Source organism: Netta rufina (genome assembly GCF_964035555.1).
Source record: "Netta rufina genome assembly, chromosome: 3".
Lineage (NCBI taxonomy): Eukaryota > Metazoa > Chordata > Aves > Anseriformes > Anatidae > Netta > Netta rufina.
In genome coordinates, this window is record NC_140125.1 from 15,015,277 (window position 1) to 15,149,630 (window position 134,354).

At 44.8% G+C, this 134,354-nt stretch overlaps 3 protein-coding genes across 3 annotated transcripts; 2 read left to right on the forward strand and 1 right to left on the reverse strand.

Moving 5' to 3' along the window:
* Positions 1 to 6,731: 6,731 nt before the first annotated feature.
* Positions 6,732 to 44,275, forward strand: ACSS1 (acyl-CoA synthetase short chain family member 1; the record flags this gene model as incomplete). Its single annotated transcript, XM_084283400.1, has 14 exons — positions 6,732 to 7,080; positions 10,041 to 10,137; positions 22,307 to 22,506; positions 24,040 to 24,215; positions 27,707 to 27,859; positions 29,230 to 29,377; positions 29,676 to 29,813; positions 30,410 to 30,502; positions 34,603 to 34,715; positions 35,638 to 35,764; positions 37,073 to 37,200; positions 38,168 to 38,231; positions 38,829 to 38,947; positions 40,023 to 44,275. 14 exons carry the CDS (start codon positions 6,732 to 6,734, stop codon positions 40,197 to 40,199), a joined length of 2,082 nt encoding a protein of 693 aa, XP_084139526.1. The 3' UTR covers positions 40,200 to 44,275.
* Positions 44,276 to 45,711: 1,436 nt separating this feature from the next.
* Positions 45,712 to 58,301, forward strand: APMAP (adipocyte plasma membrane associated protein; the record flags this gene model as incomplete). The annotated part of the gene is made up of 9 exons (XM_084285233.1): positions 45,712 to 45,803; positions 48,628 to 48,744; positions 51,742 to 51,857; positions 52,856 to 52,948; positions 53,874 to 53,990; positions 55,205 to 55,379; positions 55,844 to 55,978; positions 56,358 to 56,550; positions 57,571 to 58,301. The coding sequence occupies 9 exons, from the start codon at positions 45,712 to 45,714 to the stop codon at positions 57,778 to 57,780; spliced, it is 1,248 nt and encodes a 415-aa protein (XP_084141359.1). The 3' UTR covers positions 57,781 to 58,301.
* Positions 58,302 to 64,806: 6,505 nt separating this feature from the next.
* On the reverse strand, positions 64,807 to 68,570 carry CST7 (cystatin F). Its single transcript, XM_084285251.1, has 4 exons — positions 68,479 to 68,570; positions 66,085 to 66,257; positions 65,663 to 65,779; positions 64,807 to 65,217 (listed from the first exon to the last, which is right to left on the reverse strand). The coding sequence occupies exons 1-4, from the start codon at positions 68,552 to 68,554 to the stop codon at positions 65,140 to 65,142; spliced, it is 444 nt and encodes a 147-aa protein (XP_084141377.1). The 5' UTR covers positions 68,555 to 68,570; the 3' UTR covers positions 64,807 to 65,139.
* Between the last annotated feature and the right edge of the window lie 65,784 nt (positions 68,571 to 134,354).

Genomic DNA, 134,354 nt, shown 5'->3' on the forward strand with positions numbered 1-134,354 from the left:
ACACATTTGGTGAGATGTCCTAAAAAAAAGCATTACGTCCTAATGTTAACAACTCTCTTGTTTTTTCTTTCTCTAGGTCTGCCAGTAGCTGACAAGGTAGAAAGATGACCTCTTCTCTTTCATTCTTGTGAAGTTAGAGGCAGTGCCCATTTAAACTGTGGCTGAGGCTCTGCGATGGTGCAAGTCTATCTTACTCCTTCAAATTCAGTGATGCTGCCGGAGTTTTCAGTAATGAACTTTGAAGGATTCAACCACTCTAAAGCTTTTGGACAGTGGCAATTATCTGAAAACATTCCTACAGGTTTATCTTCTTCGTCTACGTTTGTTTGTTCTCTCCATCTCATTCAAAGCAGTCAGGACTGGTTTGCTTCCCCCTTCTCTGGAAATTTGCACTAGGAACCATTGTTAGAATCAGAATCCTGATCTGAGAGCACGATGAAAAATGTTGCACTCCAACTTGGACATTGGAGAGGAAAATGTTCATGTATACGTCAGTATGGTACTCAAACAGCTGCTTACACCTTTTAACTTTTAAACCTGAGAAGCAACAGGTAGTTTCTACGTTGCCCTTGGGGATAGTGTACTCTTCTGTACTTTGCTTCTATACAAACAGCTCAAAATTTTAAAGTCATGTTGTCGCTCATACCACCAAACAACCTTGCACGGCATTACACGTTCCCCCCCCCAGATAGATTTTGCCCTGAATGCGAGACCAGACAAGGAAATAATGCCGGCACGTAAAACTAACTCGTAAATACATCTCTTTTAGGCTTGTTTTGTTTTGATGCTTTGTGGGGCTTAGCTGTACTTCAGTGAGAAGAATGTCTTCTGGTGTGAACTGAAATTATACCTCTATGCCACAATGTCCCTCTATTTTATTTTTTTTTTGGTGGAGGGGGGGTTGGGGAGGGGAGAGGAGGGTGTTGATAATTCCTTGTGGACACCTGAAGGAGTTGCAAAATAATAAAATTTAGGTGAAGGAAAAGTTCCTTCTCTTAATTTTTGTCGTTGTTGTTTTTCTTTTCCATCTGGTCATAAAATGAAGGTCCCATTTTCTGGCTTTTGGCAGAGTGCAAGCGTGCTGAAACCGTTCACGTTACGTAGACTGTATTTGTCTGAAATGATAATATCATACCTATAGTCTGCTGCAGGCTCAAAAGCAGCCTATGCCTCCTGGACTGTTTTATGCCTTTGCTTTTGTTACTACGCCCTTGTAAGTCTTCAACAGGGAAATGAAATTACCCTATACAGAAGAAACACCATCCAGAAGAAACTTCAGGTGCTAGGGTCTGAATTTTCACTGAAACCAAAGGCAGGTATCTTCCTGATGTGAAGAAAGGGGCTTTAATCTATCCTGGTTTGTTTACTAATGAAGGAGCGTGAAAGAGATGCATGTCCTCCTCTCTGAAGAGGAGGTGAAGGAACAGCTAGTGCAAGGAACACAAAATTCAGTTATGCCAAACTAACAGGTGGTTGTATCCCAGCTTGGAGACAGCAACACAGAATCACCTAGGTTGGAAGAGACCTCCAAGGTCACATAGTCCAACCTCTGACGTAACACTAACCAGTCCTCCACTAAGCTGTATCCCTAAGCTCCACACCTAAACATCTTTTAAAGACTTCCAGGGATGGTGACTCGACCACTTCCCTGGGCAGCCTGTTCCAATGCCTAACGACCCTTTTGGTGAAGAAGTTTTTCCTAACATCCAGCCTACGCCTCCCCTGGTGCAACTTTAGCCCATTCCCCCTCGTCCTATCACCAGGCACATGTGAGAACAGACCAACCCCCACCTCGCTACAGCCTCCTTTAAGGTATCTGTAGAGTGCGATAAGGTCGCCCCTGAGCCTCCTCTTCTCCAGAGCAAACAATCCCAGCTCCCTCAGCCGCTCCTCATAAGACTTGTTCTCCAGGCCCCTCACCAGCTTTGTTGCCCTTCCCTGGACTCACTGGAGCCCCTCAATATCCTTCTTGTAGCGAGGGGCCCAGAACTGAACACAGTACTTGGGGTGCGGCCTCACCAGAGCCAAGTACAGGGGCACAATGGCTTCCTTAGTCCTGCTGGCCACGCCGTTTCTTGTACGAGCCAGGATGCCGTTGGCCTTCTTGGCCACCTGAGCACACTGCTGGCTCGTATTCAGTCGACTAGCCACCAGTACTCCCAGGTCCTTCTCTGCCAGGCAGCTTTCTAACCACTCAGATGGCTTTTCCAACCATCTTCAAACTTCCAGATCTAGAGGAACACTTTGGCTGCAGCCTAAAAGCCACGTGCACGTAAGCTGCCGCAAGCCAGCCGACCTTCTTCCCACGACCTGCCAGGAAACAGCAATGTAGGCACGTAACCAAATTAAAGTCAAAACTTGCAGCCCAGTCCTTGACCTGAATAGTGAGTGAGGATCCGGAGCCTGGCATTTATGCGTGATAGCTTCTACGCAGCTGAAGTAAATACACCCCGGGTGCCCTGAGCTGGAGGACTTAAAATGTGCATGGGGCACCAAGCACAAACCCAGCAGGATTGTTTTGGAGGAGACTGTCATGGTCCTGGGTGCACTAAGAAGCCTTAATGGCTCCTACCAGCCTCACCAGGACCTCCCTGCCCACGGGCCCATGTGCCCTGTTAGAGATCAGTCTTCAGTCCCTGCCTGAGCAATGCTGTGCTGGTTTGCACATGGATCCTGACTTGCGGATAGGCTTCCTAACTTGCGCTTGGCCCTGTCTTGTCAGTATGGGCCTGCCAAAAGCCACAGGAAAATGCCTGACCCAGGCTACCATCAGTGGACCTGATCCTCATCTGTAGAGTGACTTTCTGGCTCCAACTCACACCTGCTTCATCACCACAGACTTGACTGATGATTTGGGCTCCTGGTTGGATTTGGCAACCATCGCTGCATCCACCTTCCTAGGTACTTGGCCCTGGCTGGGGAAGGCCTTGCTGGCAGGGCTAACTTACCAAAATTAGAGCAGGGTTTTGTCCAGGCCAGTTTGGAAGATCTCCAAGGATGAAGAGACCAGCAGGTCCCTCCCATGGAGAAGGTTTCCCATGCTCAGTCAGAATTATATTGTAATTTGTGTGTCTGGCCTTTATTGAAAGGATGGAGAACACAATATTACTTGATGAGCTGACGTGGAAATCAAGCAAGAGCTGGAAGCTTCCTACTTTTCTCAGTCTTTTTCCCCAGACAACTGTTGGCTCATGAGCGTGCCTCTGCCACATCGACACCAAGCCCAGAGCATCACTACCAAGCTGGAGGGGACAGAAGAGTTTGGTGCTGAAGCCTTCAGTCCCCACTTATGGTGGGCAGTCCCAAGAGGAGGCTGGCTTGATGGAGAGGTTTATCAACTAGGAGTTTCAGGTACAAAGCACACAGCAATACCAGTGTGTACGTGGCTCTGTAGTTTTGCCTGTTTTTGCCTTTTCCTACCTTTCTTTGTGGGGTCAGGTATCAGTTGTGTGCACACTAGGTGGGAAGACCATTGAAAAACATGGTTAGGAGTAGAACAGTTACAACAAATTCATGGGTTTCATTATCTTCTTACTCTCAATTTTAGGACATTAAAGGAAAAATGGGGACAAGCAATTGGGAAACATAACACAGGTCAAATACCTGCTTTGTAGCAGGGAAAAAGGGACGGAAAAAGACTGAGCAGAGTTTTTCTCATCAGCCCTTTGAAAGTCAAGACTGCATGTCTGAAGCCCAGTCTCAAAATTGCAGTTCCCAAGAGTAATATGGTTGTGTTGTGTTGGTTGGGGTGGGCTGCAGGCCAGCCTTCTTCCTCAGCTGCCCTGCAATAAAAAAGGCTTCCCACAACAGGGTTGCATGTGGAGCTTCCTAAAACTCTGTGTTATGACAGAGTTGGGTATTTGATACAGGAATGCAGAGCAAATCTGTCAGAGGGTGTCATTGTGTGTGTCCATGGGATAGCTGTGCCCAGGAGTGGGGCACAAACAGAAATCCCCTGATATTCCTGATCTCCCAGGTTGCACAAGCCTGTGAAAGCAAGAGGTGGTTTGTGGGGTAAATGCAGAATGAACCCATGGAGAGGTGCTGTGGCATGGAGGCTGGAGCCAGGATAAGCCTCTTTGGTGGAGTCCCAGAGCTGCTGAGACTGAAGGCTGAGGCTTCAAACCATCTCCAGCAGGTCACTGATGGATGCAGAGAAGCCTGACTGCCTTTCTAGGATGCCAAATGCTACTTAACCCAGCAGGGATGAAAATCCTGTGCTTGAGTGCTTCCAGTTGAAGGTCCTGATCCTGCAAATACCTCTGCCTGTGTTTAGCTTTATGCTGGCACCCTGAGGACAGGATGCTTGCAAGCTGCATTGAGCAAGTCTTGTATTTATTGACAGGAATCAAAGATGAGGCCAATAAGTGACATTGTTGGATGTTTTAGTAGTCGGAATAGGAGAGGATTGGTGGATGCTGATTTTTTGTTTATTTATTTTTGGTGTGTGTTCATTAGTTTGTTTTTGTTTTTGCTACAGCTCTGATTAACAGATACCCATAGCCAAACTCACCCAATACCCACGCTGCTACTGGCTTGGTTCCTCAGTACTTGCCATGATGTCAGCATAAAAGACCCTTGATACATGCCAAGGGCTGCTAAAATCTCATGTTCAGTGAGGGTGCCTGGCAGGAGCAGGAGGCTGTCTCAGGAATCTTGGCTGCACCAGGGAATGAATCCCACTGCAGTGGTGGCCACAAGCCTTTGGGAGCTGCCTTTAAGAGGTTCATGGATCACAGTAAGTGGATGTCCCCAGAGCTGCTAACACCAGCATCACTGTTGGGACTTCATAATGCCAGGAGGGGCTTCTGAATGGAGAAATGCAATTCCGTAACTGCTTTTACCTAGCTCCAGCCTTTCCTGGCATACTCAACCACTGTACTTAATGAGAATTGCTGTAACCCTCATTTGCTTTTGAAAGTAAGCAGTCTGCTGTCAGCCTTCATCACCAGAAAGTCAGGGACAGGGAGGCATTAACAAAACCTCATCTCCCCTCTACCCAGCTCTCTTCAAAGCAAGAATTTAGGGTTGTCCTTGTCCTGCCAAGCAGCCCAGCTGAGCTGGGAGATCAGGTGCTCTGCAGGCTGGATTGTTCCCGAGTTGTGCTGATGGTGGTCACAGCTTTCTTTGAGGAAAAAGACAGCCAAAACCTGAGGATGGAGGGTTGCCTGGTGAAGCATGAAAAAAAATAATAAAACTTCATGTTGGAAGAGGAAAATCAGTCTTATATGGAAGAAAATCAGAGAATGGCAGCATTCCCAAAAGATTTCAAGGTCTGCAGCAGCCTAGGCAAATTAAACAGCTAGGTTTTCAGGCCAAAGAATTTAATTTCATGCTCTGTTTTTTTGGACAACACTTCCCCCCATTTCTATCTGCTGTTTTGTGTGTGTGTGTGTGTGTGAAAAGCTTTCATCTGAAATACTGGTTTATTTATTTATTTATTGCCTATAAGCAATTTTGATGGAAAACTTTTGAACTACCCTAAGCAAACCAACCGAAAGCAAAACAACTCCCCATACTCCCATCTGGCACCAGGTGGCACACACGCTATTGGTTATAACTTAGCACTTACCCAAAAAGAAATATTGGCGTTGAGAAGACAAGGAAGGGATACATAATTGCATTAGCAGTGTGACAATGCCAACTTTACAAGGAAGTTAAGGGTGTATTTAATCTTATGTGTTACCTATAAAACACAGCTGGAAACCTCAGAAGTGCCAGAAATCTGAGTCCTGATAAGGTCTATACTATTTACCTAGATAAAACGTCTGGTGATATTCCTAGTAAATCCAGAGAAAACACTACCTTGTTGCTACCACTGCCAGAACAAGCTTGAGCTTAGCACAAAGAATAGGTTAAAGTCACTGTTCTTGAATATGAAGTGTGCTTTGTCTGCCCAAATTCTGGAAATTCATTGAGGTGGCATTTAGGAAACACTCGATAGTTTGGCACTTCTTAAGGAATCCCAGACCTGGCTACGAGCTTTCCAACTATGTGCTGGGAGGCAGGGCCAGACCACCTAAGAGAATTACTGCACAGCAAAGAGGGCAGCGTTATGTGCAAAGAAGAAGGTCGGCGTTATCTGCTGCAAAATCTCAGCGCTCATTTTTGCGGGTCAGGGTTGAACCGTGTCTCTCAGTCCCCCTGGTGCTGCGACTGAGGGGAGGTGGAGGAGCACTGTGATACCAAAGCTGGGAGCTCCACGTTGTGGTAATAATGATGCTCGCAGAAAAAGAAAAGCCAGGAAAAAGAGGATGGAGACCTACCCTGTTTAAAGCTGTGAAAGCGATAAGGGGGCAGTGGTAGGACTCATGTCTGCGTGTGGGTTCAGAGAGGGTTCCCAGAGCTGTGTGGACACAGGGACGCATTGGGGTGAGCATCTCTTAGGGGGTTTTCTCCAGGGCTGTGTGGTTGGTGGGTGCTTATGTGTGTGCAATGTGTGTCCCCGAGGCTGTCAGGGTGTCTGCCTGGCTTCAGGAGGGTTCCTAAATCAAGGCCCTGCACCTGGGGAGGAACAGACCCACACACCAGTCCGTGCTGGGGCCTGACTGGAAACACTGGGTGTTGTTGCCACCGAGCTGACCACGACTGACAACGGAGGCTGAGGACACCCAGCGCTGCCTCACGAGGGGGATCATCCTCCCCCTGTGCTCATCCCCAGCGAGGAGCTGCCCCCCTCAGCCACCCCACAGCTCCCGGCCCTCCCCGTGCGGGCGGTGTCTCCCGAAGCCATGGGGGTGTTCCCGGGGCGGTGCCGGGGTTGGGGCCGGCACCCGGAGGGCCCCGAGGACGGCGGAGCAGGGCCGTGCCCCATGGCGCTGGCGCTGCGCTGCCTCAGCCGCCGGCTCCGGCTGCGGCTCCCGCTCCCTGCCCGGCGCCGCTGCGGGGGCGGCCCCGCTCAGCTCCCCCCCGGCGGCTACGGGGCATGGCAGGAGAGGGCTGCCCGCGACCCCGCAGCTTTTTGGGCCGAAGCGGCTCGGGGCTCGCTGCGCTGGGACAGCCCCTTCCACACCGCCTGCGAGGCCGGCTGGGATGGAGCCGGAGCCCGCTGGTTCCTCGGTGGCCGCCTCAACGTCTCCGGTAAGGCTGCCCCCCTGCCCCGGGGCTGCGCCCGTGGTGATGCTGTGCCCGCAGCTGCTCGGGGGCTGGGTGCTGGTGGGGAACCGAAGCTCTTCAGCAGTCGAGTTTTCGGCAGGACCTGTTGCTTTTCGGTTGTTTCAGCAGGAGGCTGAGCTGGAGTCCAGTCCCTGCTCCTTGCTGTGTCTGTCCTGACTGCCCTCAGTTTATTTCGGGCTGTATCAGCCTTGTCGTCTCTTCCATACCATGGGCAGGCTCCATGTAGTGAGACTAAAACCCCAGCCCTACCTAGGGTGTAACTCGGTGCTGAGGTCTTTTAATAGGGAAGTATATTTTCGTATAAAGCCACCTTGCTTTAGCACAAAAGAGCAGACCCTCCCCTGGGCTTCCCAAAACACAGCTGTCCCCACGGGAGGATTCCCAGCTGTGGAGTTCCCAAGGGAACAGAGCTGTTTGTACAGCCCTGCTTCCAGCACCCAGACTTCAGCCAAACTCATGTTTTCAGTGCTTCCCGTTGAAAGAAAGATCCTGGCTGAGCACAGAGGGTTGTTTGGATCCATTATTTCATTTATATAGCAGAATCAGCACCTTTTTCTTAATCCCATATGGGTCAGGTAAAATCCAGCTGTTTCTGGGTCTGATTTTGCACCGTGTCTTGCATCTGGTTCTTCTGCAGACACTGAATGCCACTTATGTTTTCTCTGCATAGCTTGAAAAAAAAAAAAAAAACAACAAGTCACAGACCACTGAAACACAGCTGCAGAGAATTAAATGGTTTTGCTGTAGCTGTTTTCCTTCTTTTAAAGCATGATGGAGATGAATAGCATGGTACTCAGCCACCGAGTGGCTGGTTTTCTGCTAAGAGGCTCGAGTTTTGTCCCTTGATCTCTTGATTGGAACAGCAGATAAGAAAGCACACAACAGCTCAGATCTCTGATTTGGAACAGGCTTTTTGCCTGGGGGAGACCTTGCAGAGGCATGAGGTTCAGCGCTTGGGGGTTTATCTCATTGTGACTCCTTTCCAGGAAAAGACCCCAAGGAGCTACTGTACCTGCAAGGCACCGTGTCCTCAGGAGCATGTCTCGTTGAATTGTTTCTGCGTGCTTTTCCAAGCCTTGTCGAGGAAGCAAGAAAACAGACGGAGAAACCATTAGGGTGTAGCGGTAGGGGGCAGGTCACCAAGTTCTGTTTTGTGAAATGAGAGAAAGGCACTTGCAATGTCAGGAAGGAAATAAGAGTGTTTGGCCCCGATTCACTGGTCAGTTCTTACCGGGCAAAGAACAGAAACTCTCACTGGGCTCGCTGTAACAGAAATACCCACTGAAATCTGGGTATGAGAAGGGAATGCTGCTTGGGAAATGAATTTCTGTTAATGTATTTTACTGTAATGTGGTGCAATACGTAAGGGTATTGCTGCAATGAGCTCGGAGGTAGGAGTTGGTAAGGGTCCCAGAACAAACCACAACAGATCTGATTACATATGGATGGACAACAGAGGAAACCAGTGTATGCTTAAAGCATTCCTCCTCAGAGCTTTTGTCCTCCTGTATTGTGTTAAGAAATGAAGAAATTTTATCTCCTTTATTTATTTATTTATTTATTTTAGTATTACTGCAGAAATTTACATTCAAAAGTAAAAGCCTTAAAACAACTGAAGGGCTTTTTTTCGTATTTTTGAGATAGAGTTGTTCTTGTAGTGAAACATGCTGAATTCTGAGGTTATTTTATCTCCTGCTCATCTTCAGAGCTTCATTTCCACCTTACTTGTAGTGCTGTAAATCAGCTTTGATCATAGAACAGCAGAAGCAGGCTCCAGGGCTGCAGTTCACCTAACCTTCACAAGTTTTGACAGAACAATAGGCAGCTTTCATTGCACCTAATTTATCTGGAAAAATAAAATCCTTCCTCACTAGTATTAATATCTCTAGGAAATGTGATCTGAAACTCAGCATTTATTTCTTTTTCAGGGTTATCACTGAGTTGTACAGCAGTGTGCCTGACTGGTTTTTAATAATTGTCTATTGAAATATCGTAACTGCCTTTACAAGCATATAATAAAGTACGAAACTGTAGTTTAGGCTTGGAATTAAAAATTTACAAGACTAATCTTTAATCATCAGACAAGTAGCTGCTGAACGTGTGGGCAGGCTTCTTGAGTGGATTCTTGAGAAGTTTTTTTTAAGGTGGGTACTCTCTGTCCCTTCGCTCAAACTTCACCTCACATAGTTGTCCAGGTCCCTTTTACCCCTGGTTGTTACATGGGGAAATGGACCTTCAAAAGCGAATTTGCCCTTCATATTTTAGGAGTTGTAGCACACAGTTTGAGATGTGTTCATCTTTCCCAGCTGTCTAGTAATATATAGATACATGTCTCTACTGTGTGTGTTTACACTAGATCCTAAAGTTTGAGATTATTTTCAGTAAATGGAGATTCAGCCCTTCCAATTATACCTTGGAATAAAAATGCTTTGCGTGAGCTGTAATTAGAAAATCCAAATGATGCAGTGCTAAAAATGCAAGCTGGGGAAGGCAAGTCTGTCAGATTTACGTGGTAAAACACTGCTCTGGTGAGGAAAAGCATAAGAGTGTCCTCCTTGTCTTGGCGCTGGTGGGAGCTGGGCAGAGATTTTTGGCTGGTTTAAGCACAGCTCCCCTGAGTGCCACTGAGCTGAACTGAATCAGGCAAGGCCTCTTGTGGAGATGTCATCTCTAAGGCAGCTGTACCAATTCAGTATGGTATTTGTGGTATTTGTACACAACAAATATGGCAAAGACAGCTTTCCTATTACTACAATGCTGTCAATGTAAAGGATGACTTCCCAGTGTTTGAAATGAGCGGGCAGCTAGCTAGGTGGCTGATGAAGTTTCAACTTAAGTCTACCTGCTGTTATGCTTGACCGAGCTGAGTTTACAGAACTCTGTGTGTGTTATTAGGCTTTGATTAAACTTCTGCTTTCTTACAGTAAATTGCTTGGATCAACATGTCGAAAAGTCTCCGGACAGAGTGGCTTTGATTTGGGAGAGAGACGAGCCGGGAACTGCAGTGCACGTCACGTACAGGTACGGCACCTTCTCTTCTTACAGTGCCTGGAGTTGTGGTGGGACTGGGAGAAGAATTGCTTCTCTGAACTCATACCTTTGTGAAACTCTCCATTCTTCCAAGGTACCCCAGTACATAGGACATGCAGCTACAGCTTGTGGCATTGTGATGAGGTATCTGCTGAAAAATGAAGTCTTGTTCCAACTTAGAAATTATATTCTTCCCTTGGCTTCTTCATGAGGGCTTCCTGATCTTAAATGCCTATATAATAAATGTTCTACACAGTCAGAAGTACAGTGGATGCAAATTAGTGGTAATTACTGAGAATTTCAGATTCAGATCTGCCATCATCTGGTTTTGGTGTTAATCAGGCTTGCTTGTGGTTTCCCTGTCTCTAAGTGGGTGGTTTTAGAACAGAAAGATTTTTTTTTTTTTTTTTTCTCACTGGCTTATGTCTCATCTGCCAGTTTTCTTTCTGAAGTGTCTGTGGCAATAGTTTGGGGAGCAGCTTTCAGTTTCAGAACAGCAGCAAGTGTATTGGTGCAAACAACGTCTTGTGTTGTTAGTCAACAGCATGATACGGAGTCTTTGCTAGAGGGGGTTTCAAGTTCCCTGTATTCTTCTTCCCCATCCCCAGTGCATTTTAGAGCAATCTTGAGGCTGCTCTGAGAGATACCAACTTGTAATTGCTGCTATAGGTAGTAGGGTTTGTTAGAAATGGCAGACTTCAAATGTTTCTCTTCTTGCTGTGTGCCCTTGCTTAGGAGACAGGTCTGCCTGCAAAAATGCCTTTTACCTCACGACTCCCTAGTAAGAATTAAAGGTTCCCCAGACTGTTCCTCAGTGGCTGTTTCAGGGAGCTAGAATTTTGATATGCTGGACGAGAAAGCAGAGGAGATACAGGCAGTCCTGACATCTGACTCTTTAACAAGATGTTTTCTGCAGCATGTTGATAGTTGGGATTTGCAGAACTTTTTGACTATAAATAGGTTCCAGTTGTCTTGTCTTGTTCACCTTTGGCATTTATCAAAGCTCCTAAAAACATGATGTATTGGAGTGAAGAAGGTGGTCAGCAGGGAGAAATGAGTGTGCAAATAGCTTTGGGAGGTTAGCGCACCATACAGTGTGCCATAACCAACTAGGTAGCTTTGCTAAACCCTTGAATTTTGTCCTTTTCATTCTGGTGACATAAAGGTAAATGGAATCCAGGGTTTCTTCCAGAGTTTGGGGTGGCATATGGACTTTTGCCTCTCTCTTTATGTCACAGGTGTGGAAATGGGGTACATTGGAGGTTGGAATTGGGTGATGTGCTTTGTGTTTTGATTAACCTGAGAAGAGCAGCCCATTCGATAGCATAGCCTCATCAAAGGCAACTCTAGCCTCTCCCTTAGGCTGCAATACATGAAATGTGCTGAGCTGCTCTGGGTCCTCCAATCGTCTTCTCAGGATCCCCAGAGGAATGATAAGTCTTTTCTGAGCAGCAACAGAATTGTTTTTCTCTTGGCCTGTGGCATGGTGTAGAGTTATATGGTTTAGTGGAGGACTGGTTAGTGTTAGGTCAGAGGTTGGACTCGGTGATCTTGGAGGTCTCTTCCAACCTAGGTGAGTCTGTGATTCTATTCCAAAAATATATTTGGAGAAAAGCATGTTTTCAGCCTGTGGATTTGTCATTGCAGTGTCTTGAAGACGAATAACCCACATCTGAAAAATGATTCCATCTTTGTGCAGCCTTACAAAGATACAATAACAAAGAACCAGGAAGAAGAACATTCAGGTGAAAGACAAGTTGGCAATCTCTATTTTCAATCTTCTGCTTGTATTTGAGAGCTATGTTCCTGTTTCTTCCTTATACTTTTGGTGAGACATGGCTGCGTTCTGGTGACAGAGTTTTTCAGGAGATGTTGTTTCTACCAAGTGGGTAAAACAGGTTGCTTGATTTTTCTGCTCATCCTGTTATTGTCAGGAATAGCTGTGTTGACAGCGGTGGTATATGCAGGGAGAGAATCAGAAGTTTAGCCTTGAAATAACAGCCTTTTCTTTGAGCTGCATTTTCAAAGGCTTTATGTATGGCGGCAAGGTTTTTCAAGGCATGTTGGCATTGACATCCCCTTGAGGCTAAGTCTAGTTGAAAGATTTTTGCAGTAACGTCTTGGTTTAGGCAGAAGTTTTGTGAGGGAAAGTGAATCAGAAAAGGAGGTGGCACTGTAATGCCTATTCAGTAATCCTCAGTGTGGCAGTTTGACCTCTGCACATTAGCCTCAGCACAGGACAGGCCCAGCATGAGAAGATGAAAGGGATATTAGGTATCAGTAGTACCTGAATGCTGGTACCTGTGGCAGAGAAATGCCTTTTTCTTAGGATTTGGAGGCACTGTTAATGGGATTGCATCCTTACAGTCGTGCACTAGGAAGGTAAAGACTTTAATTTGGCCACTGCCTCATGGATGAGCTTTGGAGAAGGTCCTGGAATCTCAGCTGGGAGGTGCCCGGGGCTCAAGCGTTGAGAAGTACAAGGCTCTAGCTTGTTCCATTATTCACTTGGCAAAGCCTGCTGCTGTGAGCTTCTGCTCCTTAGAGATAAGCCTTGGGAGGCATGAGGGAAGATGTGGCTACTGGCATGGAAGCTCTCTCTTCTCTTCTGTGGAGCTGTCAGCGGCAAGGAAACAGCTGAGTGTTGGCCCTGCTCCCATCACGGGCTGCAAAGGAAGGCAGCTGCTGTGCGAAAAAGGGGCCTGGAATAAGCTTCCTCCTCTTCAAATAAGGGACAGGCCTCAATCAGCTGGGCCTCCTCCATGCATTGGTAAGAAATGCAGCTACATTGCAAAGTGCTGTCCCAGCTGGCTCATCATTAGGGGAAGCAAAGAGCTGGTGGGGCCGTACCATGAGCCCCAACTATGTGTGCCCGCTTCTTGGCAAGGTAGGTTGTATTTATCGAGCTGGATGAAGGGCTTTTTGCTACAGTGGGAACTCAGACATGGCCTTATTGGCAAATTTTCACCCATAAAGCCTTTGGTGAAACGTTTTAGTTTTTGCTTGAATGGTGATTGCTTGTTCTTACAAGCTCAGTTGTGATGAATCCCTATCTTCCAATAAAATCCTCTGCTATAAAACTGAGCTGCTCCTTCGGAGAGCCATCCTGACTCTTCCTTTGCCAGGGTAGTCCCTGAGGGCATTGCCAATCTAATAGAGGGTGCCTGGCTCCCAGAGCAGCCTCAGCACCTGTCCTGCATCAGGGATGCTCAGTTAGCAGCTTTCACCAGCTACTGCCAGTGTTTGATGCATCCCAGATGCTGGAGATGTGATTAAGTGGCTCGAGAGCAGCAGGCTGCTTAGGTCACTGGCTCACACCCTCATTGTAAATGATCTTTTCACTGGTGAGCTGGTGTCCTGTCTCTCCAGCTGATACGTCTCAGCTGTTTTGGGAAGAAGTTCCCTTTTATCCTTTTTTTCCCTTCTCTACATTTCATTTTCTATCAAGCAGAAATCCGTCTAAGTTTCAAGGACTGAATGAAAAGGCAGGAGACTTGTTTTATTACTATTTTGTGGCAAAAGGGTATGAATCTCTCCTGAGATTGGGTGGCTGCAGTCAGCAAAGGGGGGACAAATCAAAAAATTTTTTATCGAGTAGCCTGGCTCTCTGGAGGCTAAATAACCATAAAATCATTGTTAGGACACCGGCGAAGTAGCAGTTTAGCCACAGGAGTGTGCTGCGAAAAAAACGAGTGGCGAAGGGTTCAGCCTAGCTGGGAGTGTTTTGTGCTGCTCTGTGGATGTTGTCATGGCCCAGGAGATTTGAAACTTTGCAGAGGAGTTCCCCAAGGCACTGCTGAGCCTGGGTTTTAAAGCGTACTGTATTATCAAGCAAGTTATATAAGCAGGCACGGTTCATTGCTGGGTTACAGCCTCTATAAGCTCAACAATAGGGAATTTTAAAGACGGTAGCTAAAGCATTGCCAGGCCTCTCCCTCTCTGGGGTTATTTATTCCCTTTGATATTCCCTTGTTGACTGCAGTACGCATGATTTAGCCACCTGTGAGCAAACATTCCCCAGCACTGCAATATCTAATGTTACAAGCCCGATAGAGAGAACTAATTAAGTAAATATCCTGCTAACTGGCTGATTCTCTCTGTCAACCAGTTCATAACTTTATCAGACTGTTCAAGACGAGGCAGTGCAATGAGTTACAGAGAAATTGAGCTACCTCACAGCAATGCCTTTAACAAACACCACCAGGGTGGTTCCTCAGCCAGAGAAGAAATGGTTGAAATTGTGTTAGATGTTACAGCAGGGATGGAGGCTGGAACCCATGTGCAGGCTGGGTGGTGTGGAAGGTGTTTCTCGCTGACACGGAACTGTTTCCCTTCTTTCTAGTACCATGTTGGCTACCTAAGTTGAACTTGCAAGTAAAATTTGTCCAGGCTTTAAGTTTTCCCCATCCTAGGCAGCTGAGGGACTTTTCACTTTGTCACCTGAAGAAAAAAAAAAAAATCACGAGGGGTTTTTCTTGCCTTGGGATCAGGATGTTTGAAGGAAGGCTGGAGAATTGTGCTTGGATTAGCAATTGAACCTGTAGCCAAGAAGCCTCGCATGTTGAGCTCTGTGTTTTTTTAGTTATTCTCACTGAAGTGGAAGTATTTTTCCTTTTGGTGAAAAAAGAATTTTTTTTTTTTTTTTTTCTCTATTTAGCAAAAAGTGAGGGATATGCATGGTTAAACTGAGGCACTGTTCGCACAAGTTGAACTGAAGAGTGAGCAGATTTGTGCTTTATGCGTTTTGCCAGAACACTGAGCCAGGAAGAAGAGACAGGGTTTGCTTACAGGGGACTCGAAGCTACATCTCAAATGATAGCACCTTTGATGCTATCTATGATCATGAGATTCAGAGACAGGCTTTGAGTGTGACTGTTCCCCAGTAACTCACACAGAGCAACAAACAGGAGGTGAGATGGGCTGAAAGATGCCCAGATCTTTTTTTTTTTTTAACTACAAAACCAACCTATTTGGTGCATTTGACCTGAATTTTCAAATAGTTTCATCCTGATCTAAACTGTTGTTCCAAGAAACAAACTGGTGATTGCAAGAAATACTCAACCCAGCCTTCGGACTGAGACAGCAGAGAACTTGGTTTGTGCCAAATCTGTTAACTTCAACAGACACTACCAAAGCCCCTGTACAGCACTGGGTGTATTAGGAAAATAGAAAAGCTGCTTACTGAAGAAGGTCTTGATGCAGTTTTTTTGGATACAGAAAGAACTGGCTTGCTTTGTTTAGAAAGCTGCGGGCTGTCTTGCTGGATGTAGTGAAAGATAGGATCAGATTTCTTGGAAAAAGGTTCCCTAAAGAGAACTGCCAGAGAACTGTGTCAGGGAACTGCCAGTGAAGGGTTTTACAGGAGTTTTTGTTTGAGACATTGAGCAATGGGCTTTGGAAACACAAGCACTGGGGGAGGACATGGGAAAAATGTGGTCGGGTATTTTCTGAACAGAGAGGTCATAAAGATGGGGAGAGAAGGGCTGCATCTGTCAGATTACACAGAACCACAGGAGAGGTCTGCTGGCTCTGCTGAAGGGCCAGTCTGGCAGACGTGGTGCTGAGGAGTGATGCTGGGGTACCTGAGGAGATGCCCATGCAAAATACAGTGAGTCTCTAGAAGAGAACAGTACTAATGCTCAAAATCTTGCTTATGGCTGTGAAGAAGCATGCCATAACAGTCTAATTGATTATTCCAGATTTAATTATTACAGAACGAGGAGGTTCTTTCTATGTGTTACCTTGACACCGCTTCTGTCCAGCTCCAGGTCTGCACTGCTGTTCCTGACCGTGGCCAAGTCGTTTGCATTGCAGGGTCTCCAGTGCCAGCCTGTACTCCCTCTCTTGCCATCCCATGCCTGCCGCATCCTCAGCGTTCACCTCTCAAGGCCTCGGTTATTGTGTCGGACCTGTATTGCTTAGTGTGTTACCTTAGTGTGTTAGGGCCATAAAACCACGGTGGCGCCATTAAAAGATAAAGAAAGATAAAACAAATTAGCCATAGTTACCCAGTAAGTTAGAAGAGTTGCTGTGACAGCTAAACTACATGAAACAAGGCTGCAGATAAATTAAAAAGGATTCAGACAGAACAATCCCTGAAAGCTTCATTCCTGAGGCCGTGAAAGCTCGTTACAAGACCCAGGGCCTTTTACTTTGATGGGCAGCAGGGTATTAGAGCTACAGGGTAACAGCAGGAGCAGACTGCTCTCTCAGTAAAAGAAGATTGTTTTTCAGCAACTTGTAACATGAAGCAGCTATGTGAGGGCTTGTTCCAAAGCTTGCGGAAATCAGCGAGTGTGGAGTGACTTGGGAGAGATCCAGGAGAGCAGCTCTGCAGCAGGGTGGTCATTACTAACGTGGAGAGGGGATTTATGTCCAGTCCAGCCTCTCCCTGCTCATGTTTCTGGGAGCTGGCTCTACCCACAGAGCTCTTGTGTGTGGTGGTTGAGGCTGTCAGCACGTCGCCTACACCTTGAGCTGGTGTGTCACTGGGATAAGACCAGGTTTCCCTCTGATTGTGGAGGTGCTGAGCTGGAGTGGGTTAATTAGGTCCATCTCTGCAGAGGTGGGGTGAGACTGGAGCTGGCACGGATCTGTTTGACATCCTGCTGTTTTGCAGTTTGTTTTGTCTGCCTGTTTTTTGCCTGGCTGCGTTTATGTGAAATCCATATTCCGCAGCTGTTTCTCTCCACACCCGCAAAGCAATGAATGGCTTGGATTTGCGTATGTTTTTAGTTGAAAGATGCTTTTTTTTTTTTTTTTTTTTCCCTGAAAGCAAGTCCAGAATGTCCTTTGCATGTCATAATTTTCACCTTCCCTGCTCACGTTCACTAATTCATCCACCATCTCCTGGCTTCTTGTCTGTGTCTTTTCTCAAAATCTCCCTTTCCTGGTATCCTGTTCTTTCTCCTGCCTCACCTTCTGGGTCCAACTGGTTGCTGATTCCCCATATCTCAGCTCTCCCTTGACACTTTATCTGCCAGGGTGGCTCTGAGTTTAGAGCCCTTGCAGCCCAGCCCTCGCTCTTTAAGCTCAGCTCTTGCAGAGGAGCTGCAGATGTTGTGCATTAGCTGACTGCAGTTTCTCAGCTTTCTCTCTTCAGAGGGGCAGGGCATTTCCTTCTGTTGCAGCACACTTCCTTCTCCAGCAGTTTGCAGTGCTGAGATCCTCCTCTTTGCCTGTGTTTGTCCTCCCTGGGCCCCTCTGCATACCCAGCGACTTCGTGGCTCCTGGCTGGCTCTGCAGAGCGCAGTGCCCTGATAAGCACAGGCTGCTTGGGCGAGGGAATTAAAGTCCTTTGGGGAGCAGGCAGCACTGCAAGCACTGCTTGGGATTTTGCCTTGCTCTCTTCCCTTGTGGTTGTGGTGTATGTTTTTGGTAGATGGGAGGATTTGCTGGATTTGGATGGGAGGCAGATCCTTTCTTGTGCGCTTTCTGCCCGTGTTGGGTGGCATTGCCCCTGCTGCTCTGCCTAGGGTGGGACGGTGCTGGGTGTCAGCCCCTTGGAATTGCTCTCTGCCTTTTAAACTTACATGCTGGAGCGATCACAATGCTGAGCTTGGCACTGGTAGCAGGTGAGGATAAAGGGCAAGGTTTCCTCCTGCTCAGTTCCCTTCTGTGGAATGGGATGGGTCTTTCTCGCCCAATTCTTCAAGGCCATGTGCTCGTTCCACCCTGAGATGTGCCTCGGTTAAATGTTGGAAAAGTGTAACCTGCCAGCACCTACGAATTGCCTCCTTGTTGGAGATGAAAGTGCTTGAAGGAGTGAGGGATTCCAGGGTGGGATTTCTGACGCAGTATTTCTGCTAACTCCCTTTTTTGAATTGGAGAGGAAGTTGCTGCTGTAGGAGCCAGAAGGCACAGCTAATATTTGGGGATTTGTGGAGGGAGGTTTTGGCTTTGCCTTCTCTTTTTTTCCTTTGTGTCCATTCCCTCATGTGCTGCACTTCTAAGGGAGCAAGGCAGAGCGTGACCTTCCAGTATAGCCCTTCTAGAGCATAAAGGACAAGGCAAAACAAATAGATCTGAGGATAAAGACTCAGTCCTTATTTTCTATCGGCATGTTCACATGCTCTCATTAAGCAAATGTTGTTGTTGTTTTTTAATTATTAACCCCTATTTAACGAGGGTTTCTGCCATCATGATGACTGACTCCTGCATAAGCAAGTGAAGTGCTGAACTGTTCAGAAAGGACGCCCTGGCTAGAGCTGTTTTGATGTTTCTGTTCAAGAGAAAGAGGTTGCAGCTCTAAAAGCACTTGTATGTGTTCCAGTACAGATAAGAGGTTTTCATTTCGCTTTCTCACAACTGCCCAACCGGGGCTTGTTTCACTTCCTCTTCTCTGCAGCTGAACAGCAGAGACACTCAGTTTTGTTTGGTCTCTTTAATATTTATTATTAATTTATTTTAATGTTTATGCATGTTGATATTTTACTCTAATGGAGAAGAGAATGTGACCTTTTACGACAAGGCACAAAAATAAACGTTGGGTGGGAATTCGTTATTGCATGGAGTTGATCAGTTCATGAACTTATGAAAAATAATCAAAATAATACAGCTAATAAACTGTGTATTTATGTAGTTATTAAGACTGCGCATGCTCATGAAGCACTTGGAAATAGTTAATGAACATTGTGCTCATCTCTAGGTGTAAGAGATGAAGCTGAAACTCAATCCAGGGTAAGGCAACTCCATACCTGCTTGCTCTAGGTTCGCCATTTCTGTTGCCAGCTGCTGCCAGAGCCCAGGTACTGCACCAGGTGAACCCCAGTACTGAGCACAACTGCCACCTGTGAGTTACTGTGCTGCAGGAGTGATGTATTTATGTAACACTGCAAGAACAGCCTTAAAATAAATAACACAAAGTGCTGTGACTGGGCTTCAAGGCTCATTTTTCTTATCATTTTCCTTATCTTCCAAAGGACAGCGGTGGGTGGTATCCCTCCAGCTATCACTGGATCTGTCCTTATACTTTCCCTGTGGTTGTCACTTCTCTGCCCTTGCAATGCAGATGGAGTTTTTATCCTAAAGTTATTCACAGCCCACGTTGTTTGTTGTTTTTTTTTTTTTTTTTTTTTTTTTTTAAATGTCGTTTCCAAAGTGGAGCTCTTGGACTTTGCCTATTTCCAACGTGCGCTGATTTTATAAAAGAAGCAAAACAGTTTTTGACTGACCAGAACATCATTTCATTTTATTTTCAGCTTAGCCACCACCTGAAAACTGTTTTTTTATTTGTTCATTTTTCACAGCTGTGGCCAGCTCTGGATGATAAGCATACTCTGGTAGATTCATGCTTTACAGCAGATTTTGGTATGCAGACCCCTTAACACAATTGTCTGATCACTGCTCTCCTGACCTCATAGATCAACGTCAAGGCTGAGTGCAAGCCCTCCAGTGTTGCTCTAATTAGAGCAAACCAGCTATGATCAGATTAACTTCGTTTGCACTGTGCTTATAGACAAACTGCAAAAGCAAAACAGAGTTAAAGCGTGTAGGACAGTGATAATATGGCATAAATTAGAGAAATCAATAATGGAAATTACTGCTCGATAAATACATCAGTCCGGCCAAAGGCAAGGCATTTCAGAGATATATGTTGGCTTTAAGTAAAGCTGCAGCTCTCTCCAGCTACTGTGTGAACTGTATGGTGAATTAGCAGCTCTGGGAACTGAAGTCCCTTTATGGGGAGAAAAACTGTCTTATTCCCGGGACTGCTGAGCTTTTTGTAGGGGTAGGAGGGGAGCACCTCCATGCTGGGACTGCAGGCAGCCAGAGCTGGCTGTGGCTGTGCTGTTGGTGCTGCAAAGTGAGCGCATCCCTTCTACACAGGGGCTAAGGGATATGACCTCCTCAGGTCGTACCCACACTGCTGTATCGGTGTGATCTCATGCTGTACAGTCACATTTCAGAAACTGCTTTTGGAAGGTGTGCATTCTTTACAGCATCTCTTTAAAAGCATCAGCTGGTTGCAGGGACCGGTGGTAAGGTGATAATCCTTTGTTTCATTAAAGGATCAAGAAATCAATGGCCAGTGATTCTGGAGTCTGATGGTCTTCTTTCCAGGGTTGCATCTGCAGCTGCTAATTTGTTGTCATGTGCATCCTTATCTCAGGGGCTGCTCATTAAGTGAGACCCGTTATCATTACTGCTGATGGGAAGAAATGCTCGGACTCCCGCTTGTACCAAAAGTGCGTGGGAGTGAATAGGATATGATAACTTTCAGTATCTCCTCTAACATAAGAACTGAGTGATCAAAACCAGCCGGGAACATGTAACAAGGACCTTGCATTCCTAGCCAAGGGAAATCAGTTATCTAGGGCATCAAATGCTCCTGGTTGTCCCAAAGAAAAATACCATTTAGTTTAGTCATTCTGCAGCTAATCTTAGTTATCCTGTGCCACATTTCTGTTCACATCCCCAAGAATCAAACTAGACCAGTATATGACAGTGTACTCCTGTCAGGACAAAGTACAAACCACATCTAGCAGCACTTTGGTTTATGACAGCTTTCATATAATGCAACTTTCACTCTTCATCCCCATTTTGGCCACCTTCCACCTTGGAGGTCGGAGCATGCTGTCCAGGGAGGACCCTGGTGCAAACCAGCCCCAGCACGGTTGCTCCTCTTTGCACAACCCAGAGAAGCAAACCAAGTCCACGGCTGCTCAGAGGGAATTTGGTGTTGGTTGTGCTGGGCATGGCCAGCCTGCGGTGCCTGGCATGTGGGGGCAGAGACACCATGCACCGGTGGATGGTGGTGATGCCACTGGGAAAGAAAAACAAATAACAAAGTCATTTCTATCTATCAGCAGTTTTCCTGGCCATGCAGAGAAGAGCAAAGAAGCTGGTGAAGGGAGCAGAAAATGAATATTATGAGGAGTGACTGAGAGTTTTTGCAGTCCCCGGTGGTATAGTTTACAGCCCCTGAGGCATCTGCAGGTGAAGGGTCAAAGATGAGGTATGCTAGGGCACATTTCTCTCCTCTGGGCTTCAATACTCAGCAGATTTCTGAACACGGAGGGCAATTTAATTCCTGGCAGGCTCTGGGAGTCATTATCTGAGCCTGGCAGCAGTAAGAGGAAGGCTGTGCTGCCCTCCCTGAGGGTCAGCTCCTTCCTTGGCCTGAGATCACTCTTCAGGCTGCGTCCTGCACTTACCTGTCTTCTTCTTGAGTCCTTCGCTGCAGACACACTGAGCAGTTCAGTTCAGGACAGCATCTTGGTCTCAGATAAGCCTGCCATTGTGTTACCCTCCGTGCAGACATCAGAAGAAATGCACATGCAAGTTCTTGTCCGCAAACTTAGGTTTTTGTTCTTTAGAGGAACATTTGTTTCGGTGCTTCTTCTGAGGATGCCAGCATGCAGCAGTGGAAAACGCTGTGAATTGGGCCTTTGTTCCTGTTCCCAGCATTCTGAGTTTGTTTATGTGAGAAGCAGCTATGGTTTTACTCTTGTGAGGGCAATATCTAAGCTCTGCTAGGCTGTTTGGCTTTGTGGCCTGGCAGGGTGAGCTGACAAACTGGAAACCACAAATTGCTGCTGGCCCAGCTTGGATGAGTCTGGTAAAATCTCACAGAAATGTCTCAGGACTTAATTCCACTTTTCTTTTTCTTTCTTATACGTGTAAATGCGTTGTTTACCCTTTTGATTTAAAAGCTCCTAGTAGTGAAGCAATTTGGGGGGTTTCTTGACATCAAGTAAGCAGTGCTGGGAGTCTTCTGACAGCGGCTTCCATTTCGTCCTGTGTTTATCCCACAAGTGTTCCCGGCAGCTTCTGACTGAGCCTCATAATCTTGTAGGTCAACAAGGCATGGAGGATGGCTGAAATGGACACTGACTTCTGGAGCCAGCAGGACAGTCGTTAGCTCTCTGGCTGCTCTCCCCATGCCCTAGCCCAGCAGTGAGAGCCGGGCAGGTTTCTCCCACGAGCAGTGGCTGCAGCAAATGTGGCTCTCTGCCCCACTTTTCTTCTTTTCCCAATGGGAAGAGCAGTCTGGCCCTGACCAGACCCTAGGCTGCTCTTCTTTAAGATACAGAAATCGGTGTGCCTTGTATTGCCAAGGTGACGAGGTCCAGAGGCAATCATAATGCCTCGTTTGGTTCAAATTCATCCTTTCTTTGTTCTGTGCAGTCACCTGATGACGTTGCTTCTGTGCCTGCAGGGAACTTCTGGAGCTGACATGCCGTCTTGCCAACACCCTGAAGAAATATGGGATACGGAAAGGGGACAAGGTTGCCATCTATATGTCCGTGTCTCCCATGTCCGTGGCGGCCATGCTGGCATGCGCCAGGATTGGGGCCGTGCACACCGTGGTCTTCGCTGGATTCAGCGCGGAGTCCTTAGCTGGGAGGATCATGGACTGTAAGTAGATGCAGACCGGGGAACAAACCCGTTTGGACAGTGCTTGGCACCCTCCAAGACATGCTGACGTCCAAATTCTGTGTTTTCTTGGCAGCAGAAGAAAAGGTTCATTCTCAGCTGGCTGGATAGTTCGCTTTTCTTTGCAAAGTACTTCCCTTTGCAAAGTCTTTTCCTAAGACTAAGAGTCTTTTCCTTAGTGGCAGATGAAGTGTCCTCTGGCCTTAAAATACTTCATAAATTGCTTAACATTCAGTCTGCTCTGGGTTATTGCCAACCAAATGAAACCTGGAGGGAAAATCAGAGCTTAGGAATGCGGCCTGATTTGTTCTGATGCGGTATAATTGCAGTGTTTCTCTCATACTTGTGCACAGTGCTAATTCTGCAGTCTAAATTGTGATACTGTGATTTATGTATAGCAGTGAGGCGTTGGCAGTCTTCCCCCGCTGCGTTAGCCATTGTATCAACATACAGAGCAGTTCTTAACCCAAAGCAGTTGTAGTGTGATTAGATAAAAAGTAACGCTAAAAATACAGCAGAAGTACAAAATAGCAAGTGGCTTATATTCCATCTAGCAGTTGCATCAGTTTCTTTATGGTTGATGTGAAGAAATAAATCTTACAGCAGGTTTCATGCTTTTTTTTTAAAGTAAATCTATAGAGAGCAAGTATGTGTTTTGATTATCCCTCACTTTTGGCCACTAAGTGGAGGCTAAAGAATCATTTTTCTGCATCTTTCTACGGAGCTCTGTAATTAATTCAGTGAGATACAGTTTGAAGTGGTCCGTCAGAGTGCTGATATGTGCTGTGGCTTCCAGGAAGTTTCTCCTCGAAGTACTGAGTGAGTTTCAGAAGGCTGCAGATATCTCACAGCAGGATAATGCCTCTGAGAGGGTGCTGAATTTAGTGCTGCTCAATTTGGAGTGGGTGTTGTGTGCAGCTTCAAAGAGGGGATGAGAAAGGGGTAAAGGAGATGCTCGTTCACTGAGGCCTGCTGAAATTGTTGGAGGTTTTACACTGGTTTCAGTGCGTGAGATGTTAGCCTAGAGAACCAGTATGCACTCTGAGGTATGTAACTGGGAAGAAATCGTTCTGTGCATTGACTTTGACAGGTAGGGATTTGTACATTTAAATTAGAGTGAGTGATACTTTGACTAGACATTGGGAAAGACTTTCTCATTTTTCATAACAGAAATGGGAGTGAGCTGGTAGGAAAGGAATAAATACTTAACACTGGAGTGGCTTGGGAAGGTTGGACTGACAACTGCCAGCAGTGGCTTAGCTGGAACTGACCCTTTAGGGCGTTTAGGGTGGAGAGGATGGTCTAGGTAAGCTCTGAAGGTTCCTGCTACCCCTAGTCTGTGCGAGAGCCAGGTTTTAAAGTGGTTTTGTCAGTGGCACTGACTGATTTTCATTGAGAGAAATTTTGAATATTTATCATACGCGTTGTACTATACATCATTCCCAAAAGTAATGCAAGCAGTGTGCACATATTGGAAAACAGGCTGGTGTGTCTGCTAATTCTCTCTCTTTTTAGCTGGATGCAAAGCAGTTATCACCTACAACCAGGGAGTCCGGGGAGGCCGAATCATAGAGCTGAAGATGACGGTGGATGAAGCTGTAAAGAACTGTCCAAGCGTCAAACATGTATTTGTAGCTCAGAGGACAGATAACAAAGTCCAGATGGGTGACCGTGATGTGCCCCTTGAAGAAGTATGTTGATGCTGGTAAACCTCGCCTATTTTCCCTGCTGTTTGTCCGTGTGATGTTTACTGTGCTGGGGGAGAGGGATATGTTCTACTAACAAGCACAGGAACCAGTTAACACAGAAATCTCTGAGAGAACCACTGCAGGGCTGTTCAGAACACAAGCATGAGAGTCTTGCTGAATGTATAGATTATGCACACACTGGTGGCTTTGGTCTTTTGCCTGCCGTGGGCTGCATGATTAGACTCTGCAGCCAAGAAATATCAGACAGTCTCCTGATATTTCTTTCTTTTCATATGTGTGCTGAGTTAAAATCTATGAATTTTGGCACTGCAAACTTGGCACTCTAGTGTAGCCACACCAAACCTACCGGGGGCAGCTGGCATTTATGCTGCTTCTGGAGCAGGTTTGCAATGTGTGCTGCTCTTTCTATACTGCTGCAGTACCCCAGTGAGCTAATGGACACAACTATATTACAGTGACAGCATCTATATATCACTGCAGTCACTTAGCTCTGCAGATGCCCCCTGGCAGTCTGGTTAGCTCCGTTTAGGTCTGGGTGTTGGCTATATCATCTTTCTCTCCACTTGTGCCTTTTGCTCCTGAGTTCTGCAGATGAAAAGGAGATGCACCTTACAGCATCTGCATTTGCATCCTTAAATAGGATGACAATAATTCATCCCTAAATTATGGTTTGCTATGACTGTGAGTTGAAGCAGCTCAATCTGTGTTTGATTTATCCCAGTATAAATCCCAGGTGTTGCTCTATTGTTGCTCTATTTCAGCAGTCTTGAAAACCATGCTACAATTTTAGGAATGAGTGTTTCTTGAGACCCAGAATGATACCATTGCTGTTACTGTTCTACTATGTGCAGACACACTGTTTTGATTTGTGAGCTCTCATACATATTCTCAGACTGGACACTGTTGAAAGGCAGCGCAGAAATAATCAGGTTCCTGAGAACTCTTAAAATAGTCAATAAACAGTGTCATAGCTACCCCATGATGGGAGGGTAGTATTTATAACTTGTGCTCTAAAGAAAGAAAGGAGAAAACAGTGGTGATTTTTAGTTTTTAGCTGGCACACATGGGACTCTGCAACCTAATGTAGAAGTAGTTTTATCAGTTTGCAAGCAGTGGTAAACAGAAAATACTCATCACAATAATACCTGGAAATCACCCCTCTGCAGCCAAGATAATTACTCAGGAGTCCCTGTGCTGGTCACAAGAGATAAGGAGCAACTGCTAGGGTAAGTTAAACAGAGAAGGCAGGTTTTATTCAGAAATTGTCTTACTCCTTCAACAAAGTACATTGAAACATTTTTCCTTATTGTACAAACAGCCCGAGGTGCTCTGGAGATCTAAGAACTGAGCTCAGCTCATTGTCAAGTGTAGGATTAACTCTGAAACATAATGAGAATTCAACTGCTAATGCTTTTAACTCTGTCATCACTGATCTTCACAGCAGTTGTACTTACCAGCCACTGCGCTTATCTTCCCACATCGTAGATACTTTCTCTTTAGTCCTGTCTCACATCTGTTCACTTCTCTGCTCACCAGTGGAACCCCATTTGCACCTCTGTAGTGCAATTTTGTGTCCTTCATACAAGCCTTTGAGAAGCAGTGAGTCTGGGAGGGTAATGTGGGAAATAACCGAGATGCCACGTGAACTGGCTGACTCTTTGTGATTTAATTGGCTCACATTATCCACTGTCTTAACTGAACTTCTACAATACCTTACTGTAAAATCTAAGCTCATGTTTTAATGGAGCATATGTAAACTTCATTTTAGTATCCAAAACTGGTAAATCAGCCTATGCTGGTAGTGCTGAAAGGTCTCTGTAAATACCTAGGAAGTCAGCTGGTAAGAATTATGTCTGACTGTATCAGCTCTTCTTATTTTATCAAGCTTTGTTTGTCAGACACTTGTAAATGTTTGGACCTGGATTTGTAGTGTTTGCTTGTAAGAAGAGTGTGTTTACGATATATACTTGTAAAAAAGGAGTACCTAGAAATTCCCTCAAAGAGCAACCCTTGCAGGAATCATTATTCTCCCAGGACCATACAGAGCTTGAGAAAAACAAGCCAGCTGTGCCTTTTTACAGCCGTATGTCGAGCATCTGGAACACACGGTCATTACTGCAAGTTTGTACACAGCAAGAAAAATGTTCAGCCTCTTCATGAAAAATTTACAGTTTGAGCAGACAAGCAAGACAAATGATGCTCTTCCAGAGTGCCTTTGTCTTGTTCACCCTGCTCTGGAAGAAGTTTTTTTTTTTTGGCTTTTTTAGGTGTGTTTTATACATGAAAGCTTTCTAGTGATGGAATAATACTTTCAATTCACAGCCTGTCTTAATTCTAGCACTTTGCATCATTGATGGAAAGCATAAGTTTAGCACCCTTAGTCTTTTCAGATGGGGAGTGTAAGTAGAAAGCTCAGAAGCAGCACTGACCAAGCATACAGTAGGCATTCAGGTTTCAAGTCTAAAGCTTCACCACCTGTTTTGGTCTGAAGACGCCTCTCAGAGTCCCTAGTTTTGTTGTTTTTCACAGTACAACTCTGTGCCAGACCTTAGCTGCAACTTATGTTCTGTCTGGATCAAGCACGTGAGTCAGGACTGGAAGCTGGTCCGGATGCACTTTTGTGCAGGATCTAAATGCTGATGAGAAGCAACATCCTGTGCAAGTTCTTTGTCTGGGACTTGAGCACTATGCGTACTTGCTGCTGTGCTGTGTTTTGAATGTTGGCCTTCTGCAAGCAGTGCTGCTACAGGCACATTATTTTCCCTTCCTCTGATGGACTGAACATGCAAGCATGGCCAAACATTTGCTCTGGATCAGTAGGACGTTGCATCCTTACCTCCAGTGGTTCTGACACTACAGGTGAAGAGAGGATCTAGGTTCTCACCCACCTGGCCAAATGATGGTGTATTAGAACAACAGAGGCAGGAGGGTAAAGCACTGGGCAGAAGTAATGAGAATTTCAGGATCGAATGGACAGGACAGCCAGGCTCTTCTGGGGCCGGGGAAGAGAGGTGAACACACAGTTTAACTATAACATTACAGTCTTAAAAAGAAAAGATCCCCAACAGTATTGAGCATTGCTGCTGCTGCTAAGTGTGGTTCATGTTTACAGTCAATCTTTGGTTTTCTGCCAGCAGTCTGCAAAGGCTTGAGATGCAAGCTATTGCCTACCTTTTTTTTTTTTTTTTTTTTTTTTTTTTTTTTCCCTGTGATGTTGTTTTATCCGGCCAATTCCCTTTGGCTTCTGGCAGAGCTGTTGGGTGAGAGGCTAGGTGCTTTGTGTCCCCAGGAACCTTTCCACAAGGTGAGCAAGTGTAACCTACGATACATCCGTGCACGTTTGTGAGGGGTACAAGCAATGATGGTGCTTGTCTCTTGGCCCTGCTGCCATGTTTACAGATGGAGTATATGCAGTATTAATTGGCTCCATATAACCAAAATCTTTCTGTCATCATTACCCATTTTTTTCTTAGGAGATAGCCAAGGCAGCTTCTGTATGCACTCCAGAGAGCATGGACAGTGAAGACATGCTTTTCATGCTGTATACCTCAGGCAGCACAGGAAAACCCAAAGGAATTGTTCACACCCAGGCTGGATATCTGCTGTATTCTGCTCTCACGCACAAGGTAACTCAGACATATCACCTGGAAGAGGTTCATTTACCTTCTGACAGTATTAATGATAGGGACTTTGACTGGTGGAGGTTATTGTGTTCTGTGTTTGCTGCCTCAGTGGTTTATTGGGCATAACCAAATTGAAAAATTCTGAGAACATGTAAGTAATCTTCAGAATTTATTACTGGGGAATGCAATGCTGTGAGAACCAGAGCCTAGAGCTGTGAAAGAACAGAAACTCTGTGGTACTTCTACTCTTGCATTTAAACTATTGGTGTTTTAGGCCCAAATTTGCAGACTTTAAAATCTGCATCTTTGAAGTGAGGTATTAAAGATGCAGCTGAGGAGAGTGTGGTGGGTACCTCGCTGGCATTGGTAAGGTGGGTATTACTCCAGTATTTTGCAGAAGGGTACTCACCTTTTTTCTTTTACTGCCAAGAGGATCTGCCAATCTGTAATTGCCAAAGCATCTATTTCTTTCCTAGTCCAGATGGTAGATCCCGCACACTGGTGCAGGGAGACATTGTATGCAGCTGCAGTCCCTTTAGAGGTACTTCAGAGCCTGACAGGGAAAGATTCTGACATAGATAAAGTGAGAATTAGCTCTCCTAGACTGAGGGATCAGATGACCTGTGTGGCCTCTGTGATCTTTGCACACTCATGTGTGACATTCTTGTCACACACTCATGGGTTTGTTGCTGTGGTGTCTTTTTTTTTTTTTTTTTTGATCCACTTTCTTCGATTTAAAAATAAAACTGACTCTTCCTTATGAGTCAGGACCTCTTCACCATGTGGTAGAGGAATTAGATTTACAGAGGGAAGCATTTTCCAAAAGCGAGATGAGATAATGAGTTCTCCAAGATTTTTATTTGAATTTGATGAGCAGGGAGAGGGGAGCATCTGGAAAGCAATGCACTGATAGAGAAGTTGAGCAGCTGAGAACATTTCTCAGAAAATGTTTCGTGGGCACATATGAATTTCTCCAGCTTTCTTATGGAACCCTGTTCATATTCATGAGGGGTCTAAGCCTCTGAGGCCTGCAGCTTCCCTGCAGTTCAGCATCAGCTCTACCATGTGGACTGTCTGGGGTAAGCAACTGTGGATATTCACAGCTCTGGGTTTTGGTTGTAGCCTCCTGGTACAGCCATGTGCCTCGATCCCTGTATGTTTGCAGAAGGAGTTAGGAAGCTGGAAGGCTTGATTGCTCTGATTTTCTTCCTCACCTTGGGCTGCCCTTTGTTTTGCTGTGTCCTGTGTGACTGGCTCTATTCACCTTGTGAGCTCTCTTGCTCCCACTTGGATGCATCCCAACACCTTACCAGTAAGCTTTTTGCACCTACCGACAAGAAGCCAGCTGGCCTTACGTTTATCTATCTTTGCAGTATGTATTTGACTACCAAGAAGGCGATGTCTTTGGCTGTGTGGCTGACATTGGCTGGATCACAGGACATAGCTATGTTGTCTATGGACCACTCTGCAACGGAGGCACCACTGTGCTGTTCGAAAGCACTCCAGTGTACCCTGACCCAGGTGAGGAAGTGGTGGGTAAAGGTTTGGCTAGACCTGCAGTTTGACAAGGCAAAAGGAGGTTACACACCTATCCAGTGTGACCTGCCTGCTCAGGAAAGGCAAGCTCCATTTCTTTGGAATGTGCTTCTGTAATGTTCAGGAATGTCTATGCATCCAGTGTGGAAAAAATAAAAATAAAACATTTTGTCATTGGTTTTGCTCTGTGCTCACAGTAACCGCGGCTTTAGCTTTGACTATTAACCTTCAAGTTGAACTTTTGTGGTGGAATGTCAGTGGCAGTGTGTTTATGACCTTGCAGGTCGTTACTGGGAAGTGGTACAAAGGTTGAAAATTAATCAGTTTTATGGAGCACCTACAGCTATACGCTTGCTGCTGAATTATGGAGACAAGTGGGTGAAGAAATACGACAGATCATCCCTGAAGACCCTGGGATCAGGTAGGGGGGCATAAAATCTTCCTCTGAAAAAGATATGGGGTTCTAGCTGATGAGGATGAAAATATCAGAGGGGCTTCACTAACCAGATGGGATGTGATAAAAATAGTTGATAAAGCAGGCTCCCCATCTGGCTTTTCAGATATTGTCTTAGAAGAAGGAGAAACAAACTGAAACTGGGCACGTTGAACCTTAATGTAGTTGCCCATTTCCCAGCTCATTTTGCAGGATTGTATTCCTTCCTGAAAAGGTTTGTTCAATGGTAAATTAACTTTACTGGCTTAGGTGGCCCAAGCAGCATTTCACTGCATTATTTAGAATTCTATAGGTTCTTACACATGACCTGAATCGATTAATTACTTCCTGTGATATTTATTGGTTGCCTTTTGGTCTTTCTGAAAAAAGTAAGTCTTCAGTTGCATAAATGCATTGTAGTCCTTTGCACATCTCAGCAAAAAACTGTGAGCATTCTGCTTACTCATGCAATCCCCATGTTGTGCACCAAAAGGGAGAACAAACTGCCTGCAACCCCTTGAGTCTCAGGCTATTTCTTTCCTTTATTTATTTATCTATTTATTTATTTATTATTTTGGATCTAGTGGGAGAGCCCATCAACAACGAAGCGTGGCAGTGGTTCTACCATGTGGTGGGAGAAGGGCGCTGCACCCTCGTGGACACATGGTGGCAGACAGGTAAAAGGCATCCTCGGGGAGCGTGCATGGTCCTGATGGTTGATAGGGAGGCGGAGGTGGATAGAGAAGAATTTGTACGTTTAGATTCAACCCAGTGAATCTGTCAAAAAAAAAAAAATAAAAATCTGGCATTTTTTTTCAGATCTGGAAAGTCACTGGGGAGTTTCTGCACATAATAGCAGTATAACTGCATCTAAAAGCAATAGCAATGTTTTTTGTGTTGTTATTTTTTTTCTTGTCCTTTTCCTCTCTAAATGTTCTTTGATATTTTGAAAGCTGGGAAATCTCAGTTGGTTCTAGAAACAGAAGGCAGAGATTGAATTTTTAGGCAAAGCATGGAGTAGGCAGCTTGAATTAGAAATTTGATTTCCAGTTATTTATTGAACTGTAGTGACCTTGATGTGTGCTTATCACGAAAAGACATTTATAGCACCATATAGCCACAGACTGTACATAGGTGTGTTTTGTTTCCGTGCCTGGAAAAGGTTAGAGGAGGATGGAAAGCTAAACCGTGTAGTCAAAGGCACCTACTGCAGCTACTCTGGCTGATTGTGAAGGAATCAGCTGGGGCTTGCTGGCTGTGCGTGGACACTGGCAGCAGCCCCTCCCAGGACTGCAGGCGTATGCTTTATTTGCTTTGGCTGAGGCTCTGCTGCCTGGTGAGACCTGCATTTGAAGGAGTCCTGCAGCTCCTCCTTCCCAGCCCCAGCAGCAGCCAGTCCTCTCTTTTGCACACCAACATTCAAGAGCTGCAAAAGGTGTCTTGAATGCTCCATCTAAATCTTGATGGAAATAAATCCTTCTCAAGCTGTGAGCCACACAGTTCACCATAAAAGACAGCATGGCTGCTGGCTTTCTGCCTCTGTTGAAAAAAAGCCATCCTTACTCTTGAATTTCTAGCTGCTGTTGAGCAGAATATTCATTCCCTTTCTAGTCGAACTGCTGAAACCTTTATTCCTGCTACCAGACTCCCTATTCAGGATCCCTGTGGCCAGTCTCAGTGTGATGGGTTAGCTTCTGGCACCCAACCAAGTTCCATTTAATCCAGGTCGGACTTGCAGACTCTTTTTATTTTCAGATTTGAAATAAAACAGAGCAGCAATGTTATCTGCTCAGTACTTCAGTTACTAATACCTTAATCCATTTGGGTTCTCACATGCTGAACAGAAGAAAACGTGGCTGCCTAGGTGCTACATGCTGCCTCACTGCTTTGCAATGAAACACTATGGAGAAGTAGTTGGTTACTGTACGGTGATGGAGATGAGAAGAATCTTTTTTGCCCCAACATTTTTTAGTTTTAGCTTGTCTTTAGTCACTGATGCACGTAGAGTGGTAGGTTTCCTATGTTCCTTAAATACAGGGTTAGATCTTAAATGAAGCTGTATTTCTCCTGGGTTTTTGAAGCAACAGCTGTCAGGTGAGAGGTCAAAGAACATTTGCTGGACAGTCTGTAAAAGCAGAGTGCTAGATTCGTACCTTGAATGAAGCATAGCTTTGCCTGCAAACAGTTACCAGCTCTTGGAAGCATAATATAATGATAAATATTCATGAAATTGATTCTACTTTCTAACAAAATCAATCTTTCTGCACATGAGATTGATGCTTCCAATAAAGAGGAAGCCAAATTAATCATGGGAACACTACATACACTATACAAATGTAAAGGGAGTGTGGAAAGAGATCACAGAAACAGTTTGATGGATGCTGGTTGTGATCCTGCAGTGTCACTTCTCCCAGACAAATTTCAGTGTAGCTTGTTAATTATACTGCTGTATGCAGTGTCCTCTACAGTACATTGCTCTCCAAAGCAGTGGCATGTTGCCAGCTAATAAAGCCTGGTAGGCATAAAGATGAACAAATGGTGATTTAAGGATCCACTTGAATGTCTTTGGATGAGCAAATGAGTGAGATAGCAATTGTGAGAGGCAATTTAAGTAGCGTGGTATGTGCAGATGGGAGAGACAGAAAATTTCTATGGCTCTTGGTGTTAAAATATTAGGAAGGGCTGTGACTGACAGTAACAGAGTCAAATAATAAGTGATAGATTTTCAGGTGTAGTTATTCACAGTGACATCAGGTATTTTTATTTTTGTTGCTGTTATATATATATATATATATATATATGTATATGTGTGTGTGTGTATATATATATATACACATAAAGTACAGCTGTTGTATGCAGCTGTGAACAAAATCTTTTTGAGAGGCATCTCTGAGTAGGTCCTGGAAGCTTCTGTTGTTGGATTCTTACATTGGCATCGTGTTGCAATGGTTTAGACTGTGTTGGTGTTTCAGAGCTGGGTTCCTCCCTGCAGCCGTCAGGCAGTTGGTCCAGTTTGTCACAAAGAAAAAGGTAGCAGGCAGCATGTTCTGCGCCGGGCTGCTGGAGGTGATTTACCTGTAGAAGGGAGCCTGTTTCAGTGCATCGCCTGCCCTGCTCAGACTCCGCTGGCCTTTTTTAAGCTCTGCGTGGCTTTGCACTGTGACAGCATTGGAACAGGTAGCATGGAAGCACAGCTTTTAACTTCTGCCAGCTCTGCCTCTGAGAAGACAGAGTTCAGAAAGTCAGGATAGAGCCTAGAAGCCTTGCTAGCTGCCGTCTCTCCGTCAGTTGCTAAAATCTGCACTTTTAAACCAGTTTAAGACAGGTCTTGGCCATGCAAATAATTTTTAAAGCACCCCTATCACCACACAGCTGTTTCTGAAGTGTGTCTTCACTGCTTCATGTGTAGCTGGTTTCGGGTTGTATAGGGTGTGGCAAAACACATGTTGAAACATATTTCGCAGTGCTGTATTCGGAATGAATACTGACTTAGGAAAATCAACCGTCATTGCAATCTGGTTCCCTCCTCTGACACAGATTTTGTCTGTGCAAATACAGAGCAGCCTATGTCTGGGGTTCTTTTTTTCTTTATCCAAATTTGAAAAAAAAATCAAGATGACACTTTCAGAAGATGACACTTTCACAATGAACAGAAGCATGTGACGTGGATGCAGGTCTGTCAATGAAATCTGAAATAATTTTACACATAAGCCACATCTGAAACTACTTTCTGCAGGTCTGAAGCATGGGGTTCCCTCAAAGAGACCCTTCCTTGTAGCCACGTCAAGGTAACTGGATACAAATTCAGGGTCACATTCAGCCTTTCCAAACCCTGGTTTCAGTTTCCACAACCTCAGCAAAGCTAATGGACCACAGCACTCTCAGAGTGGCAGAACATATCTTTATTTCTAGAGCTATATTTTTTGAAGCCTAATGTTCCTGTGTTTTTGTTTCTCTCTTGCGGTTTTTGAATTACTTTTAGAATAGATCTTATTACGGTTGGAATCTGATTTAATGCTCATCCCAGCAGGAATGAAAAAGGATGATTAAAAGGTTCAATTTTGAATAGAAGATAATCTCAACCTGCCTGTGAGGGATGGGTTATTCTCATACCCTGTAATAACAGTAATTCAGACTCCTGAGATGCTTTTTATACTAACCTTAGACAGCTGTAAAAAAAGCATGGGGAAATAAATCCCATGCCATGCATAGACTTTCTCTGTAAAATCACTACTGGGCTAGGAAATGGGGCTGATGAGTACTGCCCCTGCTGCCAAGCAGCCCTGTTAATGTGAGGAAAAACCTACACAGGTGGATGTAAGCATTCAAGCTGTATTCATTGCTGGTTGGTAGCTGGAGGAATGGCTTTATACGTGAGCTGACTTAGGGCCAGCTTCTGGGAGGAGAGCACATGGGCTGAATCAATGGGCACTGCATTGTGCCTGATGGATTTGCCATGGATGGGACCATGGGAGGGGTGTTGGACACACACGTGTGTCTGCCACTGCAGGGTCTGCAGGCCTGGTGCAAAGGGCTGTAGCAGTGCTCTTCCCTGAGCCTGGGAAGAGCTGAGCTGGACGTCAGTGGTCTTGATGCTTGGTGGTGTGGGGAGCCAACGCTCTGCCCCTGAGGCTTCTTGGCCACACCAGCGTACACAGTTTGTCACCAGCGTACACAGAGGTGACTTCTGTATTCTCTTTAACAAAGAAAAGCTGGCATTTGCTTTCATCCAGCATTGGATGGCTCCCAAATATTTTATTTTCCATTGTTCTTTCAGAAACTGGTGGCATCTGCATTGCCCCACGGCCTTCAGAGGAGAAAGCTGAGATCGTTCCAGCTATGGCCATGAGACCCTTCTTTGGGATCTTCCCCGTGCTGATGGATGAGAACGTGAGTAGAGGCTGTGCCAGGTGCCCAAAAAAGAAGCAGCTGCTTGTTTCTGCCTTAATCACCTTTCTGATGGGAGAAGAACAGGATCTGGGAGGATGTTTGTTCCTCCATTAAAATAGAATAGAAGAGCAATTTATATATCGGAGTACACCTCAAATGTCCATACAGATTTCCAACTGGACATTCCAAGCTGTCTGCCGATTTGGGGTGTCTGCATTTTCAGCTCCACTTCCATGGTCTTACAGTGTTTCTGATTAAGATCTGCTGCCTCGATTTATGAGAGCAGTCAGAATTTATGCAGCTGCAGGAAACCAGGGAGCTGAATGGTTGGAACAGCACGTGCAACATCTAGTGATGTAGCAAGACTGGAACAGCCAGTGGGACTGACATTTTTCCAAGGGAAATGCAAGGCATGAGGCCCTGCAGCTGCGCCTGTCTGTGAGAGAAATGCTGGTCTGTGAAGCTGTGCTGAGCAATCCCCATCTGCGCTCCAGTGCTCCGTAAAGGATGTAATCTTCTTCATACACAGCTTAATAGGGGAATGTGACAGTTAATAAAAATGAAAGTGGAAGGCAGGAGTCCAGGAATTTCCCTGCTAGCCCCGTGCCACACTTCCTTTGGCCGCCTGGCACATCTTTGCTGTTATCTTTTCCAGCCTTGCCGTCTGGAGAATCACAGGCCTCACTTTTCTTTTAGACTTAGAATTGTATTTTCTGCAATGCTGCTGGCTTCAAGGGGTGAGGAAGGCATGGCAGAGATTGTGTGCAGTAGTTGTGTTAGTGGATTCATTTTCTCCCCGTGTGGCCTTCCGTTGGCAGTCTGTACTGAACAACAGAGTGATTCATGACATATCAATGACTCAAAGGCACTTATTATTCCTGTTTTGCTCTCCTGATCATCCTTCCTTTGCTCGAATCTGCAGGGAAAAGTTGTAAAAGGCAATGATGTGTCTGGTGCGCTCTGCATCTCCCAGCCATGGCCTGGCATGGCAAGAACAATCTACGGAGATCACCAGCGATTTGTTGATACCTATTTCAAAGCATATCCAGGTAAGGAGAGTGCCAAGGGAATGCAGTTTTCACTATAGTATAATCATGCTGAATATTTTCAGCAGCATTTTGTAGTGTTTCTCTACCAGCTAGATCTTGGGGGTGGCTGGAATTTGGTGTGTTACATGTTACAAGCATGCAGCTTTTAGGTTCTAGATGGTGTTGACCTTTTTAAGTATCAAAAAGGAATGTAGAAGAAGTTAGTGCCTAGATTAAAAATCCAGCTTACCCTTTCTTTGGGACCATTTTTGTCTCATTTGGAAATAAACGTGTAGGATGGGAATGTACCTCCTGCATCACTCAATCTCACCCTGGCTGACACAGGCTGTGTTACATTTGTCCTTTTTTAAACATGGTCAAGTTGTATCTGGCGAGTAACTAGAAGTGGCAGGGAAAACACTTCGTAGGGGATTGGAGAAGACCAATCTTTAATAAGGGGAGCAACTGAAACAAGGCAGAGAAGAATCAGGGGTTGTGCAAAATGGGGTGGAAAAGAAGAATGGGAAATGGATGGAGGAAATTGAATGAGCTCATATTCTCTTATTACTCACTGCATGTCTGCATCTGAAATCCTCGTCATTCTTCACATAGGTTGATAGCTCCTATCAATAGATAATTGATTTGGAAAGGCAGGAAGTATGACTGAAAGTCCATGAACTGGACAATAATGGGTCCTGGCAAAAGCTAACTTCAGAGATGACAGCAGTAGCTGCTTGCTGCTGTGTAGAAGCACCACAGGACATTCAGTTGTGGACATATGGCTTTGGTGAAGAGCCAATACAGCCTGCATAACTAGTTGTGTCTTCAGTGACACTGCAGTTTCTTGGAACCACTGGCTCTTTTTCATTCTCCACCATAAATTTTAGACTCTCCAAACTCTATGCCTATCTTGTTTTTTATTTTATGCTCAGTTGCTGTGCATCTGTAGGTGTATAAAGCCAAGAGAGCGCTGAGAACCCCCCCTTGGTTTTGTAAATCCAGCAGAGCATCACTATGTTGTGTTGCTGTGCTCAGTTTTACTTCAGGGACATGAGCCACTGCTTGCTGCTGATTGTCTACAATAATTCTGCCTATCCTGGCAGAGATCTGAGCTCCGTTCTCTTGGTGCTGTTCAGGTGCTTTCTAGGAGCCAACAGAACCCAGAGAGAGCAGCCAAAGGTTGGGGATGGCAGAGGGAAGTGGGAAATTACATGTGGCTGGTCACTCAGCTATAAGCTTAGGAATCCCTGCAAACTGCGTGATCCATCAGAGTCCAAAACAACAGGCTGTCACGCTTCTTGCTGCTAATTACCCGTGTCTTTCTGGTAGGTTACTATTTCACTGGGGATGGTGCTTACAGGACCAAGGAAGGCTATTACCAGATAACAGGGCGCATGGATGATGTCATTAACATCAGTGGACACAGGCTCGGGACGGCAGAGATAGAAGATGCAATGGTAAGCTCCAGCCGGGTAGAGGTCCCATAACAGCACATATCTGTGGGGCTGGGTAGCCCTTGAAAGATGCTGTAAGAATTCAAGCAAATGCAGGGTCTGGTTGTGTGAGGTGGCAGTATTGCCTTTGAATCTCTGACCCTGCTTATATACAGCCTGATGCATAATGAATAGCAAATGTGAAAGAGGAATCACTGCCTGTTTGTGGTCTCCTTAATAAGAGGAAGTGAGAGAGGAGTCACAGCATGAGTAGTCCTTGCAACTTAATTGTCAGAGCTGTTTCTTCTCAGTGACATTGTTCTGTTGCAGATGTAGTTTTGGATGCTGATGGTGTCTCCCTAAGGGATTGGCTCTCCTGTTCACTCCTTCCCTTCTGCTAACACCTAGCCTTTCCTTCCCAAATCTGTGGTTCATGCACATCTGAACTAGCAGCATATGGCTGAGAATTCATCAGTGTTGAAGCAGTCTTGATTCATGTCAGCTGTGAAGATAGCATGTCATTTTGAGAGAAAGTAGTATTAGCTCAGGGAATTGAAAACAAAAAGTACTCAAAGCATTTATCTTCCAAGCTTGACCTGGATATTTATTTCTGTATTATGTTCTGTGCCTGCTGACAGCACTTAAATAATAACACTGGATAACCTGACATGGCACATAGGATTCTACTTTCTCCTCTGTGAGAAAATTTTTGTCTGTGTGGATTTCTGATCGTGGAAATAGGATCTAGTTCCTCTCCCAGTTTGTGTGTGTGTGTGTATGCAAATGCATGGCTGTGGCCGCCAGCCAACCATGCAGTGGGAAGGTGGAATCCACCTTTCCTATTGTGCATACAACAGAATCTGCCAAGGGAGAGTGAGAAATAGCTCAGAGAGATGGCAAGATACTGCAGATATGCAGGAACAGCTGGCACAAATGCTGCAGGGCTTGAAGCAGTTATTCTCTGAGTATTTTTGTTTTACTTTTTGTGAAGGCTGATCATCCTGAGGTCCCTGAGACGGCTGTGATTGGGTATCCACACGAAATCAAAGGAGAAGGTATGTGAAAAGCAGCAGCATCCTGACATGATACATTTATACACTACTTAATTTCTAACCTCAACTCTGTTCTAAGTGGTGTCTAGGGAACATGAGCCAGTTGCCCTTAGGCTGACTGGCAGTACAGCCCTAAGAGGCAGTGGTAGGCGTGAAAATAACTGCAGGTTATTAATAACTGCTGGTTTCAGGTATTGTTCCCTTAACTATTTTCACACACATTGTTTACATATGTAGTAGAACTTCATTAGAAAGGATTGTGTTCAGAGAAGTCCTTTGCAGAGAATGGGAACAGCTGATTTGCGTTGGCCAGCTTTAGATCCCAGTCACGCTTTGGTAATCCGTGTTGTCATTGTCACTCAGATCAGTCTGGTGCATGGAAGCTAAGACAAGGCTGGGCCACAGTTTTGAGGGCTGGAGTCTTGAATGCTATTGTAAACAGGATCAACATCTTTTTTGTCAGTCCCTAGATAGCACTTAGAAATGATCTGAAGCCTGCCTTGGCATTCAAATGAGCATTCATGCTCTTGGTAGTTCTGCCAGCCAAAATCTATTGTGAAGCATTCACATTTCATTTCATTTTGCTCATTTTTCTTCTAGGTGCCTTTGCTTTCATAGTGCTAAGGGACCAGGCAGCTGATATAGATCATGTCAAAGAAGAGCTCAAAACCATAGTAGCTACCAAGATAGCGAAGTATGCTGTGCCTGACCACATTCTGGTAAGTGGAAAACTGGGATCATCTAGTTCCAACCCCCCTGCCATGGGCAGGGATACCTTCCATTAGAGGGATAAAATCCACCAAAACTGTAGAAAAAGGCCACAACCTCAATTGTCACCAACGGGCAGAGTGACGCTTTCTACTGAACAGTTGTTTTGCATTGATAATTATCATCAACCCCAAATCCCAAAGCACTGGCTGTTTCTTCTGCACAACTCTGACAGCTATTCTGCCTGGCCCTGAGAGCACTGATGAACTCAGGGCTCCGTTTCAAGCCTGCTCACCTTTCAGCAGCTCCTGTTGTGTGGTTGGAGAGAGTGCACAAAGCTGCCCTTCAGGTGTCCTCCAAGGCCTATCTGCATCATTTCACTCTTTGCTTGGAGGCAGTGATCAGACCGCTTCTTTGAGGGGCTCTGTTTTCGGCACATGCTGGGAAGATGGATGCCAAGATACAGGCTATAAAATGCAACAGGAGCAGGCATCTGCTGTTAAGTACTTTGCAGGAAGCATAGCAAAAGTATTTAACACTTGTCTCGTTATGAAGAAAATCATGTAGACTGACATTATAATCAGGCAGCATCAGCAGCCAGGAGTTACCACTGGAGCGGGAGATCCTGTGGCTGACATGTGGTGTTGTGTGCTTTATGTTCCCAGCCTGTAAGTGGGGTTATGATTGCCTGCTTTGGTAACGCGCTGAGATTTGTGTCATCATCAATGCCTGAGTTTTCAAGCGTAACTAACTTTCTAATTCAGCAGTTAACAGCTTATTCAGGGCCTGAGTCTCCAAATATCTGTGGCTCCTGCAGCACCCAACCTGGAGTTACACGGCAATGAGTAAATGAGGAACAAAGTCCACTGAAATAAGAATACATTTTATAGCAGAAGGGATTGATGCTAGCAACATTCCTTTGCTTGGACAAAAACTAATATGCTCAATGGTTTAGTAGTTCCCAGGAGTCTCGAAGGAGCTGTTCACAAGGGGTAGTGCCAGGCTTAGGATTGTTCAGACAGATTGCCTTTCGATTTCCAGCAAGATCCAGGTTCTGATATAGGTCTGTCTTTCTCTTCTCTGCAGGTGGTGAAACGTCTTCCTAAAACCCGATCTGGGAAGATCATGAGAAGACTGCTGAGGAAAGTAGTCAATGAGCAGTCAAGTAACATGGGAGATATCACCACACTCGATGATCCAAGTGTTGTCACAGAGATACTGGATGCTTACCAGAAATACAAAAAAGAGAAGAGTTCTTCATAGCAGGCAGCTTCGGAATCTCTCCCCTCTGGAAATGTGGAGGGTCTCGAATAACCAGGCATGTGTATACACCATCTCTTGTGTGTATTCTGTACACCAGAATACACCATCTCTTGGTGTATTCTGCAAAACACATTTCTATTGTAGAGGAACAATATTTTCCTCTCCACAAAGCGTTTTGAGATGCCCAGAGCTAGGAGTGTTCTGCAGTCTTGCACCATCAGGGAACTTCCTTTTACTGCTTTTAGGGCTGAGGTAGAGCAGCCATTGGTGGTTTCCATTAGCGGTGATGAAAATAATACTAGCTGAAGCAAGATGAAATTGTTAATGTTTCTCATTTTAATGCCACTGTACAGGGAAATATTTTTATATGATACTTCTGCTTTTTTAAGAGCAGCCCTGGAATACACTCCTATTTTTCCTCCAGCTTGGATATCCAAGTTCAAGTAGTTGTATTTAACTGCAACTGTGGTGCCTTTTCAGCAATGCTGGGTATTTTACTAGATATTTCACATGTGTTATTACAAAAATGAGGACTTGGCTAATCTGATAATTGTCTCCTTCGGCTTTCCTCATAATGACTTGTTCATTCCACTACATTTCCAGGACTTGCCTGAGATGGTGAGCATGTGGCCCTTAATGTCACACTTAGGCAGCCCAGCAGTAGCACTTTTAGCTACAAAACTGAGCCACAAAGCCTATCCCTAGGCTCCCTGAAAGTCCTCAGTGTACTGCCAGTTGTGCAGGAAGGGTCTGGTGCCAAGTATTTTTACTCTGCCTTGAGAGATGCAGATCACCAACTGGGATTTTAAAGTAACTGTCCTCTACCCCATTGGTGATGATGATTTGTGTAGTTGCCTTTGTTTTTCTGAAGTCACTCTGAAAAGGGGACTATGTTTACATTTCTGTCTGCTAGAGGAGCATTGGGAAAGAGAATCCTGAAGTGTTTGAGAGAGGTTTGGAGCTGAGAGAGATGTGCTGGAAGGTTCGTGTGACTTGCTGTGGTTTCTGGCCAACGAATGATTATTTTAGCCTGCTCCCAAAAGGCCTGTAACGTGGTTTGCCCCCAGCAAAGACAGGCATCCAGTAGGTTGTTTCTCCTGTCAGAAGCTGTCTTATTGCTTATCATTTCAACTTGTGCCTTATCATGTATGCCCCTTCCACATGCTGCTGTGCTGATCTTCCAGAGAGTTAACTGCCAGGTTGGTACATACGGACGGCACAATCCACAAAGTACGAGGAGAAGGAAGTGCCTCTTAGATGCTTTGTGGAAAGAGATGGTGGTATTCCAGGCCAGCAACTTTAGAGTAACAGGGAACAATACTGTTTGTCTTTCAGATGCTTTCAAAAATGCAACTGACACATTCAGTGCTTTATTTCTGAGTTCTTTTTTGTTTTATTATGAACCACTGTGCCAGCACACAGGTCATCTGTCAAGGCTTGCAGTCCTGCCTTTCTCATATGACAGTCTGCTTAGTTTCATGGAGCTGCGTGTTTTGGCCTGCCAACCCTCTGAGCAATTGGTAGGGTGGCCATTTTTTGCCACAGTTCTGCAGGAGTGACTTATTTCTGAATTTGACTGGAGCAGCATTACTTTTTCCGGTGGGATTGTGTACAGACAGTCTGTGCACCTAACTGCAGGCAGGAAAAAGAAATGGCGAGGTGGTCCTGTAGGACTGGGGGAGGAGTGGTGAGTTTTTTGGCCAGCAGAGATTCTGATACTAAATGGGGAAGCAAACTGCTTGCAGTGGGATATGTTCTCAGACAGATGTGTTGTCTTAGATACCAGAGTTCCTCTTGAGTACATTAGCTGCATTTGCTCCTTTTTTTTTTCTTTCTTTCTTTTTTTTTTTTTTTTTAATCTGTTTTAAATGTCTCTAGGGACTGGGTAATGCAGAATAGGGAAGATTGTACTTTGTTAAAATTCCCATCTTTCTAACTGCAATCCATTTTTGTTTAAGGTAAGTAGATACCCTGTGGACTTTGTGGGAAGATGAGGATCAGAATGTTTGCTAAAGTTGAGAGGATGTTAATGTTTTAGGGGACAGCCACTACACAGATCCTCTACTGCCACTGCAAAAGAAAACGCCCTCTTCCTTAAGTGATTTTTCAAGTGGGAAGCAGACAGTAGTTAATGCTTTTGATAGAAAAAGTAGACTCCCTTGTTTAAACAAGTTGTCTCCACACAGTCTGAAATACAGTGTGAAGAGAGAAAAATGATCTTTGAACAAGATTGCAAGCTTTATTTTTAGTCAAAGTATTTTCTGTGTTATGCATATAGAATTTCCTTGTCCTGGTAATGTGAAATTTCCATGCTAAGGCATGACCCAGTCACAGATGTGGTTTAATTCATCTGAACTGTCTCTCAAAGACTAACTATGTGAGGAACAACATGCTTTGGTGCACTGAGATGTTGGAATCCAATCCATCTGCTCAGGGAAAAGGGGAGATGGGTGCGTTCCCCCAATTGCATCCCTGCTGTCTCAGCTTGCATCTGCTTAGGGACCACAGCCGTCAGGGAGGTTAGGGACTGACTGTAGCTGCAGCATCCCAGTAAATCCACAGGATGGTGTGGACTGTAATTACAAGCAAGCCTCACACTGTGTACTTAGGAAGCCTCACAAGTACTTTTTGCTAAAATCACGTCAACGGCATGTGGTAGGTAGAGTACCATCCCACACCACGATGGCCACTCTGCTTCTTGTGAGTTTTCTCAGCTGAGCCATAGTCACAGAATCACAGAATTTCTAGGTTGGAAGAGACCTCAAGATCATTGAGTCCAACCTCTGACCTAACACTAACAGTCCTCCACTAAACCATATCTCTAAGCTCTACGTCTAAACGTCTTTTAAAGACACCCAGGGATGGTGACTCCACCGCTTCCCTGGGCAGCCCGTTCCAATGCCTAACAAATTAGGATGTCCTTGGGATGCCATCTGCTCTGAGGTGCCCTGGGATGTTCAGAGAGAACACGTGGTGCTGTCACGCTGCTCACATGGTGTGCTGCAGTGGACGCGGCTCCTGGGCAGTCTCAGCCCCCACCTCTCCTGGTAAAACTGCTCTTTTGGGAGCATACCTGCATCAGCTCTTGGACCTAACAGCCAGGGCTCAGTTCAGTTAATAGCACTGAGGCTGGTAGGAGACAGATAGGCAGGACATGGAACTACTATTCCCTAGAAAAGGAAAACCATTGTGCTGCACTGGACAGGCTATTCATAGAAGGTTTTGCCAAACAGATGAAATTTTCCAGCCTGAGAACCCCCCCCTCTATTTTTTTTTTCTCCATGATCTCTAACTGCAGCTGTTGCATCTTCAGTGCAAAGCCTGAGTCAAGTTTTGCATTTTTGTTATTCCCTGGATGTCAGGAACATCAGCACAGCTGCATGTTGACAGTGCTTTCTGCTTCCCATGCAGCCGTACCACCCCTCAGGCTTGTGGTTCAGGGAGGGGCTCAGCGTGCAGAGCTGGCACTGATGTGCTCAGTTCTTGAAATGCCAGGAGAGAGGTCACTTGGAAAGGACTTCAGGCCTGCTGCCTTTTAAGTTGATGCCCACTAATCACTCCAAGAAGGTAATGATATACGGAATGCTTTACAGAGGGATCAAGGGACACTCTTGGGGGTAGTTGATTAGTTTCTGAAAAGCAGAACTGTTGGACTCCTTCAAGCCTTTTGTGCATCCATGATTAATGCGGGGATAGTTTGCCAGATGGCAATTGTAACTGTCAAAACAGTTTCAGACTCAGTTTTACCTGTTGCAATTTGATGCAAAGGGCAAATGAAAACTTTCAAAAAGAGAAATAATTCCTGCCAGGGAAACAGTGCACCTCAACAGTGCAACTGTTGTGGCAGTCTAGTTGTGATGTACCCTACCCACGCCTGTCCATCCGGTGCTTACTGTTTTCCCACTCAAACTTACCAGTGAAACCCAATTGTGGTGCCTTTTCCCCTACTGAAGGCACAGACTGTGATTTTCTTAATTTTAGGAAAGGAAAAACAATCTTTCCAGAGATGATGTGTTGTACAGATTAATGTTAAGCATTTCATTTTTTATAATCATGCTTTAAACACATTTATTATCCTTGACCAAAATAAGTTCCTTGAGTGATCTCTGTATTCAAATTGTCATTAAAAGTATCTTTCTCTATGTGATGCGTTGGCTTTGTATCATGGGTGTCTGACCTTCCATCCCTTCAAGGATCTGGGGTTTCATTTATTCCTTTGGGCTTGCTTTTGCTTCTCCAGCTTATTTGAGTCTGTCAAGAAGAAAGACAAAAGAGTTTGAGATGATGATGTGTCACCCCGTAGTCCAAATTGCTGCTTTACTTTGTTGCTTTTCTCGAAACAGTAGCTCACAGGAAAGGAGTCGCTGCCAGAAAACTGCATGACAACTGAAGAAGGGGAAGAATTAGCGCTTGGTATCTGAAAGCTGCACGTCTCATGTAAATCCTGAAGACCCAGTGCTCTGCAATTATTTTCCTGTGCAATGGAAACAGAACAATTAAGGGGAGCAATTAGTTACCGTTAGTTAGTATGGATGGTTCTGCTACTAATCTTGTGGGTTTTTGTTTGTTTGTTTTTCATAGAAGCATGCATAGCCTGCACAATGGGGTGTGTGGGGGGAAGGTGAGACACACAGTGCTGTGCAGGAGTGTGTAGCTGTCCCGCAGCTGAAGGAAGAAATGTGTTTCCAGGAGCCACGGGCCACTTGTAAATGCCACGAACACCCTCTGCAGGATGTCTTGTCTACGAAAGAGCAGGGAAGATTGTGTTTCACCACCAGCATACCACACAGATGACACTACAGCTGTATTGCAGGACACTGAACATCCTCATTAGCCACTGCTCGGGTTACCTCCAGCAGCTGCCTCTGGAAAGCTTCCCAACTCCACACTGGGGAGCATCTCCTACAAGTTCCAGGAAGAGCTAGATAACAAGGCAGGTGCCCTGGTGATCCATTTATTTGGGAATTGGTAAAGTGGAGACTGTTTTCCAGCCTAACACAATTATAATCAGGGGCTGTCTCTGGAGCCAGTTAACGCCACAGCAACTTACCTCAGTAACAAGCTTCTGCTTTTAAAGAAGGCTGGTACAAAATGTTCATTTTCACCTCAAAAATGGGAAATTCTGGATGGGGGATTACTCCCAAGTGAGTTTAGAAGCGTATAGCAGTGAGCTTGGCCCCGCCCCGTCCTGGATGGGCGGATTTGGGGCTGTTCAGCTACTTTTGGAGCTTCCCCTCTCCTCTCCCTCCTGCTCGGTGCCCCAGTGCCCTCTGGTGGATAACGGGGGGGCTCCAGGGAGGGGGCTGAGCCGGGAGGGGGGGCTGCGCTGAGCCGGGACCGGGCCCCGCTTGGGGAGCCCGGAGCCTCACCGGGAGCCTCCCGGAGCCCCCGGGGTGGCCACCGGAGAGCGGCCTCGGGGCTACCGAGCACGCAGGCGCCGCCGAAGCCGAGCTGGGCGGGCCCGGGGGCGGGCAAAGGCCGGGGCCGAGGCCGGGGGCTGGGGCCGGGGAGGATGAATGAGGCCGAGGGGCTGCGGCAGCGCCGGCCGCTCCGCCCGCAGGTCATCACCGAGGACAGCCCGGCGCAGGAGGCCAAGGAGGGCAGGTGGGGCTGCGAGGGGGTGGGGGGAACCGGCCCAGGGCACCCCCGAGGGGTTCGTGCAGGGCTGGGCTCCCTGGCAAGTGATGGCTCAAGGGGTGGCTGCTTTGGGGCTTTTCTGGCCTTTTTTGGCCTTTTTTCCTCTCTTTTTCATAGAACTGGTTTAAACGCAGCTCGTGCTTGGTTAGCGAAGCGATGCTGGTGACGGTGCTGTATTTGCGGGTGTGTGGGCACCGTGCAACGGCTTGGTTGGGGTCTGGGAAGGGCTGCAGGAGGAGGCTGTGGTTTAACAAGCAGCCTGCGTGCGTTTCAGACTCTCGTAATACCCTTGTGAAAGCGTTGTTTGCTTGCGGCGAGGTTCAAAGTTCCGCCTGTAGCTTTCTGCGCAGGCATTTTGTGCAAAGTTGGCTTGGCTGTAACAGCAAGGCGGTAGCTGCAATCAGAAAGCAAGGTTTGGGCCCTGCTGAATGACCTGCGTGACGACTAGCAGCGCTCTGGCTCCCCGTGCCTCCTCTTTGAGCACCTCACAGGTTCTCCTCTCTGCCCTTCGGGGCCATCAGGCCGAGGGAGGCGCTTTTGGCTGTGTGGTGACCTGCACGCACAGACCCCTTTCCACCAGCATCACTCAGCACGTCTTCCTGGATTCACCCTCCCTTGCTAACTTTTCTCAAATCAGTTGTGTTTCTAGGACTCCAGCAGCGATCCAGAGTATCCATCGCCCCAGCAGGTCCTCAGGAGGATGAGGCGGCCCCGGGTTGCCGGCTGTGGTGACCTCTAGTGTCTTCTTGTCAGCCTGCTGTCTTCAAGAGCTGGTGCAACAGCTTCTCTTCTTTGGTTCTCAGTGCCAACTGACTGACTGTTGTTAAACCCGGAGCCCTGGGAAGTTGTATCCTTGAGATCTGTGGCTGGAGTCCATGCGAGTTTAATTTTCAGAGATGCAATTAGCTAAGGATCTCCGTTTTGTTTATCAGTGTTAGTAAACTAACTTCAGTGTTTCTTTCTAGTGACCAGTCCCTGACTTACAGTTGTCTGTATTCTGTATTAGGTATGTTCTATTCGTTTGCTTTTGCAGTGATCCTGAGCATCTGACTTCTCAAGTGTTTGCTGTTGTTTGTTTGCTTTTCTTTAAATTCTTGTGGTTTCAGCAGGATCTAAAGTAGGTCTTGCAGTTTGCAGGCTTGAAGTGCAATTTTGCACGTCACCTCATTCTTCCTGACTCTTTCCTTTATTGTCAATTCCTTGCAAGTTTGAGTGAGGCTCAGAAATATGACCTTTACTAACGCCATGCTTTCAGGAGCTTTAATTAAGTTGGCTTTCGCAGATGAGTTCCCATTCATCTTTATTAGCTTCCTGTTGTGTGAGCTGTTCTCAGCTGTCACAAAGATGCTTAGGTGACTGCTGACAGCACTTTTAATCTCACAGCATTGAGCCATCATCTTTTGAAGGACAGTGGAAGGGCAAGGCTGACAGCTGAAGTCTTTGTATAAACCTGGGGGCCCTCTCATACCTCTTCTACTCTCTCCTTTCCAAATCCAAAGGGAAAAAGACTGGAATGCTGCTTCCCCGAGACACGTAGTGTTAGAACAGATAGTGCTGAAATCTGGTGGTTCATTGCAAGGTCAGCCTGGCCCTAGGGAATTACGGAGAGGTCAGTCAGTGCGGATGAGAAAGCTTATTTGAAGCAGTTTCTGTATCTGCTCACGTCATCTTGGATGGAGACAGGCTGACTGCTGTAACGCTGCTGAAGTGCACGAAGGGGATGCTGCGCTCTTGAATGTGAGAAATAAAATTGATTTATAAGTATGTCTGAGAGCAGGACCCAAGCAGGGTTTGCTGGTGGTGCATCCTCAGAGTGCTTACCTCATCACAGCCTAGGTCTAGGCCTAGCTCTGTGCTCTCTGTCCCAGCAGGTAACCCCAAAGGTTACCTTGAGGCTGATGCCAGTGCTGTGTGCACATACCTTTAGCTCTCCAGCAGTGGTATTTGTGCTCTGGGCAGTAGTTCGTGGTTTGTTCTGCCTGGATGATGTGCTGTCCTTCACCAGCCGAGTGGAAGTGGTCCAATCGGGCACTGTTGGCCTTCATTTGTTTCATGCTGCAAAGAGACTGGCTGGCTGCACCAGAGAATATTTGAGAGTAGCTAAGATTGTGGGAGCTGCTTTCCTAGTTCAAGGCTAGGATTTATTGACCGTGGCTTTGTGCTTGGTTCTGTAAATGCCTGAGGCTTCTAAACTAGTTGAGAGCAAAATGTTTAATTCCTGTGAAAAAAACAGTTTTTGCTGTTTTACTGTGTGTTAGTAAATAGATGATGCTTAATTTCTTCTGCATGCTGGGGTCAAGTTTTGAACCAGTTTTCGCTAAGTCAGGGAAGGATTCAATTAATCTCCTCTGATCTTTGTTGCATAGTTGTTTGAACTTTTTCATCTAAAATTTGTACCTAATTAATTTGTGTTACTTGAAAGATTCTGAAAGGTGTAAGTTTAACTTTGTGCTGGGATAGAAGCTGCTACCAAAACTTTAATTCAAGTAAAAAAAAAAAAAAAAAAAAATGCACAGATTAGTGGTTTTCAGTCAGCTGTAACTTGTAGCCTGCATGAAACCTGTATGTGATACCACTCTCATAGTATGCTGTTATGCTGAGGTTGGATAAATGTCCCTTTCTCTTATACTAACCCCGTCAAAGCGGATCTTTAAGGGTATTTGAGATGGTGGTTGAGCAAAAGTATTTGTGCTTCTGTTTGTAAAGAAAACAGGCTGTTAAATATACATATAAATATTAGATTGTAAATCAGCTTAGTGTGTTAATCTTATTTCTTGTCTGTTCTTGGCAGCACTTACAGCAGCAAGGTGTTCCGTGTTACCTTCTTGACTTTGGCTGCAACTCTAACTGTGCCCCTTCTTGGAGCAACTGTTCTACTGGATTGTCCTATAGACCCCCAGCCTATAAGGTAAGTTGTTGGTTTGTTTTGAAGGCAATATACTGAAACATAGCTACGTGTATGTGTTCTGCTTTTTTTTTTTTTTTAAAACAAACGAGTCCACAGTGTAAAGTGATTTCAACTGGATTAAGAAATCGGGGAGTGATTGCAGTACTATCCAGTGCCACGGCTTGCTTCACATACCCAGTCTGTTTCTGAGTCATCCTGTGTGGTTGTGTGTACTGATTGGGGAGTTACTGAATTATTTTGTTTGATCGTTAATCTACAAAATGTTTTTCCCGCTGTCCAAGCTGTCAGCAGGGCTTGTTGTTACTTACGTGTGCTCCTGTCTTCAGGGAGAAAAGAACTGCTCTTTGACTAGGGACCAATCTGTACGGCTGTACCAGAGCTGTACCTGTTTCTGTCAAAGAGAGACTGTTCATCTCAAGATGTAAACTGAAACGATAACCTGACTGGGTTGATTCGGTGCTTCGTACCAGCTGAACCATACGATGATGTTATATTTAAATGCAGATCTCACAAAGCAAATGCTTCTAGGTGACTTCTGCCAGGAAACATCTGAATCAATGTCTGTGTCAAATGTGGAATGTAACAGTGAGCAAGCTACATGAGCAGATGAAAGGTGTGTTGAGAGAAGTTGCATGTGCAACACTGACTGCTAGTGTAGTCAGGCTGTTTAGTGCTTCTGGCAGTTTGAAGTAAGTGAAAATGCTCAGTTGGCTAAATATTTATGATCAATGTGATAATTCCTTAATGAAAAGGAAAACCAACACTGCAAATATCTCCAGAGTTGAAAGAAACTGTTAATGTGCTCGTAGTACTTAACGAGTCTTGCCAATAAGCTATTAGCCATAAGCTGCCTGATTGCAAATCTTAATGAAATGCTTTTTCCTGTGGCTGGGTTTAACAAAGTATTCTCTGAAATACATTGCAACTAAACAATTTTGGAAGCCAACAGGATATATCCGTAAAGCTTTTCTTATTATATTGTTCTCATCTAATTCTTGTCCAGTATAACAGTATTCTGCATGCTTACATATCTTGCTCTGAGTCCATTTTACAACTATTCTTCTTGTCCAAATCACTGGCTAGTATTGCTTCATGTTCTTAATTAGCTGTTTAGATTTGCTGCTAGGAGTGATTTTGGTCTGTACACCACAGGATAATTCTGTGTGATGTTTATGAAGTGCTTTGAAACAGCTGAAGTAGATGCTGTTTGAAGCAATCCTTTCAGTGAAAGAACACAGAAACTCTGTTCACCAATGATGATGTTATTCCGGTAAGCTACCAGAAAAAATGAGGGATGGGGGCATGGGAAGCAGATGAGATCTGTAAAACTCTGCACGAAATTTCTGCAACTCTGATTTATTCCGAGTTCTTTCTTTGTAAGTCTGTCTCAGATAGTACTGATCCTGGGGAAGATTTTCTGCTTGAAAACATAACTGGCCAAAGTTCCCAGCAAATGAGTTCCTTATCTGGAGAAGCTGTTATCTTCATCTAAAACATCTGATGCTTGGAAGAAGGCATGGAAAACCAATTTCTGATAGCACTGTGCGGGGAACTTTGCTGTGAATCTAGTGTGGGCAGGAGCAAGTAATTCAATTGGTTTTGTTGTAAAATAGTAAAACAGGCTGAAAGGAAGGTTTGCTGTCTGTAACCAGACAGATAAAGTATGTGTTTTTCTCTCTCTTTGCATTATTTGTATTGTGTGCCTGTTCTCTTCAATTGTCATAGCTTTTACAGTTTGCAGTTTCAGTTGACTTTCTTTCCCCTAATTCTAGAAATGTCAATTACATTCACCACATGAACAGTATGGTTGCAGCGTAGCTTGTGCTGAAGATGTCCTGGATCCTGTGAACCTGGGCACATTTTGGAGTCAAATGTTGTCTTCTTAAGATTCTACAGGTGGAAGGCATTTGCTTGTGATCATATAGGGGGTTATTTACATTAAAAATTCAAAAATTCTTTCAAAACTTCACCCTGAGAGCTTTAGCATGCTATTGTGCATGAGCAGCTAATGAGCTTACCACCGTGGGCAAGTATGCAGCATTAGTAATGACTTGAAATCCTTAACTCATGGAGACTGTGGCAGTGTGGGTGTGTTTTTAAGAACCTAAAACACTGGAATATTATTTGTGTTTATTAGCACAATTAGAGCAGGTTTTGGAGCACAGTGCTTTGTAGCCTGGTAAGTGAATTGAAGCTGTGTATGCATTTTGCTCCTAGCTTTCTTCATATTTCTGTAGTTGATTAGAACTCTGTCTGACTTCAATCTGGCTATTTATGTGAATAAGGGCTTGCAAGACTAGACCTTACTTATTATTTTTAGGTTTCGGTTCCCTTTATGCACAACTTACTCCTTTGAGCTGGTCTTTCTCTATAGGAATGCATTCAAATTATGAACCAGAATACATCTTTCAGTGTGGTATGAAAACATGCATGTCGAGTGTTTAAAGTACTGGAACACTTTTTTCACTATTTATTAATTTTATTTATTTATTTTTATTGTGTATTGTAAAATGACAGGCTTTTAAGTTCTAAACCTGTTTTGGTTAGGAACTTGCATCTATCTTTCTGGGAAAAATAATTTTATGTGATGTATAAATAAAACAATGTGCTACAAACAACTTATTCAGCTGAGTAAGAGAAGAGTAACTCTTTTGTATTGTGGCAAAGCTGAAGCCTTTGCCTTTGTGTAAGGAAGACAAACTGAGAATGTGTTATTGGACTTAAAGCAGTTTTCCAGACATGCCTTAAGAATACATGATTTCAGCTTTTCTTTCCACATCAGCAGAACCAGAATTTTTTGATGAAATCCCTGATGAACAAGAGTTGTTTTTTTCCAGCTCGCCAGCTGTATTTTCTCTTTTGAAATATGCTGTATGTGAAGCATAGGTCAGGTTTGCAGGAGCTGGTAAACTAGGAAAAAAACAACGATCCAACTTGTTGCTCAAGTGTGTTTGCAGATTGGTGCAAAGGGTCACGAGGTCTGTTCTGTTTTTGCAGTTTGAAGGAACCTCCCCTCCTGACGGGTGTTCTAGAGCCCAATAGCAAGTTACAGAAAGCTGAGCGGCTATGGGAGAATCAGTTGGTTGGACCCGAATCCATCGTCAACATTGGCGGTAAGCACTGACAAAAGCTGCTCAGTAGGCGTACCTTTTATTTTCCTTCTGCTGTATCTTCTAATGAATTAGTAGAATATTTGTATATGTATTTTCCCCAGCAAGAATGCATTCTAAGTTCCATCCTCAGGTGACAGTTTTGTTACCTAGTTTTGTCAGTCTCATCAGAAACTGTTTAGGAAACCTCCTTGCTTGTGACAACTGAGCTGTGGGTGAAATGAACAACCTGACTGGGAGTAAAGTTTGTATGAATAAATGTTGAAGTCTTATTCCCTTTGAGAAGTATAATTAGCAGACTTAGAACTTAAATTAGAGATGGAAAAGCCCAATACAACAGTCACTTGCCACTTAATCTGGATATGTGGAAAAGTTTACATGCTGTTTGTATTCAGTGCATCTGCCTCATGGCTTGGCATGAATACAGTAATTTAGCAATGCTTTTGGCTTGGGTGGATGTTAGGTTGCTATGTCTTTTGTAATTCTTCTTCAGAACAGATGCAGTGTGGGCATTGGCAGTTTAAACCTCTTCAGTAGTGCTCAGCAGCCTGTGGGACTTCTGAGCACTGTCAGAATTAGAAGTTTTGTCTAGTCAGTCTCTCCTTGAAAAGAAATAGGATGGAAGCAGTACCTGATTATGTTTTGTGGTGATGTAGAAATCTGCCTGCAGGGATCAATTCGATGACTAGTCATTAAGTGGTTATGGTGGTTTTTAGCTGAGGAGTGGGGCCATTTATGGGTGAAAATCTTTATATCCATCTGCTAACTCCTAAGGCTTGAATCCTTCCTCTTCTTTTTGAGTAGGAAGAAGTCTAACCAAGTGCTTTTATTTGCTTTCATCATTTCCCCTTTCCCTATTTACTCTTGTTCCCTGACTGAAGAGGAAAACTTTACAGTATTTTAAACATGATTTCTACTTTGTGCTAATATTTCTATCCCATAGAAGGATGTTTGCCACAGTAGATTTGTGATCAAGTTAATTACATGTGTTGTTTTTACAGATGCGCTGTTTACTGGGACAGCTGATGGGAAGGTTCTTAAAATTGAAGATGGAGTTATACAAACAATAGCCAGAATTGGCCAAGGTCCTTGTGGTAAGTGACAGCTCCTGTGACAATATCTGAAAACATCTGGATCAGGACTTGTGTTGATTAACTTGTTTTTTTGTCTGGATTGCTCATGCAAATACATGTCTTCTTCTGTAGAGATTTTTCTTTGTGTCATGGCTAAAAGGCCTGAACTCTAATAAGACTGTGGCATGGATGATGTCGGTAGAATATCCTGCACCTTAACACCAGAAAGAAGATGAAGTTGCCACCTTCCTTCTCTAGAATTTCACCTCACATTTTGTTGTACCAGTTCCCTTCTTCTGTTTGTAAGCACAGCGTGGGGGCTGCATCTGCAGTTACTTGTTGAATTCCACACCTCTCTCCAAACCACTTACTTGCTTCACTTAATGAGTTTCTCACATGAGTGAGAACAACTGGTAGTGGCTTGTTTATTAGTGTTATTAACAACTTGAGTGTTTGCAGCCCTGTGCTGGTCACTGGTTAGGCAGAGGCTGTGGGCTGGAATTGTCGCTCAGCACAAACATACTCAGCATTTTAGGTATTTTATGCGGCTGTTCACAAGATAAGGCTCTGGATGGATCTAGAAGCCTCCGTTTGGCTGCCCAACAAGTAGGCAGGCCTGTTGATAGCCTTGAGGCCAAAAGAAACCAAAGTCTGCTGCCAGCTGTTACAGAGCTGGACTTTGAGCTTCTGGGGTCCCAAGCAATACTTGGGGCAGCTGTTAGCTAGCTGCTCAGTAGCCTGACAAATGATGGGATTATCTCTAGACTGATCAAAACATGGGAATCTGTTTCACTCACACCTAGGCAAGTAAGAATCATTTCTTTAATGAATTAGTGTATGGTACATGCCACAGAGTCTTGTTACCTATAGTTGAACCTAACGTGGATAGCCTGAATGCCTTGCATTTATTTATATTTGTAAAACCATTTAAAAATTGTTTCCTAAGGAACCCGTGAAGATGAGCCTACTTGTGGACGACCACTTGGCATCAGAGTGGGACCAAATAACACCCTTTTTGTGGCAGATGCTTATTATGGGCTTTATGAAGTTAATCCTGGCACAGGTATGACTTCTCTGCTCAGCAGTTCTCTTTTGCTGACAAATCTGGTCTTCATTTGGAGTTTTACCAGACACTATAGGCTTAACAGCACCTCACTTTTCTTTAGTGGTTTGCAGCTGTGTGCGTGAAACATGCCATGCAAGAACATGACATTTATTTTCCTGTAGCAATCGGTTCCTCTCAATATCTGTCTAGATCAGTGTTACCAGTTGCTTATCTTCTGGTGATCTGTGCTGTTGACTGTCAACATGGGTACCTCAGGATTCATAAGCTTTGTGTAGTTGCTTTAGTTTTCTTAAAGGTAGAAAAATAATCTGCTGTTACATAAGCTTTTTGCCATGTTTGGTGTACCCTCATTTCTGCCTTAATCTTACTTCGTGTTGGCGAAGAGCTCTTCTCTGTAACCCCAATCTGTAGAAGGTGAAGAAAGATGTAGTTTGTGTGGCTGAAGATCAAACTGCTTGCTCCTGCTGAGAAAAGCACTACCGCTTTGTGCCCTTCATTGCATCTCCCTGAGCCAGGTCTCAGTTTCAGGAGCTCTGTTGTCAGAAAACCGTGGTTTGCTTTCTCGCAGGGTTGACTTTTTTTCATAGTTTACATCTCCACATTGGCTCTGGGTGGGGAGGGGGAGGCTGTCCAAATCCCAAGTCAGATGTATTGAAAGGGCTTAGACTGGGGGGCTTTGGGGGAGCGTAATCGAGGTCTCACCTTTCAGATGGTAGGCAGCTACCATATTTGCTCTGTCATGTCAGAAACAAAACAAACAAACACCTGTGCCCAAAGATGACTTTAATAGATTTTGGTCAATTTTTAGAGAATTGATCATCGTAATTTATCTGGTGATGTGCCAACTCTCTTTTCCTATGGGAAAAGAGAGAGTAGTGATTGGCTTGCCTGAATTCTTTTACAAGTCTGGGACCTGAATTTGCATTTGGTTTAACATGACCTTCACAAACATGAGAAGTTTGGTGCATATCAATAGGAAACACCTACTGTTTCAGCTTTTCTGAGTAGTATTTTCCCCTTGTCATTTACATTGTGTTGAGTTGTTCCATTACAAAACAAAACCTTATTACTGAACAGGGGCAAGAATGGGAAAAAAAAAAAAAAGTGAGATGCTTGCTAATTTTCTATTAATTTTTAACTCATTTCCAAGGTAGGACGTACAAAAGCTGGTCTTATGTATCTTTTTTTTTTTTTTTTTTTTTTTAAACCAGGTGAAACAAAAATGCTTGTGTCAACCAAAACGCCAATTGAAGGTCAGAAGTTGTCATTTGTGAACGACCTTACAGTGACCAGGGATGGCAGGAAAATCTACTTCACTGACTCCAGTAGCAAATGGCAGAGACGGGACTACTTATTCTTGCTTATGGAAGGCACAGATGATGGCCGGCAAGTATCCCTTCCCCGTGGCCTTTAACTTCATTTAAGCTCATCAGTAGGAATGGGCTTGGCTGCTTCCTTGATCATATATAATAAAAAAAGTTTTTATTTTTATGAACCACTTGTGCAAGCACTGCACTGCCCAGGAGAGGGCTGAAAAATGCATGGATGGTGCTGATGAGACCTGCAGCGAAGTAAATGAGATTCCTTTCCTTCCTTTTAGAGGATTGGAATGGAACATCCCTTTTAAAAGGGAAGGCGTTAGCATTATGTTCTACCTAAATCCTTTGTGAATAGGCCACTTGTGATTGGCATTAATTTTCTTCTGTGTTCATAAGCAAGCGTTTCCTGACTATTCTTCCTCTCTAATGTGTGTGAAGTGCATGTGACCGGGAGGTAAAATATGTGGAGAATGAATGCAAGATGAATAAATCTGTTTTCTCTCACAAACATGTATAATGCTTTCTTTTTAGCCTCCTTGAATATGACACAGTAACAAAAGAAGTGAAAGTCTTGATGGTGGGACTGAGGTTTCCCAACGGAGTCCAGCTCTCTCCCGCAGAAGACTTTGTCCTGGTGCAGGAGACAACCATGGCTAGAATCAGGAGGTGAGTGGGATTTCATTGAAATCATTGATATTCTGAATTTAAAGATAAAATGACTGAACTGAATGACTCAAATACCTCCTACACTCCGTCCATGGCTAGTTATCAGTGGCAAAGAAAACTTTCCTCTATACTTTTTTTTTTTTTTTTTTTTTTTTTTAATTTTCAATGGACACACTGCACTGCATACTTCTGGGCTCCTAGAGCACAGTGGAGTAAGATGACTTTTTCTGAGGGAGGAGAATACATCTGTGTTTTATTTCCCTGTGCTAAACTAAGGAAACATTGAAGTTATTTTTAAGTGAATTCATTTTTAGACTTGTATTTATTAGTTAGACTGCTTGAGTTAAGATTTCTTAATCTTACTATTTATACCTTTCAGATATTATGTGTCTGGGCTGATGAAAGGTGGAGCAGATATGTTTGTTGAGAACATGCCTGGTCTTCCAGATAATATCAGGTTAAGCAGCTCTGGAGGATATTGGGTAGCTATGGCAGCTGTCCGTCCCAATCCTGGATTTTCTATGTTTGATTTTTTGTCTGAAAAACCATGGATTAAAAGGATGATATTTAAGGTAAGAAAAAAAAATCACTTTTAGTATAGGAATGGAAGTGATAAATACTTGTTTGTCTTGATTCTTCCTCCTCTTAGGAAGATTTTAAATATATATGTATGTATTAGTGTTGTGATTGAAATTGTTGTGGTTGCTCCAGGTAGAGCAGTCTGTGTAAACTAACTTTTACCTCTCTGAGTAGGAGGCACACATCTCTAAGTTGCCATCCAGCTTGATCTCAGAAGAGAAAGGGGGATTCTCTGCCCTAGTCATGCAGCAATACAGGATCTGTATTTGGATATATGAAGACTTCACCTTTATACCTGAGGTGTCTAGGCTACTTATTGCCTGGTGTTTGAAGAGCATTTGGGAAATCTCATCTGTTCTAATGATTGTCCTAGGCATCCTAGAAGACAGTATGTGTTACATACGCTGCTGGGTGACGCTTCTTGTTCTGACTCGATGTGCCTTTTATGTCACACAACCATTTGAGATAAGGAATAGCAAAATAATGTATTCTGTGAAGGGCATCTGACACTAAAGAAATGGAGTGGTTCTCTTTACATAATACAAAGACTTGAAAGTACTACTCAAAACAAAAGCAAACAAAAAACCACCAAATCAACAGGCAACACTTGGCTGAAATGGCACTTACATCCGAAATGAATTCTTATCTGTGCTGTGCTGTCTCTGTAAAGCCTGCTGTTCTTCCTGGTGCAGTGCAGGATCCTTAACAGAGTAATGCTACAGGGAGCAGTGCATGATATCAGCTGCACCAGAACAAGCTGCTGCTTCCTGTGAGGACATTCAGTCAGCCTAGTATCAGCGTCCATTTCTGCTGGTCATTCCTTTAAATTTGACTTTATTTTTCTCCCCAGATGTTAATGTGTTAAGCCTATGTAATAGTGTTTACTCAAAATGTGCTCCTTTGTTTTTAGCTGCTTGGAGGTGCATGGGATGGTCTTTCACTGTGTAAGTGTCTGACTTCTAATTATGTACAACAAAATCTTTTGTTAACTTTTTTTTTTCTTTTCTTTATAGTTGCTGAGTCAGGAAACTGTGACCAAATTTTTGCCCAAGCGTAGCCTCATTGTTGAACTCAGTGAGACAGGGTCCTACAAAAGAAGCTTTCATGATCCCACTGGAATGACAGCAGCTTATGTTAGTGAGGTACATGAACATGACGGCTATCTCTACCTGGGCTCCTTCCGGTCTCCGTTTATTTGCAGACTTAATCTTCAGCACGTTTAACCGTCCATACATGATCAAGTGCCACTGTCCTGTAATGCTCTAGAGGTACGAAGGAAGCATGTGTTTGAGACAGTGTGTGACCAAGGAGGAAAAATGAAGACAGCCTGCCAGCGTGTGCAGTAGCACTGTTCTGCTGCCGTAGGAAAATGTACGGCTTGCTGTATCTGTCCTCTTCATGGTTTGGCTGTTGGCATGCGTGTTAATGTACGGTGGGGCATCTTCGTACAGTTATATGCTCACACAAAATTGATTGCTTTTACAAACCCAACCCCGTTTGGAGTTTTCTTAAAAAGACATCATCTGTCACCCTTAATGCAACTGTACGTCTTCCTTAGGCCGGAAGGATTTATGATATATGGAATTTAATCGTGTATGATTTGGATTGAAGAAGGTGTCTTGCATGTGTTTGTTTTAAAGCCAACTGTTTAGGATTGATTACGGTGCATGTTCTAATGTCATCCCGTGGTGCTGTGGTAGAGACAGCAACATCCAGAACGTGCCTAGAAACATAGTTCTACCATTCAGGTTTCTTCAATTCCAGCCTGTGTAATCAACATCAGAAACTGCAGTAAACAGTTAATCAACATGAAGAATCTAATTTGATCATTATCTGTGGATTCCTGTGTGTTTTTTTTTTGTAGCATTGTAGTTGGATGATGAATGAAAGTTGCGTTTTCAATGTTATTAAAGACTAGTTCCAGTGGGTTTAAAGTGGGTCACTTAGAGTGTTACCTCCGTGTTTATCGGGTCCAGTAAGTGTCCTGTTCATTACATAGGTGGCCGTTTCTGAGGGGCATGGGAGGGAAGGGAATCCTCTTCAGCATGCTTTTTATGGAGAAGGGGGGAAGGTTTTGGTGAAGGTCCATACCTGAGGGTGGATATGGACTGAAATGTCCCCTGCAAAATCCTATAATAAGGAAAGCTTTGGAGGAAAATCTTTGAATGTGGTAGTAGCTCATGGATGCTTCCTGGCATTTCCAGAAGATATTATGTACCTCCTGCATTGACAGATACTCTGGAGAATCCAAGAAATGATTTTCTGACAAGCAATGACAAGGAAATGCTGTTCAGTTTACACTTTCATTAAGTTTCTTTTTTTTTTTTTTCACCTCATATAGGAACTTAATGGTGTTACTTTAGCAGCTGTGTGATTTTAGTACATTGATTCCTGTTCAGGGACTGAAGATTACTGCTTGTTCTCTTTCTGCCACTGGGTGATAGTCAAACATAGACTAACTCTGTTGCTCTGTTTTCTCACCTTTGAAAAGGAAATGACCAAGATTTGCTTGATGTATAAAGAACAGCACCAGAGAAAGGGAAGATGATGTTGAACATGTCATCTGCTTTCACTGGCTTCCGTTTGCATATCCCTGCAGTAACAGAGACAGGCGCAGAAGGTGATTGCTTTCTGTCAGAGCTCTGTCACTTTGTGCTGTGTTACTACAGACTGCAGCAGCCCTGTGGCAGGTAGCTGATGGGTGCTGGCTCAGGGTGACTTGCTCCCATACAGACTAGGTCACACTCACAAGCCCTTTTGCATATTCCAGTGGCTACTGGGCTTCGGAGGAAGCTCAGTAAGAGGAGAAAGAAGTCTGGCGGATGAGTTGCTGCAGGCTCTGACCTCTGGCCTGGCTCAGCCCTGTCTTAATTATTTGTGGGCAGAGACTGAGTGATTCTGTGGCAAGTGAAAGGCTGAGAAGCGAGACCTGCCTGGTGGACTCTTGCTATGGGAACACTGAGGAAGGGCTGAGAATGGGGCACTCTTGCAACATTTCTTCCTGGGAAAAGGGCAGGCTGTTTAAGCAGCAGCTGGCTAGCGTTGTTCTGCCAGCCCTTGTAGCTGTTAGTCTCAGTCTCGTGGGACATGAGGATTGAACTTGGCGTGAGCTTAAATCAGGGGTGCCCGGTTGCTGTGGGGCTTGTTTCAGGTTAGTGCTTTGGTGGCCTTGAGGCAAGCATGGCTTTGTCTGTTTCTGCAAAGTTAGCTCTAGTGCTTGCAAAAGTATCTAACTGAATAACCTGTGCTGTCTTTTGTGGTGAAATGGACCTTGGTTGCTTAGACATGCCGCATGTAATAGCTTTTATGCAACTGATTCCCTTTTAAGATTGCCTTGAACGCTTGGGATCCGTGTTGGCCACTGCATCTCAGGGAAGTTCAGTTGTTTCCTCTCCTTGCTGGTTGGTGGTACAGTTTTTTTTCTGGCTGGACCTCTCCAGCTGGGCAGAGTGGGACTCCAGCTACTGCTGCTTTAGAAATAACTGCAGGTAGATGAAAGGCCGGCTCTGCACTGACCTGGGGGCAGGAGGGGAGTTCTTGCAGCGGGCTTCAGAGGCAAGCAGGAATTCATCCCCATAAAAGTGTAGTGTCTAATGTTTTGCCCTGCCTCTTGTTGTGTCCCCCTGGTAACAGAAATTGCTGGTTTTGTCTGTGTTTGGTTGGAAAGTAGCTGAAAAGCTGCAGTCTAAATGAGTTTGTCTACAAGTTTAGCCTTTGGACTAAGGGTATGAGTGGAATTTTCCTCAATTTAATTTTTCAGATTGTATAAAACCTGTCTGCCCAGCTCCTGTGAACAGGGAAAGTTCATGGGGTCCCAGTCTGGTCTGCGGTTCCCGTTGTACAAAAGCAGAAATACCAGTCAAGTTTGTAAAGCACTGAACGTAAAACTGATAGGCTGCACAACTGAGCAACAAACTACATGGGGGCATGCCATTTAGTCAGGCTGTTGGTATTTTGTTTGTCACAAGAAGCTTAAAGCCTCAGCTAAAATGAAATGTTGCTATGAGTTAACCTTTCCTCACAGATGCGAGTTAACCTTTTCCTCTGAGAGGTGATGTGGCTATCTCCTGTGTTTTGGTAATGACCTGAAACTTTTCAGCAAAGTTTTTCAGCGCTGTGCTTGGCCCTGGGAGCTCGAGCTCGATCTGAAGCAGCGTGGCATGTAAGGTACCAGGTCTGGGAAAGAGCTGGTATGCTTGACTCTTCCTGGAAAGAGAGGTTCCTGGCCAATGCTTCCAACTGCCAATGCTTCCATGGCCACTAAAATTGAAAGGAGGCCACTTCTTGAGGATGGCTGCAGTATCAGCAGGCACCTGGGAGGAATTGCAGTACCAGCTGGAGGTGTCATGGTGCAGTTTAAGGCTCTTCTGGTGTGTATCTGAACACAGGGTCTGCATAGCTCCAGTCCAATGAGATCCAAAGTCTGCAGAGGCTCAAAGGAGTTTCACCTTTCCCGAGCTCAGGTGGTGTTGGCTCCCGTTCCTGGTGCAGTGCGCTGGCAATCCGTCCTTGGTGAGCTGAAGTGGGATGCTCTGTAGCTGCAGAGCGCAGGTGAAACAGGTTGGTCGACACACAGCTCTTTCATTGCCTCACCGTGAATGGTTCTTAAGAACAGTGTTTTCATGGAAGCTCAGATGCTTGTAATTGCTGTCAGTTCCTCAGATGCAACCCTCCCAGAGTACGGCAGCAGCATTAAAACGCCTGTGTAACAAACTGGCATGAACTCCTTTTGGTGCTAGTGAGAAGCCTGCTTTTACAGGCTCATTCTACTTCCACAGAAGTGTGAGTCAGGTTTCAGGTGGCTGCTGACACATCTGCCTTGAGCAACTGGGAACGTTGGAAGTGAGGCTTGGAAAAAACGACAGCGCTGCCTTCTCTTGTTTGATCTTGCCAGTGCAGGAACATGACACCTTTGCAGCTCTGGGGCTGGCAGTTCTCTAGAAGTGGGAGCATTTTCAGCAGTGTTCAAAGATTTTGTCAGGACATTATTGTTTTGGTGTCAGAAGGGCTCTGTGGCTTCCTAAGAAGGGCAGAAACCCTCTCTGCACAACCCCGAGAGGGTTCTGAGGGTACATTCTGTGCTTTACCCAAGCTTCTCCAAAACGTTGGGATGCAGAACTGGAAAACAGTGCCCAGTCTCCTGAGGGATGTGTATTTTAAAGATATGTTTTGTATCACCATGTTTTTGTTTTGTTGGTGGAACAGATGTTTCTGCAGGGCAAAAATGTCAATAAAATTTTGCTGAAGCTGTTTAAGATGTTATTCCCCAGCTAACTGCCCTGTCCCCATTCTGGAGCAAGCATACAGTAGATCTGCTGGAAGATGGTGCGTGTATCCCATAACACTTCTGCAGAGGTTGGTATTTCAGTGCAAACAGCTGATAAAATTGATTGCAAGGCCATGGCCCAAGTCTGCTTCCTTTAAATCCAAGTCTGCTTTGAGGCAGTGGCCTTTGCAGGTGGGATGGTGTCTCCTAAACTTCTGTGTCTGTCTACACAGCGGTCACAGCAGAGATCTTTTAATGCTGACACATGGACTTTCTCATCTAGTTTGCTTAGAAAAACTGGTGCTAGAAAAGAATAACCACACAGGGACCGACTGTAGCTCGTTTTGCTTCTTTGTTTGAGGTAAGGACTGAAAGATTTAGCAGTAAGTTGTCACAGTGACCTAAATACAAGTGGTTTCCTCTCAGCCAGCAGAAAGTCATGTCTCCATATAGAGCACTGCCAGTTAAACCTCGCGTTGGTTCTGTGTAACTCCATGCATGACACCCCAGCTGTCAACAGGTTCTGGGTGTACCTGATTTCACAACTTGACAGACAACTGATATATAAAGGCCTGCCGTGTCCAAAATATGGAGCAGCTGATGTGAAGAGACTGCAAAGTGGTACATCAGTCAGAGTTCATTTATTTTGGTAGCTGGCAGGCTGTTTCCTATGTAATCAGTAAGTAGGAGTGTGGGGGGAAAGGCTGCATAGCACAGCTTTTGAACAAAAATGGGGGAGTTTTGACTGACCTGCTCAGATCAGTGCAGATCACTAGGCTCTGCGAATCTCCAGTGAAACGTAGGCTGGCTTGGTTTGGGTGCACGAAGATCTCCTCAGCCTGCAGCCCATCCCTCCCTAAGGCAGAGCTGTTAGGGAACACTACTCCAGAAGAGGCTGAGCATCCTCGTAAGGAGATGAGCTGAGAAAATTCGTAATGCACCAAGCACTTGTGCTTCCAGCATGCCTGGAGCACTATCTGAAACCAAAGGAAACTGCTCCTTCAGCTCACTTGTAATGCTTCTAGATGAACAGATTCCTCTGAAGTACCAGCTTTGGTTTTCACAGGAGCTCTTAATGCTCTGCTGGGATTGTTCCTTTTTCTCTGGCATCTGGGGCTGGCAGGAACAACTCTTTCTTCTCTCCTTAGGCTCTACATTTTTTTATTGGATGTATTTATTTTTACATAATTGTCTTTGTAGCCAGGAATAGATGTCAGAGCCTCTGCAAAGGTATGAACTCTCAGTTTTAACTGGTAAACAGTCAACCTTGGTGTAAATTCTAGCAAAACTGCATCTTGGGCAGAGATGTCAGCTTGACTGCTGGATGTCATGGTGACTCAGTGGCACTTAGCACTGACCTAAAAGAACTGCAGCTGGTGGTGCCCTCCTGATGGGAGACTGTTTAATGGCTGAATTCCTTCCCTAGCAAGGTGCTCGGAAGTGGACTAAGAGCTCAGATGATGTTAGCCCTGCTCCTTCCTTTGATCATGATAACTGTTAACTACCTGGAGATGACGGATGCTGCTATTCCAGCGTGCCTTGCTTATTGTAATGTTACAGTAAACACTTAGGCTTAGATTTACGGCTGGAGCAGATCTGTCTTTCTCAGAAGGTGCTTGCCTGCTAACTTGGTTGCAAAGAGCTCATCTGTGTTGTAGGAAATGCTGCCAATAGTTCTGTGTAAAACATGCAGCTCTCCTTTGCTTCCAAACTAGCCTGTTTGGGTAGAAATGTCTGAACAATCTTGCTGCATTTTCCTCAGGACAGCAGCATGAGCACGTTGTGTTTGTTACCCTGCGTGATGCCAGATGTCTGGCTTTAACTTCTGTTTTTTAACAAATGGGAGATTGACCCTGAGTCAAGTGATCTGCCTGCAAAGGCTGTGGCACTACTTGGAGCAGAGGCCTCAGCTGTGCTGTGAAGAGCCTGCCTGGCTTCAGGGTCCTTGCACCTTGGCCTGGAGCCCATCAGTGGCTGTTCTTGACCAAATGATGGTTAAAAAGGCTGAAATTGGGGGTGTCCCTGCTAATGGGAGGTACAATAGAGCTGCGGAGAAGCAACAGCTGTGAGAAGCAAGGGTGTATTTGTGGAAAGAAAGTGATGTTTATAGCTTAGGTAAGGGTCCTATTCACGTATAAGTGTGTGAATGAACGTAGGCCGAGGCTTTGTTGCTGTTCTAAGGTAGCAGTTACCCAAATCCTTCCAAATTTCTCCTCAGAAAGAGCAGTCAGGCACTGGGATGGGTTGCTTAGGGAGGTGGTGGAGTCACCATCCCTGGGGGTGTTCAAGGAAAGGCTGGACGTGGTACTGAGGGACATGGTTTAGTGGGTGACATTGGTGGTAGGGGGATGGTTGGACCAGGTGGTCTTGGAGGTCTCTTCCAACCTTAATGATTCTGTGATCCTATGAAATAAGGGCTTTAGTCCTGTGTGAGCAATAATCTACATGAAGAGTAAAGGCTTAAAGAGAGGAAGGTGCCCACATAGGCAAGCCCATCATTCCGCTAAAATTCAATGTAAGCTGTAGACAAACAGAAATTAAACACTGAATATTAACGTGAATGAAACTACGTTGTTTAACCTCAGCAAAAATATGCTTTGGAAATTATTGTGTTTATTTGTCTTAACATTCGCAACAATGCCCTTTCACAGCAGATTAGCTTTTGATTAATTTAGAAACAGTATTTAGGCTGTACCATTTTTGAGCTGTGGGTGTGTCTTAGGACAGTCTCATCCATATTCTTGACTTGAGGAAAGAACAGCTGTACCTTATGCATTCCTGACAGATATATCTAAGCTTTTCTCTGGCTCTGGAGATCCTTTAACACTTGTGTGTGTGTGTGTATCCCCAGGCATACTGTCCTATTTTAAAGCCTTGCACAGTGTCAAAGTTGTGTGTGCTATGGTTTAGGCTCGTTTATATCATAGCTGCATGAAGACTCATCATACAACAACGCAAGTCCAACAGAGTGTCCTGGGTCTGCTCACACTGCTTGGAAATCCCGTTCAAAGAGGGTGAATTGCTCTCTAGTGAACGAACGACAACATGTTCTCATCTGTGGTTTAGTTTCAGAAAAAGAGATACACAACTGGATAGCAATGAATTTGGTCACAGCAAGTCTTTTCTTCGTTACTCAGATTTTGAGCATCTTCCTCAGTGACAAGTAGAAAAAAACAACCATGTGCTTTGAGAGAAAAGTTCTGTGTTGATTCCGTACAGTTGTTCCCCACTTCACTTTTGGCCTCAGCAGTCCAGACAAGGAAAAACTCACTATGGCAGATCCCCTGCAAATCACACTCTCACGGGGAAAGGTGGATCAGCGACAGAGAGCAACAGGGACGTGTGCTTTCTGTAACCAAGGCACTATCCAGACCTCAAAATAGCATTTCAGCATCTGCAGATAAAAGGGAAATGGGTGACAAAGTTCAGCTGGCTGCTGTTTGTTCTTGGCATTGTGAGCCATGTTGGAGCAGGAGAAAAAGAGCATCTTTTAGTGCTTCCCCATCCTGGGAAAAGTGCTCTTTGCCAAGTGACCATATCTTACTGGGAAAGGCCCTGGAAGAGATTTCCTGGGAGGAGCAAATCCTATATTTAGCAGGTCCTGCTATCCAGGAATACAGGCTAAATGGCTGTGTCTGCTTCAGACAGGAGCTGGCCCTGGATGCAGGAGGTACAGTGCTGCTTATATGGATAAATCTGCCTCATGCCAGCCAGCTCCACACAGGGAAAGCTTGTACATCCATGGTGACATGGCAGAGCTGGTGTGAAGCAACTACACAGCGAGAGCTGGCCAAGGATCACCCCAGTTACTGGGTACCCCCATGGAAGTGGCTCCCTACCTGTTGGAGTTTTTTCTTCTTCTGGAAGTGACAGCTGTCCAGGCTGCAGTGCTCCTTCTTCTCACACACCGTGCGGCCGATTTCCACGTGGAGCATGTATTTCAGCCCTCTGACAATCTAGAGAAAGCATTTTCCTCCTTTAAGGTAAGGCAGGGGAAAGGGATGCTGAAAGAAGCTATTGGCGAGGGATCAAATGCTATCTCTGTGGATTGTGTGTGGTGGAAGTGTTATATGTTAAATTACATAACGTAAATGGTGGAAACACCTCCTGTGTGGCAGTTAAGTGGGATAGAGGGACATGTGCTGTTTATCTTTGGGCATGCATAGCAGCCCTGAGGAGGATCTAGCACTCCTATGTCTTGGGTGCTCTGCAGCAGGGTCAGTTATGAATGGTTTGGAGGACCAACAGAAGTGTGTCTTACCTGCACCATGGCTTTGTTTATTTGCCATTCTTTAAACAGAAAGAGGTCATTGGAACTGTTGTTGTATTGGTAAACCCCAAAGCGAGCTGCCTTGCGAACACCAGGATTATCAGTGTCCATAGGCACAGGGAAGCCAGGTTTCGTGGTCGAATGAGGTGGTGGTATGTAGGTACCTGGAACAACACAAAACACAATCATGAAACATATGGAGTTGCTAAAACCATGGGAGGCTGGGGTTTGTTCAGCCAAGAGCACATCTTTCCACACAGCCTTTATTACTCTTTGTTCTTAGGTGTGCAGCTACTTTTCCTGCATCTCCATTTGTCCTTTCAATAATTCAGAAGAATCCCGAAGCTCACACTTGATGCCCATACCTTGTCCACTTCACACTTGCCTCCACTCCCCTTTTCTGAAATACAAGAGGAAGAAATCCTGAGCCTGCACCACTTCTTGTGCTGCTGTTGAAGCCAAGGCCTGCCAGCTGGGGAGGTGACCCTTGGGGTTGTGTGTGGGCAGCAAGCCTGCATTCACACATGCACGTGAACTTGAACCCAAAGCGTGTACTCGTTTTCTGCAAAAGCAAAGGTTTCTACCACCTCCAGCTTTTTTTTTTTCTTTTTTTTTTTTTTCTTTTTCACAGTTAGATCTCACTAAGAGCTCTCCGCTGAGCCACAGAACACCCTGTGCATTTAAGCTAGTTTTTACTGAGGAAAATAATTAGTTTATCTTGCTCCAAAGGAGAAAAGAGAGCTGACGTGGTGACCCAGAGTCTATTTAAAAGACAAACAAAAACCAACAACAAAACGGAGCATTTTGTTGTTACCATCAACATAGGAAACTGGAAGGATTCAGCCTTCAGGTTGCACGTGCACACCCTGGTAACATTGCTCAGTATTTAAAACACTGCTCTGCAAAGGAGAGACTCAGCTCCACATTCCCTCTCAACCTAAGGATGTCCAAATTGACATTTCTTCCTATCCTGTACCCCAGCTGTCTCAATGACTCCCGTTTTCTTGCAGGTGGGAGCCAGGAGATGCAGGCCACGTGGCTCAGAGAGGAGTGGATGTTCTGCAAGTGACACGTCTCTGGTGTGGGGGTGACAAGCTTCACAGTCTCATGTCTCTGATCTGTGTTGGGACTGGGGTGCAGCCAGCACTGGGCAACGTGGCAGTGTTTTTTCCACTTACCAGCCAAAAGTAGAGTGGCTCAGGCTTTCAGATGCCAGTGCAAGGCCCTATGTGTACCAGTGGTGTTAAAACACCCCCAGCCCACCCTTGGAAGTCCTAGCCTGGGTGGGAGGAGAAGCACTGCGTGACCTGGTGCTTAAATCTCACAGAGGATGTGGTCTTGGGCTGGGAACAATGACTCTCACCGCTCTACGTGGAGATGCTTAGGGTCAAAGTGTTTGTATCTCTCTGTCTTATCTTTTCTTCTGGGTTTTAACATGAGAGGAGAAGTGTTGGTGAGTGTGTGTGGGGGTCTGGCCTGCCTACAGCTACAGCTTCTGCCGGGCAGTAGGAAGGCAGATGGCTTTCTTGCTCTGAGTTTACAGGCAACTGCCTGCCGTTAAGCAAGAGAGGGCTGCTCTTGCAGAGGTGAGCCAGATACGTTGAAGGGTCTGTCTTGTGCTTTCCTCATCGAGGAACAACCTGGGGGTCCTATTCCTGCAATATGAGAGAGTAGTCCTGTGGCTGCTCTCTCCCAGCCTGCAGGAGAGCAAATGGGGACATTTTTGCAGATATTTTATTTTATTTTATTTTATTTTATTTTTTATCATGGGGGTGCTTTTACAACCTCCTCCTCATTACCAGGAGCAAGGCTGGTTTTTATCTTTATATTTAAGACGCAGCAGAGTTCCTGCATGCTTCTACAACCCCCAGAGGAAACCACAGCCGAAACAAAATGCTGTTGGCTAACCAAACGCCATCCCTGAGCACGTTAGTGCTTTTTGTGTATTAGAACCAAAGCAATGCTGTAGTAGAGCTAAAACCATCAGAGAGAAAACACTCCTGTCTGCCACTGCTGTCCCAAAGATTTAAGGGCAGCTGCAATCAAAAGAGTTTCCTTGCTCAGCAAAGAAAGAAATGATAATGAGAAATGTTTCATTAAAGTCAGTACTCAAGTGCCCATCTGTAGTCAAATTGTTACCCACAGCCTTTAGATTTAATAATTGAGGTCATGCAGAGTTTAAACACCGACACGTAAGCTGAAACTGGAAGTTGACTTTGAAACCCTTAGGTGATGTTCCTGGGTAGCATGGCTTGCTAAAGGGAGGGAAAGCTTTTTAAGCAAAGCTTCAGCTGAAGTCTGAGCCAGCACGGGCAGCAGTCAGAGGAGAGCTGCGGTCGCAGGGCCTGAAGCATGAGGAGAACAGAGATTATTTTCGGCTCTTACCATCAGAAGTCCCGGTGAAGCCCCAGAGTGCTACACAGCAAAGCGTGGTGAAGCTGCAGGCGAGGCTCACTGCCATCTCCACTGCTTCATGAGAGGAGACCGCCGGCGAGAGACGTGACCGCCCTGCTTCCTGCAGGGGAAGATGTGCCTCTCACGGCCCTTTTATTGGCTGCGAGGGGAGAAATCACCCTGGCCCCCCCGAAGGGTGGTGGCTCTGACACTGACTTTGTCTCCTGCTGGTGACCACGCACCTCGGAGCCCCAGCACAAAGCTCTGCCTCAGATGGGGACTTTTGCTTCGTGATCCCCAGGGGCTGGGCAGAGGTACGTGATGTAACGCCCATCCTGCGCTGCAGGAAGGGTGGCGGGGCGAGGAGAGTAACGCTCATATGCTTTGAGGTTCATGGGGAAATTTAGCCCTTAAGAAATGGGCAGTGAGCCCTGGGGATGTGGTTCTTGACTTGTGTGTGGGGAAGAGCGATAGAGAAGATGGGTCCTGCTTCCCCTGATGTGGCCATGCAGAATTGGGGTGAGCTGAGGGTAGGGAACGACAAGAGAGTTTCAGAGGAACCCACCTGAGGGGGCTCCATGGAGCCTACTGGAAGATTTTGACTTCAGTGGCTGGGGACAATGCTGTGCTCCCACATTTACAAAGGGGGTTTTGAGAGCAGGATGTGTCCTACTCTGAGGAGGTAAAATTCTCTCCAGGTGCTTTCCAGAGAGCAAGACAAACACAGCGAGAGGGTTGGTTGGGTTCTCAGTGGCTTGCAGAGCTGCTCAGCCCTGGACTTGGTTTCCTCAGGGTCAGTGCTCCAAGTGGTCATCTCCAGGGGGTGTTGGCCCGTGCTGAGGAGCTGAAGTATGGGAAAGATTTGGGAGAATGGGAGATGAGCTGACACCACACTGAGGGGCAGGGGGTGACAGATCTTAGGCTGCAGGTGTACATTTATTTTAGGTGAGCTGGAAAGTGGTGGTTGCCTTTCACTTGCCCCAGCAATGAACTGTGCTCTGTTGGGCAAACCCATCTTACTGCCTGAAAGTCCTAAAGCAGGCCAGCACGGGTGGCACGTAAGAAGCCAGAAGATACTCATGTGAGTGTTTCTCTGTAGAGATGAGGTCAACTCCCCGCTGAAAATCCCACCACGAAGGAATGGGCCAAGCAGGGTGAGTCACACTTAGCATCAGTCCTATTGCACTTCTGAATCAGAAGCCCATGGAAAACTCAAAGCCCATGGAAAACGTTCAGAGCATGACAGGTACTATATTGGTTGGGTTATGTTTGTTTTGAGCTTACACCATGGCCTGACCCTGGTCATAGGATCCTAACACATCCACGTCTTGCTAAAATCCCTTGCCACCCTGCCACATGATGGGCCAGGAAGGGGTTCCCCTGGGATCCTTGTCCCTTTCCTTCTCTTGTTGCGTCCTGCTGAGCTCGCAGCCTTCTGATTCGAGTCAAAAGGGTCCCAGCTTGAGGGGACGATAATTGGGTCTGCTCAGGGGGTTGGGAAGGATCTTCTCGAGCTCTCTTTCGTTCCTCGCTTCAAACAGGTGCCCTGGGACACCAGGAGCAGCCCAGGGGCCAGGTGTGGTATGAGCGGGGATGGAGAGTAAGGAAGGCCGAGGGAGGTGAGGGGCACCCAGCCGGGTAGGATGGCTGCAAGGACAGCTCTGCTGCTGGCACTAGAGGGCACCAGAAGGTAAGGCACTGTGCCTGAGCCTGGTCCAGCAGCACCCAGAGCATCCTGAGCAGCCGCTGCTGCCTTACCTGAGAGCTGGGAGCATTAGGGGGCCTTGTGTGGAGCCCCATCCTTTGCACAGAAGCCAGGGACAAACACAAACCTCAAACAGAGCAGAGCTGTCCCCTTCAGTGGCATCTCTGCTTCTACAAATTTTGTCCTGGGCAGCTCAGGACCCCTCTTTCCTCAGGAGTGCTGCTTCACTGTTAACAGTGCTTATAAGGCCAATGATGAAAGCAGTGCATGTCTGCAGAAAGCACACTTCTCCTGCCTCCTTCTCTCTCTGCTTCTTTCCTTAAAATTATTCCTTTAAAATTCTTCCATATCAATTTTTCCTTTTCCTAGCAGGAAACCTCATTTCATTACTCTGCTGATGAAATCTCCCCGGTGCTTTTCTCATAGGAAGTAATGGCCTACTCCCTAATCAGCAGTAGTATTCGTTTTGTTAGATACCATACAAACCTTAGCAAACTCTTCCTCCAAACCCACGGTATGCAAACGCTGACTACTTTAGGCAAGTTTTGTCCGGTGGAGAGGGGAGAAACCTGTGCCTGGAGAGCTCTCTTATTTGGCTTTGTGTGTGTAGGGGATGCTTATTGAAAATTGTGGGAGATGGAGTCCGCTTTCTTTTATGCAGGAGAATTTTTAGGGTATGTTTCTTCTGTCACTGTTAGGCTGGATTATCAGAAACAGTGTGTGACTGTGGGGACTTTTTGGATAAAAATATGAACTCTTTTCTATTGAAGATATAAAAATACAGTATCCAAAGTTTAATTTTCATGACACTTGGTGCATGATGTGGACTTTTCCAGCATCACTTCTTGTGTCAGCCTCATCCAAGGCTGACCTCTGGCCATGGTGGTTGCCTCTGTGGCTTCCTGGAATAATGCTGCATGGGATCATGCTGGGATTGTGCTCCTGTGAATATGATCAGCATCTAGCCCTGTACCCACATTTTTTCATTTGCAGTTCTGACTCCCCCTTTGCACTTCATGGATCAATGGGGGACTGTGAAAAAAAAAATCATCTCATTAACTTCTGCTGGGACTTGGAGGATGACTAGAGTGTGTTTGAGTTGTGCTTTCAAAACTTTTAATTAAGACACATTTACCAGTGTCAATAGTGTTTTTTCTTTTTTTCTTTTTTTTTTTTTTTTTTTTTTTCTTTTAATCTTTTTTACATCTTCTAGGCCTTCATCTGGTCCCCAGGGCAGCTAATTTAGCTGGGTTTGCTTTAATGAAGGATCTGAGCAAGATGCTTTTTGGCTCTCAGCTGGAATAGAGAAATCACCACATCTCAGCTTTTGGGAGACTAGTACATGGGAAAAACATCTGCTCTTTTGGCAGAGTGGTAATCACAGACTGCAAGCCGTAAAGGAGGAAGGTGGACATGATGTCACCTGCTCTGGAGACCTGCACTTTGCAGCTGCTGAGGTGTGTTGAGGTACAGAGAAAGGACAGTCCTAGGAAGAAGGACCAGGACAATGCACTCAGGTGAGGAGTTCCTCTGCTGTCCTGTAACATGACCACCTATCTTTCAGCCTTCAGTAAGAGGAAAACCACGCAGCTCACATAGCAGCAGCTTTCAAGTACAGAGTCACCTGGGCAGGCCACAGGATACTGGCACCCTTCAGAGCAGGCACGTGGCTGAGCACGTTTGGTCAGGCACAAGAGAAGGAGAGGAATGGTTCAGGGCACAAATTCTTACAGAGGATTAAGTCAGTAGTGGAGGCCACATGGTATAGGTCAAGATAATGGGTCTGTGCATCTGGCAGCAGCAGGATGTAGAGGAGAAATGGGAATTTGGCACTGTTGGGTTGGTCTCACCTGGGGCATTTTCCTCCTTATGCTCCATTGTCTCTTTTGGGAGATGCTCCACGGCTCTCCAGCACCCTGCCTGCACCTCCACTGCAGGGGAAGCTGTGATTTTTTTCAAAGGGATCAAGGTTCAGGCTGTTGCATCTATATTTCTACCAGCAATAACTTTTGAACTGATGAATTTCAATCAAATATGAAAGCGGGCTGGAAGACTTGAAGATAATTTGGTTACCATACATTTCTAGAGAAGAAAGACCCAAATGAATGGCTGAGCTGAGGCGAGGGGGAGTGCAACTGTGCCATTATCCAGTCTGCCGACGGCACTGCCAGCTGATGTACAGGGATTATCTACAGATTGCACCTTGGGGCATTTATAAGGGATGTATGTATGTAAAGACCTCACTGGATTTCATATTGGGGCTGCACTTATATTCACTTTGAGGTGAACAAACCTCCCACACTCTCCTTCTTTTCTTGAAGTACTATATTTGAGGGCAAGCCTGCCCCTTCCTACAACTAGTGCAATGAGAAAGAAGATGCACGTTTCACTGAGATCCTGATGCTGTTCCCACTGAAGCATCCAAGGTTTGTGACTTGAATTTAAAATCAGCTAAAGCTTGATGACCTTAGTGAGAACAAATCCTCCATTTCTAACAGGAACATGATATACAGGCGCACACATCAAAGGTCTCTTTAGCACTGAACCTTCTCTCAAAGCACAGCTCTAAGGGGAGGATCTCTGTTCTCCTAAGCCACCCTGAAAGTATTTTAAATGCAGTTAAGCACCTTGTTCTTGGTCCTATTTGGGAAGCACAGTTTTTTTAGGGGTTGCTGATCAGGAGATGTTGGTGGCCATGTAACGTTCCCTGCCTCAATCTCCTTTTAACCTTTCTATATTTTGCTTGTCTTGCTAATGACCATCTCTGACCAGGGCTTTGCACAGCATTTAGCACTGGTTGGATAAAGCCTTTGTGATAAAGCCTATTGCCCCTTTGGCACTGTGCTTTTTCAGCATCCACACACGGTGGCTTCTCACTCCATTCTGTTTCCCTCTGCCATGATGCTGAGTGTAGTGAAGGACATCAGGAAGCTCTTCTTCACTGTGCAGGTGGTGGAGCCCTGGTGCAGGCTGCCCACAGAGGCTGTGGGGTCTCATCCTTGGGGATCTCCAGGACCTGCCTGGATGAGGTCCTGGGCAAGCAGCTTCAGGTGGCCCTGTTTGAGCAGGGGGTGCACCAGATGGCCCCAGAGGTCCCTTCCCACCTCAGCCCTTCTGGGATTCTGTAAAACAGAAAATGAGCTTGCAGACTCTTCCTTTTAGAGACCAGCTAACACAGTGGGAAATTAGAAGTAGTTAGCAGGCTGTAGTTGCTGGTGTGGACGTTCAGAGCTGCTGCTTACTACTGTTTTTCCTCCCTTTGCCGTTACCCTGGAGGAAGTGGGCCACTGTTCCTCCACGAAGAGGGGAGGGTTTTTCCCAGCAGAGGAGGAGGAAGGTTGGAGTCTACATCCAGCTGCATCTGCATGGGAATGCACACAAGCATGAGCATGAATTCATTGTGTCCTGCCCCCAAACCTGTATTAAAGAAGTGGCTGAGAGAGGCTCTTTGTTCCCTCTGAGGGTACGGTGCAAAGGTGGCTTCACATGCTTTGGTGTTTCTCTTTCTGGATGTCTTGGGAATGAATCCATCAGGTATTCAGTGGGCCTGCACAGGACCTGTGGAAATGATGCAGCATGTTCTGGGGACTCAGGACTGGCTGGTCCTTTGGGTACGGTGCAAAGGTGGCTTCACATGCTTTGGTGTTTCTCTTTCTGGATGTCTTGGGAATGAATCCATCAGGTATTCAGTGGGCCTGCACAGGACCTGTGGAAATGATGCAGCATGTTCTGGGGACTCAGGACTGGCTGGTCCTTTGTCCAGACCTTTGCTGGGTACGCCACTCAGCTCACACTCACTTTCCAGATGCAGGCATCTTTACTGCTTGCTGTCATATTTGAGTCTCCCTAGACAGGACAGATGCTGTTGATGAGAGAAGAGAAAATGTGTACAGGCTGAAGAATGGGGCATTGGGAAGTGATGGGGAAATGCAGGGTCCCTGTGCTCTGCAGTATGCCCCGTTTAAGTATGCTTGGTAGGAACAACTGCTCTTAGGTAAGAAGGGCAGGTGAGTTTTACCCAGCCAGGATGTGCTACAGTCATTCTGTACCATCATCAGAAGATGACTGCTTTTGTTTTGTGGGGAAAATAGGCTGACCTCTTGGCTCTGGATACATTGAAAGTATTTGCCACGGTGTATTTGCCCATGGGAAAGGACATGGGGAAGCAGCAGAGGGCCAGAGCCACTAAAAAGACATTTGGGTGGCCAAAGCAGGGGTTGCAGCGAGGGCCTGTCTCAGGCTGGAAGCCTCGAAGGATTGCTTTTTAGACCAACGTTGTGTTTTATCTATTTAGGATCAGATTTGGCACAAGCCATAAAAAAACAAGCGCATGACAGAGTGAGGCATATTGGTGCTGCAATGCAAGCCTGTGTCTGCAATGCAGCGCAATGCAGGTCTCCCACTATGAAGGAAGACAAATCTGTGCTCTCTAGCAGTGTTTAAAAATATCAGCTGTAACTCCATGGAGCTTCTCTAACAGGTACCCAGATACTCAGCGCTGCCCAGATCTGGATCTGAGAGCCCCAGCCTGCCTTGGCCGTGCTCTGTTCCCTTTTACCACCGCTGCCAGCTCTTGCCCATTGCTTCAGCTCTGTGAGGAGCAACCACCAGCTGACCTGAGGGGCACTGAGCTACGATTTCATATGCAGCTGGCAACGCCACACGTGCAAAACACTCGCAGGGCTCGGAGTGTGGTGCTGGAGATGTTCTCCCAGGGAGAGTGCAAAATCGGTGTGTCCTGAATGTAATTTAAATGAAGCAGAGCAGAGTGTTAACTTCACAGTGCCCCCCCTTGCCACTATCCCATCAGAGTTAACCAGTGCATGTCCAGACCCAGAGCACCAAATGAAGCCCTTCCCAACTACTCTGCATCTCTCTGCAGTTTGGGTAGAGGGAGAAAAGCCATGCTATCAGCTGAGACCAATGGAGCGTTATCTGCTGAAGTCCTTCACCAAAAAATATGGTTAAGCCACTTCTATAGCAACAAAAGTGAAGAATCAGTCAGGGCTTTGTTATCTTTTGAGAGTGTAATGTGGGCTTTTCCATAGCAATCACATCCCTGCCCTTCTACTCCTCCTGAAAGGGTTTACATGCATTTTTCCCTCCTTTCCTTTTAGCAGCAGATAATCAACTTAACAGAGAAAAAGTCATCCTCAGAACACAACAGAGCTGTCCGCCTTCTGTAGAAGCAGAAAATGGCGAAGAGTTTGAGGAAGTTTTTGACCACTGGCACTGAACTAAATCTACAAGGCCCTTGACAAGGGAGTGGTCAGGGAACAAAGTGATGCTTGGTTACTCATCTCTGAGTCCTGGGATGTTTCTGCATGTGTCTTGGAAAGAGGAAGTGCTGCTCACTGTTGGAGAGGGACTGGCGGGTTGAACTTAGCTGTGCTGGTGACCCTGGCTGGCAATTTTCTGTGGGACATGTTTTTTTTTGCAATGTCAGATTACATTCCTGTGAAACGAGCTATTTCAGATGCTGTGATGTTTTTTCTTTTTGCTGCCAGAAATGTGAAATGGGAGGAAAGCATGAAATGGGGCTGCCATAGTGCTCCGAATGAGCTGTAGTGCTGCGCTGGCTAGCAGAGAATGAGCAGCCCCTGTAAGCAGAAGCTATTAACTCTGCTCTCCCTCTGGGTCTGTCTCAGCCCTCAGTTTCCCAACACACCTGGTGGTACTACATTTTGTGGTACGTGCCCTAGGTGCAGCCAAATTCCCCTGCTTCCTCCCAGGCCTGTGACCAGAGGCCCTGCCCTGGCTCAGGGACATCTCTTCAGTGCAAGACCAACATGGTGGGAATCTGTGCTTTTGGTGGGACTGTTGTCCTCTGGTCATTAAAAGTGGGCTGTGTCTGAGGGTGGAAGGTGCTCGGAAGTGAGGAGGAGGCTCTGGCAGTGGGAGCAGAGCTGCAGGAGGGGAATGGGCCTTCCTGAAGCTCACCCAGCTCCTACACAGCTGCAGTGATCAGGCCTTCCCACATCTTTCCTGAGGTTGTTGGAGGTTGTGCTGACCTTTCTGAGACAGGAGGGTGTCAGGCTTAGAGAGTCTCAGCAGAGACCAGCAAGTGGCTTTCTCTGTCAAGAACAGCTTTTCCCCACAGAACGTTAATTACTTCCTCAAAATCTGCCTGGGAAGACCCATGGCTGGGATGAATAACATGAGGGAAAACGAGCTTGAGACCCTGCAGGGTTTCTGTGTGAGAAAGACAGAGAAATTCAAGTGTGAGTTAAAAAACATAACACATGAAAGTTCCAAGAGGTTGTTCTTTTCCTTCCAGTGGCCTGCTGAGCCAGAGGTGCTGGGACAGCCCGAGGGACATTCATGGTGTGAGGCACGAGGTGCAAGCAGCCATCACGGGACACTTCGGGCATTATGCTATGGTCCTTACCTCTTCCTCTCCTCCTTTATGTGTGTGACAGAGGGCAGTACTTGAGCTGCCTTGCAGGGAGCACAGGGTCAGGATAACATTGTGACTGAATCTGTGGCTGCTGGCACCAACCATGAGCTGTGAGGGGGAGATGGAGAGTTGAGGAGAAGAAAAAGTTCACGGAAACTACAGGTTTTGTGGTGCAGCAAGGTGCGCTTATCAATTTGTCCAGCAACATTTTGTGTTGGGGCAAAAAGACTTGGAGAAGATTGGCAGGACAAGTTTACAAGCTTTAAGGAGGCTTAAGCCTGTGGAAGTATAAATGTCTTTTGCATATTTACCCTCATCTTGTAGGATGGCTTTATCTAATGAGAGGCTTTGTCAATTAACCTGAACACATGCTCTCTTGTCAAGGGCTGCTTGCTTGTAGGAAGACATGTTTTTCAGAAAACCAAGGAGCCAAGACATTTGCATTCAGTAAAAGTGAAAACTTTTACAGAAAACTCAGTAAATCTCTTGTGACATTGAAGGGCTGGGGACGTTTATCTCTTCTCCCATGTGTTAACACATTTTTCTTGGTGACATAGCAGGGTAAGAAGGATAAGGTGAAGTAGAGCTGAGCTCTTGAATCCGCAAGGCAAACTTCTTCTCCAAATGGGGCTGGGGGCCCAGGACCCCACAAGCCCTGTGCTGCACTGTGGGCAGGAGTCCCCCTTGGGATTAATAAAAGACAATACGTGTTGACCTTGGAGCATGCAGAGCTTGGCACAATGCTAGGCCCTTTTGGGATTCAACCAGAAGCAACAGAATTTGTTTCCTTCCCTCTGGCCTCCCAGACACGGGAAGGGAGCAGCATTGTTCACGACAGTGCTTAGTGCCAAGCTGAATGTCAGCCTCCTGTCAGTGCAAATGTAGTTTCCATCCTAGAGCTTCCTTTAGATCCAATTAGCATCAAATGGTAAATCATCTCCAACAGCTTGGTGTCTGCCTGACCTCAGCGCTGGGACCATGCCGCTAAACTCCACAAACCTGCAAGAAAGCCAGAATCAGTAACTAAGAGGGCTTTCTCTTGATTAATGGCCCGTGATCTGCAAGTCAACACCTATTTAATTTTATTTTATTATCTGTCTTCTGTAGCTCAGTTTAAACAGGAGAATCAACTGAGTACCGAAAGCCAATTCACAAAGGGCTCTTGTGCGTGTGTGAACAGGAAATCTTTTTGCTTTGTTTTGGATTTATTTCATTTTGTTTTGCAGAAAGTGCAGCTGTTAATGAGGAGCTTTTGGGAGTTGAACAGCCAGCTGTCAAGCTGCTGGGATGTCTTACACGTCAGTCCTGTCACACAAAATCCCCATCCAGAGGGCTGAGTTCTGTTATTAGCAGCTGCAGACAGTGTTAACACATTGACAACTCCTGCTGAGTGCAATGACACTGGATTAGGCTCGAAAATCTTCTCCCAGGCAATATCCAGGCAGTATATAAATGCCTAGTGGCACTGGGGCCAGCCTGATCCTGGGATCAAGTAAGCTATACCCCGACAAGCAGCAAGTGTTGCCCACGTGCTCTGCTCCTTCAGGGAGCAGGGAGAAGAGCTGTTGCATTGCAGCTGAGTGGGGATTTGAGAAAATCTGCATGAAGCTGTGAGTAGGATAGGGGAAGTGCACTGAATGCTGATTTAGAGCAGAAATCAGGTGCATAGAGCAGAGAGGAGGACCATAGAGGAAGAAAAAAATGATACTTGGGTGACTTCTGAGCTTGGTGTTACTGGAAGGAAGCCTGTGTAGCTGGGGAGCAGTGAGGGAAAGGTTACAGAAATGTAAGTGAGGACACTGCCTTGTCTTGCTGCCTCCCTGGGGTTCTGGTTCCCCTTCCCTCAAGGAGCATCCCCACTCTTGCTGCTCCCCAACACATGCTGTGAGGACATGAAGAAAGCCTGTGCAAGCAGTGATAATGCTCTCCCTCCTCCTGACCCTGCAGGATTTGGTTGAAAGGTCTTTCTGATGTTTTTTGGAGAGGCAGAAAGGTTGAATGCGGATAGAGTTGGTGCAGATAAGCCCACAGGGAAGAAAATCTGGAGCCTGCAGTTTCATCACAAGTTGAATCAGCGGACGATGGTGTTCTTAGCTAGCACTTTTCCATTGCTTGGTTATCTAGAGACATCTAGGTAGGAATGTGCTTTGAGGCAGTTTTGGGGAGAACAGGTTAATGTGGTGTGTAGGCAGCCTAAGGCAAACGCAGAATTTTTGGTAGTTGTGTGGAAAAGTAGTCACATCCCTTCTAGACCCAGAGCAGTCCTTGAAGAAAGCTTTTCTTCAAGGATCTGACTGTGTGCAAGACACTAGAACAAAGGTCCTCTGCACAGCACGTGGGTGGCACTGCAGTCAGAGGAGCATGAATGCTTCCCCCAGATGCACACTTCATGTCCTGCCTGTTGGAGGAGACAGCTGTAAGCTGTCCTTGGGAACGGAGGGGAAGTGCTGGAGGACAAAAGCACCATTGCATCACCATCAGCTGCACCCACAAGGTAATGCAGCTGCCCTCATGGAAACCACAGTTTCGCCTTCCTCCTGTATCAGCTGAACAGACCCACGTTCACAACACATGTAAATATTTCTTCCTCTTAAAAATAAATAAATAAACAAACAAAACAAAACAACAACAACAACAAAACTGGGATCCTCCTGAGCAGGGCCGTCTCACCATCTTTCCACTGCAACACTGGAGGATGTTCCCTTATGGACAATTCCTATGCAAATCACAATAATCAGTTTATAGTCAATAATAATCAGGTATTTTTAGAAAAATAATGGGCTGATAAAGCACTTTTTTTTTTTTTTTTTTGTGGTTCATTTGTACTTCATGTGGCATTTCCTGCCCTCGTCCTTGCCAAATGGGAGATACATATTTTCTCCGAGCTAGAGAAAAACTACAGCAGTGGGCCAGGACTTGTCCCATGCTGTGCTGTGGAACCTGAATAAGACTGCAGGCCCGTTTATTGTGTCAGAAATAAGGCTGATGAAATGGCTGCCCAGGGAAAGGAGGTTTTAGTGGGCTTTTTAATAGGAAAAGATGTAATATCCAGTGCCTGGAAAGTAAAGTTTGCAATAAAAAAAAAAAAAAGAAAAATCAATCTGGAAATACAATGTAGATTTTTAGGAGTTAGAATAATCAGACATGGAGACAGATTGCTAAGAGACTGGATTCTCCATCACTGTGAGTCTCTAAATTAAGGCAACATCTTCAGGTTCTTTCTCCTAGGACAGAGCCTGTCTTGGCATGGAGGCATCCAGGAGAGAGAGAAGCAACAGGACTGAGAAGGTGAGAAAGCTGAGCAGCACAAACTTAACAAAGGAACGAAAAAATCCCACACCAGGCTCCCCTGTGGCCACTTCCCTGGGTGAGTTTGGTGGGAGCAAGGGTGGAGGAGGATGACAGTAGAATTAGCAGAGCACTGTGTCTAAGGGGATGTCCAGTTCCTCACCTGAACTCCAAATTCGGGAAAAACGTTTTTGTTCTGGACAAAATGAAGTTCTCTTGAACCCACTGAGCAGTGAAGACAAAGCTACCGCCGCTCAGCTCTCCCAGCTGGGTGCCTGAGCCAGAGTTTGACAGATTCATTGTGAGCATCCGTTATCCAGTGAACGGGTTCAAGTGGCCATTGAACAGGGTGGGTGGGCACAAGGTCACTCTGTGTTCCAAGGCAGTCAAAGAGGAAGATTTAAGACAATCTGTGCAGTCTTTGTTTTTGGACAGTTTTTGATTTTTCAAGGATATCTTCATACTGGGAGCTTTTTCAGAGTATCTTTTGTAAGCTCTTGTGCTGCCACCGCTTAGCAGGAAACCATTCTCACCTTAAACCAATATTTATGTTATAATTCCCCACTAGTCACATGAGGTTTTCAGACAGTAAAAACTGACAGATAACTTGTGGAAGCTGTCATTCAAAATTTCTCAGCTTTTAAATAGTTTTAAAAATGATTTCTACATTATTTTAGCAAAGTTATACTAAAGGGGTCCGTGCAGAGTTGGAAGCTGGAGTTATTAATCTGGAAATGGCCCGGGCCAGTCTGGGCTGTACTGTGTGGGGGCATGCCACTGCTGGATTTACTATTCTGGTTACGGTACAGGTTGAAATGCAGTGGTAAAGGAAAACTGATTTGGGCTCCTGAACCCATATACCTCTGGAAAAAGTTCTGGGCTATACCTCATCCACCCTTCATGGGCTGTCCCAAAGAATTACACTTCACGGGCAAAGCAAAGAGCTTTGACCTGTAGCATGGCTTCTAGCTGTGGGCACCTCAGTGGAAAGACCATTGGTGGATTTTGGATGAAGCTTGTTGTCCGTAGAGCATAAAGTTTAATGGAAGGTCGCTTTCCAAAAGGATCTTCCCCAGCCTGGTGTCCTTATTTAATGTGTGGTCACCACCGATCTATTTGCATTGCTGAACTGCTCGGTTATCTGTACACAAGCTCTGTACTTGGAGGCTCTCTTCACTCATGGCTTTAGATTTCAATTGTTATTTGAGCTGGTTCCTGGTTTCATCATTAAAAAGAAAGCGAAGTTTATTTTCCTGCCTCTTCTTCTTGAACTTCTGTACTATCGCATTTTATGCTGTGCACATACAAAGCGTAATAAATTCAGTCATTTTTGTTCTAAATGTAATTCCTTAGTAATTGCCATCTATTTATTTTTATTGGTAGCAATACCTTAGCTTTGCAAATGCAAGATCTGGAGTCTTCTGGCAGTATCCAAGGGAAGGTTTGCTTAATAAAAGTAAAAATTCATTTGGGAAGGTTTAAATTAGATGGCAGCAGAGAAGTCTCCCTTTTTCGCTGAATGTGGCAGAATCTATTCCCCAACATTAGCATGTGAATCCCCTCACAGGGATGTGGGGGATGTAGGGCAGACGAAACTCTTCTCTCTGTGACGGTTTGGGACATGGTCAGCTGAATGACTTCTTCAAAAGCACAGCTGCAATGAGATTCGGGTCTCAAAAGGCCAAGCCTAGTGGCTACTTCAGCCTTGAGCTTAGTGGCCTCACCAAGCACTGGCACCACCTGAATTTGTGACCTTTCCTTCGCTTCCAGGGCTGGGGGAGCCTTTGCATAGCTGATGGTAACCTTGGGAGCGGGCTCTTACTGATCTACACTTTCCTGATGACCTGAACACGGCACCGGGAGCACAAGTTATTCTTGTCCTTTTTCATTCCTCTGGTAGTTTTAGTTTTCTTTGTCTTTTGATCTATCCACATTGAGAACAATAACCCCACCTCCACAAATCCCTCTGACCCACATATGCATACAGCACAAAGAATATTTTTGATATCGAGCAAGCTTCAGGAGAAACTGGGTAATTTTCATCTCCATTTCACCATCCCATCATTAAAACGAGACAAGTAAAACATCTCAGAATAAAAATGACAGACACCAAAGCAGGTCTTTAAATATTAGCAGCTTAAAACTTAATGTTTGATAATATTCCGTGCTGACTTTTGATTACTGGAACCTTTTACAAAGTTCAGCTATAAGATCTGAATCTTTTATTGTGCATTCCCAGGGAGATAAAACACAGTTATTGCTAGTGCAGTTTGGCTTCTGTACCTTTAGCAAAATGCCTCTTCCTTAGTTGCCATATGCTAGCAAAAGGGCAATGATTTTAATTACCAGTCAATAAAATACCTTCACGATTTTCATGGTAATAGACCTTAAAGAAGTTATTTTTACTCACTAGTTATTTAAAGCCTCTTTAATGCCAGTGGTTAGGTGTATATTGGGGTCACTGAAAGTCAGAGAGGTGTTTATTCGCAAAGCTCATACCTTTTGCGCCGTCCCTCTGTTCCCTGGTAGTGGACACCAGGGACACCAGGATCCTGCAAGCCCCACGTGTTGGGTTATCTGAGTCTGTCACTTTTCCCCTGCCAAAGCATGGGGACAGCACTAGCAATGTAGCAGTAAGACTCTGCACGAGTGTGCAGATCTCTGCATGCACAATATTCTACACTAGGTCTCTGCTGCTGGCAAGAGTGCATCCTGTAGGGTCCTTGCTTTTATTGCTGCCTCTGGCTGTGGTCAGGAAGCCATAAAGTGTACGAGAATGTGAGAAATAGTCTGTGACCCATAAACCCTTAGCCCTGTCTTTCAAGAGGAGAACTTAGTCAAGGGGGAGGAGGATATGGAGTCTCTTTCAACTCAGCTGGGCCATTAAAGAGTCCTTTAGCAAGGGTAAAGTGGGGCACACAGAGAAGCTTTGCCATTTGCACTGGCTGAGAACCTGGTCATAAATATTGTTCTTAGACAACTCCATCTCGTTAAGATCGTGGGTCTAGAAAACATTATTCTTGGAACAGAAGAAAACCACAACCCACTGTTGTGACTGGTGCTAAAATGCTGAACCCAGACCTGTTGTGATGCTTATTTGTGAAGCCTTGCCCTGGGCGTCATGCTGCCACTAGTGGGGCTGCAGGGGGCTCCAGACTCGTGCCTTTCCATGCTGGCTCTTGGAAGATGCCTTGAGAGGGTGTGGAGAAGGAGACCAGCCTCCTGACTTATACCTTGAGCATCTCCGGCTTTTGTTGCATTTGGAAGCCAGGCTGGCATGGTGGGGGTGACACAGAGCTGTTCATTCAGACAATCTGGGAGGAAACCGAGTACTAGGAAGGCCACAGACGGCACCTCTCAGAGGGGTGTAAAAGAGGATGGAAGGGGATGTTCAGACCAGAGTTGAGCATGGAGACACTGCTGCAAACACAGCTGTCTGTGTTGATTAGCAGGTAGAGGCAGTGATGGGTCTCTGACCCTGCAGACCTTCAGCTCAGCAAGCAGTTCTGGGTCTTTGGGCTGCATTAGTTAAATTTAGCTGGGAAAGTCCGGGGAGGTTCTGTGTGTGTGTGGGTGCCGCTCTGCTGGGGGCAGTCATATGGGAGCACTGCTCTGCCTTGGGCTGCACGTGGATGGAGCAGATCCCAAGGTTTTGTACAGTCTGTGGGCAAGTCAGACGCTGCTGGAGGTGCGTTTGCAGAAGTGGGCATTGTAGTGTGCCTGCAGCAAGCTGTGGGAGAGGAAATGGCCATGAATAAAAACATCAGCATCTAGCCCAAAGAGACTGCCTTGCAGCCAGCAGGCTGACAGCAGGGAAGTCCAGGGGGACAGCAGTGGTTAGTCTTGCCTCATCGATTGTGGCAGCAGCTGATTGTCCTGCTTTCAGCTGGGATAGAGTTAATTTTCTTCATAGGGACTGCTATGTGCCATGTTTTGGGTTTAGGAGAAAGACAATGCTGATAACACACCAATGTTTCAGTTGTTGCAGAGCAGTGCTTGCACTAAGCCAAGGACTTTTCAGCTTCTCATGCTGCCCTGCACTGAAACTGGAACGGTTGGCTGGCTGCTGCTCAGGGACTGGCTGCGTATCGGTTGGTGGGTGGTGAGCAACTGCATTGTGCGCCACTTGCTTTGTACATTATTATTATTATTATTATTGTTATTGTTATTATTATTTATTTCCCCTTTGTTTATTTGTGCTATTAATCTGCCTTTATCTCAACCCCCAATTTTCAGCACAGCTTCAGGCAATCCTATGGGCTTCAGCCCAGCACCATGCACCAGATCATGCCAGGGAAGCGATGCGATGCTTTCCTGCACACTGCCATTTTCTAGGATTTTGTCTGCATTAGTGCCAGAAGCTGCAGCTCCCTTCATCCCCTGCAGCAGAGCAGTGCATGGGGATTGTCAGTGCTAAGCTCAGTGCTGCTGCAGTCACTGCCTGTCGTGACAATGTTGTGTTTGCTCTCTGAGGTGGCAAACGGCTCCTGACCCAGGCTGTTAGATTCCCATAGCAGCGTGGCTAATAGCCAGTGAAGGTTTTACTTTTTGTGCAGCCCATTTTACAGACCATCTGGTAGGCCTGGCTATCGGTTTGCAGGAAGTCTGAGAGGCATCCAGCTCTAAAGACCTAACTTTAAAGGTGACCAGGACAAATCACATGCTACCATAAAGGATACCAAGAACATCTCTTAGTGAATATTTGGCTTGGGAAAAACAAAACAAAATGAAATGAAACAGCAACAAAAACAACAATAACTATAGAAGACAAGACCCTGACCACAGATTTAGACTTCCAAAAGTCCTTTTTGACTGTTCCTGTAGCAAAGCAGAAACGAACTCTGTGGTACCAAGGTACCTTTGCTAATAGGTGGCAAGAAGCTAAGCAAACAGCAAGGATCTCATGTGGCATTGAACTAAGCCATCTACTACTAGTTGGCCATTGCTAGGAAGAGACCAGGACAACCCAAACGCCTGGCTTTGACTAGCATAGGCTTGCCAAAAGTCATATCCCTTTCATAGTTTTCTGCCCATGGTTGCTCAGCAAAAGGGAGAGGTGGCAATAATTTATGTCATTAACTTGAAGCATGTGGGCCATATGCACGCTGCATCTCCTCCTGTCAGAGATGGCTGAATTTCAAGCAGTTAAATTTGACGGCTGTGGGAAACAGCACGCTGTGCTGTGAGGTTAGGAGAGAAAGACAGGCTGCTGGAGGGGTGGACAGACTGTCATTTACTGTGAGGACAAAGATATACCTGCAGCATTTGGGGCTTTCCCCTGCCCCAAGTGTGTCTCTAGGGGTCATGTTCTCTGTGGTATGTGCTGAGGGTAAGGCAGCTTTGCTGTAGAAGCGTGCTTGCTGACCCATTGTAACCCAGCGGTCGTGAGGCTGGCTCACCCTTAGATATCCTGAAAGGCTTGCAACTCTTGGGAATGAGGGCAGGAAGGAGAAAAACACCTTTTTTCCTCTTAGCGCCTTGTGCCTGGTTAACAGAGCCAGCTGGTGCCCAGCAGGTTGAGAGCCACCACTTCTGTCTTTGCTCAGCCTTGTCTGGATCCCAGATTGCACAACATCTTGCACCGGCCCCTGGGATGGGGGACTCCAGCCAAAATCATGCTACACACAGATCGTGCTACAGGGAAAAAGCGGTGTGTCCTAGAAATAGCTAGCTGTATCATGCGCTTTCACGGCCGTGGGATTGTGAGCTCTTCTTCTGGGGGCTGATAGCACAGGAAAACATGCTTTGGCCTTCTTCAGGGACCAGCAGGGTGGGTGGCTGCAGGAGTCCACCACTGCCTAGGGGGCCTCTGCCCTGCAGTTTTGGCAGGAAGCTGAATTGGGCTTAGGGTTTGGTGCTCAGCTGCCTTCAAAGTTATGGAAGATGCACCAGTTTGGTCCAGAGCTCATTCAGTGATTGAAAGTCCCAGGCTGCTGTAGGCACAAAGACCACATAGGCAGGGTAAGAAGTGAAATGGTACAAGGGGGTGTTCCCAGACACTCTCCCATAATACTAAATTTTTAATGTCCCCAGTGCAGTTTTTGACCAGGGCCAACCTCACTCTTACCTCAGTCATGGCTTTGTAGTAGCATGGATCAAAGGTAATTTCCAACACACTACTGGGGTAAGGTTTTGTGGGAGTTTATGAAGCAGTGACTGTAGCTGTTGAGTATCGGAGAATGAGTCTGGCCTCCTCAGTCTGTTGTAGGTATAGGCATAAACCAAATTACTTGGGAACATGATGTGAAATGTTTTGTGGCTACCTCAACTTTGGGGGCATCTGGTTTGTGGGGATATTTGATAAACAGCTATTAAGCAAATAAAGAAAAAATGAGAAAAAAAAAAAAAAAAAGTAATGAGTGCCCAGATGCAGAAATCCTAATGAACAGGACACAATAATGAATTCTGGAGCTCTCAGGTCAATGGCTGCTGAAGGGACCACTCCAGCATAGCCTTAGGGCCTGCTAGGTGACAGGAAGGGGGTCAGCAGATTATGGTTGGTCTCATGGAAAGAACACACCTATTATGGGACAAATCAGGAGCCTTTTGGGATTATGTAAATTTTATTATCAGATGATAAAGAGTTTTTGTGGGAACATACAAAATATTATGGGTAGTTTTGTGTGAGGGCCAGAGGCAGCCCAAGGCTGGACACTTCATAAGCGAGATCCATGATCTGGGCATGGAATCTGGATGGGGTAGGTCTCTGGTGCATGTGTGCCTGTGGATGAGGAGAATGTGAACTCTACATGCCCTCTGGTGACTTTCCCCTCATCAGCTGGAGGGGAAGGGGGAACAGGAAGGACTTCCTGTGTTGTCCATGTCCATGTGAGTGCTGCTAGCACTTTTATGGGGTAAAGATATTCTTCTTTGTCCATATTGGTCTGTGTGGCCAGCAATGTGTGTTTTGTGCTCATCTACATCTTTGGGACACATCCTTTGCTGGGTGGAGTCACCTGCAAATGGGAAAACTGGCAAATAGACTGGTGAGGAGAAATTCCTTGGGTCTTCAAGCCCACTGGATTCAGCATGAATCTTGGCACAATGCTTTCTAGAATCACCTTTGTTCCTCATTAGAAGAACGTATTTCAGCTTTCATGGGGAATTTAAGGCAAAAACTCACTGCTGGTGGAGACAAATTTCCGCAGACAGGAGTTTCCAAAGAGTGAGTTAGTGACTTGCTGTGGTTATAGATTTCCAGTTAAAACTTTGAATGTGAACGGAAAGATAAAAAAAAAAAAAAAAAAAAAAAAAAAAAAAAGAAGACTTCATCCCAAAATCTTGGGAAGTGCAGCATCATATCTTCCAAATCTGAACTGTGTGCACATTCATCTTCTTCACATGTGATATACCTGGTGTTTGATGGCGCATGTCTGAGAAAGGTGATTTGCATTACCAACACTAAAATGAGTGGCCTAGATATGCTCTTCCTTGTAATATAATTGTAAATGGATTTTGCTTCTAAAACACCATGACATTGATTTCCTACAAAGTGACAGTCTTGTCTCATTACCTACATTCATTTGTTATCTGATGGATTTTAATAGCAAAGATCTGAAATCTGATGATTAACCCCCACCCCCAAAAGAAAAAAAAAAGTTCAGAGCCATGTCACATCCTTAACAGGAGCTTCAAAAAGAAGCATGACAAGCAGTGTTTGGGAAGACATTCATGCTATTCGAAGTGATGGCAGGGAGTCTCAAAACAAAAGGAAGACATTGAAGAATGAGAGAGACAGGAGAGAAATCTTGGATTGCAGAGGCATTAGCATCAAACAAGCAAGCATAGTGCCCCTGCCAGAAGAGAACTGATCTGCATATATGTCCAAATTGATCTGAATGTAGCCCCTGGCTGTGTTGCCTTACTATTTCCCTGGAAGTGGTCTTTCTAATAGTTAGGTCTTCAGTCTCCTGGCTCTAAAGGATCAGTATCACTTCCCTCCGTTCAGCATGGTAATGTGCCACAAAGAGCTAGATTTTCACTAGGACGGATTCAACTGCCTAGTCACATGCATTTAACAGATGTAGAAACTGCGGCTTCTGAATTTCTGGGGTGGAGCACAAGCCACTTGTGCTAGACACAGGAGAGGAAGGAGGGAGTGCAGCATGTATACAGGAAATATAAGGCTGAGGAAAAAGGCCTTGGAAGCGAGCAAGGATACTGGGGTAAGGTTTTTCTGCATTGTGAGATTTGTAATGACAGCCTAATCACCTGGGAACTCTGGGCTAGTCCCCCAAAATGTTGCAGCCAAAAAAATTACATGCTCACTGCGAGTCTTTCAGGATGCAAGCTGAGCTGTTTCATCAGAGTGATGGCTCCTGGTTTAACGAGCCGCATTAGCCCAAGATTGATTGGCCCATTTGCAGCATGAAAGATCAGTGCCATTAGCAGCAATGAAGGTCTACACCCTCTGGGGTTATTGCTGGAGTGGGGGCGTCGGGCAGCTGCCTGCGTGGCCATGCTGGTGGACAGCCTGCTCTCCTGTAGCTGGACATTGTGCTGGGGACATGGGCAGCTGCTTGCATCCCATGATGTTATTATAGAGCTCCCTAAATTTTAGCTGTCTCCTGGTCAGCCTTGCTTTCTTCCTTACATCCCTCTCCTCCTTTAGCTCAGTGGCTGGGTACACATGGGGGTCGTTCATGTTGGGATCACTCGCTGGCAGCAATTCCATGTGGGAGATGCCTGCATGGAGCAGCAGTGGGGCTGGGAGAAACGAGGGCTGACCAGAACTTCATCTGGAGCAGCGAGTCCATATCATGGCTGCTTCAACACAGCTCCGGCCTTGTGCTCATGGTTGGGTCCAGCAGGGTAACCGGGACAGGGAGGTTATGTGTGTCACTGGTCGGGGCTATCACAACTTTCCTGTACATCACATTGCCTGCAAGGCTAGGCCTCTAACCACTTGGGAGTGTTTTCCCTTGGCTGGTGGATAGTGAGTCAACGCTGGCCTGCTGTTACCCCTTCTCCTACGAGCAGCTATGTAAAAATCATGTATATCTTTGAATTAGGCCATGGAGCTAGTGGTGGGGGAGAGCACGGTGCAGCTTGGGTGAGGAATAGGCACATACAGTGAGTTGAAGGCTGTGACCTGCTGCCAGGCTGGGCTCTTTGGCAAAGCTCACAGCACCAGAGGTTGGAAAGCTCAGCAGAGCAGTCCCAGTGGCTCAATACATTGCACAGGAGGCTTCTGGGCTCATGCCAAATGCTTTTGAAGTATTTCTTCTAACCTAGTCCTGAAATAGGAAAGGTTACGTGCAGGAGAACGAATGTGCAGAAGTGCATGGAGAATTTATAACTAAATGAAAAGCCAGTGTGCGAAGTTGTCTAATTGGTTTCCGAGACCCAGAAAGCCACATAATGTCCTTAGGCTGTGCCTGCCTTTATTTAAGTGGGAAAGTTTTTGGGATCCTTGGGAGAGGACGAGCTCATGTGACAGCAAATGAAAAATGTGAGGCCTGAAGCAGTGGCCTTATGTTAACTTCAGGTTGGAGGAGACCCAAATTCATTGCAAAGGCTACTGCGAGGCGTGTTGGAGACAACCTTGCTGCCATAAACCATGAAAGATATCTGGGTTTTTCTTCACGGCTGGCTGCTTTTTCAGGTGACTCCCCACTCCCCTGCTCCCCTTGCCCCGTGACTTGGCTCTGAGGATTTGGGAGGTGACAGCATGTGTTCCTTGCGAAGTCATTCCGAACAGGTGAGGACAAAATGCTGACAGTGAGATAAAAGTGAAATAAGGTGGGTATGTAAGCAAACAGGCAAATACGGCAATCATGCTATGAAGTAGGGAATAAAAAAGAGCAGCTGAGCCTGTCACGGGTTTCTCATTGAGACCCTGTACTGGCAGGTCAGCATCAAGTCTGTGGTTCCTTGCTGGTAATGACAACATTCACATTGCTGGGCTGTGTTGGGTTTTACCACTGGAGACTGCAGCTAGATTTATGGAATGGACACTGAAAGATGTGATCTCCCTCTTTCAGTATTTCAAGCTATTTTCAGATAAATGACTGATGTTATTAACTGATCTTCAAGCTTTTAAGAGCCATGTCTGACCATCTGTCTCCAATTAGTTCCCTCAGCCCTGCAGTCTTCTCTCTTTGAAGTCCTCACACTTCTTTTTTGATACATTAATAATAAAAGGAACTTCAAAGTACTCTCAAAGTTTCATTCTACCTATTCGAAGCAGTATAACTTCACCCCCCCGGGAAGAGGTGGGACAAGACAAGTGAGGTGAATTTTTTTTTTTGACATCCTTCACTTAAGAACCCCTCTTTTTTTTTTTTTTTCTCTAACCTGTGCAATTTGGCTAAGATAGTACTGTGGCAGCAGCCCTAGGCAAGGCACAGGGATGAGAATTCAGAAGATTTGAGTTCATTCTCACTTCTGCAGAATGACTCCTACCTAGTGAGTGCCTAATGGAATCTGCATGGTTACTTTCTCTCACTCCTAATACCGTAAGGCCTTGAGCACACAAGCAGGTTTTGCAAACTCTGCACTCCCTCCTAGGAGTTTGGCTGCCTGTTCTGAAGTCCTGCTCTAATATGGTGCAGATGTATACAAGGTGCACCTCGGGGGAAGCTGCTGAGGACTGGAAGAAAGCAAATGTCACTACTGTCTTCAAGAAGAGCAAGAAGGAGGAACTACAAAGGAACTACAGGCTGGAGTAACTACAGGCTGGTCAGCCCCATCATTTACTGTAACATGCTTCATGCATGATGGGAAGCATGTACAAGGCCAAAATAATTAAGGGCAACCTTTAAATAACTCCTACGGTCCACAGCCAGATAATAACATCTGATGGGTAAAGGATACACTCACAGAGATCTCTCTCTCTCGAAAACAAAACAAAAAAATGACTTCCAAAAACTCCATGTAGAATTGTAAGCATGTAATTTGTGTAACTAATAGCCAGTGTTGTTTGCACATGGCATGGTTATTAAGAATGAAGTATTCAGGCCTCACCTTTGCATTGTGTAGGAAGATTGTTCGAGACTGATCAAATTAATTGGACAAGTACATCATTTGCAAAACTCCATATGATATGCCTTGGTTTAATGAGTCCCCTGGAGGCCAATTTTTCAGCAGGTATAGCTTGTTCTTTATTATTTTCCCTTTCTGAGCAGAGAGGAGTAGAAGAGAAGAAAAAGCCTATGAGCCTTCCTTGCTCCAGTCTCAGTAAGGGTTGGCTTCTAAGAGCTTTATGTTTGCAGACTCCTGTGCAAAAATGCAGGTGTCTGCTAAATCTGAGCTGGTTTGGTGGTGAAAAAAGCAGTTGCACCAGAGCTATTTTAAGGGGCTTCTTGGCTACATATGGACTCAGTCTTGGCTGGGGTGTGCTGAAATAACTCAACTGCTCATTTAGCCTGTTTTGGAGGTATCTCTTTTGTGGTGTATCCCAACCAGAATAGCTTTCTTCTGTGTGCAAACATAGATCATAATGTGTCATGTGGATTTTTTTTCAGATAGGGCATCTGAGGGAGCAATTAAATTCTTTACTGTCCAGTGACTGAATGAAAGCTACTATGTACAGGCTAGGCTGGGTGAATGTATGGGAGCCGAGGACTGAGTGAGGAGGGAGAGAGGCAGAAAAACTATCAGAAAATGGAACTTGGCTGGAAAGAGAAGTGGAGTACAGGGAAGGAAGAGTCCTGGAAATAATGAGAGGAGAATGCCAACAGTACTCTGAGTGGAAAAGCAGGCTTGGAATTAGCAAACAAACTGCTTTCTCTCTGAACTGCACTTCTAAGAAATAAGATGTTGAGATACACTCTTTGTAAATAGATTGACACCCAAGAAAATCTGGCTTATGCGATCGCTTGCTGTTGCTGTTACAACAGCCTGAAAAACTATGAAGACCTCTCCACTAAGAAAGTCAATAATATCATATTGGGAATAGCTTCCAGTCAGCCAGGGCTTAATGTAACATGGCATGTGTAAGATTTCAGAGCTTGATGCCATCTGCTCACAGAGAGCATCAGATCACTGGAAAGATGTCAACAAATAGGCTTGAGAAGCTTGTGAAAATGAAGAGGGAAATAGCAAGCTCCAGGGTGTAGGAAAATGATGATTTTTCTTTGTGGCTGTTGCATTCATGAGCTTGGTTAGTCTGTGTTTTTTAATCCGCTTGCTACTGCACCTGGGGAAATGCCTGCAAAAAGAGAGGTATGAGTCCTTGAGTTGAACTGAGAGAAATATGCCAATAAGACTAGCAAATGAATCAAAAAAAAAAAAAAGAAAGAAAAAGAAAAAGAAAAACAAACAAACAAACAAAAAAAACCCACAACACACCACCACCACCGAAAAAAAAAAAAAAAAGAAAACCTTTCACACATTATTTGGAGACATTACTTGAGAATTAGTGTTGGTGGGTTACTGGGAAAAAAACAGAAGTAGCTAGTAGGCATTATAGCTAGCAGCTCTACGGTCTTTTTAACGCAACTCTCAGTATAATCTATGAGGTACCTAGATTTTTTTTTAAACCCCAGATGGTAAAGCTAATAGGAATAATCTTTGCTCCAAGAGTCAAGATAATTGTACTTTGAAAAATGCTTTTGGTATAACATTAATTTTGACCTTTCCATGAAGTGTGACATAAACACATTGAAAATGGATATTCATGCCAACACCATTCCCATTAACAACTAAAAAGATTTGGGTGTTATGTTACAGTTAAGAAGTTTGAAATAAACAATCTCTCTTGTGGTGCTGTTTTAATGCTGTAATGGAGGTGCTTACCACAGGCTGAACAGGTTTATCTTTTCTTTTCTTCCTTCTGTGTAGAACACAAAACTTTGCTGTTTTTCAACAACTGATGCTTGAATACATACAAAATACTTCATGTGTATACAGGTTGAGTGTCACAATGTTTAGCTACTTTAAATTGTTGCTCACTAAAAATTACTTTTTTTTTTCCCCCAAACCTCTGTCCTACTTTTACCTATGAGAGGTGAAGAATATGACATTAATGACAATTAAGGTTATTAATATCAATCAACTTCTGGATGCCAGTTTATTTTTCCCACCAACTACTTGAATGGTAATTCTGTGAGTGATGGAACTAAATGGTTCAGGCAGTGCCAGACAAGCTAAAAATGTGCCATAGCCAAAGGCAACATAACAGTGGCCACAGACTGAGGACTGAACGATTCAAAGAAAAATGACATCAGGAAAAACACTTACCTGGGGGAAATGTGCAGCCCTGGGGCAGGTCTATAGGGGCATGGGGATGGGATCTCCATCCTCAGAGGTCTTCCAGTGTCTGATCATACTCATCCTCTCCTCTAATCTTCTCCAGAGCTGGAGACCAATTCCATAAATTCCTTGGATCCATTATCTCTACCCTGTGACACCTGGGAGCGAGAGCAAAGATGCAAATATACACCAAAGCCTGGACAAATCTTTCTCGATCTGAATCTGCTCTTCGGTGATTCCTGCAGGGACAATTCATGCCCAGTGTTCTCTAGAAGTCAAGAGTAAAAGAATTTTGCATGGCTCTCGAGGCTAGGTCTCAGAGTAAGTCCCACTGACTTTTACTGCTTTAGCTCCTGGGACAACATCCCAGAAAAACATGTTTGTCTACTATCATCTCTTTATAGCTCTGTATTTCTTCCTCCATCACCGTTTTTGTGAGTTACTTTGATGTGTGTCTGTCCTTGGAAGCCAAGAGGTGGAACAAAACAAACACATGAAGATGAGGCTGTAGTGGTGGTGCTGTGGGAAACTAATGGGCTCCAGATCAGCATAATGGCAATGTCACTTGGCAGCTTACTAGGCAGTCCTGGCTTATTGTAGTTGCTCTCTTCTTCACTCCTAAGTCTTTTTTTTTTTTTTTTTTTTTTTTTCCCACTCTCTTTTTTTTTTTTTTTTTCAGTACTCATGATGATGTGTCCTGAGGGAAATTCATAAGGTTGCTTTAGGGATTAGCCATCAGATCAAACTATTTCAAGAGTATAAGCCCTGGAAGTGGAAAAAACTTTATTTATGCTCTCAGTGCCTCAGGCTAGCTTGGGTGATTTCTGAACTGTGAAGAGAACTGTTCTTTGGGTATCCAAGTTATATATTTCTGTGATAGGAACAAATTTTCAGTTTTTCTCACTGACTCTTGTTTCATTTATTTTTATGAATTACTCTTGTAACATGTATGGACCACTGAATGATGGAGTTTTACCTGAGGTTCGTTACTGAATCCTACTGATAATGTCCTTGGGAGAGTGTGAGAGAGATCTTTATGAATGTATTAATTGTTATTCTGTTATTCTCTTCTGCAGCTCAGTATTTGGTTACACAGTGTGTTATCAAAGATGTAATTACCCAGAAATCCCCTTATAGTGCCCTCTCTTCCACTTATTACAAGAATATAAAGAGGACTACAAAGCAAAAAGCAAAATTGGAAGGTACCTTAAATTGAACAGGGGGTGTGGAGTATGGAAACATTAAGATCTTTTTTTTTGACATTTTGATTTTGAAGACAATTTTTTAGCAGACCAACTTTTATTGTAACGTTTACGATACAGCCTATGCTGGAATACATGATTTGCTGAAAAGACTTAAAATCCACCCAGTTCTGTTGTCAGATCTGGGCACAGTAGCATGAGCTACCCTTTGTGTAACCCTTACACCAAAGATTTGTGCAAGTGAAAAAATGAGATAGACTGGTTCCAGAAAAGCCATAGGAATCACCTCTCAAAATGACTTTCTGCCAGCCTGTTGCTGCTAAGTGTGGCTGATAGAAGTGGTGCAAAACTGCTCCTGCTTTCAGGCTTTGAGAGCTGTGTCTTCAATGATTTGATGATTCTAGTCCTCCAGCAATTATCCTGCATTACTCTCTTTTCTCTCCCAGGTCTGGTTGCTCTGGTCAGCTCTATTTCTTTAGGGCCTGAGTTTAATCTCCTGTGGAAGAGGGGTGGTTAAGTGATTTTCATATTCCCTTCCAAAAACCCTCTGAGAAAATAAATTCAGAATAAATCAACCTGTCAGCCTTAACAAAAAGCAATCTGCAAGTCTGTCTTGCTTGGACTGAGGTGGGGACACAGCTTGAGAGAAAGCAAGGACATCAATACTTCAGCTGCAGCAGCTGTTTTGTCTGTGCTGAAGTCGTTGGCCTGACTTTTGGACTGCCCTAGCACTCTAGGCAGTGATAGCAATCCATACCACTGCAGTGGCCTGGGATTGTCCTTTGAGCCTGCTCTGTGCTTATGAACTTTCCAGGCCAGAAACTCTCCAGGCTGAAAAATTCAGCCCAAAGCTTCTGGAGTATTTTCTCACTGCTTCCTTGTTTTAGATACTGGGATCATGCTGGAAGGAAAAAAATCCCTGGCCTTCCTTTCTTTCAGCATCCTTGCTTTTCCTTTTGGATGCAGGTAACTCCCAGTACCAGTGTAGGAAAGTGATTTAGAAGATGCTCATTTCTGCTGGTGAGACCCAGGCCTGGGACAAAATTGGAAAAAGGTGGACGTCCTACACACAGCCCCAGGCTTGTGTCCCTTCCAGGCAGAGATTTCCCCCAAGAGTTCAGGGGCTGTGTGGCACAGTGGGACAGGAGGTCCATCCATCTCTCCAAAGTGAAGGAGATGGATTAATTACTTGTATCTAGTAATTTGGGCATGGCCTAGAGCAAATCCAGCTCAAGTGGACTCCATGGGGGGCCAGAAGTTGGTAGGAGCCATGGAAACATGCTCTTCCTCAAATCTCATGGTGACAGCAGTGTCCTCTAGATGTTGCTTTCCTTCTCCTTCAGCAGTAGCTTCAGTAGTCTAGATAGGTAATGCATAGGATAGCAATGGGATATTTTTTGCCCCTCAGGTAGTATCCTATCCCCCAGAGCCGTTGAGAAGGAACAGCAGAAATATTGACCTACTGGCTCTCGCATGTGATGGATTTTTGCCAGCAGCTAGATGAACCATCAGGATTATTGTTAAGTCCTGGTCCACATGGCTACAAAAGGCAGACAACTTCCCCTTCCTGCTGTGGTACTGCACACTAATTCAGTAAGTTTCTGTTGGCAGAAGTCTTGTTCTCAAGTCTTTTTTTGTTCACCCCCCTTTTAAGGATGAAGCTGTTTCTGTGCCAGATGCAGTTAACTTTCTGCCGTGGCTAATTGGATTTTGCAGGGCACACAATACCATTTCAGTGGTGGAGCCGAGAGATGTGGTAGTGCACCTTTTGATTATGTCAAGACAAATTGTGTTTGTGAGCACATGCTGAAGGTCCATCTCCTGTAACATGTCAGTCTTGCCACATAATCCCATTAAGTGAGGCAGCCCGGTTTCTTTGCTAGACATGGGTTGTCACTTTGCAACATGGGTTGACTGGAGCTTCTGTCTTGGGATGAACGCTTTGCTCACCCCTTGTTCCCTTGCCAAAGTGACTGCCTGTGTCCACCTGTGTCCAAAATGTATCTTGGACATTGATTAAGGAGCTGGGTGTGTTGGTTGATGAGAAGGTTGACATGAGCTGGCAACGTGTGCCTGCAGCCCAGAAAGCCAACCATGTCCTGGGCTGCATCAACTGCAGCGTGGCCAGTAGGCCGAGGGAGGTGATTTTCCCCATCTGCATTTCCCCTCTAGTCCTGCATTCAGCTCTGGGGTCCCATGGAAGTATTAGTACGAGTCCAGAGGAGAGCCACAAAGATGATCAAGGGGCTGGAGTGACTTTCCTACACAGACAGGCTGAGGGGGTTGAGGTCTGGAGAAAAGAAGCCTGGAGAAGACTCCGGGGAGACCTTATAATGTCCTTCCAGTACCTAAAGAAAAGCCAGAGAGGGATTCTTTGTCAGGGGGTGGAGTGACAGGGCAAGGAGTTATGGCTGTAAACTAAGAAAGAGTAGATTTAAAGTAGATATAAGGAAGAAATTCTTTACTCAGAAAGTGGTGAGGCCCTGACACGGGTTGCCCAGAGAAGCTGTGTATGTCCCATCCCTGGAGGTGCTCAAGGCCAGTCTGGATGGGGCTTTGGGCAGCCTGGTCTGGTGGGAGGTGTCCCTGCCCATGGCAGGGGGTTGGAACTGGGTGATCCTTAAGGTCCCTTCCGACCCAAACCATTCTGTGGTTCTGTGATTCTGTGATCTCCACAAAACCTGGGCGACATGCTGGGGCTTCCTCACTGGGACAATCCCTCAAACAGGCTCTCTGGGAACATTGCAGGGGTTAACCTAATGAGGGTTATTAGCTTTTTACATTGGTATGGGGAAGCGGTAACTCTTCTAAAGTCTGTGCTGAAGTGGGCACTGGGAAAGGCTGACATTTAACTTTCCAAAAAAGCTCATTTCAAGGAGTAATTCACTGTAGTGCTCTTCAGATTAATTTTAAAGCAAGTAATCTAAGAAGCCTGAGGAAAGTGGAATTTCAGGCAGTCTAGAGACCAGAACAGTAGGGAACTGCAGTTCTGGAGAGGTGGCTGGGGCTGCAGAGCGCTGCACAGAGGGGATGACTGCCAGGAGCTATTGTGCCTCTGGTACATTGGGTAAGTTATGTGGGTGGGAGACAAAAGGGCCACAGATTTTATAGCAGGAAAGGTTTCTGCCTAACTAATGTGCCAGGCCAGGTAAATACATGATGTCAATATTTTTTTCCAAAAGGCTAGGCAGAAGTAAAAATCAAATGGCTCATTTCTATACACCTTCCAGAAAGAGGCAGAGAGAGGCAGCTCTTTGTAGTCCTGGGTCCATTTCTCTGCTGAGGACCTGTTGAGTATTTCAAGCCAGGACTGCTCTCCCATAAAGAAGTAGCTGTTTCCGATTTGCCTACATTGCCAGCTCTGTGCTTCATCTTGGATTGCATTAAATATTTATTTGGTAATCTAAAGGGAACTTTTAGTGTCTCCTGCTATGGATATGGGTGCTTCTGGAGCCTGCTTTCTTCTCTACAGAAGCAAGGACTTCCTAAGGAGAACCCCATGCAGAGCCATTTATCAGCATTCACTCTCCATGCAGGCTTCCTTTCACTATGCTGTCTGGCATGTAGGATACAAAAGAACTATTACACTTTTCCAGGAGTGTGTGATCTTTGTTACATTTAGATTTGATGCTAAAATCAATAGGTCACCTCACAAGAACATGTATGAACAAGCAAGACTAAAAACAACATGAGAGGTTCCTTGAGTGGAACTGATGAGCCAAAGTTTTGCCTGAACTCTTCAGTCTCTGAGATTAACAGTTTCTAAAGTTTATTGGGACTGGATTCTCTGACTGTAGGCAGACAAGCTCCCTCTAGAGAGGCCATCTGTGACCTCTGGTTCTCAGTTGGTCTGGGCTCAAAATGAACGTTGTGATTCCTAGGGGAAAACACAGACTGCCTTCCCCTCCCTGCACCTGGACACCACCTGCCCAGACAGTGAGCAGGGCTAACAGCATAGCTACAAGGCACAGCCTCACCTGTATCCCTGATTGCAGCCCTGTGTCATTGACTGCTCCAAATCCTCTTACCAAGGAATGGAAAGCAGACAGTCAGCAGTAAAGATTTTTCCTTGCAGTGGGAATCTGCCAGCTGGGGAGGTGTTCCTGGATCCCTTGATGCCTGTGAGGATGTGCAGAGAGGTTTCAGGTCAGGTAGGTATGGTTTAGATGGTGGAAACCATAGTGCTCTGCAGCTTCTGCAGGAGGATTTCAGAGATGCTCTAGGAGCACATCTGCTACGAAAAATGCAAGATGGTTTGGATGGGGAAGAGCAGAATCCAGCCCCACATCTTGCTGGGTGAGTGGATCCAGGCACTGTCAGTGCAGTCTTCCTGAGAATATCAGTTGTATTTGTCTGAGGGGGATTGCAGCAAATCATGCATCTTGTTTTTAGGGGCATTCATGTGGTGCCTAGCACTACAGCATCCTGGTTCATGACTAATGTGTCCTCTGATAAACTGTGATGGTGAAAACTTGACCTTTATAATGCAAAGTGACCATTTTGGAAAGGAAAATAGTAAAATTGTTGACATGATTTCTTCTCTGGCAAGCCTGCCTGTCCTTGGGAACTATGGTGTCTCTGTGGAGTGCATAACAGCTCCAAGCAGGGTGGCTGCACAAACCCTGGAACTGGGGTGTTCTTTTACTGCCCTTTGTCACAATGATTGGATGAAAGAAGGTGTTTATTCATATATATATGTTTTTTTGTAAAGCAGAATGAAGAAAATTTGTAGACAATAATCCCAATAATTACTTGGATGCCTAAGTCCAGGGGTCAGCAATCCCACCTTAAGGCAGTTCCAGATGAGACTGCCTGTTGTTTTTACAGAGTTTTTATTCCATATGTCTTTCTACATGTTATCCCAGGAATTTATCCGCTCCTTATGCCACAAAGGAAGAAGTCCTTTGGTCAGGTAAGGGAGTAGCATCTGCTGTGAAACTTGGGATAAAACATTTCTCTTTAAGATCTTCATCCCACCTCCAATCTTCCCTTTTATGAAAGGCCACTCTGCCTTTCCACCCTGGTAGAATAGTGGTGGTTAACAGCAAAGGGACAAATCCCTGCTGCTCTGGCAGGTTTCTCAGATGACTGTAAGAAACTGATGTTTCAGCTGGGTGAGACTTAGGAGAGGAGGGAGAGGAACACTCAAATTCACAAAATCCTAGATCTGCTGTTAGCCACAGTGGAGAAGGAGTCTGTCTTCTTAGCACAACCGCTGTGGATCCTGTTGCCTTGTTGACTTGTTCCTGTTGAATTTAGGGAAGTCGGCTCCTAATCCAACAGAGCAGTGTTTGTGCAAAGTGTTTTAATTGCAGTATCTAGTTCTTCTGCACTTAAATGCTCCATCAGGATGGCTGCTTAGGGTGTTCTTCTAGTGACCTTCACTTTAATTGTCTAATTGCTCACCAGTCATTTGGATGATTCCAGTGCTGCCTGCTAGCTCTGATTAGAACTGGTTTCCTTCCAAAAGTATTAAGTGTCTTCCTCTCTCTTCTTTGAATGAGTAAAACAAATATTTAAATGCATGCTGAGGTATGCCGAAACATCACTGCGGGATAATTTGAAATGCTGAGGTACCTTGCTTCTTACTTCTGTAGGGGATTTGGGGTCAGGTGTTGCTACCTCCCTGAGCTGTGGTACTGGGGTCCAGCACTGCATAGCACACACCTCCTGTGATCCTGTTTGTGCCCTCTGCCTCTTGTCCTGGCACTGGAAAAGAGCCTGGCTCCAGCTTCTTTACACACTCTCTTTCCATGGAGATCACCAATGCCCATCTGGACAAGGCCATAAACCTGACTGTACTGAGCCAGAGATCCTTCTAAACCTTCATTTCATGTGGTTTTATGATGGATCCTAAGGACTGTGTCTTGAGGACACCTCCTCAGAGACCAAGGAGGGGACCGAGCCACCAATCACCTGACAGCTGCAGCACTGAGGGAAAGAATACAATCACGGGCAATTTTGCCCAGGTTCCTCTTTAGTCAGAGCATACTTCTTTTTATAAGAAGTCTTTAACTTTGATTACTGCAAACACTCCAGTCAAAGGCACTCAGCAGGTAGCTATGGCAACCCTTGAGATAAGTGGTCTAAAATATACCAGGTAAAATAACGAGGGGATAATAATACGGTTTTAGTTCAAATAAACTATTAAGTGTGACTAATGGTTTTACATTTTAAAAATATTCATACACCATATTTCTGGGCTATAAATTAGTAATGGTTCAAGGCCCATTGTTCATCCCACTGCTGTAGGTGGTCCCCAAAGAATACCGCTAATATATGCCTCCTGCATTTGTTAACCCAGCACTCAGCAGGAGAAAAAAAAAGTCTTGTAGCTCCACAAAATAAAACTGGTAAAGGGGGAAGGGCTCAGAGAGGCAAGATTACCTATGTAGAGCTCTTAGAGCCCATTCGTTGAAGCTGACTTAACTAATTTAATGCAACTGTCTTAATTGTATTTATCTATTTGTTTTCAAAACCGCCTCCATAGGACCTAAATCAAAACTAGCAATTAGCAGCTGGGAGATAAGTGCTCTGCATAGTCAGGATGGGACAGTCATTACGCAAGGGAAGTTTATGATTTAAAGAAATAATCCATCACCTTTTCCTAACTTGTAGTGAGAAAAATTGCACCTGGGATTCTCTGTTCCTTAGGAGCTGGTCTCTTCCGTATTCTTCTTCTAGCGAGACAGCTAGCCAACTTGGTAGGAAATTTTAATAAAAGAGAGATTAAATTTGCTGAAGCTACTTATGCTGTTTCTGGTGGGCACTAAACCTTTAGACATCTTGATTTTCAGAATATACCCACAAACAAAATGAGAGACCATCTTTGCTGTTGCTCTTCTTTTTTTCTATATAGGTTTTCAGTCCTCATGCTGCTCTGGACAAGCATCCTCTTCCTCCACCCTTTTCCCCTCATCTCTGTATGCTTGTTTTGCCAGGTATTGCCTCTAAAAGAAGCTTGTTTTTTAACACAGGAGCAGTGTCCTAAATCACTCAGTGTGCAGTGTTTAATCAGCCATTGCCCAGGGCAAAGATAGGGTAGGGAGGAGGAGCAGAGGATGGAAGTCCTTTGACTTCTTGAAGCAGTGAGTCCCAGCAGAAAGGGGTCACAGACACTTCCAGCCCTCTGCATGACCTGGTGGTGTTTCCCTTTTGCCTGGCAGGCTCTTTTCTGATTGCTGGACTTAACCAATAGTCCTGCAACGCCGAGCCATTGACTTTGGATCCATTGCTGGCCGAGGAGGATCTGAAGGGTCTTCTTCTTTATTAGCGCTACTCCCTGCTGTCCCTGAGACATTCTGAGATGAGGATTTACTTCCTTGTAGAGGTGCCCCAGGCAGGTGTGGTCTCAGCAAAGCAGGTTGCTTTTCTAGTCCTGGGGTGAACGGGGGACCAATGTTCTGCCTCTGGTTGTTGAATGGAGCTTCAGCTTCCCTTTGCTCATCTAGCCTGTCCCCTCTGAACTTGATACAGTTTGGCCTGGATACCAGACCAGATGATGCCTGGGATGACCGACAATTTCTATCCAGCCTATGTGCTTCCTGGCTTTTTAAAAACTTCTCTGATTTCTTCCTGCCTCTATGCCTCTCTGCTTGGACTGCAGTAAGGCTTTCTCAGCCTCTCTTTCTGTGGGCTGTTGAAAGGCTGTTCAGACAGAAAAAAAAGAAAAAGAAAAAGAAAAAAAAAAAAGCCAAAGCTCAGTTATGCTCTTGAATTTTAATTCTCCTATTGGCTGGTAGCAGGAAATTAGCCTGTGAAAGTCAATGGACACTGACACTTTCCTGCTGGCCAAATGCTAAACTGAGCGTTGGCGGCTTTTAGCAATGACAGTCGAGCCATGCACCATAGCCCCCCAGATCTCATCCTGCCCCATCCCTTTTGTCCAGCCCTGGGACCAAAGCTGGCTGGGGATCCCTCCATTGCCTCTGGGGCAAGCATGGGTGACCTTGCTGCAAGAAATGTTTTATATTTAAATGACTATTTTATACCAAGTCTTATTTTTTTCTCTTAATGTAAACTTAAAGCTACAAAACAAGGAGTAAATAAAAGGGGGAAAAGAAGTAGTGATTCTCACACCAGTGGCAGTGGTTTCCAAGGAGAAACCTGCCATAGCAATGGCTATACAAGTGCAAGGCCATGGGAAAAACAGCATAGGAAAAACAAGTGGAAAATACTGCCCCGGAGGCTCTGGAAAACCCTGATACAGGAGTTTTCCTGAGAGGCTGCAGATCTGGGAGTGAAAGGCAGACTGCCCTGAGCATTGGGAAGGTGAAGGTACAGTGCAAACACCCCACAATGTGGTTATGCTGAGAATTTCTTGCTCGTTTGTGCTCACTCCTGTAGTTAGCAGGCTCTGAGGAACAGCCTCTCTGAATGGGAGTGCTGGGAAGCAGCCATGCCCCAAGCCCTTTACCCTTCTGGGCTGCAAAAGCATTAAGTCCCTGCACACTGTGAACAGCAGTACTGGGTACTCTTGCCAGCATTATCCCCCCCCATTTTTATCACCCCCCGTTTTTTGTTTGAGGGAAGGATGTAATCTCACCAACATTCTGCTCCCTATTAACCTGTGTTGGTAAACACTGTACTTCCAAATTTCTCATGAAGCCAGAGAAGTCTTATGCTCCCCCAGGACGTAATCATGCTCATCAAAAAATAGCAGTCACAGCAAAATACAGGCTCATGAGGGTGCTCCTGTTCAGCAGGCAATTCTGTCTCAGCTCTTGCAATGTTTATCTGGCCTCAATCAAGCAGTGTGTGAAACACATTAAAACAGACAAATATCAAAAAAAAATAGAAAAAAAAAAAGGAACAAAAATCTCCTCCTCTGACCCCAAAACAGAAAGTGTGCTAATGATTTCTGAAGCAGGTGAGGGAAGAGAGAGGATGAACAGCTTGGCAGCAGTTTGTGGTGGTGAACAGATGTGAAGGTGCCTGTGTCTGAGGGCCAGAGGCGAGCAGCAAGGAACAGATGTTGAGAGACAGGTTAGATTTTCCGGGCTGTGGAGCAGATAGTGCACTGAGAATGTGTCATTACACCACAATTTGACACTGCAAGGGAGACCAATGAACCAACCAACACAAGAGCTGCTTTGAATGCAGACATTGAGCCCTGTATAGGTGCCGTGCCTCTACTCTGCATTTTGTGCGTCAGGGAGCATTAAAAGTCTCCAATCATTGAAAGAAAAAGCATACTGCATGCTTCAGGATCCCTTGCTGTTAAAGCACAGTTTATATGTATTTGCTGCAGTATGCCTTGCAAATGCTTATAAAATTGAACAATTTATTATACACAGTTAGGTGCATGCATGAGCACTGGAGAAAGTGAAGAGCTCTTCACTCCCCCTCTGAGCTATTTGGGGACTCCCCATCACCTTGAAATGAGGCCAGGGATTGCTCGGTCCAGCTGAGTACAGGTGATAATATTTGTTCTGAGCTATTGCTTTTAGGTGATCAAAGCTCTGTTTAGAAGTAGGAAATAAAACAGCGAGAAAAGGCACTGAAGGTTCTGAAAGCTCTATGCTGGCGACAACATGAAATGTGGAGGATCCTTGCAGCTGTCATCTGAATCTCCCCAAATTAATTAGCTATGGGATTGCCCATTGATCTCTTTCTCTTTTTTTCTGTTTCTCTCGCTCTCTTTTTTTCTCAATTAAAAGAGAGGCTTCATTTTTATTTCAAAACAATCTCAAATTGGAAAGTGAAGGATGGAAGGGGAGGAGGAATGGGGATGGCGCAGGGTAGCTGTGTTATCAAAACTGCCCTTTCCCCAAGGATATTTCTAGTGTGTGATACCTTTCCCTCACCTCATTTTTTTTGGCAGAGGGAAGGTTACAGAAATAATTTGCTGCCCTGGCCCTTGTTGTTGCTGCTGTGAGGAAGAATGGAGAGAGGCAGCTGGTCAGTGTATCTTTTGTATGCCCACTCAAAAAGTGAATTACAGCGCTGTGACCCAGCAAAAACTTCATCTTGCTTTTCACTGCCATTCTTTTCTTCCTTGTTACTGCTACCCTTTTGACACTGGTGTTTCTGTTTACTTTTTCTTCCCTGCGTCCTGTGGATGCCTCGTGCCCACTGCCCACACTTGCAGTCACCAGTCCCGTCCGTGGTGACAGCGAGCAGAAGCTGGAGTGGGAGCAACCAGTTGTGCCTCAGGGTGGCCTTTCTCAGCAGCTGCAGAGCTCGTCAGCTGGTTACGTTTCCTCCACCCAGCACATTACAGCTGGGGCTGTGCAAGTTCACCGAGTGGGGCAACACCCTCCTCCACCTGATGCACTTAAAATGATCCTGCTCCAGGTGGCTGCTCCCCATATCCCAGCTTGTTCTACGCAGGAGCAAGGGAATGCTTAATTCAAATGAAACATCCAAAAGAGGCCACTTCTCAATCTCTCCGTAAGGTGCCAGTGAATAGACTGTGTCAGAAAATGTATTCTGGGCTCCATGGGTAAGTGCTTTAATTTTGGGGTGGAGGCGCACATAAGAATGAGATTGATTCTCTGCTTCCAGTGCAAATTCCTTCGTAATTGAGCTGCTATTAGCAACTCCGGGGCGGTGCACTGTGTGCTTTTACGGGCCAATAATAGACGTCTGGGGTGATTGGAGGCAATCAGCTTTCAGCCTGGAATCTTGAAAACCCCAGATGTGTAAAATAACAGGCCACTGAAGTCTTCCCTACTCAGACTTATAAATACCCTGTGCTCCAGGAAAGCAGGCCAGCTACTATCTTAATGGGGAACAGCCAAAACACCTGTGGCCATGGCTTGTATGGCCTGGGACACTGCAACCTGGATCGGAAGGGTTCTCCTGGGCTTAATTGAGCCAAATGGAGTGGTAGTGGGTGGTATGAGACAGGTGAGTCAGTGAGGCACAGTAGATGTGCAATGGTCTGACAGCAGCAAGTAACCCTGTTGCGGGTGTCGTGTGCTCACGACATGAAAATGTGAGGTTTTGCGTGTTTAAAATGTGTCTGTTTTGTTAAAGTAGGCAAGCCTTGTCACAAATATGAGGCTCATGGCCCATCTGGGATCCTACATAAGTACGTTTTCTACTTTTGGGGGCTAGATGTTAACCCTGAACCAGGAGTGGAGGTGAGACTTGTTGCTCAGGATTATGCGTGGTGTCACTGAGAAGCTCATGGGTCCTGGACACCAGCCATGCAAAATAGTGTTGAATTTATGCTGGGCTTGGAGGTGCTTTCTGTGCTAACACAGTCTTTGTGATTTAGCATTGCCCAGCACAAACCAGGACTTCTCTTGCTGCTGCCTCTCTCCTGGTGCCTGGGAATGGGCCAGACAGGTTGTGGTGTTCGCTGTATGTGCTCAGCAGCCACAGGTGCCCACAAATCACCACAGATGTAGGGAGCTCAGCGGCGGCGTTCAGAGTCATTGCCCAACAGTGCAAGAGGGCAGCGTGTACAACAAATGGGACAAGCAGGATCCTGGGCTGAGCCTGGGCCCCAGTGCTGCTGCCCTCATGTTTCTCAGAGAGGAAAAAAAAAAAAAAACAAATGTGTTCCATTCCCCAGCAGGCAGTGAGCCTTTTGACTTTGAACCCTAGCAAATGGGAGAAATGATGGATGCTAATATAAAAAAGATTCAGCTGATGGAGAGAGCAGAATAGTGAGGCATTTAGTGTTTCTCAAGTGAGAAATCACTAGGGAAAAGGGAAGCAAACTGTGCTTGAAAATAGATGCTGACGTGTTTAAAGCCAGAGGAGAAACTGAGATCAAGGTATTCTCCATTTTGGGAGTGCAATGAAGACAAATTTCCAATACTTTAATAAAAAGGAGTCTATTAACCATAGCCTATGCTTATCAAGGGCAGCCAGTTGAGCTGTAGTGGTGTGAGATGGATAACTTTGCAGTTTTTCCCTGAACTGATTTTGCACAGTGTTGTCAGAGAGGTGCAGCCCTAAGATACTCCTTACTCAGCAGAGTTCTACTTCAACCAGAAAGGGGCTTGTGTCTCTGTTGCTTTATGTTTTTTCTTTTGTATTACTAGCTAAAATCTAATGAATGCACAACTCAGTGACAGGTCACCATTCCTCCCATGCCTCCGAAGCAACATTTTTCTGACACGCTGCTAGCTGAGATGCTGGTATTCCTCCAAAACCCAACGTTGTAATCAGCAGAGGAAGAGAAAGTTGGTGTCAGTGGAAGAGGAGGATATAGGGCAATTCAGACCAGAAAGAAGTTTGCATGTGTACTCTCTTTCCTGAGGACACTCAAAGGCTAGTGTGAAGAACTGAATTTGACCATTTGTCTTCCCACTCCTCCCACATTCTCACTTGAAATTCTACCCATTCCTTGGAGCCTTCATGGATCAAGTTTCAGCTGAGACCCTGGGGATGTCAGAACAAGCAGGGAGGAGGATGATTATGAAGACCCTACCTGGCTTGCTGCTGGGTTTCTTTTGAGTTTAGAAGTGTAAGGATTTCTACGTAAAAAAAAATAATTTTATTTTTTTATTTTTATTACCTATTTTAAAGGTAATAATTCTACTAAGAGTCTAGTTATTTAAGAGGGCTTCCAAGTCTGAACATAGAAGCATTAGCCTGTGGGGTGGTAGTGATTAGGAGTTTTCATTTTTTTTAACTCTTTACAGAAGTATTTGCTCAGTGTAAAAAAGTACTATTTTCTGTGCCATACACTGTAGTTAATAAAGTCAAAATTTTGTTTGAGAGTGTCTGTTGCTCTGTTTCTTCTGTTGTTTCTTGTGTAGCAAGGTAGATTTTGATTGTTTGAGAGAGGCTTCTGCTTGTAAGCAAGCAAAGAAGTGCCTTTCAGTTGAAGAGCAGGAAAGGAGCAAAATGAAACCTGTGCTGGTCTCTTTAAGCAATAAAAATAGATAAAAGCATAAATCTGAGTCCATTGTGGATCTGGAATAAATGTGATAAATCAGAGGCAGCTGGTAATGTAACAGTAATGCCTGTTTGCAATACAATCACCACATGATATTTAAAGATAAGTGTCCATTTGCAAAGCAATGATGAAGCAGTTCCGGATGCCTTGAGGATCACCTTGCAAAACTTCTAGGTGAAAGGAAAAGGTCCCCCTGTTGGATCCAAAGAAAGTGTCAGAGACACTGGAAGGTGTGAAAGAAGGTAAACTGCATTTTCTTGCCCAACAAAGCTAGCTTGAGGGATGAGGAATCTGAGTTTATCTTCCCAGCTTGTGGCTCCGACTATGTTTTTGAGAAGTTTTATGGGGTCCTTCCAAGCAAGAAAGACGATGGTTTGGTTGTAACGCCGGTGGATTGAAATTGTGCCCAAAAAAGTACTGTGAAGCACTCATAAAGCATTTAGTAAATATAAACATCAGTTGTGATTGTGATAAGATGAAATGAAAGCAGTAACTAACAGCCAGGATTAACAACCTAAAATTTCATGTTTCTCTATAAACCTTGGGCTAGCCAGTGAAGCAATGAACAGGGCTGCATAATTACAGCCATAAAAGTGCGAGTGTTCTCAGCACACTCAGAGCAGAAGGGTCAGATGAATACTGCTGAGCTTGGGAAGCTGTTAATTTGTTTCGTTTCTGTAAATTTCCATCCTGTGAGCTGTCTCCTCAGCTGGTAAACTCACTTACTTAACTTACATCCAGTGGAGTTCTGGGGACCTGCATGCAAGGCAATGGCTCCTGCAAAATGAAAGCAGAGGTAACTATATTACTCAAAGATCTTAAGGCTGGAAGGAGTTATTATGAAACTGCCCTCCCTTCCAAAACAATTCAAGCCTTGAAATTTCACCTAGCAATTTCTGTATCAGTCCCATAGCTTCTGATTTAGCTAGGATGCATTTTTAGCAGGTTGGCTGTAGACCTCAAGTGATGCTGATTCTACTGTGTCCTGAAACAAGTTGTCCAGTGATTGATTTACTTAACTGTTAGATATTTTCAGCTTTCAGTGTTGAACTGTATTTCTCTCTCTCTCTCTTTTTTTTTTTTTTTTTTTTTTTTTTTTTTTTTTTTTTTTTTGAGATGGAAAAGCTCATACTTAGTAACTTTTATGACCCATAGTAAAATAAACTCTTAGCTCTTACCTGTACTAGAAGCTTGGTCTACATTTTTCATACATAAAGCATATTTTCCAGAATGCTGAAGGGCTTTTTTTGCTCTTTTGTGAACCATTCTTTCTGCTTTAACCTCCATCTGGAAATATAGATGCAGGATCTGTTACAGTCTAAAAGTACTACTTTGTTCCTATCTGGTATTCCATAGGACTGGATGAGAAATATTTTGCCTAGAGTTTTTGTAGCAGCAATTTTTATTTATTTATTTAAATTTATATTTATTTCTTCTGTAGTCAAAAATTTATTTGGGGAAGGTCTAAATTTTTGCTGACAACTGTAATTCTGTGAAGACAAATATTTCTTGATGAGCTCTTTGCTCTCCTCTATCTCCTTTCTGCTTCTGTTGAGGTTTGTAAGACTTTGTCAATTGGAAAAGTGAAATAACTGGGTCATTGTTTCTTTGTCTTATTTCATTCATTCTGTGGTCTTTGTGGTCTGTCTTTGAGGTTGGCTGGCATATTCCCAACCAAAGTAAATAGCTCATTAACAACCTTGACAACACTAGCTAATGACCTTTTGTTCTGGAGCAGGTGGAGTTTGAATTGCTGCATGTGATCACAGCACTGGTTGGTCCTGTCTCAACCACTTCTGCTCTGGAACTCCACTGCATGGTTTACAATGCTCAGGAGAGATGCCCTGATGAAATAGAAGGTTCACATCTGAATTTTCTTCCTCCTTGTCTTCTCTGTTCACCAGGAGGGTTTGGTCTCACACTGAGTGTCATGTCGTGACTTGATGATAGGTATATAAAAGATGTAGGACTGGAAAACATCATTGGTGTAATTCTATCCAACCCTCTGCTGTTGTAGATAACTACCTTCTCCATCTCCCTGGACAGGCTGAGCTCCATCCTACGTTCACTAGTCATCTTGGAAAGCTGGTCCATAACATCCTGATATTAAGATGATACATCAAAGCTTCGTCTTGCAAATAATAGTGATAGTGTCTTTCTTCCCCTTGGTAATGGACTTAGAAATCAGAGGGTGGAAAATGCTGTAGAAAACCTAAAATCTAACACAGATGCATGAGGAGTTGACAAGCATCACTAGATCTGATTAGACCAGTTTTGAGCAGAGGAATGGGCTTGACTTCTGGAGGTCCTTTCCAACCTAAATTGTTCTAAAATTGTGTATACGAGCCAATTGACGTTCTGTTGGTATTTTGACACTTGCATAATTTTATGCTGAAGCTGGCAGTTGTATTTGTTGGATTCACTTAAGCAACTGCCTTGATATTTTTGTTTTCATTTTTTTTTCTTAGTGAATTAATAAAGAAAACCTTTAAAAACCAAACAGACTAATTAGTCAACTCCTGCCCCATGCCAGATGATAAAATGACCAAGGTGCTCCATTTCTGTTACCTTAACTAGTAATGTCTCAAACCCTTTAAGAGAGGGACATTTTAGGACCTAGGCTGGTCTCCCTTTTCTTCCACCTAGATCACTCAAATCCAGAGCCACTCCACCTTACATGTGTTCTGGTTCAGACTCCTGTCCTTCGTCTTTCTTATTCCCTCTCCCAAGAAGTGTGTGTCGGGAACTGCTTATTATATATTTGTCCACCCTCCAGGAGCTGCAAGGCGTTACATGCTCATGTGTGGTCCTCTCCACGGACTGAAAGGAAATGCATTCTCTACTGTGGTATCTGGAGCATCTGCGAGGTGAGGCTGAACAGCCTGTAGTTCCCTGGGTATGTCCTTGTAGAAGCCCTTCTTGTTGTATTTGATACCCCTCAGCAGATTCAGTTCCAGGTGGTCTTTGGCTTTCCTGAGTTCATCTCTGTACATTCAGGCAGTGTTTCTATATTCCTCCTAGGTTACTTCTTCCTGCTTCCACCTTCTGTATACTCCTTCTCTATGTCTGTATTTTGCTAAGAGCTCCTTGTTATCCATGCAGGCCTCCAGACTTGCCTGACTTTCTGCTTGTTAGGATGGGCTGTGCTTGAGTTTCAGTGAATCGTAAGCCTCTAGATTTGGGAACGGTTTAACCTGACATTTCTAATTTTTATTTTTTAAGTCCTTCAGTTCATACTTTTGATTTGTTTATTCTCCATCACAGTTAGGCACATACCTAGAATAACAGAAATTTGACATCCTGGTGTCAGTAGACTTCAACATCTAGGACTTTTTTTTTTTTTTTTTTTTTTTTTTAAAAAAAAAAAAAAAGAAGCAAAATCAGCAAACACATATTTGGTCATGAGATGGCAGACTTGTTTGTGGAGAGTAATTTATGCCATATAAAAAAAAGATTTAGTTTTGATTTGATGGGCAAATCCAAGTTTGTCTGAATTTACCCTGATCTTTAAAAGGGCTATGGCAATTTTGATCAAGTCAGGATGCAATCATCTTCAGATTTATTTTAACCCCATATGAAATGTCAGAAGAGTGGGTGAGCTGCTTGATGACCTCACTGTTGTCTGGGTTTATCTGGATTTCAAATCCTGTGTAATACTGCAGTGTGTTGGTTGTGGATAGAGTACAGCGTGAGAGGCTTGCATCCTCCTCCACATCTGGATTTTCTGGTTTGTACTTTTACACTTTTTTTTTTTTTTTTTGAGAGAGAGCTTACTCTGAAGAATGTGATTCAATAATTTAAACATGGATGAAGATGTCTCTTTCCGGCAGGTTTCCTTCTTTGTTTTAGTCTTCAAAATATACTATGAAATTCTCCAGGGAATTTTTGCCTTCGCCTTACTCAGAACTTGTTCATTGAGAGAAAGAAATGGTGTAAATAATACCCAGCACAGGCACCCTTGCTAAGTGCCTTCTAGCATTTTTCTCTTAGAACTTAATTTCTTCCCCTTTTTCTGAAGGGTCTGCATGCGTGCACGCAGCCATGTCTCTGCCTCCCTTTTCTCTCCATTGATTTGAAGTGCAGCATTCACGTTGAACTCAGAAGCCTCTGTGCTCCCTTTTATCACTATCTTCATCATGATCAAATGAGCCCTTATGGTGCACAATGAGACTTCCGTGCATTGTTAATAACAATTCAGACCTATAGAGATCCTGTTTGTTTCTGGCAGGGGAAATCTATCTGTGATGGCTCAGGAGCAATTGTAGCCCTCTTCGCTTGTAGATGAGCATCACTCAGTTTTACACATGCCACAGTTTTACACAGCCCCTGCCACTTCAGCCGGTAAGAACAACACAAAAGGCAGAAATATGTTTTTCAGCTTGGCTGAATCCGGAGCCTTCAGGAGGTGTTAGTGGGCCATTGCAGGGGAAAAGTCTGCAGTGCAGTTGCTTTGAGTCGTACCTGATGTTCAGACAGCTAAAGACACTTAATTAGCACTCTGCTTTCTTTAGCTTCTATGAGCATCCTATAAATCACTTTCAAACAGGGAAATTGGGGCTGACTCTCAGGCCAATCGACCGACAAACATCCAAGGAAGATTTGCGGTGTCTTTTCACAAGTAATCATGCTCAATTTCAATAACTGAAACGTGGAGGTTGTTTGAAATGTGCATTTTATTCATGTTTCATAAATACAACCTGCTTGCAAGAGAAGTATGCATTAAAAAGATGTTGTAATTCAAAGGTATTTATCATGGTTTCAGGTTGCTTTTCCTTGAGACATTGAAAAAAAAACATCCTAGCCTGCAGCAGATTCTACTGCTGCTGCCTATTAAGTATGCTAAACCATACAGTGGTTTAAGATTTTCATGCATGCTATATTTCACAGCTATAGATGGCTGAATTAAGTAAAGAAAAATCATTTTCCTCTTTCTTATTTTCCTATTAAAATGGAGTATTTTTACTTCCAATATATTTCTAAAGTTTTTTTTTCTAATGGGAAGATTTTTAGTTGATTTAAGATTGAGCAAGAAATGAGTAAAATAAGAATAGACCTGGGTTACAGTGATAGTTATGTTCAAAATTTTCACCAAAACGGTTTTGATGATTTCTTTTTTATTAGATTTTTGGAAGTAGGGGGAAACATCTAGTCTCTGTGTTGTGAGTACTTTTTAGGTTTCTGAGAGAAGATCTCATAGGGTCATAGAATATCCAAGTTGTAAGGGACCCACAAGGATCATCGAGTCCAACTCCTGGATCTCCAAAGGATGACCCCAAAAAATCAGACCCTATGTCTGAGTGCATTGTTGAAATGCTTCCTGAACTCCATCAGGCTGGGGGCCTTGGCCACTTCCCTGGGGAGCCTGTCCCAGCGCCCGATCACCCTCTGGGTGCAGAACCTTTCCCTAACCCCCAGCCTGACCCTCCCCTGTCCCAGCTCCATGCCATTCCCTCGGGTCCTGTCGCTGTCCCCAGAGAGCAGAGCTCAGTGCCTGCCCCTCCGCTCCCCTCGTGAGGTGAGCGGAGGTGGCTGCAGGCCACTGTGAAGCCTCCCCTCAGCCTGCTCTGCTCGAGGCTGAGCAATCCAAGTCACTTCAGCTGCTCCTCACATTTCTCCATGCTCCACACACTTCCTCTTTAGACCCTTTACCATTTTAGTTGCCCTCCTTTGGACGCTCTCTAGAAGTGATGCTTCATGTTACAAACATGTAGTCATAGCTTGCCACATCATACAGTTGTTGTTTGAACCCTGCTGCCCTGTAATGAGGAGGAACATTTAGGTATAGCTCTGTGTGCAGAGGGGGAAATCCTGGCTAGCTCCACAGAGGGCTTTTCTATACCTTGTGATGTAGGATTTAATTTCTGTCCACTTCCACCCAGACAACTCCTGCAGAAAAACCCTGTTGTCTGCCCAGTCTTGAAGAAATTCCCCCCTGAATCTTTGGGAAGGCTGGCACTCTTGTTTGTTTTTCTTTTTTTTTTTTTTTTTCAGTTTCACATGGTGTGCAGTCCTACAGGAGTGGATGAGAGACCAGCTCTGTCTCCCATGCTGGTATGCCAGGTTTGGGTGTATGGACTTCACTGTCCTTGGCCAAAGATGAAAGATGGCCCTGTTGCATCTCAGTCTGTAAGACATGTGGACAGGGATAGTGTAACTGTCAGCTTTCTTTCCTTTTTTTAATAAAGCCTCTTACTTGATCTCCTACATAGTTGAGAGAGATTTTCCACACATGCCCCAGTGTGATGAGTTCATTGTTCACCAACAATGAAGGCCTGATTATAATGAAGATGTGGCACTTGATACTTAGAGTGGGGCAGCGAGCGTGCTTGTTTCCGCACATCCTAGTGCAATTTAGCCTTGCTTGATACCGTAACTGTTTGGTATCTGCTGGAAAACATGGCCTGCATGAGTAATACTCATTGCAGTGGGAATGCTGAAGGGGAAATGAGACAAAGATGTGTATGGGAGACAACTTGATCCCAAACAGACAGTTGATAAAAAAGGACCAAGCAACAAATCTTCCTGAGAGCCTTTGTCCTGGCTGTGCTCATAAGAAGAGCTCCAAAAACTTATGTGCAGCCGTCTTGGTAGTAAAGTTCCTCTGCTCTTTGAACTTCCCTGTTGTCCAGCTCTATGATAAGGACATAAAATCCCAAATATATGAAAAGGAACGACCACTTGGCCATACAGTGACTGGTTTTCTTTTCACATGCACTGCTTTTATTTCAGCCTCTTTAGGGCTGCTCTAAGTCATTTTGATTATTGGGCAAATTTGCAGCAGAGATTGCTTGTGCTGCTGTAGAATTAATCCATCTTTGGGTGCTTTGTCTGTGTGGCAGCTGTTGGGCCCAAAAGGAGAGGGACTGTAGTTTTACAGCCACACTGACCTGCAGGTTGTTGGGGGAGCAGCTGACACAGTGGGAATGGTACTCTATAAAGTATCTGTAAAGAGCAGCACAGAGCCCCTAATTTCACTTATATCATCTTCTCTGGCAGGACAAGGGTCCAGGAACAGTGAGGTCTACCTGGTAGAGGGGAAGATCCACCTCACATTTGAGGACACTAAAGGCATGTTCTGTACAGCGGATGGAAAAGGAGAGAAGGATGGTCTCCATGGTTGGGTACTCCATTTGGAAAGATGGTTGTCTCCTCAAAGATGAACTTCTGTGCAGCAGGCAGGGGCAATACCATCCCCCAAAATCAAAGCAGAGTGGCTCTGTGTTGGAAGATGACCCAAACACTCACCACTCTACCTGCCCTACAGCCTGTTGTGCTACCTGCAGCACAAAGATCATCTTTCCACTCTCCTCATGACCTTGAGGCAGTGAAAATGCTTCCTATGGGCACATAGGTATGAAGAGTATGTTGGTGAAGTGAGGCCAAAAAGTTGAACTACAGGATAGTGTCAGATAAGGGTCACTTTGTAATTTGCAGAGGCTAAGCTTGTGATGCTGGTGTGCACGCTACTGAAAGCTTCCTGCCTGCATTTTGGCAAAGAGCTTCAACTTTCTTATTGAAGGGCTATAGGATGCTATTTTTCTTCCTTTTCCTTACTGTATTTCTTATTTTATCTTTTTTTTTTTTTTTTTTTTTTTTTCCCCTTTAAAAAGCAACAAAAACAAAGGAACAAAATTTTCAAAGCAATTCAGTCTGGCAGTCCCAAGATAACTGTTAAACTCACCTTGGAAAGATCCACTGGGTTTAAAAGAAACATTTGGCATCTTCTTGCTGCTTTTCTTAAGGAAAGTCTGCCCTTTTTGGTTTGTTAAGCACCTAAAATGGCTGGATGAGATTACAACGCTTTCTTTTAATGATCCCAATAGAGGTTGATGCTGCATTTCCAAGGCATATACTGCCCATCTTGTAATTGGTAGCAGACAATTGACAAGCAAGTGTCTCATTTGGGGAAAATTGCAAATTAGAACAGTTACGATGCTGCAAATTAGAGAGATGTAGCATATAGCCCATTATCCCCAGTCCTGCCTGTGTGACACAGGGCACTGCTGAGGCTTGAATATCACTGAGACATTCTGGGTGACATCTCTGGGTGTTCCCTATAAGCAGCCAGGAGCTGTGTGTGAGAGGCTGGGTCTGTTCTGCAGACTCCGTATGGTTACAGGCCTGCATCAGCCCAGCGGAGAGGGGTTGGGGATGGACAGGGCAAAGCTCAGATGAAATCAGGGTGCATATGGTGAGCGTGTGGGTGAGGTCCTGCCACAAAGCTCTCAGCAGCTTGCTGTGTAGACTTTGCAAGGACTGATTTATCAGCTATTGTGTCCCTACAATTGTAGCGTGTTGGATCTGTGGAAGCAGAAGTTCCCCATCCTCCCATGGGAGACATCCACGACATTTAATGCTCACTGGGGCCCACCAGGGCATGGTGCAGAGCCCTGATGGTCCCGTACGGCAGTGGGCTAAAAGCCATGGTCACAGTGGAAACACAATACTTGGCAGCAGAAGAGGGACTTTGTGCTGCCTGTTGCACAGAGGCCAGGCCGAATCCAAGGACTGGCTCCTGGCTAGTTCCAACCTCTTTGCATGCCTGCTCTTCTCCTCTATTAAGAGCTTAAGCCTAATTTCTCATTTGAATTTGCTTACCATCCGCTTCAAGCTGCTGCTTCTTGTGCCTTTTTGTGTGAGATTGAGGAGCCTGTTTACCAGAGAGCATTTTCTCCCTGTGAAAGCATTCGCTCCCCCTAATCTACTCCCCTTGCCTCCTCCTTTCTGAAAAGCATTAGCTTATGATTTCTGAGCCTTGCCTCTAACGCACTTCCCTCCCTCCCCCTTATATTGTTTTGATACCTCTTTTCCAACCTGCCTTTGAATTTTCAGTGCTTCCTTAAACTCCAGATGCCAGAAAGCTGCATAGTATCCCAGGACTGGTCTCCTTGTCATGGCATGAAAAGTAAATGCCACATGCTTGCTGTAGATTGTATTTCTTTGCCAAATCCTCCTGGGAGGTCGCATTCAGTCCTGGGACCACTGCAACCCCCATTTCAGGGCACAGTCCCTGTCTTATGCGTTTTGACATGCTAGACACATGTCTTCGTACATTCAGGCTGACTCTGTGAGTGTGCTATGCTCTTTCGGTGATCCAGACTCATTTGCATGGCAGCCTCATCCTCTCAGGCAGTCACTCTCTATTGAACTGCTGGTATCTGCACCACCTGCCAGTTTTGTCTGCATCGGCCTCCAGAGCACAGCTGAAAGCAACAAACCATTCGGGGAATGTTTTTGCTCCTCAGGCCACCTCGCTAGAGCCATTCCTGTTTAATGTTGGTTTCCCCTGACTGTTTACTGCTTGATATCTGTCAGGTAGGCAGTTCTTAATCTGTTTAGTGCTTTATTGATGCTATATAGTACAATTTTATTTTATTTTTTTTAAACCAAATGTCATTTGAAACTAAGTCAAAAGCCCTCCAAAGATCTAAGCCTATTACTTCTGGACAGTTCCCTTTATCAACCAAATTTGTAATCTCATCACAGAGCAAAATCAGGTTTGTTTGACAAGCCCTATTTTCATAAAAACAGATTAATTGGCCTGGTTGTATTCCCATCTTTAATTTTTTAGTGAATGAGCCCTGTATGGAGATTTCAGTAATTTTGTCCTGGATTGATGTTACCTATCCATTTCAGCCTGCTTGCCATTTTGCAACACTGACAAGACATTACCACCCTCCAAGGATGCTGGGTGAGCTGTGATGCTCTGAGATAATGAAAGAAATCATTTCTCAGAAACAAGACTCCCAACTGAGCTTAAGTGCAGGGAAACAAAGGATCCTATCAGAGGCAGTCTGAAGGGCACAAGAGCTGGGGTAGGGTATCATTTGGGGTCCTCTACCTGCTACTCTTCCTCTGTGAGCTGGAGATGAGCTTTTGGTCCTATAATGTATGAACTGAGACACAGAAAGACAAACAGACACATCAGTAGACTTGCTTAGCTCGTCAGAGGAATCATGACCTGACCTGTTTCATGCTCACCAAAAATGGAGAGGAACTGAACTGAATTCAGCTCTTTTGTAGGAAGAGCAAATTCAGAGCAGTGGTTTTATAGCACCTGAGGGCTTTGGCCTGGGGTGAGGATGCTAGGCAGTTATTGCCATAAAGACAATTCATGGGTCCACTCTTCAGTTTATAGCTATGCTTAGTCTCCTAGAATGAGTAAACCAGCACAAAACATAATGAAGGCTCTGACTTTGCTCGGAACCATGGCATTAAATATAGCTTCTTGCCATCTTTACCCTTATTACCTGCCCAGAATAAAGCCAAACCCAACACATTAACAGTGACACTGAGAAGCCCGCCTTAACAAGACCCTGCTCTTCTAAGAGCTGTCAATAAAGATTACCTTTTGTAATGCCTCACAGGTAATCTGCTCCCTGCCTGCCTGCCGGGTGATATGACAGCAAAGGGAAGATCACAGCGTGCTAGAATGTAATACCGTGATCAATGCAGACTGCCTCTTCTGTCTGATGCCAGACAGCTTTGATGAGCACCATAGAGAGGTTTGGTAAGACTGCATACCCCTGTGTTATTGTGATGATTTCTTTAAATTCAGCAGTAACCATGTCCTCTTTTTTTTCCCAGCTTTCTCTCAAAAATCACTTGTTAGTCTGACCTATTCCAATGTCCCATTTTGTCCACTCGTGATGCTCTTCTTTTGGATTAGTCTCTAGGCTACACAGAAAGGCACTGGGATAATGCCTCCCAGGGCTGCTCTGGCACTGCTTCAGCCTGGGCCATGCCTGAGCAGAGAAAAAGATGAAGATAGGTGTTGTGCTTGATTGTGGCAGCCCAGATGCTGATGCTGAGTGCAGCTGGTTCAGTGGAGCTGTTTCTTGCTCTCCTTACCATCACTGCTTGCAGTCTCCTGTGACCAGCTGTAATGCTGCAAGGCAGACAGGTACGTTCATCTTTCTAGCAGGGGAGGGCAAGAGATTCTATGGGAGAGGTGGAAATGCACTCAGGAGACTGACCAGTGATTGCTATCTCTTATAGAATAAATATTTTATTTTATTTTTCTCAAAAAGAGGTCAGCTTTTGCCCTTCTTATTTACTGGAATAGTCTTGTTTGTAATAACTCTTTCTCATTGCCAGCAGGCTGCCAACATTTGCAGATATTCAGCCTAGGGAAGGAGTAGGGCTCACAGCGGAGGAGACATTTGAGAGCAACATCTTGCAGCCATGCTGCTGGCGCAGGTGTTGGTGCTGGAGTCAAATGTTTTTGATATTCAACATCACACGTGGTTTAAGAAACCCACGCACAGGGCTGGGTTTCTCCAGAGTTGGGCATCTTACTGTGGAAGTAGGGACTCAGAGCCATAAAATATTCATCTTGTTATTGGCAATTTCCATAAACCTCAAAGATCCGTGAGACTTGAATACTGAGGTGTCCTCTTCTAAGAGGCCCAACCAGTTTCAGAGGTAGAAGCACATTAGATGGAAGGGGTCGGTCCTGTCTGAGGTGGCCTCAGACACACCAGTTGGAGGGTTCATACCCTGCAGGTGCTTCTAACATCTGAGGAGTGGTGGGTGACTAATCCTGCACCAGTTAGAGGCAGCTGGAAGTAGCGTGATGGAGGTCAGCACAGAGCCCTCCCCAGCTTGACCAGTTCAGCCAACAGGCAAAGTGACAAGGAGTTGAGAAGCAGGGAAACAGGGAAGGTGCTTGACTGCAGAGGACACCCTGCCTGCAGGGTGAGACGTAACCTGACTGTCACTGATTGCTCTTCACCAATGATGAACATGGCCTAAATTACTGTCAGACATTATACTGATGATGTTGAGCTCAGTATTAATGACTCATACCTCATAACTTGGGCAGACACTGCAAACACCAGAGTCAGTGTTCAGCTAGAGGACAAGTGAGGGGAAAACACACCACCAACCTGAAATTTGGGTGGCCACCCCCATGGCCACTTACCCAAGACTAATTTAGTAATTTAGGAAACAGAGCTTCAGGTGCATTATAATTCCTTGACTGACTTTTTTTTTTTTTTCTTTTTTTTTTTTTTTCTTTTTTCAACTCCATCCAAGTCATCTCTGCTGGTAAAAGCTTTATGCCTGTCTTCAGCCAGCCAAGTACCTGAAATCTGTCTATCACTACCACAGACGCAACTTTTCTGTTGATAGAGGCCTGCACGAGCCAAGTTGTTTTGTGCTGAAAACTACATCTATATAGATACTTAGGTGTCAACAGTATTTGTATTGTATCTACTGTCATGTGAGAGGAAATCTGGAGACTTTCCCTACTCGGAAACATCCCTTTGTATATGGGCTTCCTTCCCTGCATACATCTGACGCAGCCCTTTACATGCACAGTAGCTAATGTCTCCTTTCTTAAGTGTTTTGTCTGCTTAAGTGACTCTGACATAGAGTCTGTTCCTTGCTGTGTTCACATACAGCAGCTGTGCAACCACTGTGAAAGTCTGGAAGGACTTCAGCTAGTCTGTTTTATCTAACATATTGCCATTATCTCACCTGGTGCCTGAGCCAGCTGCATTTGGCCCCTGTCTTCTCACAGTGTTTATCGGCCAAACATCTTTTTCACATAGCTAGAATTGCTCACACAGGTCTCAATGGAGAGGGAAAATTGATATAAATTTCCTCTGAATGAGGCTTTGCTAATTTGCATTTTTCTCTTGGCATCACAAGGGCCTGGATTAACTAAAACAGCCACAGTGATGATTGTTCCCCTGGCAGCTGTGCTGAAAAAGTGAGTAGTCGCACTAGTCCTGGATTGATTTTGCATGGTCAGACCTTTATGACCTTCCAGCAGTGTCATAGAAAGTTGAGGGGATATGAGTGTGCTCACAATTTATTTGATTGTTTTTAAAAGCAGAAGTGGTTTGACCAGAAGTTTTCAAAATGTGTTTGTTTATGTGTTGCATATGAGTGGTAAACCAGAGAAGAAAAATGTTGGGGGAATCTTTTTAGTGCAGTCTATGTGACTTTGGATTATCTATTCCTTTTGAAATGAAGTCCTATTGGAGAAGAGGTTTCAGATTCAAACTTACATATTTCTAAAAAATATGTTTGTGACTGGTGCCTCCAAGCCCAGTCTGCAGTGCTGGGGTGTAAAATTCTTGTTTTCATCACTGTGTTGCCTGCAAAGATGGTCTCTACTCCACACATCATGCACTCACATCTTGGTGGACATCTGTGTCCACACTCCCCTCTCTACTCAACTGGTGTATGTTACCAGAGGTTTTGCAAATTCTCATGTGGTCTGAAGCTTTGCAACAAAACCATGGTGAACTGTATTACTTCAAGTTTCTAAACATTGAAGATTTATTTAATACTGAGAGCACCATTACTTAGCAGCTCCAAGGTCAGAGAAAGCTTGGTGGAAGTTTGGGAAATAGGTTATTTTGGCAGGCTTTTGAGAAGTATAACTTTTGGGCACAATGAAACACCACGTATATGACAGGGAAGAAGCAGATAAGGATGCAAAAACATCTATTTTTTTCTTTAAAGGAACTATGAAGACAAATGTGACAGTTCCATTGCCAGATTGTGCTTATTTTGTTCAGCATTTGCTGTTTGCTAATCTTCACTTCAAGCTTTATCCTCAAAAACTTCATTTCCCTGTGTCTTTTTGTTTCCTTTAAGGAGCAAAACATGAAGACCAAACTTGCCTCCTCTTACTTGTTGGAAAAAGGAGCTTTTGCAGCTATAAGTTTTGAAAAACTTAACTCATTAATACTTTTCTACTGTTTTAAAATAAAATTGAATAACCTAATAAGTGAATCCCATTTGTAGCCTGAAGTTAAGTTAGAAAATTAAATGCCACTTTTTGGGGGCTAGGTTTTCAGGTAGTTTAAACTGCTCCCGGATAGTCAAAATTAGCAGGACCCAAAAATCTCTGTATCTGCATAAAACCATATAATGTTATTATGCTGAATTTCTAAACTAATTTTGTCATTTTTTTCATTAGTGAAAAAAATATTCTATACATGCATAAATGCATACATATATGCACAGAAAGAGATGATTTTGAGAGAATAAATTAATTTCTCTGTGGTTTTATTATTGTCGTGCAAAACCTATGTATCCTAGGAGATAAGAAGATTGTCTCTCATGACTGGATTTTTACAAAATAGTGTTGGGATGAATAGCCATTATCTTAAAGAGTAAAAACACTTAGCAGAAGTGCATGCAAATAAAAATGAGCATTTCAAAGTCCTCTGCAAGCATGGGCTATTTTAGCTATGGAATTTGCAGCATTCAGCTACTTCACAGTCATTAGTTTATTTGTCCTTGAACGGCTCTGGGAATTAAGAGACAACTGCTTGGTGTGCTAGTGCACTGCAGGGCATGGAGAAACAAAACACACAAATTTCAGACATATGTAAATACTCAACTCCCAAATCTACCTGTTCTTATAAGATCAGGGACCTGTTTTGCTATGTGCCTTGTACAAGAGAGGGCTGACATCCCCTGGTAATCAACTTTTGAAGGCACTGGGGTCTATCAGTGATGGCCACATTTAAGGTGCCGCTTCTTGAGCACAGGAGCAAGACGTTCCAACGTGTCAGAAGTCAAAGAAGTGGGGCAGAAGGCTGGCTTGGCTGAGCAGGGATCTTTCTGTACAGCTTAGGTGGAAAAAAAAAAGTGTATGGTCACTGGAAGCAAGGTTGGACAACATGGGAGAACTACAGAGATGCTATTTTCAATTGTAGGGATAAAATTTGTGTCCCCAAAGATCAATTAGAGTTGAAGCTGGCTAGCACTGCAGGGGACAACAAAATAGGCTTTTAAAAATATGTTTAAATATAGCAGAAAAAGTAGGAGCAGAGAGAGCATGATAAGAATGGTCACCTCACAAACAGGGACATAGACAAAGAAGAGATGTTTAATGCTTTCTTCACCTCTGTCTTCAACATCAGTGATGGGCTCTAGGACCCCTGGAGCCCTGAGTTGGAGGGCCATGACTGCAGAAATGACAAATTCCCAGTCAACTTTGAACTTGTGCAGGATTAACGGCTCTAGCTGGATGCATACAAGTCTATAGGGCCTGACAGGTTTAATCCCATGGTACTGGCTGATGTCATTGTGAGACCTCTTTCAATTATTTTTCAATGGTCTTGGGAATCTGGAGAGCTCCCAGTCAGCTGGAAGCAGGAAAATGCTGTCCTGGTTTTCAAAAAAGGTAAGAAAGAAGACCCTGGTAATTACAGGTCTGTTAGTCTCATTTCAATGCCTGATAAAATTTTGAAGATTATTCTGGGAGTTATCGAAAAACACCTGAAAGACAATGCAGTCATTGGTCACAGTCAGCATGGGTTCAGGAGGGAAAAGTCCTGCTTAACTAATTTAATTTTTTTTTTATGACAGGTCACCCATCTAGTTGACCAAGGGAAGTCAGCAATCTTTTTGTTTTTCACAAAATCTTTTGATACTGTTTCTCACAGTAGTCTTCTGAACAAAATGTCCAGCATACAGGTAGACAAATATGTAATGAGATGTGTGAACAATGGGCTGATGGGTTGGGCTCAAAGTGTTACAGTAAATGGGGTTACATCGGGCTGGTGGCCAGTCACTAGTGGGGCTCCCCAAGGCTCCATTTTAGGGCCAGTTCTTTTTCATGCTTTCATAAATTACTTGGATGTAGGACTTGTAGATAAGTTTGCAGACAACAGTAAATTGGGAGGAGCTGTTGACTCTGTTGAGGGTAAAGAGGCCTTGCAGAGAGATCTTGATAAATTAGACGGCTGGGCAATCACCAACCACATGAAGTTTAACAAGAGCAAGTGCCAGATTCTGCAACTGGGATGGCGCAATCCTGGCTATATGTACAGACTAGGGGGTGAGAGCCAGGAGAGCAGCTCTGTGGAAAGGGATCTGGGGGTTCTGGTTGATGGCAAGTTGAATCTGAGTCAACAGTGTGCCCTGGAAGCCAAAAGGGCCAACCATGCCCTGGGATGCACCAAGCATGGCATTGCTAGCTGGTCAAGGGAAGTGTTTGTCCTGCTCTGCGCTGCGCTGGGGTGGCCTCCCCTTGAGTACTGTGTGCAGTTTTTGGTGTCACAGCATAAGGACGTAAAACTGTTAGGGAGTGTCCAAAGGAGGGCTGTGAAGATAGTGAATGGTCTGGAGGGCAAGAAGTGTGAGGAGCAGCTGAGGTCCCTTGGTGTGTTCAGCCCACACAGAGCAGGCTGAGGGGAGGCCTGATAGCGGCCTGCAGCTCCCTCATGAGGGGAGCGGAGGGGCAAGCGCTGAGCTCTGCTCTCTGGGGACAGCGACAGGACCCGAGGGAATGGCATGGAGCTGGGACAGGGGAGGGTCAGGCTGGGGGCTAGGGAAAGGTTCTGCACTCAGAGGGTGGTCAGGCTCCCCAGGAAAGTGGTCATGGCACTGAGCCTGCTGGAGATCAACAACATTTGGACAGTGCTCTCAGACGTGGTGTTTGATTTTTGGGTAATCCTATGTTGAGCCAGGAGTTGGACTTGATCCTTGCGGGTCTCTTCCAATTCAGGATATCCTATGGTTCTACGATACTCACTTACACGGAGCAAAATATTTCTTGCCTGGCACTTGTATCCCACAAGGATCATGGTTCAAGTGTTTGGCTGTCAGAGCTCCGTACTGGTGCATTCAAAGCTCTCTTGCTGATGCAACTCACATCAGCAACAGTGGAGGAAACCAACAGACACAAAGGAATAAAGAAAAAAAATGAATTCTGAAGAAACAAACAAGTTATAGAAAGAAGTAGAAGATGATGATGTTTCAGGTCCTGCTTGTGTTTGAGCTTTTGAAATTCATAAGGACTCAACTGACACTCTACAAACAAAAGTACATTTCCCTTCACTCAATTTTTAAATTCTCCTGAGGTAAAAAATGTTGCAAACAGACAGTTCTTGGTATTAGCTCTATTGTACATGGTGAATGCATATAGCACTCCCACGCTTGTGCAGAAAAATTGAATAGTCAAAGCAGAATCTAGTTATACATTCCAGATATATCTACTGCTCAGTTCAATATATTCATTACCTGGTATTGTTCCATCGCTGCTTTCATCAATATACATGAACAGAGCAATATACAATAAAGGTAGATTGGTATTCATATGGTTATGTAGATTTGATAACTCCCTAAGTAAACTGTCAGTGGAAGTTGTGTGGAAGGGATGAGTTTCCACATTTCTCAGCAGATGGGGTCCGAGTATTGTGAAGGCTGGCCCTGTTCTTAGGAGAAACTGGAAACCTGCTTTAGCTGTTACTCATGGGTTTGGGTCTAAAAAGGGAAGTTAGAAATGGAGATGATGAATTGCCTTGTTCATTGAACTGTGGATGATAGCTATTCAGGCAACCTGTCCCACATGTGGGTTTCAATGCCCTAGGAAGGGCAGTGCTTGCTGCTGGCCACACAGCTCATCTAGCCACAAACATTTTGTGTAGTTTTGGATGTGAGTTGAGACTAGAAAGAAGTCCTGAGTCTTGGGGGACATCGAGGCTGGTGGCCTCCTGGAGAAAAAACAATTACCATGAGAGATTTGGTGCCTATAGAGAACTGTGCCTGTGTCCTGTCTGGAGTTTGGTCATCAAAAGAATTTGCAAATATCTATGTACTGAAGGGGCACTAAAATAGCTTGCTAGTGAATCACAAAGGAGGAACCTCAAGAGAAGATTGCTGCCCCTAACTGGTTTTGGTTGAAAGGTGTATGTGGGGATTGTGGGCTGACTGGTGTTCCATGTTTTAAGGGTGATGATATGGCCACAGCACCACTTTGATGGCATGGCAGAGGGCCACGTGGTAAATGTTAATAGACAGTAAGTAGGGTTGAGACTGAGAATCTGCTGGATATATTTTTGGCCTTTCACAGGCCTAGAGCAGCAACAACAAGCTGTAAGCCAAGAGCGATTGGGAAGAACTTCTCTGAGTTTCATAGGTTCACAGAATGAAGTAGGTGGGATGGGATGCGATATATTCCTTTTTTAAGACAGGGCCAATTTCAACATTAGGTCATGTTGTTCAAATGAGGCCTTTGCTGGCCTCTCTCCAGTGTGTATATTTCTGTTGTGTACTAGGGACCCCCAAACAGCGTTCCAGATGAGGCTGGAGAAGTGGTGTTATCTTTCATCTCCAGCCACACCACAGCCGTTTTGCACCAGCACATCTTGACATACACACACATCTTTGCCTTGCAAGCAGTTAGAGATGAATGCAGATGGTCTATCCTGCTGTTTCTCCAGCTTAGGTATTGTCCTGACTGTTTTATAGCAGATATTTCTGAATGAAAAGGTGCATGCAGAGCTCACAATGGGAAGAACAAAAAAGACATATCCCAGACAAAGTCTAGCATTTCAATTTCTTCCACCCCAGCTGTGGGTTGCCTGTGCTGATCCTTGCTGGAGCTGTACTATATAATAATATGTGTTTTTTTTTTTTTTTAATTATTATTTATTTTGTATTTTGTAGTGGGGAAAGAAAGGAAAGCAAAATGGTAACTTCACAGGGCTTTGAGTGATGAATGAGGGGGAAGCAGGTAAAGATCCATTTGACATTTGGGCAGTCATCCAAAATGTTTAGATTATCCACCGACCTCTATTCATTAAGAAAATAGCTCCAGCTAAATAAAGCTACTGATCAGCATGCAGAGAGCCAGGCTCAGGGCAGGGGAGACAGCATAAGAACTGATGGATAGGAATGGTGCTGGTGTGAGACACGGACCTCTGCACTGAGAATGGGCAACACTTTCTTCTGCTTCTTCTCCTGTTCTTGCTGCTGCCTCAAAGCATCTTTGTCAAGGTCAAAAGATGACAAAGCTGGATCTGACACCTGCAAGACAGCTTCAGAGACCCTCTACAAGCAGAGAGGAGGCAGGGGAACAGAAGCACACTCCAAGCTCTCCTCCAGGATTTACCATCAGAAACATCTCGTTACACTTGTCTCACTTCTGCTTCAGCCTTTGTTTTAAAGGACTGATGCCTAGAACTTCACTGGGCTCCTGCAGAAACTAGTTTGCTCAGGGCTGAGGCAAATTGGAGCCACTCCTGCTAGGCTATCTGTAACCAGAGACATATCCTGGACATGCTGGCACTACTCGTGTGTAGTCTGCCTGTCTGACAGCTCTTGCCTACATGTGCAGGAATGCTGCTGCATCCCTGATATTTGATGGCTCTGCTTTAGGAACCAACATTAAATGGTTTAATGGAGCAGCGATATCTACAGCCCTGATTTACCACTGAGGTAATGAAACAAGTGCCTGCCCCAGGGTTTCATGGGGAGGTGGTAGCAAAGCTAAAGATAAACCTGCATCTCCTAGTATTTCTCATATAATCTACAAGTGATCTCTGAACGGGGCCCTCAAAACATGAGCTCATCCTTTCACCTTTGGCTAATGACAAAGGCAATTGTGTTTTTGGGACAGAAGGGTTGGCAGCACAGAGGAATATGATCTTGATGAGTAGAGATAGCTCTTCTTTTGCTGGGGTGTGAGCTGTGATAAATACCTGGCAACCCTGAGATGGTTTATTCTGGAGGGTGGAGTAATCCTACAGACTTGACAAGAGATATCCCTGACCCTGAGTTTTGGTGGCAGCATGTGTTAACACATGCCAAATTCATGTCAAACTTGTGCAAAACCTTGTTGTGTAGCTTTGAACTACAACATTTTGCAATTCCAGCATTGTGTATTTCAGTTTGCAATGTTGAAATAGGATGTGCTAGGCAATGGAAGAGATCTATGTTCCCTGATATAATTTGGTGCATTGGATACCATCCAGGATGTTGAAAGGATCAAATGCCTTGTGGAGTTTAATGGAATGGAACAGAAAAGTAAACAGATAATCACACAGGACAGAAAAACAGAAGAGAAAAAGCTGCTGTTCCAAAAGCTTAACAGAAGTCTGAGCCTGAAGCAGAACTGGGGTATCACAGAGTTTGAACAGGGCAACTTCCCACCAGCGAGTGAAAAGTCCACTGCCCTTCCTAAAGAAGGGTTTTCAGCACACACCTCTGCTCTTAGATGAGTATTTGAATTTTTCCTGACATTGTTCCCTTTTCAGACAGCTTCAGGATAGGTTTTCCAGGAAGGGTCTCCCCCCCCCCTTTTTTTTTTGGTCCTAAAATGGAAGACTCAAAGCTTCTGTGTGTGTTTGGGCAGGCATGGACACATTTTTACAAAGCTTTCAAATACTCTGAAAGATAGCAAAACAAGCTGCCTTTTTTGAAAACTGACAAGAAAGAGTAGGAGCTCATACAGTCAACTGCATGGCACTATTTCTATAGCATACTGTGCAGTATGTTGTGGATCACATGTAAAACTGGGTATGTTTCAGGAAAGACGTAGAGATGGGAGGAATGGGATGGCTGCCTCATTCTGGATTCACATCTCGTCATCACACTTTCTGTCTTTATTTTCTCCTATATCTAGTCTCCTCACTACACCCTGGAGTGCCATTCGTAGTCTCAGCCTCCACGACTGCTGCAGTGTAAGTGTTATAGTCCTTCCAGCAGGAATTCGGCCTGCTACAACTCGGGGAAAATCATCAGCAGGCAGCTTGGCTGCAGGTGGTGTGGTGGAAAGGGTCGGGTGGCAGCAGAGGATCTGGCTGAGCACTGAGCTGCAGTTGCAGCTTGTGGTCTGCAGCGAGCTATGGAGATGAGAAGCAATTGCATCGCATAAAGCAAGAGATGCCAGCTCCGCAATCCAAGCATTGACAAGGAAAAACTACATCACTCACTGGGTTAGATGATTTTATGGCATCACAAGGCAATCAGAGAGGTGGGTCTCTGGCAAGCAGTGCTTCTTAGGTAGGTTTGATGCATGCTACGTATCTTCTGTTTGCAGTTTGTTTGCTTTTTCTTTGGCTTGCCAATATATCAGTGGCTTTCAGTAGTTCTGCAGGAGCATTTGCACGGTTCTGCAGGAAATCTGTAGGTATTTACATTTCCTTCATAGCAAAACAAACCAGAGATCTGTCTTGCTCTGAAGAAGATGCGAACATTATTTTCTTTCTCTCCATAAATTCTGACAAGAACAAGGAGGACAGATCTGCAGTGCTAACACAGCAACAGTGAAGCCTCCTGTATTTTTCATTACAATCCTTGTCAGAGGAATGGATTCATGCAGTGCCACTTTCTAGTCATTACATTCTTTGTCACAAGAATAAGTTTTTAATCCATCATGTGCCCTGCTGGGGCATGGTGGAGTGGCTGAGGCCTCGTACTTGCTGTGGTCTATAATTTGCCTGGCCATGGACCACCTCCAGGTGCTGCCCCGTGTGGAGAGAGGAGCCAGAAAGAGCTGTCGAGGGCAGCGTCCAACATGTGGCATGGAGGTGAGGGAGGCTTTGAGCCTAAATCGGAGCCAGGAAGACATGAGCAGGGAATAAGCTGTTCGTGCTCTCTTCCACGAATGGCTCCCAGAATGTTATTTGAGATACTAATGCCACATGTGGCTCCTAAATGTTGACAGCTGGAAGAGAATGGCCAGTGCCCGTTTCTCTGCTGGGTGTGCATTTAGAAAGCCCATGTTCACTTATGAATTTGGCTGCAGGTTCCTCTTCTCATCCTGGTCAGGTGTCTTAGCCTTCGCAGCTGCTCTTCTTGTTCCCTAGCTGCATAAACCAGGAAGGAAACCAATGCAGTGCTGAGCTCAGTAAGGGGTGATACAGCTGGGGAAACTGGGCAAAACTTTTCTTGTTGTTCATGTCACGGAGGATATGTTTTTAGTTACATTAAAGGCTTTTGTGACAACATGATTTATTTTATGGTATTTTTTAATTTTGAGGAAAATTGATAAAGGCATCCAAAACCATACTAGGTTTGACAGCATTACAATAAACAAAAAATAAGTTTGGGGGCAGTTGGAAGCCAGTTTTAATTTCAAAGTCTTGTTTCACTGTAAGACATCCCAGAACAGCCACAAAATTACAGGCTCAGAACTGAAACCTAATATTTCAACTGACATGATTTTTTTTTCTCTCTCTCTTTTATTTTTTATCCACTGCTAACCTTAGGAGAGAAAAGAAGATTTTCTTTCAAAATAAAGCATCTATTTTCCTCGGCACTTCTTTTTACCAATGAGCTGAATGTTGCTTTTCTGTTTAGTGCTGTCGCTGTAGTAATAGTAGTGATAGAGACATCATATAATAGGACAGGTAGAAGAAGACCATGGAGATAATCAGCATGCAGACACCAAAAGAAAAAAAAAATTAAAAAAAAATGAAGAGAATTGGAGTTTTCTGGAGAGGGAGAAGCCACTATCCAAACTAGGTCAGCCTGTGTCCTCAGCTCCTGTGCAAGAGATGAATCACACACTTGGACTCCAAAGCAAGCCATCCCATAGAAAAATGTTTACTTAACTCTGAATTGCCAAAGGGCATTTAACTGAGATTCAGCCTTTGCCAGCTAGAAGGAAACATGCCCTTCAAGCACATGATGCTTGCTGCTCCCCTCTCTGTGGGCTCAGCCCCACATAATGGCATGGAGCCCCTGGAAGCGTGGCAAGGGAATGCAGGTGGTGAAGGTTTTCTAATCTGACTCTGGCTGTGCAACACCTTCCCAGGGAGGAAGGGACATGGCTTATGGTTATTACTATAAGCAAGAAGGGGTGGTAAGGGCTGCCTGCTGAGGCCCAAACCACAAGTAGAGAAGAACGTGAGGGGAGGATGTAGGGGCAAGGTCCCATCCTGCAGCATGGGAGTCTCGGTGCTTTTCCATGAACATAGCTGGTGATGAATATCGCCTCTCTCTGTTCCGGGAATAGGAAAGCCAACCACACCATCTGGACTATTATGACACTGTGCATAGCTGTTTCCAAGCAAATGCCGTTAAGCCAGACTACTTGCTCAGGCCTTCTCCCAGTAGTTTTGGTACCACCTGCTGTAGTTTTCTTTTATCCCACTGCTGAAAGCACATTTGCAGCGTGAATCGGCTGACATGAAGAAGCAATTCAGGTATCTAAACACATCTTTCAGTGTTTTCTATAAGTACCTGTGGCATTGGCTGGGGTAAAGGAATATGATAAGGGACTTCCATGAGAACTCCAGCCTCTGGAGTGGCACCTGGACGATGGGAGGTCAAAGCTCCCTGATAAGAGATCTACGGGGCCTTATGCATTGGGCCCATGGTCACCTTCCCTTATCACACAGAGGAACTCATGGTCTAGAAAATGGATGTTCTTCAGAGTTTCTGGGAAATCCATGGAGAAGAGCTTGCTTCTCCTTTCTTTCCCAGGATCATTCTCAGCTCTTGGTGCCCTTTCTAAGGACAGCCCCGCAAAGGGGGTAAAGCAGAAATGCAGGAAAGAACAACCAGCATCCTAAACAGTCAGCATTGCAGGAAAGCTGGGATTCAGGAGATTCTCCCAGTGTCTACAATCCCAGCCTAACCCACTGTTTGTGATTTACTGCCTAGAACAGTGGCTTTATACCCCTTTTCCCAGAAGTGTTACATTTCTTTTAAAACATTAACCACCAGAACCACACTGTTTCTTGCTGATGTACAAAATGTCCAAATGCCATTCATGTGCTCTGCTCTAATTCATTTTGATTTTATTTCTCTGAGCTCACTGCAAGAGGGTGGCTCTTGATTCTGCTAGTGCCACTTTCCTTTGAATCAGCAACAGCCATTGATGAAAATGATCAAGATATAACCGTTTTCTTCTTAGGACCTGAACACACAGGTGTGTAGCATGAGCACCACACTACTGCAAAATGCCCTGCACTTTCTTTGTGCTGCTCAGTGACAAGGTGATCTCCCCACTCCCATGAACACAATCTTAATTGGCCCACGTTAATAGTAAATGTTTAACATGAAAAGTCAAATCAGGTATTTAGCCAAATTACAAATAACAAATATTTATTTATTTATTTATTTTGGCATGTCAACAGAATTATTTTCTCTTTATTTTAATGCAATTTTCTAAATGGCTCATTTTTTTTCTCCTTTTATTTATTTCGTTCTCTCTCTCTCTCTCTTTTTTTTTTTTTTTTTTTTCTTTTTTTTTCTGAAAATGTCATCTTTTTAAAAATCACTTACTGGCTTCTGCTTTAATCAAGTCATTTATCTGTTTCAAAAGTTAAACTTGAAACTTGACATTGAAAGCTAAGTTCAAATCCTTTTTCTGCCATCAGGATGGCCTTGCATGCAAGCTTGTTTCTGACTGTTTTGGCTGCTTTGTATGGGAAGGCCATGGGTAAGAGCAGGCACTCCTCCAGCCGCGTATGTTAAGATTAAAGCCTTAATACCCAAGTGTGCTGCTCCATGGGCAGGAGTATTGCTGCCTAATTTCACCATGCATTTAATTTCCATGTGGCTCTCAGCAGGATATGAGTACTGGTGTTTTCCTCCTTCTTTCAGTCAAAACTGCAAAATTTCTGTGGGACCTGCCTTAATTCTAGTTTCTTGGGGATTGAAAGCTGTCACAGCATTTGCCAGAGACATTCCCACAGCTTAGCTGATGGCCCCCAGGAGATGTTTTCTTCAGTCAAGATGGTCACTCCCAGAGAAAACAGCTTGTTTTATTGACCAGCACTGCATGGGAAGAACTTGCTTAAGGCAAGGCTGGCTTCTGGGATCTCAAATGCATGAGCACAGGCAGGGAACAGAGATATGTGTGTAGACTCATATCGAAAAGGCAAACCTGTTCCTGGCCTCATTCTCTGGGGAGCTGTGAAATAAAGCAATGAGTTAGTAAAGATGAAGGGAAGTTTAGATTAGCTTGGCGTGATCTGCAACAGAAGCTATTGAGTCTACTTCTGGACCAATATAAAATGGACCAGGCCATCAGGTCAACTTTTATGACATGGGTCATCTTCATACTCTCTGATACTCTCCAAACTAGGTGGGGTGGTTAAAAGTCTTACGTGCCTTGACTCTACATGATGTAAAAACTTGTGTAAGGAAGTGGCTAGGAGTTTAATGGGACAGCTGATGTAGGCAGGAAGAGGCATGCAGACACAATATTTGCCACAAGTCCAGTAGAGCAGGTTGCTCAAATGCAGGTGGCTGTGCCTTTGTATGCTGCTGGGCCACTGGAGAGGACTGGAGGCATGGCACGTTGACCTTGGCTGTCTGTGAGGTGCCCACCAACAAGCTCTCTCTTTCCCTCTCCTCAGCAAGACAGGGAGAGAAAGTAAGACAGAAAAGCTCAGGGGTCAAGTTAAGGAAGGGGAGAAAGAAACATTAATATTTTGCACTTGGGTAGATCTGGGAAGAAAACCTAATCTGCCTTCTGAGATGAGCCTGTAAGATGCAGTCAAAGACCATCAAATCACATCTTGCAAGTCCACTATATGCTTAGTTTATGTGGAGATCACTCCGTGGAGGGAGCAAAATCTGTGACTTTCCAAGTCACATGTACATCACACACATAGTGAAAACTTTATTTATTTATTTATTCATTATTTTACAAAAAAAAAAGACAACACCAGGACAACCTGTGTTACCCCAAGACTCACAGTATTCTATGCAATGTGTGCGTCCATGGTGTGACTTGTCATCTTAGGTAGTTCTTGCAATTCTGCTCCCTTCTCTGGAAATGGCTTGGAAAGGAGATAAAACTACAGACAAGCTTGTACACAAGAACAAGATAACTAGCCTAGACCTCTTCAGCTAGGAAAAAAATGTCTGAGGAAAGACAATGCAGAGATATGAAGAATGATGAATGGCAAGGCGAGGGCATACAGGAGAAATCTTGCATTTTTACATCCAGTAAAATGCTTCCAGCCATTGTCTAGGGCAGAGTGAACACAAAGAGGTGGTTCTTCAACACAGTTAAGTCTACATGGTGTACAACCATGGATTTTATTGTTAAAAACCTTTCCAGAAGGTATTCTTAAAGGTAACCACACCTGGGAACTATGAGCCCTATTCTTCCACCTGGTTTGGGAGCAGTGCCCGTGCTTCACCGTGCTGCAGCCTGGAGCAACAACTTTGTTCTCCTCCAAGCTTGGCAGCTCAGACAACTGAAAACAGAAAACGGGCTCATATTAAAACGTGAACATTTTAATTTATGCATCTGATTGGTATTATGCTGTAATTAAATTATATTCCCATGGTGCGTATAACATCAGGGTTGTAGTAATACAAATAATTAGTAATTAACTCTAATCAGATCAGTTAGCAAATGGCAGATTCCAGATGAATAAGCTGTCCAAGGGTGTGTGTGGTGGGGAAAGCCAAGGAAGAAAGAAGAAAAGCTAATTTGTGCTGATGAATAAAGGAAGAAATGATAATAACAGGAAATTCATTTTCAAGAGAACCCCTTCTGCCAAAGAAAACAAGAATACAATCCTAAAAGACCCCTCTAGGCAACTGTCATCATCCTACAGCTCAGCTCCCACAAGATGCTCCACTTTGACCTGTAATATCCTGCCTTGAGTCCCTCCCAAATGCTCATCCTTCTTCTTATCATGCTGCAGTGCTGAAGTGAATGAAGTGACTGTACAACAGCATGCACAGAACCACGCTTTCCACCAAAGGGACCTCCCTTAGCTGCCTCCCTGCTAACAGCTCCCTTGATGATAAAGTGATGATAGCACTTTAAGTGTCCTCCTCAGCACACCAGCTGCACCTTGGCATGGGAGTTTGGGAACGGGTTCCTAATCAAGCTCTCCCAATAAGATCCAGGTAGCTGTGATGCTGTAGAAGCAATTTCAAGCCACAGAAATGGATGAGATAGGATGGTGCATGAATATGTGGTGGGAAGAGCAGTCTGAAAATATATGTGGATGTGCAACTCAAGAGTGATTAAAGCACAGGTCATATGAAAGGAAACTAAGTATCTTGATGGTGCTACAGACACACAGAGCCCAACCTGAGCACAGAGAGTACCTCTCTCAAGGCTGCTTCTCTAGCCAGCAGAGAAACACAGCCCTCCAGCAAGTAATTCAGAGAATTAATCTCTTGCTCTAAATTGCCCTCAGGAGGCCCTGATTTCTCTCCATTAACTACTGCAGGAGTCAGCAGAGACAGGCTCTCCTAGGCTGAGGCTTGCTGCCAGGAATCCCTTTCCCTGAATGAGTCCGAGAGGAGTTAAATGTACTGTTGCAGTACAGACCCCAGAGATACAGGCATGATCTTCATCTCAGCTCTAAGGATGCTGAACCAGCTCATGAATATCTCATAACTTAGCAAACTGTTGCAAGCGTTTGGAGTTCAGGGGCAGGTGAGATCCTGAAACTAGGGCAAAGGCTGCTGTCTGTTGACCCTGAAGAACTGGATCAGCTGAGGTTGTCCTGCCTAACCTTCAGAAGAAGATTGATTTGGGGA

Coding starts and splice junctions, on each gene's coding strand:
- CST7 (XM_084285251.1), bottom strand. CDS start 68,554: ATGGCAGTGAGCCTCGCCTGCAGCTTCACCACGCTTTGCTGTGTAGCA. Junction 65,780..66,084: donor TAAACAAAGCCATGGTGCAG/GTAAGACACACT, acceptor TGCTTTCTCTAG/ATTGTCAGAGGGCTGAAATA. Junction 65,218..65,662: donor AGAAGAAAAAACTCCAACAG/GTAGGGAGCCAC, acceptor TTTTATCTGCAG/ATGCTGAAATGCTATTTTGA.